Source organism: Oncorhynchus nerka, linkage group LG1 (assembly GCF_034236695.1).
Source record: "Oncorhynchus nerka isolate Pitt River linkage group LG1, Oner_Uvic_2.0, whole genome shotgun sequence".
NCBI lineage: Eukaryota > Metazoa > Chordata > Actinopteri > Salmoniformes > Salmonidae > Oncorhynchus > Oncorhynchus nerka.
Window position 1 is genome coordinate 26,205,695 of NC_088396.1, and position 144,179 is coordinate 26,349,873.

At 43.0% G+C, this 144,179-nt stretch overlaps 2 protein-coding genes across 2 annotated transcripts; both read right to left on the reverse strand.

Moving 5' to 3' along the window:
• Positions 1-10,974: 10,974 nt before the first annotated feature.
• LOC115128255 (leucine-rich repeat-containing protein 58) lies at positions 10,975-29,404 on the reverse strand. The gene is made up of 4 exons (XM_029657943.2): positions 28,836-29,404; positions 12,763-12,891; positions 12,059-12,336; positions 10,975-11,919 (listed from the first exon to the last, which is right to left on the reverse strand). Exons 1-4 carry the CDS (start codon positions 29,294-29,296, stop codon positions 11,726-11,728), a joined length of 1,062 nt encoding a protein of 353 aa, XP_029513803.1. The 5' UTR covers positions 29,297-29,404; the 3' UTR covers positions 10,975-11,725.
• Positions 29,405-30,771: 1,367 nt separating this feature from the next.
• Positions 30,772-101,153, reverse strand: LOC115128263 (follistatin-related protein 1-like). Its single transcript, XM_029657955.2, has 11 exons — positions 101,019-101,153; positions 100,839-100,895; positions 64,242-64,343; positions 49,548-49,677; positions 46,941-46,973; positions 46,343-46,473; positions 38,772-38,890; positions 36,665-36,777; positions 33,790-33,900; positions 33,541-33,635; positions 30,772-32,691 (listed from the first exon to the last, which is right to left on the reverse strand). Exons 1-11 carry the CDS (start codon positions 101,019-101,021, stop codon positions 32,650-32,652), a joined length of 936 nt encoding a protein of 311 aa, XP_029513815.1. The 5' UTR covers positions 101,022-101,153; the 3' UTR covers positions 30,772-32,649.
• Positions 101,154-144,179: the final 43,026 nt, after the last annotated feature.

The window sequence follows — 144,179 nt, forward strand, 5'->3', positions numbered from 1 at the left end:
TGTGTGTGTGTGTGTAAGTTTGAGTGAGTGTGTGTGTGCGTGTGTGTGAGTGAGTGAGTGTGTGTGTGTATGTGTGTGTGTGTAAATTTGAGTGAGTATGTAGACCCTTATGAAAAAACCACATGAATTTAACGTGATCACATGTAGTGTTCCAAAAACACATGTTGTCATGTGATCTTATTTGAAGTTAATGTGATAACATGTGACAACATGTAAAGCAACATGTGATAACATGAAACTACACATGTGAAATTATGTGTTTTTTCAGTAAGGGGAGTGTGAATAGAGTGAGTGTGTAAGTGTGCATAGAGACAGTGTAAAAATTCAAATAGAAGGGTCAATGCAGGTAGTCCGTGTAGCCATTTTATTAGCTATTTAGCAATCTTATGGCTAGGGGATAGAAGCTGTTCAGGATTGGGGATAGAAGCTGTTCAGGATTGGGGATAGAAGCTGTTCAGGATTGGGATTGGGGATAGAAGCTGTTCAGGATTGGGGATAGAAGCTGTTCAGGATTGGGGATAGAAGCTGTTCAGGATTGGGGATAGAAACTGTTCAGGATTGGGGATAGAAGCTGTTCAGGATTGGGGATAGAAGCTGTTCAGGATTGGGGATAGAAGCTGTTCAGGATTGGGGATAGAAGCTGTTCAGGATTGGGGATAGAAGCTGTTCAGGATTGGGGATAGAAGCTGTTCAGGAGCCTGTTGATGTCAGACTTGCTCCAGTACCGCTTGCCTTGCGGAAGCAGAGAAAACAGTCTATGTCTTTGGGTGGCTGGAGTCTAACCATTTTCCTGGCCTTCCTGTGCTTCCGGGCGCATATTGTTTTGCAGAGAGAGAACATCCCAATGGGCACAACTGGTTGAATCAATGTTGTTTTAGCGTAATTTGTCAATGTATTTTGATTTGAAATTTCAACCACAGGATTATGTCATCATGGTAACCAAATGTCTAAATAGACAAACCTTGTATAACATATGCTGAATATGTACAATGTGCCCTTCAGTAAGGCTCTTAACCCTAGTTGTTCTGGATAAGAGTGTCTGCTAAATGACTTAAATGTAAATATAGCATTTGCAAAGTCATCATTCAACACAAAATTAAACAAAAAATAAATCATAAAATAGGCCTAGGTTTTCAAGCTCTGGTTGATTTCAAAAGTAATGATATTTAGTGATATTGAATTGTGTTTGGTTGTCAACACAACCAAATATCAACATTTGAAGACAAATTGCCAGTCAATACACCAATTAACGGATATAGAAATTGCCAAAGTCTCCTATTGACATGATCAAAGTGGGTGGTTATGAATGGTTATTTAAGAAAATGTATGATTATTGCTGTGTTGCCTTTACAGTTTGCTTTCATGTATCAAATGACAATACATGATTTTCTCTGCCATCTGATTGGGAGTTCCATGGTATAACCACTGCGCCTCACGCTATTTGTCCGAAACATATGAGCTCACCATTGTTGCGCTTTGGGCTGCAGGTGACATTGAACAGTCACAGGGGACTGGGTGGCGCGTGGGACAGGGTTGCACAGGAGAGAGGCTCGGGCGCGTCCTCTTACTGTGAAAATAAATAATATTGGTATACCGCATAGTACAGTGGAAAGAAACAGAAGTGTTTTCAACAATATCACTCCATTACCCGGGAGCTTGAAATATATGAAGAGGGGGATGGCGATTTTGCTTGTAGGCCTAGACCTACTGTAAAGGAATGACACATTTGCAAATGACTGTAAAATATTTAAAAAAAATAGAGAACAAAGCTCCTGTAAAACGTTTATCTCCTCTCCAGCTCGCTCTGCAGCCGGACCCCATGTAAATATTTCAGCGCTTGTTCCATCAGCCTCGCGAGGCGTAAAGGTGTTATTAGAACGTCACGGGGATTTACGGTGTGAGCCTGCACGCGAGTTCATTCCTGACAAGGGAGTATCACAGGTAAGTTAGTGACAGCTATGTTTAGGGGAGAGTCAGAGTTGAGAGAGGGTATATTCATATAAGGTGTACAAGTACATGTAACTGCCTAAATAATGGAACAACTTGAGTAAATGAGGGATACAAAGTATATTGAAAGCACGTACTTCCACACAGGTGTGGTTCCTGAGTTAATTTATCACATAACCCTATTAGCACAATTTTGGCTACCATGGCTATGCCCCCATAAAATGACAATGCCCCCACCCACAGGGCACAAGTGGTCACTGAATGGTTTGATGAGCATGAAAACAATGTAAACCATACACCATGGCCTCTCAGTCACCAGATCTCCACCCAATTCAACACTTGTGGCCAGCCCATTATCAGCCTGAAAACATAATTCAGGCACATTTTTGCAAAAAAAGATCAAATGTCACAGTAGCCGATACATTGCAGTCAATGGGAAAAGATGAGTGTCACAGGCTTGATGTTTTTCTCAACACATTGCAGTCAATGTGAAAAAATGAGTGTCAGAATAATGACCTTTCCTTCAGTATATTGCAGTCAATGGAAAAGATGAGTGTCACAGAGTTCACGTTTTTCTCAATACATTGCAATCAATGGAAAAATATGAGATTTTCAGAGTTGAAGTTGTTTCTCAGTACATTGCAGTCAATTGGAAAAAAATGAGTGTCACACGGTTTACATTTTTTTCAATACATTGCAGACAATTGGAAAGATGAGTGTCACAAGGTTGATGTTTATGTCAATACATTGCATTCAATGGGAAAAGATTAGCGTCACAAATGCATTGGGTGCAATGTGAAAAGATGAGTGTCACAGGGTTGACATTTACACTACCGTTCCAAAGTTTGGGGTCACTTAGAAAAAAAAACGTTGTCCATTAAAATAACATCAAATGGATTAGGAATACAGTGTAGACATTGTTAATGTTTGTGGGTTCGATTACAGGCTCAAAATGCCCAGAAACAAATAACTTTCTTCTGAAACTCGTCAGTATCTTCTTGTTCTGAGAAATGAAGGCTATTCTATGCAAAAAATTGCCAAGAAACTGAAGATCTCATACAACGCTGTGTACTACTCCCCTCACAGAACAGCACAAACTGGCTTTAACCAGAATAGAAAGAAGAGTGGGAGGCCCGGGTGCACAACTGAGCAAGAGGTCAGTGTCTAGTTTGAGAAACAGACGCCTCACAAGTCCTCAACTGGCAGCTTCATTAAATAGTATGCGCAAAACACCAGTCTCAACGTCAACAGTGAAGAGGCAACTGGAATGCTGGCCTTCTAGGCAGTTGCAAAGAAAAAACATATCTCAGATTGGCCAATAAAAAGAAAAGATTAAGCTGGGCAAAATAACACAGACACTGGACAGAGGAACTCTCTCTCGCTCTCTAAAGTTGGGTGAAAAAAAATACTAAATGCCCTTCAATTGAGGACTTTTTGTAAATCCAATCCATTTTCCACATTGAGTCATTGCATAGATTGTTTTCCCAGTGGCTGTTGTGGTTGTTATCAGGAGGTCTGGAAACTATTGCTAGACTAGGGCTGATCCCAGCTATCAGAGGGAGCATCGGGCCTATTCAAACTGATAGTATGTGTGTGCGTGTGTGTGTGAACCCGGCTCTCACTGGTGGACTTACCATTAGGCAGAAGAGGAAATTGCTCTACGAGTGTCACGGGACTCGTCTGAAGGTACCAGTCCGAAAAAAGGTATACAGGTAATTAATTCCACTGAAAAAAAACATGATACTTTTTTCCTGAGCTTTCTTATATCTCTCAGATATAGGACAGCCACTTCAAAACATACTTCCATTTGATTACATTTGAGTTTTTCCATGTATGAATCTGTTATTCAATCCGTTTTTATGGGGTAATAGAAGTAAGGCCAAATTAAACCTACTCCTTCCAGGGTTTTCTTTATGTTTTTTGTACTATTTTCTACATTGTAGAACTATCAAAACTATGAAATAACACATATGGTATCATGTAGTAACCAAAAAAGTGTTAATCAAATCTAACTATATTTTATATTTTTGATTGTTGAAAGTAGGCACCCTTTGCCTTGATGACAGCTTTGCACACTCTTGGCATTCTCTCAACCAGCTTCATGAGGAATGCTTTTCCAACAGTCTTGAAGGAGTTCCCACATATGCTGAGCACTTGTTGGCTGCTTTTCCTTCACTCTGCAGACCAAATCATCTCAAACCATCTCAATTGGGTTGAGGTCAGGTGATTGTGGAAGCCAGGTCATCTGAAGCAGCACCATCAGTCTCATTCCTGGAGGTGTGTTCTGGGTCATTGTCCTGTTGAAAAACAAATGATAGTCCCACTAACCAGGTGGGATGGCGTTTTGCTGTAGAATACTGTGGTAGCCATGCTGGTTAATGGTGCCTTGAATTCTAAATATATCACTGACAGGGTCACCAGCAAAGCATCTCCACACCATCACACCTCCTCCATGCTTCACAGTGGGAACCACACATACGGAGATCATCAGTTTACCTACTCTGTGTCTCACAAAGACACGGCGGTTGGAACCAAAAATCTCACATTTGGCCTCATCAGACCAAAGGCCAGAGTCTGGCAAGAAAGATTTTGGCCAGACAGCATCAGATACATGGGCTACGTATAGTAAGATAGAGGGGAGCTATATTGCTAGCTTGAATGCTTTCTCTGGTGAGACAGTTTCAGCCACTTGAGAATTGAAGGAAAGTTGACAGGTGCACAGTGTACTTTTTGTATTCTGGAATTATTTTGGATGAACGTGCGTGCAAAGGTAACCTACTTTTTCAAGTGATTTGTTTGAAAACATAATGACTGGTTGTTGTCATGGCACATTAGAAGGTAATACATTTTTACAGTTAAATTGCATCTTTACTATAAAAGCCTCTGCATGGGGCCTACAAATCACAAAGTCTGCCCCTGCCAGCTCTAAGAGGAGGAGGTACTGGTGACATCTGGTCAGAACATCCTGTGTTCCTATCATCCTGTGTCGCTCCACTGAAGGGACAGCAGGTGGCGCTGTTCCCTGACATCAATGACTACTTACTGCCACCTCTGTTTTCAGGGAAATGTCTTTATACTGTACATGCTGACCTAGCCATCGATCATATGACATGGCACTCTTAAGGGGTCTACACAGTCTACACAAACGGAGCTGACTAAGGTCCCTATGCGTCGCGTTTCAACATTTCAGCCGCACAAAAGTACGTATAACTAAGTAGAGAGAGCGACGTTCCTCCATCGGCTCCGTTTCGAGACAGTTTAGACCCCTTTAATGCCAGTGGACCAGTACTATCTCAGAGTAACACCGCTAATGATGGACGGTCATATGGTTGCAGGTTATGATGCACTTAACACACAATCTGCAACATGATCTCAACAACTCACTGCATTACTGTAATGCATTGCCAAGTTATCCAACATATTTCTAAGGGTGGACAATTCCTCATTTGGACACAAAATAATGAAATGTGGACATACAAACAGAACGTCTTGACCTCAACGCTCAGATCAACTGTCACAACGTTAGTCCCTACTGAAGCTCTAAAGCCATGGAATTGTAGTCTCGGTTTCAGTCACTGTGTGGAGATCACTTACGGACTCCCCCAAGATCAGGTTCAAAGTGGGTTGGCCATAAAAACAGGTGGATGGCGCAAACTTGGGTTACCAGGAGCTTAAATATTTGATAGAGAAATAACATCGGAGCATTTGGAACAGCTTGAGTTAAGGAGGAGAGGGTGGATGGGAGTGGGGAGGAGGGAGGGGAGGAGAGGAGAGGGGATATGGGAGTGGGTAGGAGGGAGGGGAGGAGAGGGTGGATGGGAGTGGGTAGGAGGGAGGGGAGGAGAGGGGAGATGGGAGTGGGTATGAGGGAGGGGAGGGGAGGAGAGGGGAGATGGGAGTGGGTATGAGGGAGGGGAGGAGAGGGTGGATGGGAGTGGGTAGGAGGGAGGGGAGGAGAGGGGAGATGGGAGTGGGTAGGAGGGAGGGGAGGAGAGGGTGGATGGGAGTGGGGGAGGGAGGGGAGGAGGGGAGATGGGAGTGGGTAGGAGGGAGGGGAGGAGAGGGTGGATGGGAGTGGGTAGGAGGGAGGGGAGATGGGAGTGGGTAGGAGGGAGGGGAGGAGAGGGTGGATGGGAGTGGGTAGGAGGGAGGGGAGGAGAGATGGGAGTGGGTAGGAGGGAGGGATGAGAGATGGGAGTGGGTAGGAGGGAGGGGAGGAGAGGGTAGATGGGAGTGGGTAGGAGGGAGGGGAGGAGAGGGGCGATGGGAGTGGGTAGGAGGGAGAGGAGGAGAGGGTGGATGGGAGTGGGTAGGAGGGAGGGGAGATGGGAGTGGGTAGGAGGGAGGGGAGATGGGAGTGGGTAGGAGGGAGGGGAGATGGGAGTGGGTAGGGGGAGGATGAGAGGGACGCATATTCCTCAGGATAAGGTTGGAGAAATGAAACTTTACGAAATACATAATGAAAAAAACAGCTAACTGTTATGTCTAACGGGCACCATCATTGTTCACCCTGTGCTTGGGCTGTCTCTGTAACTAACAAAGACACTTTGTTCACCCTGTGCTTGGGCTGTCTCTGTAACTAACAAAGACACTTTGTTCACCCTGTGCTTGGGCTGTCTCTGTAACTAACAAAGACACTTTGTTCACCCTGTGCTTGGGCTGTCTCTGTAACTAACAAAGACACTTTGTTCACCCTGTGCTTGGGCTGTCTCTGTAACTAACAAAGACACTTTGTTCACCCTGTGCTTGGGCTGTCTCTGTAACTAACAAAGACACATTGTTCACCCTGTGCTTGGGCTGTCTCTGTAACTAACAGACACTTTGTTCACCCTGTGCTTGGGCTGTCTCTGTAACTAACAAAGACACTTTGTTCACCCTGTGCTTGGGCTGTCTCTGTAACTAACAAAGACACTTTGTTCACCCTGTGCTTGGGCTGTCTCTGTAACTAACAAAGACACTTTGTTCACCCTGTGCTTGGGCTGTCTCTGTAACTAACAAAGACACTTTGTTCACCCTGTGCTTGGGCTGTCTCTGTAACTAACAAAGACACTTTGTTCACCCTGTGCTTGGGCTGTCTCTGTAACTAACAAAGACACTTTGTTCACCCTGTGCTTGGGCTGTCTCTGTAACTAACAAAGACACTTTGTTCACCCTGTGCTTGGGCTGTCTCTGTAACTAACAAAGACACTTTGTTCACCCTGTGCTTGGGCTGTCTCTGTAACTAACAAAGACACGTTGTTCACCCTGTGCTTGGGCTGTCTCTGTAACTAACAGACACTTTGTTCACCCTGTGCTTGGGCTGTCTCTGTAACTAACAAAGACACTTTGTTCACCCTGTGCTTGGGCTGTCTCTGTAACTAACAAAGGCACAATAACTTCTTACAGTGAATGTAAACCAGCAGTGAAGTTCTGTATATGAGTGGAACAAAGACCAAAAAAGTTAAAAATAAATTGCCTCTTGGCTGAATCTTTTGTTTTTGTGATTTAAATGCCTGAGGCCCATTTCCTGCCATAGCAAAAACCATTTCCTGTGCTGCAAATCCAGCTCTGGAACACTGAAACCCTTCCATGATTTCCCAGGGTCCTGGATTACCGGTACTATATTTTTATTTGATGCTGCAACCGAATTGTCTCTACTAACGGGGCAATTGAGGTCTCCCTCGCCGTGTGCTGCTGGCCACATGAGGAAAGGGGTTTAACAGTCAAACAGATTCTGAGAGAGATCTAGTAATCACAGGTGATGGCAGAAAAGTTATGAGAAATGAGGACAGCAAGTTTGAGAGGTAATGGAATAGATGTTAGAAGAAAGAAAAGATGGGTGAGAGGAGTAGAACAAGAAGTTTGCAGGCAGAAGCAACACGAGAGAAAGAGCTGAGGATAATGTAGCAGAGAGAAGTAAGATGAAAGGGGTTGAGGAGAGAGAGGGGTGTGATCAGAGTTTTTGTTCTATGATTTGTTCTTCACCATGGTGATCTAACATGGTTACATAACAGTGGACAATCATGCCCCTCCCCTCTTGTTCCCTCCGTGCCTCCATCACCACCCCCCTTCCCCCAGAGAAACCATATAAGCGGCAGTAAGGAGGCCGATTAGCAGTCCCCCCTCCCCTAATCCCAGGACAAGGTCCGATTGTCAGGGTCCGGAGTGTGTGACTCTCGTGTGTTGAACGATGCGTGTGTGTATGTGCGGAGTTCATCATGTGTGAGGTCTGGAATGTACATCAGTGGAGGCACACGCAGGCAAGTAATAGTGTTGAGGTGAGCGGATTTGAAAAAATGGTCCAGTGAAGGTGATAAGAGGCTTATAGTATCAAAATCCCCCATTTCAAACAACTCTGTTCTTTTAGCAACTGATCCCCTATACTGTGCATTGTACTCTATACTATGATCTATAGGGCAGCGCAAAAACCTAATGCCAGACATGAATCAGATGGAATTAGCCTGCATACATACACCACACACACACACACACACTATAGTCTTTACCAATAGCAGGCAGTTCTGTTGGCCTTGGGTCAGTATCCTTGGGTCAGTATCCTTGGGTCTTTATCTTCCATTCACTGCTGACAGTCAAGAAGTTAGTTCTTAGTTATGTTCCGAATTCTTGAGTACAAGATTTTGACTTCCTGTTCTATATTCCAAATGTCTGAGTTGTGATCTGTGAGTGTGAACTCCTGAGCTGTGTTGACTGGTGACAGAGGGCTCCTCTCCTCAACTGTCTGTTTAATTCACTCTGGCTCAGTTTCATCATGGCCGCTTCAGTGTGCGTCTCGGTCTCGGGTTGCAGCACGCGCACACACACACACACACACACACACACACACACACACACACACACACACACACACACACACACACACACACCTGGCTTATGTAACAGAGTAGGGGGCTCAAGACACCTGCTGTTGGGAGAAGAAATCATCATGGCAGTGGAAAATATCAATAAACATTCAACTCAAATACATATCATACTACTATACAGAAGATAGTGAGAGCACAACCCTGTAAGCATTTCAGCTTCTCACAGTGATGAGTCGGTGTGTGTGTGTCAAAGAGAAAGATGGAAGAGGGGGGAAAAAAGGCCAGTGAGGTGTCTGACATAAGCCACCCCAGGCCTGAATGAGGAGGGCTGGACAGAGCCTGTCTGTTAGTGAGCCAGACAGACAGAGACAGAACTTTGAGCTCTCTTAAGAGACTGTTTAAAACGTGGGCAAACAGATGACACAAAACATCTGTCCCTCAAAGCCATCAAAGAACCAGTCAGCCTGCTCAGAGGAGAGAAAGAGAATGAAAGAGGAGAGGCTGAGAGAGTAGGAGATGTTTACATCACTAGGTCTTGGCAGGGTAAATAAAGGGATCTGTTGATTGAGAGGAGGCAGAATGGCATTCCCCTGGCATCTCTTAGTGCTGGGTTAAAGAAGAGGTCCCTCTGCATTTGCCTCAGTAATGCAATCACGTTCATATGTAAATGAAACAGACCGGTCCAGAATGCAACTCATTCAAGCTACCAATGACTCAAAACAAAACAGTCAGTCACGCTCATGCACAAGCACACTCACAGACGGCCTAGCAATCTAGCATAGTTCCAACTGTCAACTGTTTGGCAGTTAAGTCCTGGAGAAAGATACAGTGGAAATGCATTGTAGTCATTTTCACAACAGGCAGGCAAACAAACAAATGGACACTGTTTGGTGACAGGCCCACTGATTCTTCCTCATAGAACAGTCTACATAGCAAACAATGATGACAGACGCTAAGATGTCATCATAGCTTCAGCAGATATGAGATGTGGACTATGAACTCAGAGCTAACTAGACAGATAGGAAATGGTAGTGCAGTCAGCTAATGTTGCACGATCGTGGATAACAAAATTTCACAGATATCCCACACATTTTTTAGACACTCAAATTAAAATTTATTAGGGATTTTATTATATACTGTGTACAGTCTATATTATAGGGGAAAAGTGCACATACTTTAGTACAGATCGTCGACCTGTATGAGTACTATATTATATTCAGTAAGTCATATTCAATGATAGCACTGTATTAGTGTGTGAACCATTGAGTGTCATTGACAGTAGAACGTTGGATTTGTATAAAAGCAGTACGTTACAAAAATTTCACAACATTGTGGTAAAGATCATGGGTAACACTACGACGCCTAACGTCATAACTATGTCATAATAGCTGACATAACACTGTCATGACCCATATATTTACACCTATTGTGACATATATTGTGTTATTTTATGCCTGGTTATGACACCTACATAAGCTCAAAACCCTACTTTATTCAAATGTTTATTTTTCCTGCCAAGTTTGATTTCGTTGGAAAGTTAGTTTCTTAAATTCTTTGTTGAAATTGATTCTAAAAGATTCATGTTTCCCCCCTATCATAAAAAAAAACATGTAGAAAATACACTTTATGACTGTCAAGAAGCACTATGACCATCCTATGTCACTTTACTTGGACTAAGAAAATATACTTCGACACTGTCAAGAAGCATTATGACCATCAGTACCATATATGCCAGATAAGGGCATGTACATGATAGGCCTATGTTAGTCATCAGTCCTGCTTCTGAAATCTGATCCCAGTCATCAGCAACAGAACCTTGTGGTAGCTGCATGTCTGACATCAATGTGTACAATGATCATTTAATAGGGTGCATTTCAGAAAATGTTATATAAACATAAAAATACAGTTGATGTAGGTTATGGTGTAATGGATGTTTTGCCTTTTGTGGTAGGTTTTATATAGGGGTGATAACCAGCAATAAAATAACGCAATATGTCACAAGAGGTCTAAATATGTGTCATGACAGTGTTACAGTGTTCTTTCTAGAATTCCTTCTCTCTTCAATAAGGCATATACACATACATTCAAAAGCATTTCTACATGATACTGTAACAATAGACCAGCATTATTGAAAGGCCAGCTACTGTATTATTCTTCCGGTAACCTGAAACATATACCTTCTAGAGAAGTTGTCTAAATGTTCCCACATACAAAGTGTTAATATATATATATATATGTGTATCTATATCTGTCAAATTTAGAGAAAACCAAGAGCTGGAAATACAAACATTCATTGCATCTTGTCAGATACGTTTGATTTTCTCCTTTCAGGAGACTATTCACACTCCTCTGCCTGGCCTAGATCGACTTCCTGTGTGTGAGAGAAAAACAAAGCTTTTACAAAGAACCGGGGCACACACTTCCTGTTTTCAGGCAATTAGAAATCTTAAATTGTTCATAACCTGACTCTAAGGAATGGTGTGATAGTGTTCTAAAATCATTAAAAACATTTCAATAGCTCACATAGCGAGTTGGCAAAGTTATGGTTTCTACTGCCCTCCTATGTTTACCCATGAAACCATCAGGAATGGAGTGAAATGCTTCATCTGTTAAAGGCACTGCTCAAAGTCTGAAGGCATCAGTGATCTGTAGTGTTACTGAGAAATAGAGGTAAGATCCCTCCCATCATTTGTCCCCCAGTTTTAGATGGCTAAAGTGACTGAGTCAATGGGTTCCAGGGGACATACCCACCTAAAGACATTTGTCCTGGTTTAGGTCCACATTGACAACCGGATATCTCTCACATGTGAGTGTGTTTGTGTGTGAGGGTATGTCTTTGTGCATCTAGCGTCTTGCATCAAACACACACGAGACCAGAGGGGGCAGATTTCATCCCTACAGTACCGTCCAGTCACAGAGAGAAAGACTGGTTCTGAGGCTATTGATATGGTTAGGACTGGAGGCCCTTCCACTTCCTGCTATCCCAGCAGCACCCTCTGCAGGCGGTAGGCGGGCACGCTGATCTCATCCTCTGACTCGGCGTCGCTCTGGGGGTTGGAGCTGCAGGGTGAAGTGCACTCTGGGGAGCACAGGTAGTGCATGAGGGGCAGCCGGTACTTCCCACAGAAGTCCACAAACTTGATGTGGCGCACGCACGAGTCAAAGTACACGCCTGGTGAGAGAGCGGAGAAACAGACAGAATAAGCACACAAATAAATTGACACATACGTATACATAATCAACTGTATACAGACAAGCAAAAAAAATACAGACACACAGTCCAATGAGAAATGAATGTGTAGTAGACATACCAGCACACTTAGGATTGGGACACTTGCTGGCCAGGTCTAGGTAGTGCAACAGGTGAGAGGGCATGTCGCAGGACGAGTATGGAACGTTCCGGCTCTTGATGGTACGACCCGCCAGCTCCAGCAGTGATGGGGGGTCGTAAGTCATCTCCTTGACAAAGCGCACCACTAGGGGGTTGCCACGGAGACTGAGCTCCTGCAGGCGCACCAGGCTGAGGATCTCCCGGGGCAGGTAGGTCAGCAGGTTGTTATGGAGACTCAGGGAGCGCAGGGAGTGGAGCCTGAGGGGGGAAGAGAGAGATTGACAAGGTCATGGTTATCGTTTTGAGTATTATGAACAGAAATCTAGACCGTGGTTAGGTTAAGTTGTAGTAGTCCACTATGGATGTATTGTAGTAACCAGTTGAGCTGTGGTGCTGGTGGGTTATGACCGTCTTAACAGTATTATTATTATTGAGTTGTAGTTGTATTAAGGTTTAGTTGTATTAGTATGTAAGAGATATGCAAGGTATACATTGCCTAATGAAATGCTTACTTGCAGTTTCATGTGGTTATATTATGGATGTGTTGTGGATACCTCGTGAGCTGTGGCAGTATGCTCTAGATGGGGTTGAGGCTGTGTTATGGTTGTGTTGTGGATACCTCGTGAGCTGTGGCAGTATGCTCTAGATGGGGTTGAGGCTGTGTTATTATTGTGTTGTGGTTACCTGGTGAGCTGCGGGGGTACACCTTGTATGCGGTTGTCACACAGGACCAGATAGCTGAGGTAGGGCAGGTTGGCCAGCTCAGGAGGAATAGAGGTGATCAGGTTACCACCCAAATACAGCATCTCAAGACTGACAGAGAGAGGTTTAATATGTTTAGCATCATATCGAGTGGTAATTGACATTACGGTAACAAGTAAAGCATGCCTGAAGGGGTTTAGGACTTTAAAAACACCATACTATATACTTGACAGTTCCAAGTGGACACATGACTAGCCATGTCGACACATCAGTACCACAATGGGGTTCGCACATGTTGATATTGATGCTGTATGTGACAGCAATGCTTTACCAGAGTGAGAGCAAGGCATCAAAGATTGAGCAGCCGGGTCCATAGTAAAAAGGAGTATAACAGGTGTGTGTAGATGTGACTATGAGGAATGGGCTGGAGCAGTGGAACTGCTAAACAAACTGTTTCAAAGAGGAGACACACTATGCACAAAGAGGTGCTGGAATTTCGATAGCTTTTTAGCCTACCTGCGTGTGTGTGTGTGTGTTTACTCTGACTTTGTTCAAGGGACAGCAGAGGTAGAGAGGCATTGCTAGAGAGTCCCAATTCTTTTTATTCAGACAGTTTAGATCTAGTGAAGACTGGCGTTTAGGTTTGGAGAAATCAAATGCAGTGTAGGCTAAATACACAGTTCTAAGCAGCAGACAATGTGGGGTAGTCATATACACGGTTGGGGCGTGGATCAGAAAACCAGTCAGTATCTGGTGTGACCACCATTTTCCACATGAAGGACGACACATATCCTTGACCAGGCTGTTGATTGTGGCCCGTGGAATGTTGTCCCACTCCTCTTCAATGGCTGTGCAAAGTTGATATATATATTGTCAGGAACTGGAACTCACTGTTGTACATGTCGATCCAGAGCATCCCAAACATGCTCAATGTGTGACATGTCTGGGGAGTATGGAAGCCATGGGAGAACTGGGAATTTTTCGGGTTCAAGGAATTGTGTACAGATCCTTGCAACCCCCGGGCCGTACATTATCATGCTGAAGCATGAGGTGATGGCGGCAGATCAATGGTATGAAAATGGGCCTCACGATCGTCACGGTATCTCTGTGCATTCAAATTGCCATCGATAAAATGCAATTGTGTTCATTGTCTGTAGCGTATGCCTGCCCATACCATAACCCCACCATGGGGCACTCTGTACAAAACATTGACGGCACCCGTTCGCCCACACGGCACCCGTTTGCCATCTACCCGGGACAGTTAAAACCGGGATTCATCTGTGAAGAGCACACTTCTCCAGCGTGCTAGAGGCCATCGAAGGTGAGCATTTTCCCACTGAAGTTGGTTACGACCTCAAACTACAGTTAGGTCAAGATCCTGGCGAGGAGGAAGAGCATGCAGATGAGCTTCTCGGAAATGGTTTCTGACAGGTTGTGCAAACCCAGTTACATCAGCTGTCCGGGTGGCTGGTCTCGGACGATCTCGCAGGTGAAGAAGCCGGATGTGGAGGTCCTCGGCTGGCGTGGTTACTTGTGATCTTTTATTTCAGATCATGAAACATTGGACCAACACTTTACATGTTGCGTTTATATTTTTGTTCACTTTACAAAACCGATGACTGAGGCAGAGAGAAAAAGATTACTATTGTCCAATGCCCACAAATCGCCAATGGAAATGTACACATGCACAAGCATTCTGCTTTATCCCAATCCCTCTGAACAGATGAAAAAGTGAAAAGACAGAGGAACACTGGGGAAATAGAGAGAGGAACAGAGTGAGCAGCAGGGACAGAGAGACAGGGAGTGAAAGGGAGATGTAATGGCCTGACACTAAAAGTGAGCAGTCAGCCCATCTGCCCCATGGTCTGGTCTGCCTGTGGAACTGATGACACAGCAGAGACTGGGAGAGGCCATTATGTGTCCTTGGGGCCTGAGCCCTGAGCCAGCCCCTCTGTCCCCGAGGGTCTGGTCTGCCTGTGGAACTGATGACACAGCAGAGACTGGGAGAGGCCATTATGTGTCCTTGGGGCCCGAGCCAGCCCCTCTGTCCCCGAGGGTCTGGTCTGCCTGTGGAACTGATGACACAGCAGAGACTGGGAGAGGCCATTATGTGTCCTTGGGGCCTGAGCCCTGAGCCAGCCCCTCTGTCCCCGAGGGTCTGGTCTGCCTGTGGAACTGATGACACAGCAGAGACTGGGAGAGGCCATTATGTGTCCTTGGGGCCTGAGCCCTGAGCCAGCCCCTCTGTCCCCGAGGGTCTAAAGAAGCCATTCAGGGCCATCTCAACAACTCACTCTACAGTTACACCACTAACACACACAGAGGCCTAGTCCCATACAACCTCCATCATTCATGACTGTAGATCTGAGACAGTGTATATGTTCAGCTGCTCTGAAGTTGTCGGTGAGAGGCTCTCTTTACATGTAGTTTGTGTTGGTTAGTATGTTTACAAGACAGGGTTACTGTCAGTCACTCACTGTAACCCTATCTTTGAATTTTACTCTGGCTTTGAGTTATTGGGACGGTTGAGCTAACTTGTGCTAATGTGATTAGCATGACGTAAGTAACAGCAAACTTTCCAGGACATAAACATTGTTAACTGTCTAATTTACAGTAGCTATTACAATGAAAAAAATAACATGCTATTGTTTGAGGAGAATACACAACAAAAACATTTAAAATCACAGCAACTGGTTTGATACATTCACCTCTGAAAGTAAATAATGCACTTACATTCAGTAAACTTGCTCTGATTTGTCATCCTGAGGGTCCCAGAGATAAAATGTAACATAGTTGTGTTTGATAAAATAAAACGTTTATATTCAAATGTGGGAACTGGATTCTACAACCCCTGCCATCTCTGGCTCCACACCCACCTCGCCCGGCCATGTAGATGTGTGAAAGTTAGTGTATAAGCTAATGATCCATCATGTATTACATTCCTGGGAGTGTGTAAACTTCTCTATAGTTATGTACTTGAAATTGTATCAATTTGGAACATTTGGGCAGATTTGGGCAGATTTGGGCAGATTTGATACAAAATATTGTCCAGTACTGCAATGCTTCACTGGATCATCTAGTGGCCAAAATATAAATTGCGCCTAAACTGCAAAATTATTTTACGGTCTTTCACTTGCATTTCAAAGATGATGGAACAAAAAAAAAAAAAAAAAACACATTTTTATTTTACCAGATCTAAATGTGTTATATATAGTGATCCACCGATATGCCATTTTTGGCCGATACCGATATTCAATATTTTCCTTGCCAAAAAACCCGATACCGATATTGAACATTTTTGCGTTCTTAAGCATTCTAGTACAGTTAAATAGTTAACACACACACACAGCGGTCTAAGGCACTACATCTCAGTGCAAGAGGAGTCACTACAGTTTCTGGTTTGAATCCAGGCTGTATCACATCCGGCCGTGATTGGGAGTCCCATAGGGCGGTGCACAATTGGCCCAGCATCGTCAGGGTTTGGCCGGGGTTAATAATCTGTCTCAGCAGCGGTCGTTAGCTAGCTAGTCCCTTTTTCAAGACCCTGTCTTTCAAAAATAATTCGTAAAAATCCAAATAACTTCACAGATCTTCATTGTAAAGGGTTTAAACACTGTTTCCCATGCTTTATGGTTCAATGAACCATAAACAATGAATGAACATGCACCTGTGGAACAGTCCTTGAGACACTAACAGATTACAGACGGTAGGCAACTAAGGTCACAGTTATGAAAACTTAGGACACGAAAGAGGCCTTTCTACTGACTCTGAAAAACACAACAAAAATATGCCCAGGGTCCCTGCATAAATGTGCCTTAGGCATGCTGCAAGGAGGAATGAGGACTGCAGATGTGGCCAATAAATTGCAATGTCCGTACTGTGAGACGCCTAAGACAGCCTCGCAGTGGCAGACCACGTGTAACACCTGTACAGGATCGGTACATCCAAACATCACACCTGCGGGACAGGTACAAGATGGCAACAACAACTGCCCGAGTCATACCAGGAATGCACAATCCCTCCAACAGTGCTCAAACTGTCCGCAACAGGCTGAGAGAGGGCTTGTAGGCCTGTTGTAAGGCAGGTCTTCACCAGACATCACCGGCAACAACGTCGCCTATGGGCACAAACCCACCGTCACTGGACCAGACAGGACTTGCAAAAAGTGCTCTTCACTGACGAGTCGTGGTTTTGTCTCACCAGGGGTGATGGTTGGATTCGCGTTTATCATCGAAGGAATGAGCGTTACACCGAGGCCTGTACTCTGGAGGGGGATCAATTTTGAGGTGGAGGGTCCGTCATGGTCTGGGGAGGTGTGTCACAATCTTCGGACTGAGCTTGTTGTCATTGCGGGAAATCTCAACACTGTGTGTTACAGGGAAGACATCTTCCTCCCTCATGTGGTACCCTTCCTGTAGGCTCATCCTGACATGACCCTCCAGCATGACAATACTGCTCATTCTGTGCGCGATTTCCTGCAAGACAGGAATGTCAGTGTTCTGCCATGGCCAGCGAAGAGCCCGGATCTCAATCCCATTGAGCATGTCTGGGACATTTTGGATCGGAAGGCGAGGGCTAGGGCTCTTCCCCCAGGAATGTCCGGGAACTTGCAGGTGCCTTGGTGGAAAAGTGGGGTAACAGGTTAAATGTTGTTCTGCCCCTGAACAAGGCAGTTAACCCACTGTTCCTAGGCCATCATTGAAAGTAAGAATTTGTTCTTAACTGACTTGCCTAGTTAAATAAAGGTTACAATGAATTTTTTAAAACAGCTCAGAGCAAGAACTGACAAATCTGATGCAGTCCATGAGGAGGAGATGCACTGCAGTACTTAATGCAGCTGGTGGCCACACCAGTTATTTTAGATTTTGACCTCCCCTTTGTTCAGGGACAGTTAGTGGACTTTGCAGTTAGCCTTCAAAATAAAATGATGTCATTGACAGTGATGCAAATTAATACAAATAATATAATTATGCCATAATTGAATAGATCCTGCTAAACGAGGTTGGAATGTTATATAAAGACAATTTGTTAATTGACAAAGAAAATCTGTTGAAATCACACTGGATGTATTATACCTTAGAATTGCATTGGGGGCATAATTATTTTACTGTACAGCCTTACCTAAGGATTGTGGCTCAATGACATGGGGTATCAGTCTACTCAGTGACACTCAGAGAACATTAGCATCGTAGCTCTTATTGTGAGACTCTGAAACAACTGAATTGAGACACATTTATCGTCAGCCTATATGTATTGAACACTATTCCAGAGGAAAAACAATACTGTGTGAATGTTTTGGAGTCTGATAACTGAGGAGAACATTAGGAAAAAAATATATTGGGTATTGAGTAGACTATTACCCTATTTCATTGATCCCCAATCCTTTAGGTAAAGCTGTACAGTGCAAGATGAATGTCAATAAACACAATAGGCTGACTGGGGAGGTGATTTCACAGTCACAGTCTGCGATGAGAGCTACAACGCTAATATTTGTGTAAACTCTTCAGTTGTGTTCTGTGGGTGTCACCGATTAGACTGATAGCCAACTTCATTGCTTCACATTCCACTCATTTAACATAATCTAGTCTAAATATGGCATGATTCCACCAATTGTAACCTTCTGCATCACTTTCAAAGAGGTACTTTGTTACCAATTACCAACGCGATATTGTAAACACATCGTTAGTGGCTGGTGTTTGCGGACTTTTTGTACAGCTTTGACAGTGCTACTGATAGTAGTGGTGGCGCTTGGCTTGCACGTGCAAATTCAGAACACACAATATTCTATAATAGGACTGTGTACTTTGACGGTCAAATAGTGTTATTTGATGTGCATCTTTTATGACACGCAAAGACTCAAACGGCGTTCCACAGTATGTTGTGACGCTAATAGCAGTGACGCTATTACTGTAACTCCGACAGGGCAACATCTGAAGAATAGCGCACTTGGTAACGTTAGTGTGTACCGGTGCTCGACCAGTTGCGAAAGCCAACATCACCCACGACAGAACGGTTGATGGTCAAAAGCAATGATTTCCATTATCTTGGCGTTAATGGATTTCACCTTCGAGTTGTCTCGCTGAAATGTTCTTACTCTTTCATATGACTGCTTGATCTACATAGCAGACCGTAGGTAGCCTAGTGGTTAGAGTGTTGGACTAGTAACCGAAAGGTTGCAAGATCGAATCCCCAAGCTGACGAGGTAAAAATGTGTTGTACTGCCCCTGAAAAAGGCAGATAAATCACTGTTCCGAGGCCGTCATTGAAAATAAGAATTTGTTCTTAACTGACTTGCCTAGTTAAATAAAAGGTAAAATATACAAATAAAATCAAAAAACATTGTGGGTTAGGAATGCCATGTTGCATGTTTAGTGTCATATAGGAATCCATGTCAGCTTTGACATAGTTTTTTCACATCGGCGTTAAACTAGACAAACATCGGGCCAATACCGATGTTGGGATTTGAGCTAATTAGCTGATTCCGATATCTATATCGTGCTTCCTTATAGAGATATATATATAAAAAACTATAGATATATACACATACATTCATTTCACATTTACACACACTTCAAAGTGTTACCTTTCAAATGGTATCAAGAATATACATATCCTTGCTTCAAGTCCTGAGCTACAGGCAGTTAGATTTACTTTTCATTTTAGACGAAAATTGGAGAAAAAAAAGGGTCCGATCCTTAAGAGGTTTTTAACAACATTGTAGTTACTCCACAATACTAACCTAATTGACAGAGGAAAAAGAAGCCCGTACAGAATACAAATATTCCAAATCATGCATCATGTTTGCAACAGGGCACTAAAGTAATACTGCAAAGAATGTACCAAAGCAATTACCTTTTTGTCCTGAATACAAAGTGTTGCATTGGATTTGCCCCAAACATTACTGAGTACCACTCTCCATATTTTCAAGAATAGGGGCATCATGTTATGGGTATGTTTGTAATAGTTAAGGACTGGGGAGTTAAATTTACAATTTTAAAAAAAGAAATAGAATGGGAGCTAAACACAGGCAAAAACCTAGAGGATCCCTAGTTATAATAATAATAATCCCTAGTCATTTTGTTGAAGAACAGTGCAGATGCAAATTTTGGTAACAGAATGTCAGAACAAACACAAACCATAATTCTGTTACCATGCTTTTCTATAAGATGTTTGTGGAAATTGTTAAAAGTAGTCATTGTACATAGTTATATGGTCTGTTCGCCTTTGTAATCGTTGGTTTTTGTTTGAAATACATTTTAAAGTGAAAAACCTGAGTCGGTGTAACTTAACATGGAATTTCCCAAAAGTAATTTCTGAAGAACATTTATTTCATGTGAGAAAAACAAAAAATCTCACTTTAATATGGTCCAACTATGATTTATAAAACATTTTTTAAAGAAACACTGAACATTAATTGTCAAAAGCAGGTGAGCTGGTTCTACTTTTTTTTTTGCTGTTTTGTGGTGGAAAATGAGCATAACATCAACTCTGTCACCCATAGAAATGTTAACAATTACTAAAAAATTATAATAATTCAAATGAAGCTTGCATTAAAAATGTCCCCTGCTGTTGCACACAACAAGCTTCCCACACAAGGGGTTTTATAGCTGATTGAAGATTAAATCATCAACCCGGTTACTTAAATTTTGCATATGAGAGAAAGTTAAAATTAGGTGAAATCAAACATTACCCCCCGTCCCCCCCTCAAGTTACTCACCTCAAATGGCACAGAATGGGTGGAACAACAACTATTAAAGCCAATGTGGGTCTGTTCCAGATGAAGTCAAAAGTATTTACACACTTATCTTTGGTATATAAATGGGCTACTGTTGACATGACCCACATCTCGGTTGCACTCACTGATCTCTGTGACTTTATGAGTTCTCTCTTTTATGATAGTAACTATATAGTCAGATCAGTGGCGGTCGGTGCCGTTTAAGATGATGGAGTATGACATTAAGGTATTTCTATTACAGCATGTTGGCTGACTGTCATTCATATTCCATTTCACCCAGCTCAATGTAACATTGAATAGTTTAGGTTACGACACAACACTCAAATTTTCCCTGTACCCATCATGAGGTTGCTACAATTTAGCCTATGAATGAAAGTTTATAATGTAGGTGCACAAGTCAAGCAATTTTTTTGTAATCAAGGTGACAGACACTGATACATTCAATACTGCCTTGCACACACTTGCCTGCATCTAGCTGACCCCCCCAAAAATATATAACCCTTATTTAACTAGGCCAGTCAGTTGAACAAATTCTTATTTAAAAATGACAGCCTACACCGGCCAATGCTGGGCCAAATGTGCGCAGCCCAATGGGACTCCCAATCACGGCCTGTTGTGATAAAGCCTGGATTCGAACCAGTGATGGTAGTGATGCCTATAGCACTGAGACCAGTGCCTTAGACCACTGCGCCCTTCAGGAGCCTGCCTCTAGGGTTTAATCATTAGTGCAGTTGCAAATTAAGAGTTTCTACATACCAATTCAGGTATGTTAATCCCCGTTTCGTCCCATTTGTTTCCGTTTAAGGAACGTTTTTGAACACAGAGGAATGAATACACCCCTGACCGCATGCAAACACAGTTTGCTTTCATAGCAGCCACATAAAAACAGCATGATCACGTTAATTCCTTCTTGCAAATACAGTTGAAGTTGGAAGTTGACATACACTTAGGTTGGAGTCATTAAAACTAGTTTTTGAACCACTCCACAAATTTCTTGTTAACAAACTATATTTTGGCAAGTGGGTTAGGACATCTACTTTGTGCATGACAAGTCATTTTTCCAACAATTGTTTGTTTACAGTATTTTACAGTATCACAATTCCAGTGGGTCAGAAGTTTACATACACTAATTTGACTGTGCCTTTAAACAGCTTGGAAAATTCCAGAAAATTATGTCATGGCTTTAGAAGCTTCTGATAGGCCAATTGACATAATTTCAGTCAATTAGAGGTGTACCTGTGGATGTATTTCAAGGCCTACCTTCAAACTCAGTGACTCTTTGCTTGACATCATGGGAAAATCAAAAGAAATTAGCCAAGACCCCAGAAAAAAAATTGTAGACCTCCACAAGTCTAGTTCATCCTTGGGAGCAATTTCCAGATGCCTGAAGGTACAACGTTCATCTGTACAAACAATAGTACGCAAGTAAACACCACGGGACCACGCAGCCGTCATACCGCTCAGGAAGGAGGCGTTCTGTCTCCTAGAGATGAACGTACTTTGGTGCGAAAAGTGCAAATCAATCCCAGAACAGCAAAGGACCTTGTGAAGATGCTGCAGGAAACGGATACAAAAGTATCTATATCCACAGTAAAACTAGTCCTATATCGACATAACCTGAAAGGCCGCTCAGCAAGGAAGAAGCCACTGCTCCAAAACCTCCATAAAAAAGCCAGACTACGGTTTGCAACTGCACATGGGGACAAAGATCGCCCTTTTTGGAGAAATGTCCTCTGGTCTAATGAAACAAAAATAGAACTGTTTGGCCAGTGACCATTGTTATGTTTGGAGAAAAAAGGGGGAGGCTTGCAAGCCAAAGAACACCATCCCAACCGTGAAGAAAGGGGGTGGCAGCATCATGTTGTGGGGGTGCTTTGCTGCAGGAGGGACTGGTGCACTTCACAAAATAGATGGCATCATGAGTCTGGAAAATTATGTGGATATATTGAAGCAACATCAAGACATCAGTAAGTTAAAGCTTGATCACAAATGGGTCTTCCAAATGGACAATGACCCCAAGCATACTTCCAAAGTGGTGAGTCAAAATGGCTTAAGGACAGCAAGGTCAAGGTATTGGAGTGGCCATCACAAAGCCCTGACCTCAATCCTATAGATTTCTTTTGGACAGAACTGAAAAAGCATGTGCGAGCAAGGAGGCCTACAAACCTGACTCAGTTACACCACCTCTGTCAGGAGGAATGGGCCAAAATTCACCCAACTTTTGACCCAAGTTAAACAATTTAAAGGCAATGCTACCAAATACTAATTGAGTATGTAAACTTCTGACCCACTGGGAATGTGATGAAAGAAATAAAAGCTGAATTTAAATGATTCTCTCTACTATTATTCAGACATTTCACATTCCTAAAATAAAGTGGTGGTCCTAAACTGACCTGAGACAGGGATTTTTTACTATGATTAAATATCAGGAATTGTGAAAAACTGCGTTTAAATGTATTTGGCTAAGGTGTGTGTAAGCGTCCGACTTCAACTGAATCTACACGCTCTCAGTCTCACACCTTTTCCCTTCTCTTGTGGACTTCGGTGCACAACACATCAGTGGTCTGTGACCAAGCAAACCTTCATTTAATGAACACTAACCGCTACACATAGCCTACATCGTTGTCACCCCATAGTCAATATAGCTATTAGAACTATTGTGTCAATAAAACCAAAGTCTTACCTTGACTTGGAAGAGTTCCAGTGTTGGATAGCCATAGCCAGCTAGCTAAAATGGCATTTTTTTCTGTTTGAGCCGGTTGTTTGAGTAGGCTAAACTAGCTAAGTGAAAGTAAACCCCACCCCCTCAAAAAAACAATTTATTTGTTAAACTATTGTCTTTCTCTCGCTTTGAGTCAACTACTCACCACATGTTATGCAATACATTGCCAGCTAGCTGTAGCTTATGCTTTCAGTACTAGATTCATTATCTGATCCTTGGATTGAGTGGACAACATGTCAGTTCATGCTGAAAGAACTCTGATAGGTTGGTGGACATCCTCCGGAAGTTGTCATAATTAGAGGTCGACCGATTATGATTTTTCAACGCTGATACCGATACCGATTATTGGAGGACCAAAAAAGCCGATGCCGATTAATCGGACATTTTTTGTGTGTTTTTTTAATGTATTTGTAATAATGACAATTACAACAATACTGAATGAACACTTATTTTAACTTAATATAATACATTTAGCCTCAAGTAAATAATGAAACATGTTCAATTTGGTTTAAATAATGCAAAAACAAAGTGTTGGAGAAGAAAGTAAAAGTGCAATATGTTCCATGTAAAATATGTGCCATGCAAGAAAGCTAACGTTTCAGTTCCTTGCTCAGAACATGAGAACATATGAAAGCTGGTGTTTCCTTTTAACATGAGTTTTCAATATTCCCAGGTAAGATGTTTTAGGTTGTAGTTATAGAAATTATAGGACTATTTCCCTCTATACCATTTGTATTTAATTAACCGTTGACTATTGGATGTTCTTATAGGCACTTTAGTATTGCCAGTGTAACAGTATAGCTTCCGTCCCTCTCCTCGCTCCTCCCTGGGCTCGAACCAGCAACACAACAGCCACCACATCGAAGCAGTGTTACCCATGCAGAGCAAGGGAAACAACCACCCAAAGGCTCAGAGCGAGTAGCGTGCGCTAACTAGCCAGCCATTTCACTTCGGTTACACCAGCCTCATCTCGGGAGTTGATAGGCTTGAAGTCATAAACAGCGCAATGCTTGACGCACAACAAAGAGCTGCTGGCAAAACGCAAGAGAGTGCTGTTTGAATGAATGTTTACGCGTCTGCTTCTGCCTACCACCGCTCAGTCAGATACTTAGATACTTGTATGCTTAGTCAGATTATATGCAACACAGGACACGCTAGAGAATATCTAGTAATATCAACCATGTATAGTTAACTAGTGATTATGATTGATTGTTTTTTATAAGATAAGTTTAATGCTAGCTAGCAACTTACCTTGGCTTACTGCATTTGCGTAACAGGCGTGTGCAACGAGAGAGAGGCAGGTTGTTATTGCGTTGGACTAGTTAACTGTAAGGTTGCAAGATTGGATCCCCCGAGCTGACAAGGTGAAAATCTGTTCTGCCCCTGAACGAGGCAGTTAACCCACCGTTTCTAGGCCGCTTCATTGAAAATAAGAATGTGTTCTTAACTGACTTGCCAAGAAGTTAAATAAAGATGAAATAAAAGGAAAAATATTCAAATGATAAATCGGCGCCCCAAAAAATAGCGATTTCCGATTGTTATGAAAACTTGAAATTGGCCCTAATTAATCGGACATTCCAATTAATCGGTCGACCTATAGTCATAATTACTGTGTAAGTCTATTCAAGGGGGTGAGAACTATGAACCTTCTAGATTGTCTTTTTCCTAGCACGGTGGCTAGGAAAAACTCCCTAGAAAGGCAGGAACCTAGGAAGAAACCTAGAGAGGAACCAGGCTCTGAGCGGTGGCTGGTCCTCTTCAGGCTGTGCCGGCTGGAGATTAAAACAGAACATAGCCAAGATGTACAAACATTCATAGACGACCAACAGGGTCAAATAATAATAATAATCACAGTGGTTGTAGTTGTATAGCTTGCTCCCTCATCTCTGCATCTGACAAGTCACTGATGTAAGGGCATCAGTTCAGCCTTTACAAGTCTAACCCCCAGCAGCATTGGCAGTTGAACTATCCTGTACCCGCTGAAATGAGAAGGGTGCAATTGCGGCCTGCAAGTCAGGGCATTCCTGCATCTCTTTATGCTTCTATTGGTCAATTTAAGCTAGGACAGGCGGGATTCCAGTACAGTAGGTGTACTCCAGTACAATAGAAGGCATTAACGCACAATAACATTGGATGCCAGCCACCGATAAAACCCACAGAAGAAGGGGCAGGTGTGACAATGGTAGCTAGCTAGTCTCACACCGGTAGACGGTGTCCTTCTTCCCTGCCTGTCAGGCACTGTTTTCCTGCAGTTCTGTTAACGATGGCGAGAGCAGGTGTTTGGCAGGCGGGAGCTAAGGACACAGTGTGCTAGCTTAGCCAGCCAGTCCGGTACACAGCAGGTTGGAGACGGGTGAAGAAATGTTTGCTAGCTAGCATCCTAACTCGCAAGCTAGCAAACACATGGTGTTTCCCCAGCATCCCGCCTGCTGTTCTAGCGGGAGTAGGGGGTGACCGGTAGACCCAGCTAGCACAGTGGATCTGGGCTGATTCCGGCTGAGAGTCGGGACACTCGACTGAAAGCCAGGCTCGGCCAACGTCATGTGGCCGCCTTTAGCAGTATTACTTATGGCTAGGATGCGGAGATTGAGCTAGAGTTATCTGGCCCAAATGCATTACTTGGGGCTCGGGCCGATTGGGGCTACTCTCTGGCAGAAGATTACACTGGCTGCTTTATGGAATTAACATTTAATTATTTATTTGTACATATTTTCTCATTGTTTGAAATTCTTTAAAGAGTCCTGTGTAGTATTTTGATACGATTTAAAAGCATTATGGATGGAGCCTCCCAAGTGGCGCAGCGGTCTAAGACACTGTATCGCAGTGCAAACTGCATTGCTACAGAAGCTGATTCAAGACCCGTGCCGGGATATCCTTGTCCCATCTAGTTGTAGCCAGGGGCATGCACGCTGACACGGTCAAAAACATTTTGTGTCGGATGAGTATAATTTGTATGTATACAATGTATAATAGTAATATTTTAAAATGACTAAATTGGGTAATTTTGTATACATTTATTTCGATTTGCATCGGGCCACTTCTGGGGCCGATTCTGGTAAGATGCCGGCAAAGTAGGCTGAATTCCGGTAGACGGAAACGGCCTGATGTTTTATTATTTTATATATATAATTTTTTATTAACAACAAATCAATACATAAAGCACATGAGGGAACATAAGCATACATAGATTACAAACAATGGACAATTGAGCTAGGGGGTACAATATCACATTACAATTACACAAGGACCTTAAGGGACATGCATATATTTACAATTCTAACAGCTTTGTTGTTAGTAGAGCATTTAACCGTCTTAAAATACAGTTCAATTTATTTTTGTAGGGTACCAAAAGAATAATGAAATTAATGACATAAAAATGTTTCAGCTTATTTCCATTGTATGTAAAGAATCCAAACAGTACATCTCTCCACAATAGTGTAAAATCTAAATAAATGTGTTCAATTATAAACCTACTGATGTCTTGCCACAGTTTTCTTACATGCATACAATGCCAAAAAAGATGCAACACTGTTTCTGGGTGGTCATTACAAAAGGAGCTATTTTAGTTGATGTTTACCTTAAACTTCTTCATATAGTGGTTGGCAGGATAATATTTATGAATAATTTTAAAGGAAACTTCCTTAAATTTTGTTAACAAGTAGGTATGTGTGTGGCAACATCCAAACTTTTTTCCAACAGATATTATCAATAAATCCATTCCAATAAGGCATGACATCCTGCTGAAACAAGGATTGTATCGCTCTGTTGCTGAATGGACCAAAAGAGAAACAAATCTTTCCTACCGATGAGTCAACAGAATCAATAGAAGGTAGGCTCTGAGGGTCAGGTCTTGACACGTTCCTGAATAACATAGCAACACCTGAGGGAATGGCATCTAAAACAATTGCAAAATCTTTAGGTGTTACAGGGACCTTGTAAAGTGATAAGAATTGTTTATAACTGAGTAAAAGACCCTCTGCATTTACCAGTTGGCTCACCAATAGGATATTATTTTGGAACCAATATTCTAAAAACAAAGAGGTATTTTTATACAATATATCCCGATTATTCCATATATAATATCTGTGTGGAGAAAAATTGTGTTTATAAATTAAGGACCATGACAAGCAGAAAGTGTCACTGGAACTTTGTCAATATTATAATTGCAAAACAACATGAAGTTAAGGCCACCAAAAGTATAGAAGACATGATGAGGAATACAATTCCAGATAGAAGTGGGTCTTCTTAGGAATTGTTTTATCCAATTGATCTTAAAAGTATTATTTAAAGTAGTAAAGTCCAGATAATTCAGTCCGCCATACTCATAAGTGTTCATTACAACAGTTTTCCTAATGTAATGGGTACGGTTTCTCCAAAGAAAGTTCAAAAGCATCTGGTCTATCTCCTTGCTTATTTTACTGTCATGATATAAAGATAGAGCACCATATGTTTGGGGCCTGATGTACTTGGGCCGATTCTGGGCAATCATTCATTTTGATTCCGGGCCGATTCAATCAGTTCCGGACCCCCGGAAAAGGGCCACTTCCGGGCCGATTCCTCATTGCGAGCTGGGGAGTGTCCCTAGCCCCTGCCTGTCGGGCACGGTTTTCTCCGGTACAGGGGAGCAAGCTAGCTAACTAGCAAGCTAGCATGCAGTGTCACTAACAAGCTACTGTAGATAGTTAGCTAGTACATGGTGTCGTCCCAGCCTCCCGCCTGCTGTGCTAGCGGGAGGCGGGGACGACCGGTAGACAGCGTCCTTCGCCCCACCCGCACTGTTTTTCCGCAATGACGGTGAAGGCAGGTGTTCGGCAAACGGGAGTGAGGGACACAGGGCCAAATTTCATATACACAAATGTAAATTTACAAACAGAAAACCACATTTTCGTATCCTACAAAAAGAAATTGAACTGTATTTTAAGACGGTTAAATGCTCTACTAACAAAAAAGCTGTTAGAATTGTAAGTATATGCATGTCCCTTAAGGTCCTTGTGTAATTGTAATGTGATATTGTACCCCTAGCTCGATTGTCCATTGTTTGTAATCTATGTATGCTTGTGTTCCCTCATGTGCTTTATGTATTGATTTGTTGTTAATAAATAAAAATAAAAATAAAAAAAATAAAAAAGAGTGAGGGACACAGTCTACCGGTGTTGCTCCCGCTAGTTAGCAAGAACGACTCCATGAGGCGGGGTTATAAAAAAAATCCTCATAATATTGTTTTCCCTTTGACCAATATTGAAAAGTGTCACAAGCATTAAGATGTCATGTTCGGGGGGATGCGGCGCTCATGCAGGAACCAATGTAATGCAAGGGGGGGGGGGGGGGGGGTATAAAGGAACCAATTGGATGGAGGGGACGTTCCAATTGGAATGCCCACATGCTGGAACACCCAGAATTTCAGGCTGCAGTTTAACGCTATTGGCTGAACTCGCTGTTCGCCCAGGAAACTGACTACAGTTCGCCTAAACTGGTCATTGTGACAGGCCGTTTGTTGCAAATTATATGAAAGTTTGATGTAATTACTGGTGACTGCAACAAGCTAGTTACTGTGGTAGCAGCTGGTGAGGCCGCGGCATCGTTATGTACTCTACATACCTGGTTAAATTCTCAATTTCTGCAGGAATACTTTGGAGTCTGTTTCCCCCCAGGGAAAGTGATTGTAGCCGCTGCAACTTTAGGAACTGCGCTGGCATCTCCTCAAACCTATTGCCACTTAGATTCAACACCTCCAACGGCAAAGACCCGAACTCCTTGGGAAGCGAGAATTCGTCCAGACGGTTGTTCTTGGCTATTAGTGTTCTGAGTTTCGTTAACCAAGTAATGCCTTCACAGATTACCGATAATCCGTTGTTGCTAATGTCAAGAAATTCGAGGTTGGAGAACATGCAAACCGATCCGGGAAGCGAGGGCAGTCGGTTGAAGCTTAGATACAACTGCTTGGTGCCCATCTTTCGCTCCTCGCTGATCTCGACCAAGCTCAAAGTGTTCAAATTCAGACGCGACAAGTCTAAAACACCCTCACCATGTCCGTGTGCGGCTCCTTCATGCAAATCCATTTCGCAGCGTAGGCTACTCTTCAATATTGTGGACACACTGGTGATTGCACTCTTAGTGGTTCTCCAAATAAAGAGGAGTCCAATGCCAATGGCCCGAGTTGCATGTGGGTGTCATGAACAACATTACCGTGAGCGACAGTAGTGGAATTGCCTTCAAAGTAAAAGTCCCCGTTGAAACTGATGCAAACGTTGGAAAAACGTGGAATCACGCCACTATTGCACTAGATCATGTCAAACAAGGTTGTAATGTTATATAAAGACAAGTGTTAGTTAATTTTACAAAAATACAAACTGTGGATGTATTATACCTTATAATTGCATTGGGGATATTATATTATTATTATATTGCACTCTACAGCCAAACCTATGGGATTGTGCACCCTTCAACTGGCGTATCAGTCTACTCGGAGAGACCCATAGAACACCACTGTAGAGTTCACACAAATATTAGAGCTTATGTCTGTTTGTCTCAGTTTCAATTGAGACCTTTATTTTGAAGGGGAAACGTCGAGTCCACTATTGTTGCTCACTCACTCATGCTCATGTTGTTCATGCAACGTTGCAGTTGACGAAATGCTCTGAGACCAGGTTGCAACACGACACACTGTATTTTAAGTAAAATAATATGGGTCGGTCATTTACATTTGGCAAGATTATTGTGTGGAATAGAGAGAGAGATCACTGAAAATTGCCAGAACCTGGCTGGTACAGACAAAGCAACTATTCAGCAGTGAGTATTTGTAGTACATGTTTCGGGGTTGGCTTGTTCCAGTAGCTCCGCCCTAACTGTTGAAGCCGTTCATTGGCCTACATGCATTTATATCAGTTGGATCTGATCTGATAGAGTATCATCACAACGTTTATTGTCTCCCGTTTGCTGTTAAAACAGGTTTGTCGTGCTTCAATTTCTAATGGGTCAATAATAAACTAAAACTGGGAGAAAGTTGAAGGTGGTGATGAACCCCTGGATATTATCCATTCATCCACTAGTAGCCTACATTATGTAAAACATCATGTGAGAGTATAGAATTATAGAGTATATAGAGTATAGAATTATATACAACACGTGTATAAAACATCATGTGAGAGTATAGAATTATATACAACACGTGTATAACCTGATGTAGGTTTAAAAAGCAACATCAATTCACCTATATCCTACTTAAACCACAATTCCTCCTAGCAGAATTTTAAAAATGCACACTGTTTGCAATGTTAAGTGACTTTTAAAAAGGATTATCATATTACAGCCACAATATGGACCAGATGGCATTGGAACACTGCCTCTTGGACCAATACAAATGGAATGTAGGCTAGATTTTCTGTAGAAAACCACACCAGCAACATTTCTCAGATAGACAGCTCTGATGCTCTGATGCTCTGATGCAAAAATGTGATTATTTTCTTTTTTTTGTGTCTTAAGATTTGTATTTATTACAGTTTGACCATAAAAGATAAACACACAGGTTGAGACATTTGTAGTACTGTATGGGTTGTCTTTTATTGGCATATATACTCCTTATACACTCTGCATTCCTTTTAGAATAAAAAAGTTATTAACCAAACTAGTTATGGAACTTTTACACAAACATTTAACAAGGACTAAACCACATAGCTCTAAGGTTACTATAAAAATTCTGCCAATTATAGTCTTGCCCATTCCAATTGTGGTTTAAAGCTTGCTGGACACAAGACCTCGACAGTGTGTCTGCAGGCCTAAGTTTGGGTGTTAAAGGCACTGATTTAACCACAAATAATTCTCAGGATGAGTGGGATTTTGACAAATAAAACATAAAACAAATATGACACTCACCACCACACACTAGTAGCTCACACTCCCTCATCACACACACACTAGTAGCTCACACTCTCTCATCACACACACACTCGTAGCTCACACTCTCTCATCACACACACACTAGTAGCTCACACTCTCTCATCACACACACACTAGTAGCTCACACTCTCTCATCACACACACACTAGTAGCTCACACTCTCTCATCACACACACACTAGTAGCTCACACTCTCTCATCACACACACACTAGTAGCTCACACTCTCTCATCACACACACACTAGTAGCTCACACTCTCATCACACACACACACACTAGTAGCTCACACTCTCTCATCACACACACACTAGTAGCTCACACTCTCTCAAAAAACACTCCCTCATCACACACACACTAGTAGCTCACACTCTCTCAAAAAACACTCCCTCATCACACACACACTAGTAGCTCACACTCTCTCAAAAAACACTCCCTCATCACACACACACTAGTAGCTCACACTCTCAAAAAACACTCCCTCATCACACACACACATTATCTGACAGATGCATTCCCTCTGAGTTAGAGATGCATCTAAGTTATGTTAGCTGACAGCAAGGCTAATCCTTATAACTGATCTTTGATAAGCACAGGTATAGTGTTGTTGCTGGGTCCAGCGTAATGCTTTACCTGGAGGGGTTCGTACATCATTTCATCATCATAGTCATCATCAGGCTTTGGTTTCAGTTCTCTCCCTGCTGTACTCAGTTCAGCTCTGTGCTTGGTGCTTTCATTCTATATTCTACTTGGGGTTTCACATCTAGATGACTATTGCTTCGATGTTTCTGAAACAAGCACCAGAGAGCGCTGATTGAATACAGCACAAGAGCCATTGTGACCACATGATCTCCAACATATAACAAATTGTACATAGGAGCAAGTGTATTTGTCAAAAAGCAGGGCATACTAACTAAACGGGATGATTCACTAAGGCCTGAAACTATGCTGCTAGTCACAGAGGGGGAAGTGCATTGGTCAAGTAGTATCATGGCAGTTCTGTAAGCAAATAAGCTTAAAGTCAAGTGTATGACATCCCCCTACCTTCCCCTACAATAGGACACTGTCATCGTCTTGCTCTACACTTCTAACACATCTTGAAGTACTTTCAAGATGATTTTGTTTCTTTGATGAAGAAACAACAGCTCACTCCTAACATCTCTCATCCTTCTCATTCCAAACAATTACTGCTTGCTATTTTACTAACAAGAGCCATACTGTATCTATATTGTATACATAGGAAGAAGAAAAATGGAACAGTAAAAAATGGCCCCATTCCTAGTGCAGGGTGCAGTAATACAATCACAAATAAAGACAGTACTTAACACAAGGAACTCCTAAAATAATACTCTAGACTGCCCTTGCATCTAACAAACATCAACAAAAAGACAGTAAAAAAAAGCTATGATATTTAACATATGAGTAAATTCAGCAATAGCACAGGGCCTCAAGGTACATCAAGTATAGAGGAAGAGTGACTCTCTCGCACTCTCTCTCAAGCCCTTCTTCTTTGGGCCTCTTAAGCCTCCTTTGTGCTGACCTTCATCTTCTCCACTGTTTCCTGTGTTTAAAAGAGGGAGGGGGGTAGAGGGAGAGAGATGATGTGAGAGGAGAATGTTATACATTGTCATGAGAAGAGCAATATACTGTATGCCATGTAGCTCTGATTAGATAGTAACAGACTCAATACCCTAAATTCCTCTACCTAGTGTTGTAGATATTTGGTAGTAGAGTAGTGGCCTGATGGCACACACTTAATGTGCTGTGAAATCTATTGTTAAATGTACTGTAATGTTTTTTAAATTATGTAACTGCCTTAAAATGTTGCTGGACCCCAGGAAAAGTAGTTGTTGCCTTGGCAGCCGATAATGGGTCGCATGATCTGTACAAGGTTAGTCATCAATAAAGAACAACTCTACCACTGTTTCTTTCTTAGGACAACTAAACATGCTGTATTGGCATGACAAAGCATATCTCCCACTCCTGATGGTCTAGGTCAGGGTTCCAACCCTAATCTAGCGCACCTGATTCTAATAATTAACTGGTTGATAAGCTAAATTAGATGAGTTACAACTGGAAATGGAGCAAAAACCTACTGGAGGGTAGCTCTCCAAGAACAGGTTTGGAGAGCCCTGGTCTAGGCACACTATTTGCATAGTCATGACTGTTCAAACCAGCCTTAATGTTGTGAGATATGCAGAATAGTTACTCATGGGCTGTAGTACACATCTTTCAAGGGGTGAAACGGGTGTAATAAACTCATTTGTTCTAAACTTTCAATAATATTGCAGCTAGTTGATAACTCTGTCTAGACAAATTCCAGAGCTACCCATCTGTCTGGGGAGATTGGAGAGCGGCCTGGTCTGTCCGTTGAACTTTGACCAACTGTTTCCTTTGGTGACAGGCTGACCTGGTGCTTGTTAAGCTCGGTCACACGGAGACTCCATTCCTCCTCGGTCATCTCCTGCCCCGCCTCCCCGGTCTCCTTGACAACCGCTGTCTTGTCTGAGAAAGAGATGTAAAGGAACAATTGGAAAGGAACAATTGGAGAGAGAGAAGAACAGGTGTTGAGTCCTTATCTGTTGTGCTATATGTGGTTCAGATGACTTGTAGATGAGTCAGTGTGTCTATACAGGTGTGCTGGTGTGTCTTTCCTCACCAGCGCAGGTCATGGCAGTGCAGACCCAGTTGCCACAGGCACACACACAGCGGTTACACTCCACCTGTGTCTCAGCCCCATCTTCATAGGTCTCATCCTCCAGGGCACACTCTGCAGGGGGGCACATAGAATTCAGATTAGAAATTAGATTGAGTACAGCAGATATGGTGCCTCTCATACACCCCACATCTAACAAAGATTCATAAAATTCTGTGTTTTTAAGTTAAATCAATTTATTCTGTCTAAATAGGACCATGGCAATGCAGTTGAGTAGTGATGAGTTTATACAAGGAGTATGGCTACCTAAATATGGTCCCCAATCAGAGACAACGATAAACAGCTGCCTCTGATTGAGAACCAATCTAGGCAACCATAGACATAAACACCTAGACTTACAAAAAAACCTAGACAGACAAAAAACCCTAGACAATACAAAAACTAACAAATCACCCTCGTCACACCCTGACCTAACCAAAAATAAAGAAAACTAAGATAACTAAGTTCAGGGCATGACACATACAGTGGATTTGGAAAGTATTCAGACCCCTTAACTTTTTCCACATTATGTTACGTTACAGCCTTATTCTAAAATGGATAAAATAGTTTTTCCCCCTCATCAATGTACTCACAATACCCCATAATGACAAAGCAAAAACAGTTTAGACATTTTTGCAAATGTATTAAAGATAAAAACGGAAATATCAGATTTACATAAGTATTCAGACATCTTTTAGTCAGTGTTGAAGCACATTTGGCAGCGATTACAGCCTCGAGTCTTCTTGGGTATGACGCTACAAGCTTGGCACAGCTGTATTTGGGGAGTTTCTTCCATTCTTCTCTGCAGATCCTCTCAAGCAGTCAGGTTGGATGGAGAGCGTCGCTGCACAGCTATTTTCAGGTCTCTCCAGAGAGGTTAGATCGGGTTCAAGTCCGGGCTCTGGCTGGGCCACTCAAGAACATTCAGAGACTTGTCCCGAAGCCACTCCTGCGTTGTCTTGTATGCTCAGGGTCGTTGTCCTGTTGGAAGGTGAACCTTCGCCCCAGTCTGAGGTCCTGAGCTCTCTGGAGCAGGTTTCATCAAGGATCTCTGTACTTTGCTCCGTTCTTCTTTCCCTCGATCCTGACAAGTCTCCCAGTCCCTGCCGCTGAAAAATATCCCCAAGGTATGATGCTGCCACCACCATGCTTCACCGTAGGGATGGTGCCAGATGTCCTCCAGACATAACACTTGGCATTCAGGCCAAATATTTCAATCTTGGTTTCTTCAGACCAGAGAATATTGTTTCTCATGGTCTGAGAGTCTTTAGGCGCCTTTTTCCAAGCGGACTGTTCCATGCGGACTGTTGTGTGCCTTTTACTGAAGAATGGCATGTGTCTGGCCACTCTACCATAAAGGCCTGATTGGTGGAGTGCTGCAGAGATGGTTGTCCTTCTGGAAGGTTCTCCCATCTCCACAGAGGAACTCTGGAACTCTGTCAGAGTGACCATCGAGTTCTTGGTCACGTCCCTGACAAAGGCCCTTCTGAATGCTCATTCCCCTGAATGCTCATTTTGGCCAGGCGGCCAGCTCTAGGAAGAGTCTTGGTGGTTCCAAACTTCTTCCATTTAAGAATGATGGAGGCCACTGTGTTGTTGGGGACCTTCAATGCTGCAGAAATGTTTTGGTACCCTTCCCCAGATCTATGCCTTGACCGACGCCTGTCTCGGAGCTCTACGGACAATTCCTTCAACCTCGTGGCTTGGTTTTTGCTCTGACATGCACTGTCAACTGTGGAACCTTAAATAGACAGGTGTGTGCCTTTCCAAATCATGTCCAATCAATTTAATTTACCACAGGTGGAGTCCAATCAAGTTCTAGAAACATCTCAAGGATGATCAATGGAAACACGATGCACCTGAGCTCAATTTCAAGTCTTATAGCAAAGGCTCTGAATACTTACATAAATAAGGTATTCCTGTTATATAATTTTTATCAATTTGCCAAAATGTCATTAAGGGATATTGTGTGTAGATTGATGAGATTTTTAAAAATCAAATTTTGAAGGCTGTTACGTAACAACATGTGGAATAAGTCAAGGGGTCTGAATACTTTCCAAATGCACTGTACATGTTAAATTAAATATACGTCTTTCAAACTTTCTTAGGTCCATCCTACACACAAAATAATGTAAAATTTATATGTAGAAAAAAGAAAATATATACAGTAATTGTAAGCCAAAATTAATGTTTCCTTCATAGACATCCAAATGAATTTCAAACCAAGCTATTCTTTCTCGTTCCTCAATAGACCGACAAAGTGTCAGGGAGGCCCAACACCACCAAATATGTTCATGATTGGATGAATAATAAAAACATTTATATTACTTTTGGTGAACAGTGTGCAGGTCGCTATTATGGGTTATGCTAGCTTCCTTATTATGCTAGCTTCCTTTCTAGTAGCTATAGCTAGCTAGCTAAAATATTTATAAAAATTATGAAAAATAATATTTGATTGTCCCTGCGGGACAGGGTGTTATAACAGGTTGCACAGCCTCTGCTCAACTCAGTACAGTACAACAGACTGAGGAAAAATGATCTTGTCTGTAAATAAATCATATGTAGCTGTTTTTGCTTCAATGAATTTCAAGTATGTTAGGGTGAGTTACAGTAGATATGCTTGTGGTGTGGTTGTGGTGAATAAGTTTGCTATTTTGATTAACATAATGTAAATCCCATGCACTTTAAATGCATACTGCAATTTACTGCATGTATTGGAGAGGTTGATATAGAGGTATTTGTGTAATGAACTGAGAAAAAAACGTGTGATGTCAGCAGTAGTGTGCAATGTTGTCATCATAGAGTAATGGGGTCAAAGGTCATGTGTCTGTGAGCTCACTCTTCTCGGGTGGGTTGAAGCCAGGCTTCAGGCAGTTGAGGAACTCATCGAAGCTAAGCTTCCAGTCAGCGTTCTCATCTGACAGCTCGATCAGGGCGTCCACACACAGGCTTCTGGGAACAGGACAAAGAAACACACACACAAGTTCACATCCACTGCCTGTACTCATAGTTATGTATAGCTGTTGAGATGGTTATTGGGCATAGCTTCTGACTGATAAAAAAGTTAGTGGTTGATTTTGCATAGAGAATCTTCCTACACTGTAAACAAATCTGTTGTTTCAACTTATTATTATTAAGTAACTGGTTCCACAACTTTTTTTTTTGTTTACTCAAATGTTCAGTCCAAGTGTTACCTGAACCATCTCAAAAAGGTGCCTCAAATTTAGCTCCAACTTAATTAAGAAAAAAAAAATCTACTTAAGATGTGTCACACCCTGTGACTAGGGTGGGCATTCTATGTTCTTTTTTCTATGTTTTTGTATTTCTTTGTTTTTGGCCGGGGATGGTTCTCAATCAGGGACAGCTGTCTATCGTTGTCTCTGATTGGGAACCATACTTAGGTAGCTCTTGCCCACATGGGTTTTGTGGGTAGTTATTTTCTGTTTTGTGTGTCTGCACCAGACAGAACTGTTTAGTTTGTGCCACTTTGTTCTTTTTTGTTCTAGTGTTCAGTTTTATTAAAATGAACATGTACCACGCTGCACCTTGGTCCTCTTCTTCAAACAGCCGTTACAAAATGATGTGTTTGCTCAGAAATGGTCTCATAATTTATGTTCATTCAACTATAAATTATTATTTGGGCATCTTAATAACTAAAAAAGGCTGTGCAACTGGTCACACACACAATGCTTTTAACATTCAATATTTGACACACATTAACATTGTGCATATTCTCTTATACAGTAATTACGATTCAACATGTCCTCACCTGAGATTTGAATTCACAACCTCTTGGTTTCACGGCATTCCAGTCTTTCTGGTAGGCCACCATGTCTGTGTCGAAGACTGATTTTACCTGTATTGCTACACTTTGCACTTCAAAGTAAATCTCAGCTTTGTTAAAAGTACACTCAATTAAAAACTATTTTATTTATCATAGTGATTCAGGACTAACATTAAAACAGAATAATATGCGCCAACAACAGACTACACAGAAAAAAACTACAATTGCTGAAATAAGTAAATCAAATCAATGATGAGAGAATAATCTGATTAACTTATAAATGACCCAGATGTGGAGACATAGCAGGAAGATCAGAATGCCATGAACCAAGAGGTTGCGAATTCAAATCCCAGGTGAAGACATGTTGAATAATAATGACTGTATCAATGCACAATGTAATCACGAATGTCAAATATGTAAGTTAAAAGCATTGTTTGTGTGTGTAACCAGTTGCACAAAATTTTTTGGTTAGAAAAATAATAATTTATAGTTGAATGAACATATGAGACAACTTGAAAAAACACATAATTTTAAATTGACTGGATTTTGCCTACATTTTCTCAAGTTGGAGGTAAGTTTGGGCCAACAATTTTTTTTTCTTCCAGGTAGCATTTGGACCAAAAAAGTTGAGTAAACTAAAAGGATGTGACACCAGTGACACCAGTTACATAACAATAATTAGTTGAAACAAATACATTACGTTTTTACAATGCATCCATCCTTCATTTGCAAGGCCAAGAGTTTTCCCTAGTCAAGTCACATGGCCAGGAATTACTCAGGGGCCTACTCATGTGTGGGCAATATAAGCGGCTTATTTAATCAGTTTATTTTCTCCAAACATGAAGAAGCATTGCAGCACTGCTCCAGTGAGCAGCGCAGTGGAAACCCAGGCTCTGATAATGCACAGAACAGATGTCTGTGAGGGTAATAGCCACAGGAGGCCCCCGGTGCAGTTTAGACTGGGTCACACAGGGTTTAAGGCTCAGAGAGAGGGAAAGTAGGGCTTAATATAGCACCAGCTCCTCAGAAGCCCTCTACTGTACAGCTGAGGATAAGATATAGATACTGTAGAGGTTTTCATAAACACTACACCATAAATAGATAAGCTTTTTAAAGATGAAATAGCACACAAGCACACACTCACTCACACACGCACACTGACCTGAGCAGCCTGTTGCTCTCCTGGTCTGCGTATGACTGCATGTCCACGTTGGAGTCATTATGTTGGATGAACTTGAGGAGCTCTGAGGAGTCCAGCGTGGAGTCACCATTGTCGTAGTTCTGTGTACGCACGCACACACACACACACACACACACACACACACACACACACACACACACACACACACACACACACACACACACACACACACACACACACACACACACACACACACACACACACACACGCAGAGTTAGTAGGAGGAGAGAAGAGTTTCTCTATCAATCACTCTCTAACAATATCTCCCTTTAACTGATAAAACACCTGCTTCTAGTCTGCTAATCCAGAGAGAGGGGGGACAAATGGAAATGGAAGTCTATAACAGATATAGAGTTCTATTCTATAAAGATTGACAGACAGACATGGTGAATAGGGAGAGGAAGTGAGACAGTCTCCAGAAAGAGAGGGGGGAGGGGTGCGATGGCCCTGCCAGATAAGGGGATGAGGGGTTTGGATGCAGGGACATGTTGCCTTGGAAATAGATATGGTCTTTAATCCCTTTCCCCACGGGGGTCCCCCAGGTTGAACCTCTATATTGGGGTGGAGGGAAACTTAAAGTCTCCATTATATCTTTAGTGCGTAGATGTGGTGGTATGTGGGACTATCCTAAAGCCTCCATTTTACATGTGGCTGTGCGTTTTGTTGCCAACCTTACTTTGCTACCTGACAACTTTACAGTTTTTACTTTTTAATTAATTAATACATTTTTCCCTCACTCAACTTTTTTTCATTCAACTTTTTCACTCCGGACGCTTTATCTGGACGTGGTTCGTCAGGACCTCCAACTTCTAATTGCAGTCGCTGTACTCATAATATACAGGAGAACGATGGCCTTACGGCAGGGTAGCTGTGCTGCAAGCCCAGCTTCAGACGCAATCGTTAGGCAAGGGTAATTTCAGTGTAGGAAAGGATGAAACAGCGTCTGTGCCACCAGTAAGTACAGATAGTAACGTTAGTATAAATCCCCTCGCACGGTCCCCGCAGCCGGACAACTTTCTCATGGCTTCTGGAGGGAAATGCTGTAGGAATGCTCAATCGGTGTCGCTCATTCAGCCGACAGAAACTTTCAACCTGTTTTCCCCATTAAGCAGCGAGTCGGAGTCTGAGGCCGAGCCTTCTCTTGTCTCTACTCCTCCCGTTACGGGGTCTGAGACGCCGAAGCTTCCCACCATTAGCTCTGACAAATTGAAAACCCTAGTCATTGGCGACTCCATTACCCGCAGTATTAGACTTAAAACTAATCATCCAGCGATCATACACTGTTTACCAGGGGGCAGGGCTACCGACGTTAAGGTTAATCTGAAGATGGTGCTGGCTAAAGCTAAAACTGGCGAGTGTAGAGAGTATAGAGATATTGTTATCCACGTCGGCACCAACGATGTTAGGATGAAACAGTCAGAGGTCACCAAGCGCAACATAGCTTCAGCGTGTAAATCAGCTAGAAAGATGTGTCGGCATCGAGTAATTGTCTCTGGCCCCCTCCCAGTTAGGGGGAGTGATGAGCTCTACAGCAGAGTCTCACAACTCAATCGCTGGTTGAAAACTGTTTTCTACCCCTCCCAAAAGATAGAATTTGTAGATAATTGGCCCTCTTTCTGGGACCAAGCCTGGCCTGCTGAGGAGTGACGGACTCCATCCTAGCTGGAGGGGTGCTCTCATCTTATCTACCAGGGCTCTAACTCCTCTAGCTCCACAATGAAATAGAGTGCAGGCCAGGCAGCAGGCTGTTAGCCAGCCTGCCAGCTTAGTGGAGTCTGCCACTAGCACAGTCAGTGTAGTCAGCTCAGCTATCCCCATTGAGACTGTGTCTGTGCCTCGACCTAGGTTGGGCAAAACTAAACATGGCGGTGTTCGCCTAAGCAATCCCACTAGGATAAAGACCTCCTCCATTCCTGCCATTATTGAAAGAGATCTTGATACCTCACATCTCAAAATAGGACTACTTAAAGTTAGATCCCTCACTTCAAAGGCAGTTATAGTCAATGAACTAATCACTGATCATAATCTTGATGTGATTGGCCTGACTGAAACATGGCTTAAGCCTGATGAATTTACTGTGTTAAATGAGGCCTCACCTCCTGGTTACACTAGTGACCATATCCCCCGTGCATCCCGCAAAGGTGGAGGTGTTGCTAACATTTACGATAGCACATTTCAATTTACAAAAGAAATATGACGTTTTTGTCTTTTGAGCTTCTAGTCATGAAATCTATGCAGCCTACTCAATCACTTTTTATAGCTACTGTTTACAGGCCTCCTGGGCCATATACAGCGTTCCTCATTGAGTTCCCTGAATTCCTATCGGACCTTGTAGTCATAGCAGATACTATTATAATTTTTGGTGACTTTAATATTCACATGGAAAAGTCCACAGACCCACTCCAAAAGGGTTTCGGAGCTATCATCGACTCAGTGGGTTTTGTCCAAGATGTCTCTGGACCGACTCACTGTCACAGTCATACTCTGGACGAAGTTTTGTCCCATGGAATAAATGTTGCGGATCTGAATGTTTTTCCTCATAATCCTGGACTATCGGACCACCATTTTATTATGTTTGCAATTGCAACAAATAATCTGCTCAGACCCCAACCAAGGAGCATCAAAAGTCGTGCTATAAATTCACAGACAACACAACGATTCCTTGATGCCCTTCCAGACTCCCTCTGCTTACCCAAGGACGTCAGTGGACAAAAATCAGTTAACCACCTAACTGAGGAACTCAATTGAACCTTGCGCAATACCGTAGATGCAGTTGCACCCCTAAAAACTAAAAACATTTCTCATAAGAAACTAGCTCCCTGGTATACAGAAAATACCCGAGCTCTTGAAGCAAGGTTCCAGAAAATTGGAATGGAAATGTCGCCACACCAAACTGTAAGTCTTCCGACTAGCTTGGAAAGACAGTACCGGCAAGTATCGAAGAGCCCTTACTGCTGCTCCACCAAACTGCAAGTCTTCCGACTAGCTTGGAAAGACAGTACCGTGCAGTATCGAAGAGCCCTTACTGCTGCTCCACCAAACTGGAAGTCTTCCGACTAGCTTGGAAAGACAGTACCGTGCAGTATCGAAGAGCCCTTACTGCTGCTCCACCAAACTGGAAGTCTTCCGACTAGCTTGGAAAGACAGTACCGTGCAGTATCGAAGAGCCCTCACTGCTGCTCGATCATCCTATTTTTCCAATTTAATTGAGGAAAATAAGAACAATCCGAAATTTCTTTTTGATACTGTCGCAAAGCTAACTCAAAAGCAGCATTCCCCAAGAGAGGATGGCTTTCCCTTCAGCAGTAATACATTCATGAACTTCTTTGAGGAAAAGATCATGATTATTAGAAAGCAAATTACAGACTCCTCTTTAAATCTGCGTATTCCTTCAAAGCTCAGTTGTCCTGAGTCTGCACAACTCTGCCTGGACCTAGGATCAAGAGAGACACTCAAGTGTTTTAGTACTATGATGAAAATAATCATGGCCTCTAAACCTTCAAGCTGCATACTGGACCCTATTCCAACTAAACTACTGAAAGAGCTGCTTCCTGTGCTTGGCCCTCCTATGTTGAACATAATAAACGGCTCTCTATCCACTGGATGTGTACCAAACTCACTGCCTTCCTGAAGACAAACAATATATACGAAATGCTTCAGTCTGGTTTTAGACCCCATCATAGCACTGAGACTGCACTTGTGAAAGTGGTAAATTACTTTTTAATGGCATCAGACTGAGGCTCTGAATCTGTCCTCGTGCTCCTAGACCTTAGTGCTGCATTTGATACCATTGATCACCACATTCTTTTGGAGATATTGGAAACCCAAATTGGTCTACACGGACAAGTTCTGGCCTGGTTTAGATCTTATCTGTCGGAAAGATATCAGTTTGTCTCTATGAATGGTTTGTCCTCTGACAAATCAACTGTAAATTTCGGTGTTCCTCAAGATTAGTTTTAGGACCACTATTGTTTTCCCTATATATTTTACCTCTTGGGGACGTCATTCGAAAACATAATGTTAACTTTCACTGCTATGCGGATGACACACAGCTGTAAATTTCAATGAAACATGGCGAAGCCCCAAAATTGCCCTCGCTAGAAGTCTGTGTTTCAGACATAAGGCAGTGGATGGCTGCAAACTTTCTACTTTTAAACTCGGACAAAACCTAGATGCTTGTTCTAGGTCCCAAGAAACAAAGAGATCTTCTGTTGAATCTGACAATTAATCTTAATGTTTGTACAGTCGACTCAAATAAAACTGTGAAGGACCTTGGCTTTACTCTGGACCCTGATCTCTCTTTTGACGAACATATCAAGACTGTTTCAAGGACAGCTTTTTTTCAAATCTACGTAACATTGTAAAAATCAGAAACTTTCTGTCCAAAAATTATGCATAAAAATTAATCCATGCTTTTGTTACTTCTAGGTTAGACTACTGCAATGCTCTACTTTCCGGCTACCTGGATAAAGCACTAAATAAACTTCAGTTAGTGCTAAATACGGCTGCTAGAATCCTGACTAGAACCAAAACAATTGATCATACTACTCCAGTGCTAGCCTCCCTACACTGGCTTCCTGTTAAGGCAAGGGCTGATTTCAAGGTTTTACTGCTAACCTACAAAGCATTACATGGGCTTGCTCCTACCTATCTCTCTGATTTGGTCCTGCCGTACATACCTACTCATACGCTACGGCCATAAGGCGCAGGCCTCCTAATTGTCCCTAGAATTTCTAAGCAAACAGCTGGAGGCAGGGCTTTCTCCTATAGAGCTCCATTTTAATGGAATGGTCTGCCTACCCATGTGAGAGACGCAGACTCGGTCTCAACCTTTAAGTCTTTACTGAAGACTCATCTCTTCAGTGGGTCATATGATTGAGTGTAGTCTGGCCCAGGAGCTTGAAGGTGAATGGAAAGGCTCTGGCGCAACGAATCGCCCTTGCTGTCTCTGCATGGCTGGTTCCCCTCTCTCCACTGGGATTCTCTGCCTCTAACCCTATTACAGGGGCTGAGTCACTGGCTTACTGGTCTTCTTCCATGCCGTCCCTGGGAGGGGTGTGTCACTTGAGTGGGTTGAGTCACTGATGTGATTTTCCTGTCCGGGTTGGCACCCCACCTTAGGTTGTGCCGTGGCGGAGATCTTTGTGGGCTATACTCGGACTTGTCTCAGGATGGTAAGTTAGTGGTTGAAGATATCCCTCTAGTGGTGTGGGGGCTGTGCTTTGGCAAAGTGGGTGGGGTTACATCCTGCCTGTTTGGCCCTGTCTGGGGGTATCATCGGATGGGGCCACAGTGTCTCCTGACCCCTCCTGTCTCAGCCTCCAGTATTTGTGCTGCAGTAGTTTGTGTTGGGGGGCTAGGGTCAGTTTGTTATATCTGGAGTACTTCTCCTGTCTTATCCGGTGTCCTGTGTGAATTTAAGTATGCTCTCTCTAATTCTCTCTTTCTTTCTCTCTCTCGGAGGACCTGAGCCCTAGGACCACGCCTCAGGACTACCTGGCATGAGGACTCCTTGCTGTCCCCAGTCCACCTGACCGTGCTTCTGCTCCAGTTTCAACTGTTCTGCCTGCGGCTATGGAATCCTGACCTGTTCACCGGACGTGCTACCTGTCCCAGACCTGCTGTTTTCAACTCTCTAGAGACAGCAGGAGTGGTAGAGATACTCTTAATTTGTCATAGCCTGGTTCCTCTCTAGGTTTCTTCCTAGGTTTTGGCCTTCTAGGGAGTTTTTCCTAGCCACTGTGCTTCTACACCTGCATTGCTTGCTGTTTGGGGTTTTAGGCTGGGTTTCTGTACAGCACTTTGAGTTAATGAAACTCTCAGACACAAGGCACATATAGGAGATTGGAAGAGACACGAGAATAATGGTCTTTTGATTTCAAATGAATCTCTCTCATGTTTTCATGTGTGTGGAAGAAACTGTAACCAGTGGGGGAATAAATCACAGAGTTCTATAGAGATCGCAACGTTGAATCTGTCCTATTATGGCGTCTGTGAGAGCACGGACAGCGCCATTGAGGCCATCTCCATATTCTTATTCTACTACTTCTGGTTGGTAAACAAACTGTAAGGGTGCATACTGCCACCTGGAGTGTGTTGTTTGAACAGGTATAAAGCCAAGGTTGGTGATTTACTGCCACGTAGAGTTATGGAATGTTTACTCATTTTATCTTTATTTAACCAGGCAAGTCAGTTAAGAACAAATTCTTATTTTCAATGACAGCCTAGGAACAGCGGGTTAACTGCCTGTTCAGGGGCAGAACAACAGATTTGTACCTTGTCAGCTCGGGGGTTTGAACTTGCAACCTTCCGGTTACTAGTCCAACGCTCTAACCACTAGGCTACCTTGCCGCCCCATGTTTACTCATGAGTATAATTAATTGGCTAATTCCTCCTATGTGATCCTTCCTTAACCCATAGGAAGTCCCATCAAGTTGACTACTTTAAAAAAGTATTCAATGGCGTTGTCCATGCTAAAACAGACTTCTGGGCCCTAAAGTCCTCCAAACAACTCTCAGTCCCTGTCGCTGAAAAATATCCCCACAGCATGATGCTGCCACCACCATGCTTCACCGTAGGGATGGTGCCAGGTTTCCTCCTGACGTGAAGCTTGGCATTCAGGCCAAAGGATTCAACCTTGGTTTCATCAGACCAGAGGATCTCGTTTCTCATAGTCTGAGAGTCCTTTAGGTGCCTTTTGGCAAACTCCAAGTGGGCTGTCATGTGCCTTTTACTGAGGAGTGGCTTCCGTCTGGTTACTCTACCATAAAGGCCTGATTGGTGGAGTGCTGCAGAGATGGTTGTCCTTCTGGAGAGTTCTCCCATCTCCACAGAGGAACTCTGGAGCTCTGTCAGAGTGACCATCGAGTTCTTGGTTACCTCCCTGACTAAGGCCCTACTCCCCCGATTACTCAGTTTGGCCGGGCGGCCAGCTCTAGGAAGAGTCTCGGTTGTTCCAAACTTCTTCCATTTAAGAATGATGGAGTCAACTGTGTTCTTGGGGACATTCAATGCAGCAGAAATGTTTTGGTACCCTTCCCCAGATCTGTGCCTTAACACAATCCTGTCTCAGCGCTCTATGGACAATTCCTTTGACCTCATGGCTTGGTTTTTGCTCTGACATGCACTGTCAAACTGTGGAACCTTATATAGACAAGCGTGCCTTTCCAAATCATGTTCAATCAATTTCATTTACCACAGGTGGACTCCAATCAAGTTGTAGAAACATCTCAAGGATGATCAATGGAAACAGGACTCACCTGAGCTCATATTCGAGTCTCATAGCAAAGGGTCTGAATACTTATGTAAATTAGTATTTTTAATTTTTTTTACATTTATATATATAATCAATTTCTGAATGTAACGTAACAAAATGTGGGAAAAGTCAAGGGGTACTTTCTGAATGCACTGTATGTGAGAGGTAAAAACTGCTTACATTTTCTTTTTTACATGTGGTCCATAGTTTTGGACTTCATAGAACCAATATCACAACTGGAACACACACAAAGACACACACACACAGACACACACACCTTGAAGTATTTGAGCAGGATGTCGGTAAAGTTGGAGCCCTTGACAAACCAGCCGTCTGGGACCACCTCAGTCTGCAGCCACTGGATCACACGATGCCTCAACTCATTACGGTCTGCTACGTAACACACCACTGGAGAGAGGAATGACAGAGAGAGGGACAGTGGGTGTGATTGAGCGAGACAGAGAGGGAGAGCGAGAGAGAGAATGTGACACAGTCAAAACCCACAATCTAGCAGGTACTCTAGCCTTTCTGACACTCTCTAGGATGATCAAGAGAATCCACATAATCCCTGTTCTGCCCAGAGCACACCAGTACCTCCCCGCTCAGTATGAGGTCAAATGTACTGTCCTAACCCCTAACACCTGGCACTCCCTTTCAGTTAAGTCTAGTGATAGGGAGTGGATAAGGTTAGAACACCATTAAAGAAGTGTGCTTGTTACTAGAGCACTGAGAGATCAGTAGAGCACTGAAAGGGCACTACGAGAGGTGTACTCTGTCTGATAAAGCCCCATTAGGACTAGAGGAGATAAGAGCAGAGAGATACAGAGCTCCGATTGGCCCAAAGCCCACAGATTCACTGTGTCACAATCACTCACCTGGGCTGGCAGCTGCTTGCTCTGCTTTCTTCTCTGCAGATGACAAAGAGAGAGAGAGCAACTGTAATTCATTGTGCTTTACAGTATCTAGCGTTTCTCCCTATCTAGTGTTTTTCACCATGTCAGTGTCACATTGCCACAATAACCATTAATGCCCAAGGACACTGTGACATGATGGCCTCTTTGTGACACCCATACAACAACAGAGGAGTAACCGATTTATCATCAACCTGATCAATGTCCAGGCCAACAGACAGACACGAAGAGGCACAAAGTTCAACACTAGGAGATAATCAGTCAGGTAAATTAAAGATGAGTATGGGACCATATGTGTCGCCTGTCAGTTCGCACACAGACTGACTGTCATGCCAACCAGAGTATATAGGCATCAGATAGAAATAGAGGTCAGTCGTGTGCTATACACCAGACCTGGGATAACTATAGTTTTAAATATGCTTGTTGGAAAGTAACAAATAGCTACGTTGGAGGTGACTACAACTATTTGAATACAGATCTGAAAAGCAACTACTTAAAAAAAAGACATATATTTGAATACAGATTTCAGAAAGCGACTACATTAAAAACATATTTGAATACAGATCTTAAGAAGTGACTACAATTCAGAAACTATTGGATTTGCTGCCTTCAACTAATGGCAGGCCTGTATCTGGAACAGCATGTTGCAGATAGAAATGTGATGAATAAAGCACACATTATGTCCTATACTAATCCAATCTATCTGACAGTAACATTTGATCTACACAATACACTTCTATCTGAACATTCTGTAAATGTCCATTCTCCTGAACAGGTCCCAGGTGTAGATAATAAAGTCAAACCAATCAACCAATGATATTGTGCACAGATAAGTATAAATACGTTGTGACAATATACTACACAGCAAATTCTCCAGTGTAATTTAAAAACAATTATTAACACTGACAGTGTTGAGTCTGTGGACCCATATAAACACTGGAATAGTGTTACATTAACACACTGCTTAGTGTAAAGCCTTATTTCATTATTTTAGAGAGTGCTTTTCTAGTAAATTGTAGAGTTACCACCCATGACTGTATTTGTTAAGGACAGAGGCTGTTGCATTCATCCATTTTTGGTCCTATGGACTTCACCAAGTGAGATCCGAAGCAAATATTTTATCATTATTTTTTAAAATTATTAACAAAATAACATACATGCAGTATTTCATAAGGCCCATGAAATATTTGGCTGCCATCAAAAATATATATTTTTTGGTTTCAAATAACTTGCATATATTCAAATAGCTTCAAATATTATTTGTTTTTCTGAGAGGTATTCAAAATAAATTCAAATAGTATTAGTTTCTCTGAGACCTGTATTTGAATTTTAAAGGAAATACACTGAACAAAAATATAAACACAGTATGCAAGAATTTCAAAGTTTTCCTTAGTTACTGTTCGTATAAGGAAATCAGTCAATTAACATGAATGAATTAGGCCCTAATCTATGGATTTCACATGATTGGGAATATCATGATGGGGCGGCAGGGTAGCCTAGTTGGACTAGTAACTGGAAGGTTGCAAGTTCAAACCCCCGGGCTGACAAGGTACAAATCTGTCCTTCTGCCCCTGAACAGGCAGTTAACCCACTGTACCTAGGCCATCATTGAAAATAAGAATTTGTTTTTAACTGACTTGCCTAGTTAAATAAATAAATAAAGGTAAAAAATACAGATACGAATCTGTTAGTAGCAGACACCTTTAAAAAAGTTAGGGGAATGGATCAGAAAACCAGTCGGTGTGACCAACATTTGCCTCATGCAGCCTGACATATCTCCTTTGCATAGAGTTGATCAGACTGTTGATTTTGGCCTGTGGAATGTTGTCCCACTCCTCTTCAATGGCTGTGCGAAGTTGCTGGATATTGGCGGGAACTGGAACATGCCGTTGTACACGTTGATCCAGAGAGAAATGAACATTCAATTATCTGGCAACAGCACTGGTGAACATTCCTGCAGTCAGTACGCCAATTGCACGCTCCCTAAAAACTTGAGACATCTGTGGCCTTGTATGACCAAACTTCACATTTTAGAGTGGCCTTTTATTGTCCTCAGCACAATGTGAACCTGTGTAATGATCATGCTGTTTAATCAACTTCTTCATATGCCACATCTGTCAGGTGGATGGATTATCTTGGCAAAGGTGAAATGCTCACTAACAGTGAACAGAATCTGTTCACAACATTTGAGAAACAAGCTTTTTTGTGTGTATGGAAAATTCCTGGGATCTTTTATTTCAGCTCATGAAACATGGGGCTAACACTTTACATGTTGCTTTTATATTTTTGTTGAGTGTAGTCGCCAATAGTTTCCTTTACTGTATTCTCTATATTCGACTACAACAAAAGACAACTATTTTATGCCCAGGTCTGCTATACACACACAAAGTAAACAAGAAAGTGTGTGTGTGTGTGTGTGTGTGTGTGTGTGTGTGTGTGTGTGTGTGTGTGTGTGTGTGTGTGTGTGTGTGTGTGTGTGTGTGTGTGTGTGTGTGTGTGTGTGTGTGTGTGTGTGTGTGTGTGTGTGTGTGTGTGTGTGTGTGTGTGTGTGTGTGTGTGTGTTTTCCACACCCTGGCAGTGTCCATCATGAGCCACCTGGATCTTGAGGCCGGTGAGACAGGCATCTCGGTGGAGCTCACAGTGGTTGCGGTACGTCTTACTGTTACTGCCACACACTGAACGCTTGTGGGGCTTACAGCTCTGGAAAAGGAGAGGGAGAGATGTTATAGCTACATAAATATATCATCTTGACTCTCTTAAAGCAGCAATCAGCAATAGAAAGAATAACAAACTACTTTCCCCGCCCTTGTTCCGTAAAAAGCTGAGTGTTGGGTCTGGAGATGTACTACTCTAAAAATTCATAGATAGAGCTATGGATGCAAGGACTGAGCATCCATGATATAAAAATGATTGTTTTAACCATGTTTGAGGCTATATAGTGTTTGTTTACATTTACTTTGGTTACAAACATTGGAGTAAAACAAACTTATATTTTGGGTTTCGATTAGGTATGGCAATTGAAAAAAGCTTATGAGGCATACGTTGTATTCTTCAAGAATCAATGGGTACATTTCATTCATTTATAAGTCCAAAAAATTATAAAGCAACTGCCGATTAACCCTTTAACGGTCACACTAACCATGTTTCTATCCACAGTTTTTATGCGAGTAAAGTTATACCATATAAAAAAAATCACGACAGCTGTGATGAAAACAGGAAGTTAAGGAACAATTTTATCAATGCAGACAGATAATTTGTTTGTTCGACATGGTGGGATCTTTTTGTGTCTGTAAAATGTATTAGAGAAATGGAAACGCCTTTATGTGTAAATATTTATATAATAACCATTATATCAAAGTAAACTTGGAATCCCACTACCACTCAGGAAACAATGCAGTTTAAATTAGGCTACAAAATAACGAAGTTATGATGAACTTCACAGAGTGGTGAAAGTGCAAGTTGATGATCTTGATGCTCCTTTCCAATAAATGTTGAGGGTCTTAATCTGGTGACATGATGATCGATGCTTGACTGCAGTTTTGACAAATAAAACATTCTCACTCTTATCCATAATCTCATCATGTAGACTAGCCTACCCGCACTGTCTCTGCGAGCAATTGGCTGGAGCGCAGATGCCAAAACAAGAGTAGGCACATTTGCTATTTAACGCAACAGTTTTTGTGACAAAACTATCAGTAGAGTTGAACATTAGATGGCAATAGATTGAACACTAGATTTGTATTCCATATATGAAAATGTAAGCAAAAAAGTGGATTTTGTGTGCACTATCACTCAATGATTTTTATCTGCATCAAGTCCACTGATTGGGAAAATGCGCATATTTTCTTTATGCAGATTTTTGAATTTTTGCATGAAAAGCTGTCATTTGAAATACACTGGGCTGATCTAGACTCCAATGTATTTTCAAAATACTGTAATTTGTATTATCAAAATACCTATACCATTGTTTACAGTGGTTCAAGTTTTGTGGCTCCACTTTCACCCTGCATTGATATCAGAAGTCTGTATAATGTGATTTACACAACATGCCTACCACTTTGAAGATGCAAAATATTTTTTATTGTGAAACAAACAATACACTTGAATAAACATGGCACATCTAGCCACTTGGATTTTTGCCCATTCTTCAAGGCAAAACTGCCCCAGCTACTTCAAGTTGGATGGGTTCTGCTGGTGTACAGCAATCTTAAAGTAGACAGTGTACAGCAATCTGTCACAGTCATACTCTGGACCTAGTTTTGTCCCATGGAATACATTTTGTGGATCTTAAAATTTTTCCTCATAATCCTGGACTATCGGACCACCATTTTATTACGTTTGCAATCACAAAAAATAATCTGCTCAGACCCCAACCAAGGAGCATCAAAAGTCGTGCTATAAATTCAAAAATCTGTTAACCACCTAACTGAGGAACTCAATTTAACCTTGCGCAATACCCTAGATGCAGTTGCACCCCTAAAAACTAAAAACATTTCTCATAAGAAACCAGCTCCCTGGTATACAGAAAATACCCGAGCTCTGAAGCAAGGTTCCAGAAAATTGGAACAGAAATGGCGCCACACCAAACTGGAAGTCTTCCGACTAGCTTGGAAAGACAGTATCGTACAGTATCGAAGAGCCCTCACTGATGCTCGATCATGCTATTTTTACAACTTAATTGAGGAAAATAAGAACAATCCGAAATGTATTTTTGATACTGTCGCAAAGCTACCTAAACAGCAGCATTCCCCAAGAGAGGATGGCTTTCACTTCAGCAGTAATAAATTCATGAACTTCTTTGAGGAAAAGATCATGATCATTAGAAATCAAATTACGGACTCCTCTTTAAATCTGCGTATTCCTCCAAAGCTCAGTTGTCCTGAGTCTGCACAACTCTGCCAGGACCTAGGATCAAGAGAGACACTCAAGTGTTTTAGTACTATATCTCTTGACACAATGATGAAAATAATCATGGCCTCTAAACCTTCAAGCTGCATACTGGACCCTATTCCAACTAAACTACTGAAAGAGCTGCTTCCTGTGCTTGGCCCTCCTATGTTGAACATAATAAACGGCTCTCTATCCACCGGATGTGTACCAAACTCCCTAAAAGTGGCAGTAATAAAGCCTCTCTTGAAAAAGCCAAACCTTGACCCAGAAAATATAAAAACTATCGGCCTACATCGAATCTTCCATTCCTCTCAAAAATGTTAGAAAAATCTGTTGCGCAGAAACTCACTGCCTTCCTGAAGACAAACAATGTATACGAAATGCTTCAGTCTGGTTTTAGACATTTCAATGAAATATGGTGAAGCCCCAAAATTGCTCTCGCTTTCAGACATAAGGAAGTGGATGGCTGCAAACTTTCTACTTTTAAACTCGGACAAAACAGAGATGCTTGTTCTAGGTCCCAAGAAACAAAGAGATCTTCTGTTGAATCTGACAATTAATCTTGATGGTTGTACAGTCGTCTCAAATAAAACTGTGAAGGACCTCGGCGTTACTCTGGACATTGATCTCTCTTTTGATGAACATATCAAGACTGTTTCAAGGACAGATTTTTTCCATCTACATAACATTGCAAAAATCAGAAACTCTCTGTCCAAAAATGATGCAGAAAAATGAATCCATGCTTTTGTTACTTCTAGGTTAGACTACTGCAATGCTCTACTTTCCGGCTACCCGGATAAAGCACTAAATAAACTTCAGTTAGTGCTAAATACGGCTGCTAGAATCCTAACTAGAACCCCAAAATTTGATGATATTGCTCCAGTGCTAGCCTCCCTACACTGGCTTCCTGTTAAGGCAAGGGCTGATTTCAAGGTTTTACTGCTAACCTACAAAGCATTACATGGGCTTGCTCCTACCTATCTTTCCGATTTGGTCCTGCCGTACATACCTACACGTACGCTACGGTCACAAGACGCAGGCCTCCTAATTGTCCCTAGAATTTCTAAGCAAACAGCTGGAGGCAGGGCTTTCTCCTATTTTTCTCAATTTTTATGGAATGGTCTGCCTACCCATGTGCGAGACACAGACTCGGTCTCAACCTTTAAGTCTTTACTGAAGACTCATCTCTCCACTGGGTCATATGATTGAGTGTAGTCTGGCCCAGGAGCGTGAAGGTGAACGGAAAGGCTCTGGAGCAACGAACAGTCCTTGCTGTCTCTGCATGGCTGGTTCCCCTCTCTCCACTGGGATTCTCTGCCTCTAACCCTATTACAGGGGCTGAGTCACCGGGTTACTGGTGCTCTTCCATGCCGTCCCTAAGAGGAGTGTGTCACTTGAGTGGGTTGATCTTCCTGTCTGGGTTGGCGCCCCCCCTTGGGTTGTGCCGTGGCGGAGATCTTTGTGGGGTATACTTGGCCTTGTCTCAGGATGGTAAGTTGGTGGTTGAAGATATCCCTCTAGTGGTGTGGGGGCTGTTCTTTTTTCAAAGTGGGTGGGGTTACATCCTGCCTGTTTGGCCCTGTCCGGGGGTATCATCGGATGGGGCCACAGTGTCTCCTGACCCCTCCTGTCTCAGCCTCCAGTATTTGTGCTGCAGTAGTTTGTGTCGGGGGGCTAGGGTCAGTCTGTTATATCTGGAGTACTTCTCCTGTCTTATCCGGTGTTCTGTGTGAATTTAAGTATGCTCTCTCTAATTCTCTCTTTCTCTCTCTTGGGAGGACCTGAGCCCTAGGACCATGCCTCAGGACTACCTGGCAAGATGACTCCTTACTGTCCCCAGTCCACCTGGCCATGCTTCTGCTCCAGTTTCAACTGTTCTGCCTGCGGCTATGGAATCCTGACCTGTTCACCGGACGTGCTACCTGTCCCAGACCTGCTGTTTTCAACTCTCTAGAGACAGCAGGAGTGGTAGAGATACTCTTAATGATCGGCTATGAAAAGCCAACTGACATTTACTCCTGAGGTGCTGACTTGCTGCACCTTCGACAACTACTGTGATTATTATTATTTGACCATGCTGGTCATTTATGAACATTTGAACATCTTGGCCATGTTCTGTTATAATCTCCACCTGGCACAGCCAGAAGAGGACTGGCCACCCCTCATTTCTTCCTTCCTAGGTTTTGGCCTTTCTAGGGAGTTTTTCCTAGCCACGTGCTTCTACACCTGCATTGCTTGCTGTTTGGGGTTTTAGGCCCGGTTTCTGTACAGCACTTTGAGATATCAGCTGATGTAAGAAGGGCTATATAAATACATTTGATTTGATTTTGATTTGATTTAAGTCATACCACAGATTCTAAATTGGATTTAGGTCCGGGCTTTGACTAGGCCATTACAATACATTTAACCTGTTAGGGATAGGGGGCAGCATTTCCACTTTGGATGAATTGCGTGCCCATAGTGAACTGCCTCCTACTCTGTCCCAGATGCTAATATATGCATATTATTATTACTATTGGATAGAAAACACTCTGAAGTTTCTAAAACTGTTTGAATTATGTCTGTGAGTATAACAGAACTCATAGGGCAGGCAAACTTCCAGACAGGAAGTGGAAATTCTAGGGCTGGTCAAATTTCAAGTCATCGCCTATCCATATCCCAAAAATATATGGATCTGTTCGCACTTCCTACGCCTTCCACTAGATGTCAACAATCAGTAGAACGTGGAATGAAGCCTCTAGTGTGATGTATGACCGGATGGGAGGGGAATGAGTCAGTGCTGTCAGAATGCCAGTTCCTGGTTGCGCAAATTCCTGTTGATATCGCCTGCGTTCCATGACTCTGTCGACAAAAACGAATGCTCCGGTTGGAACGTTATTGGATATATATGAAAATAACATCCTGAAGATTGATTCTCTACTTGGTTTGACCAGTTTATTCGACCTGGAATATAACTTTTTGAAGTTTACATCCGAGTTCGCCTGGACCAGTGCCAGCTTTTGGACATGTGAGCTAAACCTGCTAGCAAAAGCAGCTAATTGGACACTAGTAATGGACATTATGGAACAAAACAATGAATTATTGTGGAACTAGGACTCCTTGCACTGCATTCTGATGAAAGATCATCAAAGGTAAGGGAATATTTATGATGTAATATCGTATTTCTGTTGACTACAACATGGAGGAGAAATATTGTTACGCCTTAGCGCCGTTTTATATTATTGCATGGTATGCTTTTTTCGTAACATTTAAAAAAAATCTGACACAGCGGTTGCATTAAGAACCAGTGTATCTTTAATTATATGTAAAACATGTATCTTTCGTCAAAGTTTATGATGAATATTTCTGTTATCTGGTGTAGCTCTCTGTAATTACTCCGGATATTTTGGATGCATTTCTGAACATGGCGTCAATGTAAACCGAGATTTGTGGATATAAATATGCATATTATCGAACAAAACATAAATGTATTGTGTAACATGATGTCATATGAGTGTCATCGGATGAAGATTATCAAAGGTTAGTGATTCATTTTATCTCTAATTCTGCTTTTGTGACTATCTACTACTGGCTGGGAAAATGGCTGTGTGTTTTTTGGATTTGGTGGTGATCTAACATAAATATATGTTGTGTTTTCGCTGTAAAATATTTTTAAAAATCAGACACGGTGGTTAGATTAACAAGATGTTTATCTTTCATTTGCTGTTTTGGACTTGTCAATGTGTGAGAGTTAAATATTTAAAACGTATATTTTTGAATATCCCGCGCTACGCGGGGGTGGCGCTAGCGGAATACATGCAGTATAGAGAGAGGGTTTCACAGTAGAACAAACTAACTTCTTCTACATCACAGAATTTGACAACTGAGCAATATCCATGTTTTGGAGAATGTGTAAACAGTCGGTGGAGTAGCCAGCTACGACCCGGTCCGTTTTGTTTCATTTTGTGACCTCATGAAAGACAATACAGCCACATAACCATAACTCTGTTTATGCAGGAGCCTCCATTATGAGGTTTGAGTCTAATTACTAATTATTGTATAAAATGAATGAGTAAAGATGAAACTATTTGTGAAATTATGTAAGGTGATGTTGAACCATTAATGTGACAGAATTGCATTCCCTTCAAAGTTTAACTTAGTCACTGGCCCGCCCCGTGAGCACAGACATGATCTGGCTAATGGGACAGCCCTTTTCTACTGTTCCGAATAAAAACCCCACCTGTAGAAATCCTCTTGAGACCATGCGTACCTCGACCATCGAGGGGGAGAAGGTTTGAGTAGAGACCACAAAACCTCAGTATAAGCTAAGGTTGTAATGGTTGTTGAATTCCTAACCAAACCACGTGGAGTATTGGCTACACGGCGGGAAATGGTTAAACTCTAAGACTATCGATAACCGACAGAATAAGAGCAAATCTTCTATACTAATTACTAGTCTGCAGCTAGGAATTATGTCGACCTGGAATGCGAAGACCAACAACTGCGGAAACAACTATTCTATAAGAACATTTCTGAATGGGACTGACGTATCCATTCTAACCACGAGAGACTTCTTGGAAGCAGATGGAGAGACGAGCCGATGAACTTTCCAACAGAAAGCCATTCTGCCACAACTTTGGAAGTATGCTTGGGGTCATTGTCCATTTGGAAGACCCATTTTGTAACTTCCTGACTGATGTCTTGAGATGTTGCTTCAATATATCCACATAATTTTCCAGACTAATGATGCCATCTATTTTGTGAAGTGCACCAGTCCCTCCTGCAGCAAAGCACCCCCACAACATGATGCTGCCACCCCTGTGCTTAACGGTTGGGGCGGTGTTCTTCGGCTTGCAAGCCTCCCTCATCCTTTTTCCTCCAAACATAATGATGGTCATTATGGCCAAACAGTTCTATTTTTGTTTCATCAGACCAGAGGACATTTCTCCAAAGAGTACAATATTTTCCCCATGTGCAGTTGCAAACTGTAGTCTTGCTTTTTTATGGCGATTTTAGAGCAGTGGCTTCTTCCTTGCTGAGCGGCCTTTCAGGTTATGTCGATATAGGACTCATTTTACTGTGGATATAGATACTTTTGTACCTGTTTCCTCCAGCATCTTCACAATATTCTTTGCTGTTGTTCTGGGATTGATTTGCTTTTTGCACCAAAGTACGTTCATCTCTAGAAGACAGAATGTGTCTCCTTCTGGAGTGGTATGACGGCTGCGTGGTCACATGGTGTTTATACTTCTATACTATTGTTTGTACAGATGAACATGGTACCTTCAGGCATTTGGAAATTGCTCCCAAGGATTAACCAGATTTGTGGAGGTCTACAATTTCTTTTCTGAGGTCTTGGCTGATTTCCCCATGATGTCAAGCAAAGAGGCACTGAGTTTGAAGGTAGGCCTTGAAATACATCCACAGGTACACCTCCAATTGACTCAAATGATGTCAATTAGCCTAACAGAAGCTTCTAAAGCCATGACATAATTTTCTGGAATTTTCCAAGCTGTTTAAAGGCACAGCCAACTTAGTGTATGTAAACTTCTGACTAACTGGAATTGTGATACATTGAATTGTAAGTTAAATAATCTGTCTGTAGACAATTGTTGGAAAAATTACTTGTGTCATGAACAAAGTGGATGTCCTAACAAACTTGCCAAAACTATAGTTTGTTAACAAGACATTTGTGGAGTGGTTGAAAAACAAGTTTTAATGACTCCCACCTAAGCGTATGTAAACTTCCGACTTCAACTGTATATAAGGTTCCACAGTTGACAGTGAATGTCAGCGCAAAAACCAAGCCATGAGGTCGAAGAAATTGTCCGTGGAGCTCTGATACAGGATTGTGTCGAGGCACAGATCTGGGGAAGCGTACCAAAACATTTCTGCAGCGTTGATGGTCCCCAAAAACAGTTTGTAACCACCAAGACTCAGCCAGGGCTCTAGAGTTCCTCTGTGGAGACAACAAAGGAGTGGCAGGTAGTTTGCCCCCGGTGATGCGTTGTGCAGACCGCACCACCCTCTGAAGAGCCCTGCGGTTGTGGATGGTGCAGTTGCCATACCAGGCAGTGATACATCCTGACAGGATGCTCCCAATTGTGCATCTGTAAAAGTTTGTGAGGGTTTTAGGTGACAAGCCACATTTCTTCAGCATTCTGAGGTTGAAGAGCGCTGTTGAGTTTTCTTCACCACGCTGTCTGTGGTTGGACCATTTCAGTTTGTCCGTGATGTGTACGCCAAGGAACTTAAAACTCTCCACCTTCTCCACTGCGGTCCCATCAATGTGGATAGGGGGGTGCTCCCTCTGCTGTTTCCTGAAGTCCACGATCATTGCCTTAGTTTTGTTGACTTTGAGTGAGAAGTTATTTTCCTGCACCACACTCCCAGAGCCCTCACCTCCTACCTGTAGGCTGTCTCATCGTTGTTGGTAATGAAGCATACTACTGTTGTGTTGTCTGCAAACTTGATGATCGAGTTGGAGGCGAGCATGGCCACGCAGTCATGGGTGAACAGGGAGTACAGGAGGGGGCTGAGCACACACACTTTTGGCCCCCTGTGTTGAGGTTCAGCAAAGTGGAGATGTTGTTTCCTACCTTCACCACCTGGGGGCGGCCCGTCAGGGAGTCCAGGACCCAATTGCACAGGGCGAGGTTGAGACCCAGGGCCTCAAGCTTAATGATGAGCTTGGAGGGTACTATGGTGTTGAATGCTGAGCTGTCGTCAATGAACAGCATTCTTACATAAGTATTTCTCTTGTCCAGATGGGATAGGGCAGTGTGCATTGTGAATGCGATTGCATGATCTGTGGACCCATTGGGGTGGTATGCAAATTGAAGTGGGTTTAGGGTGACAGGTAAGGTGGAGGTGATATGATGCTCACATAGTCTCTCAGAGTACTTCATGATGACAGAAGTGAGTGCTACGGGACGATAGTCATTAAGTTCAGTTACCTTTGCCTTCTTGGGTACAGCAACAATGGTGGCTATCATGAAGCATGTGGGGACAGCAGACTGAGATAGGGAGAGATTGAATATGTATGTAAACACACCAGCCAGCTGGTCTGCGCATGCTCTGAGGATGTGGCTAGGGATGCCGTCTGGGCCGGCTGCCCTGCGAGGGTTAACACGTTTAAGCGTCTTACTCACGCCGGCCACGGAAAAGGAGAGCCCACAGTCGGTGGCACTGTATTATCCTCAAAGAGGGCAAAGAAGGTGTTTAGTTTGTCAGGAAGCAAGACGTCGGTGTCCGTGACATGGCTGGTTTTCTTTTTGTAGTCAGTGATGGTCTGTAGACTCTACCACATACGCCTTGTGTCTGAGCCATTGAATTGCGACTCCACTTTGTCTCTATACTGACATTTTTCTTGTTTGATTGCCTTGCGGAGGGAATAACTACACTGTTTGTATTCGGTCATATTCCCAGCCGCCTTTCCATGGTTAAATGCGGTGGTTCGCACTTTCAGTTTTGCTCGAATGCCGCCATCTATCCACAGTTTCTGGTTAGGGTAGGTTTTAATAGTCACAGTGGGTACATCTCCTGTGCACTTCCTTATAAACTCACTCACCGAATCAGCATATACAGTGCCTTGCGAAAGTATTCGGCCCCCTTGAACTTTGCAACCTTTTGCCACATTTCAGGCTTCAAACATAAAGATATAAAACTGTTTTTTTTGTGAAGAATCAACAACAAGTGGGACACAATCATGAAGTGGAACGACATTTATTGGATATTTCAAACTTTTTTAACAAATCAAAAACTGAAAAACTTGGGCGTGCAAAATTATTCAGCCCCCTTAAGTTAATACTTTGTAGCGCCACCTTTTGCTGCGATTACAGCTGTAAGTCGCTTGGGGTATGTCTCTATCAGTTTTGCACATCGAGAGACTGACATTTTTTCCCATTTCTCCTTGCAAAACAGCTCAAGCTCAATGAGGTTGGATGGAGAGCATTTGTGAACAGCAGTTTTCAGTCTTTCCACAGATTCTCGATTGGATTCAGGTCTGGACTTTGACTTGGCCATTCTAACACCTGGATATGTTTATTTTTGAACCATTCCATTGTAGATTTTGCTTTATGTTTAGGATCATTGTCTTGTTGGAAGACAAATCTCCGTCCCAGTCTCAGGTCTTTTGCAGACTCCATGTTACGAATCCCTTTTGGCCCGACAGTCTAGGGGGGATGGTAATGAGACCCGTAACATAACTCATGCAAATTATTATTGTGACAAAGTAAAAGTGTGCACGAAATAACCACGACAACAGAAATCTACCGTCAAACTCTAGGTTTATTTATAAACACACGGTAATGGGGGGAGCAGGAAAAGGGGCTGAGCTGGACCCAAGGAAAGAAACAATAAGTATTCAAAAACACCCCTAAGCTAGACTAGCCTACTTTAACAACAGCTAACTAACTAACCAAAAATACAGTGGGTGGTCCGCCCAGTTCTAACTAGTGTATTTAACAAAGTTCACCTACGGGTAGTGTATGCCCATGGGCGACTTGTCTTGGTTTCCCCCTTTTCCCACCAGCAACAAACAAACACCATAACCAAAAACAATACTCACAGGTGATGACAAAGTGCTATGGAGGTGCTTAAACAAAAGAGAGGTTAAGACACAAAGCGAGAGTGAAACACAGAGACCTACAGACATGGCATTTACAGAGAGATTGAGCTAGAGATTGAGCTAGAGATTGCTCTAGAACAAACAAATGATGGGGTTTTTAAACCATGGGGAAGGAACTGTGATAGGGTAGGAAATAGGAGGAGGTGTGTCTTCTGATTGATGATTGATTGTTGACTGATTGGGGAGTGATGGTTTTCACCTGTGAGGGGAGAAGGAGAGAAAAGAAACACACACAGGATACACACACACACAGGATAACTGTATCCGTAACACTCCATCAGGTTTTCTTCCAGAATGGTCCTGTATTTGGCTCCATCCATCTTCCCATAAATTTTAACCATCTTCCCTGTCCCTGCTGAAGAAAAGCAGGCCCAAACCATGATGCTGCCACCACCATGTTTGACAGTGGGGATGGTGTGTTCAGGGTGATGAGCTGTGTTGCTTTTACGCCAAACATAACATTTTGCATTGTTGCCAAAAAGTTCAATTTTGGTTTCATCTGACCAGAGCACCTTCTTCCACATGTTTGGTGTGTTTCCCAGGTGGCTTGTGGCAAACTTTAAACAACACTTTTTATGGATATCTTTAAGAAATGGCTTTCTTCTTGCCACACTTCCATAAAGGCCAGATTTGTGCAATATACGACTGATTGTTGTCCTATGGACAGAGTGTCCCACCTCAGCTGTAGATCTCTGCAGTTCATCCAGAGTGATCATGGGCCTCTTGGCTGCATCTCTGATCAGTCTTCTCCTTGTATGAGCTGAAAGTTTAGCGGGACGGCCAGGTCTTGGTAGATTTGCAGTGGTCTGATACTCCTTCCATTTCAATATTATCGCTTGCACAGTGCTCCTTGGGATGTTTAAAGCTTGGGAAATCTTTTTGTATCCAAATCCGGCTTTAAACTTCTTCACAACAGTATCTCGGACCTGCCTGGTGTGTTTCTTGTTCTTCATGATGCTCTCTGTGCTTTTAACGGACCTCTGAGACTATCACAGTGCAGGTGCATTTATACGGAGACTTGATTACACACAGGTGGATTGTATTTATCATCATTAGTCATTTAGGGCAACATTGGATCATTCAGAGATCCTCACTGAACTTCTGGAGAGAGTTTGCTGCACTGAAAGTAAAGGGGCTGAATAATTTTGCATGCCCAATTTTTCAGTTTTTATTTGTTAAAAAAGTTTGAAATATCCAATAAATGTTCTTCCACTTCATGATTGTGTCCCACTTGTTGTTGATTCTTCACAAAAAAATACAGTTTTATATCTTTATGTTTGAAGCCTGAAATGTGGCAAAAGGTCGCAAAGTTCAAGGGGGCCGAATACTTTCGCAAGGCACTGTAAATCAATATTATTCTCTGAGGCTACCCGGAACATGTCCCGGTCCGCGTGTTCAAAACAATCTTGAAGCGATTGGTCAGACCAGCGTTGAATAGTCCTCATCACGGGTACATCCTGTTTGAGTTTCTGCCAATAGGAAGGGAGAAGCAAAATGGAGTCTTGGTCAGATTTGCTGAAAGGAGAGCAAGGGAGGGCCTTGTATGCATCGTGGAAGTAGCAGAGTAGCAGTGATCCAGTGTTTTGCCAGCGCGAGTACTCCAATCAATATGCTGATAGAATTTAGGTAGCCTTGTTCTCAAATTTGCTTTGTTAAAATCCCCAGCTACAATACATGCAGCCTCAGGATATATGGTTTCCATTTTGCATAAAGTCCAGTGAAATACCTTGAGGGCTATCGTGGTATTGGCTTGAGGTGGGATATACACGGCTGTGACAATAACCAACGAGAATTCTCTTGGGAGATAATACAGTCGGCATTTGATTGTGTGGAATTCTAGGTAAGGTGAACAAAAAAACGTAGAATTCCTTTTTTGTTGTTACAATTACACCATGAGTTGTTTTCATGAAACATACACCTCCGCCCTTCTTCTTCCCGGAGAGATGTTTATTTCTGTCGGCGAGACGCACAAAAAATCACAGGGTCTGTACTGACTCCGACAGCATATCCCGAGAGAGCCATGTTTACGTGAAACAGAGTATGTTATAATCCCTGATGTCTCTCTGGAAAGCAACCCTTGCCCTAATTTCATCTACCTTGTTATCTAGAGACTGGACATTAGCGAGTAATATACTCCTAAGCAGTGGGTGGTGTGCACGCCTCCGAAGTCTGACCAGAAGATCACTGCACCTGTACATAGCTCATCTGTAAACAGCCCAACCAATCTACTTCATCCCCATACTGTATTTATTTATTTATCTTGCTCCTTTGCTCCCCAGTATCTCAACTTGCACATTCATCTTCTGCACATCCTACCATTCCAGTGTTTAATTGCTATATAGTAATTACTTTGCCACCATGGCCTATTTGTTGCCTTACCTCTCTTACCTAATTTGCATATAGATTTTTCTACTGTATTATTGATTGTATGTTTGTTTATTCCATGTGTAACTCTGTGTTGTTGTATGTGTCGAACTGCTTTGCTTTATCTTGGCCAGGTCGCAGTTGCAAATGAGAACTTATTCTCAACTAGCCTACCTGGTTAAATAAAGGTGAAATAAAAAATTAATAAAGAAAGAAGGCCACTCCATTCTCCTCTTCTGCGGCGACGTTTTTTTGGGTCAGCCTCTGGAATCAGTTCAAATGCCCTGGGTGGTTCGGTCAAAGGATCCGCTTCGGGAAAGTCGTATTCCTGGTCGTAGTGTTGGTAAGTTGGCATCGCTTTGATATCCAATAGTTCTTCCCGGCTGTATGTAATAACACTTAAGATTTTATGGGCTAACAATGTAAGAAATAATACATTAAAAAACTCAATACTGCAAAGTGTCCTAAGGATTAGAAGTGAGGAGGCCCTCTCTGTCGCCGCCATCTTGCCTTTTGTTTATTTTCAGTAATAAGGCATGAACTTATCCTCTGTAGCAGAGGTAACTCTGGGTCTTCCTTTTCTGTGGCGGTCCTCATGAGAGACAGTTTCATCATAGCGCTTTATGGTATTTGCCACTGCACTTGTAGAAACTTTAAATGTTCTTGAAATTTTCTGGATTGACTGACCTTCATGTCTGAAAGTAATGATGGACTATCGTTTCTCTTTGCTTATTTGAGTTGTTCTTGCCATAATAGGGCTATCTTCTGTATACCATTCCTACCTTGTCACAACACAACTGATTGGCTCAAACACATTATTAAGGAAAAAAATAATTCCACAAACAAACTTTTAAGAAGGCAGGCACACCTGTTAATTGAAATGCATTCCAGTTGAATACCATATGAAACTGGTTGAGAGAATGCCAAGAGTGTGCAAAGCTGTCAAGGCAAAAGGTGGCTACTTTGAAGAATCTCAAATATAAAATATATTTGGATTTGTTTAACACTTTTTTGGTTACTACATGATTCCATATGTGTTATTTCATAGTTTTGATGTCTTCACTATTATTATACAATGTAGAAAATAGTAAAATAAAGAAAAACCCTTGAATGAGTAGGTGTGTCCAAACTTTTGACTGCTACTGTTTATATTTAAAATAATATATGGGGGATTGGAAAATATGCAGACAATTACACTGATAGAAGCCACAATCTATCTGCAATATTAAAGCTGATCTAACCCTTTAAAAAAATGTTGAGCTGAGTGCCACTGTTGATGTGAGTAACATGAAAAAGGTCCTGACTTTTCAAACATTTTCTTGGTTTCCTACCTTGTCGGGACATTCTGGTGACTTGTGGTCCTGATAATGAACACACACACACTCACACACACACGCCTCACCTCTATACACAAGCAGCTGGGCTCTCCTTTCTCAGTGACGACACACTCTCTTCCTGCTCCACAAAACACATTGGCACACACTTTACTCTTACTCTGCACCTCCTGAGGAAAGAGAAAACACACATTGTTAGTGCTGAAAACAAACAAAAGCTTTGGCACATGAGCACACTGTCAGCACAAACACACACAGATGGGTAGTACTTCTGTTACATGTATTTTAAATAGGTATTATAATTACTTCTGAGTATTCTGTATGTTGTATTGCACTGGGCTGAACTTACATTCCAATGTATTTTGTAAGAAGATACATTGGAAAGCTGTAATTTGTATCCTATTTCATTATAGCTAACTAAATATAATATATTTGTAAAAATGTATAATTTCAAAGAATGATGTGTATTACTCGAATGATCTCCACCCCAAAACAAGGTCAATGACAATACCCAGTGTGCTTTGTAGTTGTTAATTTTCACATATACATTTTGGTAATTTAGCAGATGCTCTTATCCAGAGTGAAAACTCATTCAACTAAGGTATATAAATAACAACATATCACAGTCATAGAAAGTAAGAAGTTTCTGAAACCGTTAATGAGAATGTTGTTGCTGTTCTACAAAATACATGTATAGTAATTAAGTACAATACTTTGCAAAAGTATATTATATTTAATTTTGATACATTGGTCTTTTTGGGCATTTGCAGTTGTATTTTGTTGTATATGCACGCACACACCCCCACAAACACACACACAGGAAAAAATACAGCATTTACATGTCTCAGACACAAGGCGTCACTGTTGCCCCATTCTCAGAAGAGCCAGTGTTCTTCAGAATAGAATGAGTGGTTTCACATGTAGGGTGAGTTTCAGTGGGCTCCTATCACACTCCCTATCAGGATACTATCAGTTTCGCTGACGCAATCACATGAAAGAAACAGCATAACTCAGAACACACTGTAACAAATTGCTTGTGAATTTACAGATTTTTTTTTACAGCTATCTACTGTAATTATATATTAACGTACAGTACTGTAAAGAGCAATACATTATGGGGGCTCAACGGCATTCCACTACACTGCTATATAATTTTACAGTAAAGCACACACTGCTGTATATTCACAGCAACATACTGTGAATTATGGTGCATTATGGTAAAATGTTGTTGGAAGGGAAAGAATCGCTGGCTCCTTAACATATTTAGAGCCATGCCTTGTAAGGGGCTATATTTGTTGCACCTGTTAGTGAGAATACTGTACTAATTGAACTGATATGTGGTATTACTGGCCAAATAGGGGCAAACAAATATACAAACATGCATGCTGATAACTGCCTTACTAGAGGGGCACAATTTTTGTTACAAACTCCCAGAAGACACGGTGGCTATCTCATTGCCAAGACAACGGGTAATTGTCCTTAAATGGGGCCAAAGCAGTTCCCTTCCAACAGAGCACAGACAGGTTCTCTCTATCTCTACCTGAGTTAAGGTCTCTCACATTAATTCCTGTTTGTGGCAGCTGTTAGTTACCATGTCAACTACGTCATGCTCACCTCAAGAAACGACATAGTGTAAACAGGAAGTGGCCTGTAGTAAAAGCCTTAGCCAACACAATGTGGCAATAGGGACAATTCTTATATTAGTAATAAGTCAGTTAAGAACAAATTATTATTTACAATGACAGCCTACAAGAGCCAAACCTGGACCAATTGTTAGCCACCCTATGGGACTCCCAATCACAGCTGGTTGTGATACAGCCTGGATTTGAACCAGGGTGTCTGTAGTGACGCCTCTAGCACTGAGATGCAGTGCCTAAGACCGCTGCGCAACTCGGGAACTTGAGTGTAGTATACTGATTCGTGATGGCATCGCTGTGGGGACAGAAATTCTCCAAAAGTCCCCACAAGGATAGTTAAACAAGGAAAATGTCTCCCTTGTGGGGACTTTTCCCACATCCCCATGAGGACAAAGGCAATTTTAAGCTGATGGGTTAGGCTTAGGTTTACAATTAGGGTTAGAAATAACATAAGGGTAAGGGGTTAGTGGTTAGGTTTGGGTTACGGTTAGGGGTTTGGGGTTAGGGACAATATGATCTTTAATGTAAATACATTCTAGGTCACCACAAGGATAGAAGAGCTGTGTGTGTGTGTGAATAGTAGGAAAATACTAACTGTATATGTATTCTGTGGAGAAGATATGACCTCATACAGAACACACACTAACAGTCTTTGGTTTTGTTCATTCTCTTTATACTTGTAAATGTTTCTATTGCTCTTTCTTTCCGTTGTTTCTCTATTTCTGTGCCTTTGTCTCTCCTGAAACAAGGGCAGTATACTTGCCAAGTCCAGTTCATTATGAGCAACAGGCCAGCCAATCACCAGCTGCCAAGCACAGCTCTGGGAGTAGCCTTACAGCCCTCCCAACTAACCCCTCCCTCCCCATTTTCACTGTGTGTGTGTGTGAGTGTGTGTGTGTTTAAAACAGGGTGTATCCACATCTGGAGTCTGAGCTGTGTTTTCCTTTGGGCCCGTTCCCATGGTCTATGTAATTCTTACCCCACCCCCTCCCCGGGTCCCCTGTTCTTCGCTCTCCTCCCTCCCCTGTGTGTTGTGTTAGCGCTTGCGTGTGGGTGAGTCATGGAATGTGGGAGAAATCCCTGAAGGCTCCTGTGACCTGCCATCTCTCCAATCAGCCTTTAGGAAGCGAATGACAGGCTAACATGGAGGTCATATGGGGGCAATACAGCCTGTTGTAGTGTACCAACTACTGACCCTTACCTGAGAGAGAGAGGAGGGGGCTAAACAGCCTATTGTAATGTACCAACTACTGACCCTTACCTGAGAGAGGAGGAGGCTAAACAGCCTATTGTAGTGTACCAACTACTGACCCTTACCTGAGAGAGAGAGGAGGGGGCTAAACAGCCTATTGTAATGTACCAACTACTGACCCTTACCTGAGAGAGGAGGAGGGTAATCAGCCTATTGTAGTGTACCAACTACTGAGGCCTTACCTGAGAGAGAGAGAGAGAGAGAGAGAGAGAGAGAGAGAGAGAGAGAGAGAGAGAGAGAGAGAGAGAGAGGAGGGGACTAAACAGCCTATTTTAGTGTACCAACTACTGACCCTTACCTGAGAGAGAGAGGAGGGGGCTAAACAGCCTATTGTAGTGTACCAACTACTGACCCTTACCTGAGAGAGGAGGAGGCTAAACAGCCTATTGTAATGTACCAACTACTGACCCTTACCTGAGAGAGAGAGGAGGAGGCTAAACAGCCTATTGTAATGTACCAACTACTGACCCTTACCTGAGAGAGAGAGGAGGAGGCTAAACAGCCTATTGTAATGTACTAACTACTGACCCTTACCTGAGAGAGAGAGGAGGGGGCTAAACAGCCTATTGTAATGTACCAACTACTGACCCTTACCTGAGAGAGAGAGAGGAGGGGGCTAAACAGCCTATTGTAGTGTACCAACTACTGACCCTTACCTGAGAGAGAGAGGAGGAGGCTAAACAGCCTATTGTAGTGTACCAACTACTGACCCTTACCTGAGAGAGAGAGGAGGGGGCTAAACAGCCTATTGTAGTGTACCAACTACTGACCCTTACCTGAGAGAGAGAGGAGGGGGCTAAACAGCCTATTGTAATGTACCAACTACTGACCCTTACCTGAGAGAGAGAGGAGGGGGCTAAACAGCCTATTGTAAAGTACCAACTACTGACCCTTACCTGAGAGAGAGAGGAGGAGGCTAAACAGCCTATTGTAAAGTACCAACTACTGACCCTTACCTGAGAGAGAGAGGAGGAGGCTAAACAGCCTATTGTAGTGTACTAACTACTGACCCTTACCTGAGAGAGAGAGGATGGGTCTAAACAGCCTATTGTAATGTACCAACTACTGACCCTTACCTGATAGAGAGAGGAGGAGGCTAAACAGCCTATTGTAATGTACTAATGTACTAACTACTGACCCTTACCTGAGAGACAACCATTTGGTGGAAAGGCATATACACACACACACACAACCCTGTTTGGTGTAAAAGTTAAAACACACTCACACATCCCCCTTCCACACAAACCACAGCTGAGGTCATACTATAATACTTCTTCAAATGCCTCTCTGAGGGTTGGTGGAGTAGTGGTCCATTCAGACAGTTAGCTACAGATGGCCAGAGACCAGAGAGAGGAGCCTGTTGAAACCTGCAGTCTCTCTCTCTCTGATAACCCTAGCAGAGTAATGGATGTGCTGATGTTACTTAGTTTAGTCTAGCTCCAGCTACACCTCTCCAAATATCGCCTGCAGGACCACCTTTCATTTTAGCTAAGAGAGAGCAGTTTTTGTTCCACCAGCTCTGAATGGGGAGTTTCTATGGTGACAGGTGATGTGAGGCTCAGAGAGACGCATGTCTTACTGTCCTATTGACAGGGAGAAGGTCAAGCATCACCTAGGATTACAGTCATACCAGAAAGATATACATTCATATACACAACTAGCATACGCATGCATGCATGCACACACACACTGAGGCTCTTAAAATATTGAGTTAAGTAATGGCCTTTGTTTATTTGAACTGATAACGTAAAACACAATCTGTCCAATCTGAGCCAATAGCAGCCAAGAGCTGTCTGGGTGATTAATGATTGGCCAATAATAAAGCCCAACTGAGCCAATCGGAAATCAGAGCTGTCTGAGTGTGATTAATGATTTGCTTATGAATGTATATTGATCAGCCTTTAAACATTTTGAGGCACTACAATCTCACTAGTCCCTTCCTTCATATCTCTCTCTATCTCCAGGTGAGGGAAGTGTATTCAGACATCACTGCTCTTCTCTACCATTCTCCGTCACTCTATAAGCCATGTAATACATTTTTATTAGAAATGAAAAGCTGAAATGTCTGGAATCAGTAAGTATTCAACCCATTTGTTATGGCAAGCCTAAAACAAATCAGGACTAAATATTTGCTTAACAAGTCAAATAATAACTCACACCTATTTATCCTGATTTTTGAATGACTACCTCATCTTTGTACCCAACATGTACATTTATTTACACATAAATATTGACACGGTCCCTCAGTCGAGCAGTGGATTTTTAAATATATCTTTCTCCCCAATTTCGTGATATCCAATTACGATCTTTTCTCATTGCTGCAACTCCCCAACGGGCTCAGGAGAGGCGAAGGTTGAGTCAAGCATTCCTCGAAACACCAAACCGCTCTTTTGAACACCCGCCCGCTTAACCCGGAAGCCAGCCGCACCAATGTGTCGGAGGAAACACTGTTCAACTGACGACAGGTATCAGCCTGCAGGCGTCCAGCCCGCCACAAGGAGTCGCTAGAGCGCGATGAGCCAAGTAAAGCCCCCACAGCCAAACCCTAACCCGGTGCTGGGCCAATTGTGTGCCACCCTATGGGACTCTCGGTCATGACCGATTGTGACACTGCCCGGGATCGGACAAAGTTTCAACCACGAAGACCATGGAGGTTTTCCAATGCCTCACAAAGAAGGGCACCTATTGGTGGATGGGTAAAAATAAAACAATATCAGACATTGAATATTCCTTTGAACATGGTGAAGTTATTAATTACACCTTGCATGGTGTACCAATACACCCAGTCACTACAAAGATACGGGCATCCTTCCTAACTAAGTTGCCGGAGAGGAAGAAAACCTCTCAGGGATTTCACCATGAGGCCAATGGTGACTTAAAAATATAATGCCTGTGATAGGCAAAAACTGAGGATGGATCAACAACATTGTAGTTACTTCACAATACTAATCTAATTGACAGAGTGAAAAAAATGACAACTGTACAGAATAAGAATATTACAAAACATGCATCCTGTTTACAATTAACACCAAAGTAAAACTATAAAAAATGTAGCAAAGAAATGTACTTTATGTCTTGAATACAGAATACAAACTGTTATGTTTAGGACAAATCCAACACAACACATCACTGAGTGCCACTCTTCATAGGAAGAAAAATACTGATGGGAGAAGGAGAGGACAGAGAGGGAGAAATGATAGGAATTGAGCCGTAGAAAAAGAGTCAGAAACTGGAAGAAAAAGTGGGGATGGGTGAGAGGTCTGAACTTTACTTTATGTCCTGAACACAAAGAGTTACGTTTGGGGCAAATCCAATATGTCACAGAGTACCACTCTTCATATTTTCAAGCATGGTGGTGGCTGCATCATGTTATGGGTATTTTTTAAATTTAACTAGGCAAGTCAGTTAAGAATAAATTATTATTTTCAATGACAGCCAGAGAGGGAGACAGTGGGTTAACTGTCTTGTTCAGGGACAGAATGACAGATTTTTACCTTGTCAACTCAGGGATTTGATCTTGCAACCTTTCGGTTACTAGTCCAACACTCTAACCACTAGGCTACCTGCCACCCAATGCTTGTCGTCGGCAAGGACTAGGGAGTTTTTTTTTGTTGATAAAAAGAAACAGAATAGAGCTAAGCACAGGTAAAATCCTAGAGGAAAACCTGGTACAGTCGGCTTTTCAACAGACATTGAGAGACAAATTCACCTTTCAGCAGGGCAATAACCTAAAACACAAGGCTAAATATACACTGGAGTTACTTACCAAGACAACATTGAATGTTCCTGAGTGGCCTAGTTACAGTTTTGACTTATACTGAAACTCTATGGCAAGACTTGAAAATGGCTGTCTAGCAATGATCAACAACCAACTTGACAGATCTTGAAGAATTTAAAAAATAATAATATGCTAATATTGTACAATCCAGGTGTGGAAAGCTCTTAGAGACTTATCCAGAAAGACTCACAGCTGTATTCACTGCCAAAGCCAATTCTAACATGTAAGTACTCAGGGGTGTGAAAACTTATGTACATTTATTTTGCTGTATATAATTTTCAATACATTTGCAGAAATGTCTAAAAACATGTTTTCACTTTGTCATTATGGGTTATTGTGTGTAGATGTGTGAGAAAAAAATATTGAATACATTTTGAATTCAGGTTGTCATGTAATAAAATGTGGAATACGTTGAGGGGTATGAATACTTTCCGAAGGCACCGTATGCCCATATAAAACATAGAAGTAATATACATACAGTACCAGTCAAAGTTTGGAAACACCTACTCATTCCAGAGTTTTTCTTTAGTCTTACTATTTTCTACATTGTAGAATAATAGTGAAGACATCAAAACTATGAAATAACACATATGGAATCATGCAGTAACCCAAAAAATGTTAAACAAATCTAAATATATTTTATATTTGAGATTCTTATTCTGATGCCCCACCCTTTGTGGGGCATCAGTCTTCATAATAATGTTAATTGATGAAACGTGCAACACATGAATAGCAAGTGTTGATGTGTGAAGAGGTCATCTCTGTAGTAATGTTAATGCATGTATGAATTAATAATGAATATTAACATTTACTGTTCTCATTCCAGTTGTGGATTTTCTTCTTTTTTTGCAGAGTTCACAACCTACTACACTTGTGAGAAACAAGTTTTGGTTTATTGAATAAATAAATAAATAAATGTTAATTGTCTTATATTTGGAGTGCTCAGTGTGAGCAATGAGACTCTGTCTGGTTTCTCTGATAATGTTGAGGGAGCACGCTCCTGAGCATGTGTCTGATTTCTCTGTCCTGATAAAGTTGAGGGAGCGCGCTCCTGAGCACGCATAGCAGTACCTGGCCAACTGCTCGGAAAATGTTTGTTTTTTAACATCCATAGCGAATTATAATATATTATAATTAGAGTTCCTCACAGTAAGCTATTTAAAAATAATATGAAAAAAACAACCATTCAGTTTTCAAACAATTAAGTATGTTTTCAAAATGCATTTGGCTTCAAGCTCACATTGTAAAGTGGTGGGTAATGCGCTGATAGTCTGTTGCATGCACTTGAATGGTGAACGAGCCAGGCTTCAATTACCAGTTGAGAAATAACAATAGTAGGCCTAGCTTTTTTTAACCGTGCACCAAAACAGTTTTCTAACACAATTGCATTCAGAATTGTTGCCAATGAATGGGCTTATAAAAGCACATGTTTTATTCCAGCAGCAACAAGCTGAGGAGCTGCAGGAGAAATCCAGCTCAAAATAGGCTCTGTATGCTGTGCACATGTGATAGTTGTGTTGGATAAATGATACATGATGACTAACGAAAATACACACAGGCCAATTTTATTCCAATATATTATGCAAATTGACCTATATATCGATAAGCATAATGGTCAAATGTATTTACATCGACTGGTATTTACATCAATGAATAAAAAGCATTGTTTTGCATTGGGATTTATTTTTCACCAGGTCATTTTTTGGCCGGCAATAGTTTTATTTATCGGCTTAAAAATGTTTTTCTCTAAAAGCCAGCAATTGCCGGCTAACGGAAACCCTGGCGGCCTGCGAGCCTGCAAACACAGATCATTAGAGCAGGAAGTATGATATAACATAGCACCATAATAGCACCGCATATGGAATGGGAGGTGACATAGTTAGAAGAAACCAGTGTACACCCACACTTCACAGTGGGGGTTTAATTTCATAAAATGGGATTACGTCTGCGACTGGTTTACTTTCTCGTTGGACGCGTGCGTCCACGTGTGCACATTTGTGTGTAATGATCCACTGAGTCAGCAGTTGGATTGATGCTTCCTGTTGTGTGGTCACTTTCCCACCTCCATTAGTCCCTTCCCAGGATGCACCACTGCACTCATTAGCATACAGAACATTGCTAGCCAGTTTAAAGCAAGGATAAAACCCATCCCCCGACTCCTTCTCTGCTCTCTCTCTTTTCACCTGCAACAGAATCTGTAACTACCTTTAAAACAACAGTATTGCTAACCGCAACCACAGTAAAAGGTCAGTGAGATTAGTGTTAATCAATGCTATACTTAAGCAATAAGGCATGACGGGGTGTGGTATATATGGCCAATATACCACGGCTAAAGGCCGTTCTTACGAACAATGCAGCGCGGAGTGCCTGGATCCAGCAGTTAGTCGTGGTACTGTACATTGGCCATATACCACAAACCCCCAAAGGTGCCTTATTGCTATTATAAACTGGTTACCATCGTAATTAGAGCAGTAAAAATAAATGTTTTGTCATACCCATGGTATACGGTCTGATATACCACGGCTGTCAGCCAATCAGCATTCAGTGCTCGAACCACCCAGTTTATAATTTGAATTAACAAACCAATGCCTATACACATACACCCCTTTACAGAAATGTGTAAGGGGAGTTTAAACATAATGGCTCACAGACTCTCTGCAGCTCACCATGGATGACATCATGCCTATACACCCCTCCCAATGAAACATTCATAGCTCTCAGACACATGTTTCTTATTAAACTCCAACAGGGGGGAGGGGGGTGGAAAGGAGAGCGAGGGAAAAAAGAGCATGAAGGAAAGGTACTGTACATACTGTATGGAACAAGAGAGGGTAAGAATATGAATAAAAGGGAGCGTGGCAAAATTATCTGAAGAGAGAGGGAGAAAGAGGAAGGGAGGGAGGAAAAGAGTCAGACCAAGAGGGGAAGAGAGAACAAGTAGAGATTGGTTGGGTGCTCAACTGTGCCTCTGTCAATGTCTATTGGGGTTTCTCCGGAGCCAAAATCTCATAAACATCTGGGTAAGAGGGACGTTCCCCCAAACTCCCTCCTCCGTCCCTGTTTCCTATATCCCTCCCCTCCCTGCTTCTCTACACAACTCCCAGCCTCCCCAGGGATGTCCTAGCCTATGCACACAACTCAGACCCAGTCCAAACCAGGCCAGAGAGAGAGAAAGAGAGAGAAGAGAGGAGAGGACCTCTCTCCTCGGCTAAGGGACACATTGGAGGATAGCCCAGAGGAAAAAATACTTTACAGCAGTTTTAATTAGAACGTTTTAGAATAATTTGGAGGAATATTTTTTTTTCAATGACAGCTCCTTAATTTCTAAATGTCTACTTTTAATTATCCTGAAACAGACCTGTATCCTACAAAGACTGCATATGGATCTTCACACTTTTGAGCCTAAGTTCCAACTAATCAGGCTTTCATCATACCTTTACTCTACTGAGTTCAATTGAAATGAGTTATGGAGGGAACCCCTGCTGAGCGACCAGTAGTGAACTGAAATGACTTGCAGTGCATTAGACACCACACTACAGCATGACAGGGATTTCTCATCCTCCTCTGAGATGAAACGCCTGGTTCCTATTCCATGCATTTATATTGGAGTGAGAGAGGAATGACCAGTATGTAGCTGTGATGAGGAAACAGGGTAATATAAGGAACAGTTACAGAGAGAAATGACATCCATACACACAGGCTCTCTGGTCGTCTTTGTTCCATACACATTGGCCGTGTCTGAGTACTTGTACTTGCGTTCTAAATAGCAGGCATTTTGGGTATCTGAAATAAAACATTTGAAATGAAATGCATATATTTTCAGTATGTGTCACGTCTACTCCCGCTCCTCCCCTCTGGTAGTCGATCTCCATCGGTACTGGCATCCATCATTACGCGCACCTGCACGTCATCATGAGGCACACCTGGACTCCATTACCTCACTTATTAACTTCCCTACATCTGGCACACCCTTAGGTTCTCTCCCCATTCAGTACTGTGTCTGTGTCTAGGTTTAAGACGCCACTACGATGTTGTTTTGGTCCATGTTTGTTGGTTTATTAAACGTACCACCTGCTTCTCGACTCTTAGCGTCTTCTTTACAATACGCTTTAAATACCAGGATGTCATACTCATTTAGGCTTTTCAGCTAGTAGAATTCACTGGACATTTTTGAGGAAGGGAATTGTCTTTCCAGACCCACATGTTTTACAACAGCTGATTATCTGATTATCTTTAAAAAAAAACTGAATGCCAGGAATCAACGCACTTGCACAATTGACTACACATCTCAGTATGTATGTTGACATTTTTTTGCTTACTGCATTCATTTTTACTAAACAATACATTCTAAATAGTATGCAGTACGATTAGTACATAGTATGTCATTTTAGGAAGTAGTAGGCGAGACAGACTTCGGACATGGCCACAGACCGGTGTTTGTGTCTGGTTCTCTGGCCAAATGGAGCGAGAGAAAATACCATTGTGTATTGATCTTTATTTGTTTCTTGGAGATGTTGTTTTCTTATGCACGTATCTGGAATGGAATCCTGTGTGATGTCATTATAAAGCTGCACATTCCATATCCCTTAAGTCCATGAGATTCAAGATCATGTCAAAAAGGAACAGAAAACAAAGACAAATGGAGAGAGAGGGTGAGAAGGGGGAAAGAGGGAAAGAAATAGGTTGAGAGAGAGAAACAGAGCAAGGGTGAAAGAGAGATGGGTGAGAGAGGTAGGGTGAGAGAGAGAAAGAGGGAGGGAGAGAGAGAAAGAGGGAGGGAGAGAGAATGCGAGAGAGATGAAAGCAGGGAGAGAGCGCCGTAGAAAGGGATAGAGAAAAAGAAATAGCAAAGGAAATACTGAGAAGAAAGAGTGAAAGAAAAAAAATAATGAAAGCTGTTAGTCAGGAAGTTGTCATGGCCTGAGCTTATAGGCACATCTGCTGGCTGTTACAATGTCACCAAGAAAATAAAGTCCCTAAAACAGAGTGCCACCAATTGGCCCATCGTCGTCCGGGTTAGGGGAGGGTTTGGCCGGCAGGGATGTCCTTGTCCCATCTCGCACCAGCGACTCCTGTGGCAGACCAGGCGCAATGCATTCTGACACGGTTGCCAGCTGTATGGTGTTTCCTCCGACACATTGGTGCGGCTGGCTTCCAGGTTAAGTGGGCATTGTGTCAAGAAGCAGTGTGGCTTGGTTGGGTTGTGTTTCGGAGGACGCAAGGCTCTCGACCTTCGCCTCTCCCGAGTCCGTACGGGAGTTGCAGCGATGAGACAAGACTGTAATTACCAATTGGATACCACGAAATTGAGCAGAAAAAAAAATCAGAGTGCCACCACTGCCCAACCTAACCCAGTGGGCACATGGCACAGTCAGGACAATGACACCTCTGTCCTGTTGCCTCCATTTCCATTGCTAAATCCAAGGAGGAGGCTTCTCTTTCTTTCTCTGTCCATCTCTCTTGTGCTGATTTTGTGTCGAACTTTCATTATCCATACCCTTACCTTTCCTTCTTTCCTGTCTCCCTCTTTATGTGAAAATCTCTTCTTTTTGTTGTAAATTATCCTTTCTCTCCTTCCCAGCTCCCCACCTTGCCCTTCTCTCCCTTATCCTCCCTTCTCAATCCCTCTCTCTCTCCCCCTCTCTCCACCCCACTTCTCTCCCTGCCTGTTCTTGGCAGCCCTCCAGTCTGTCTGGGTGGGAGGGCTCAGACCCAGGCCCAGACCAGAGGAATTGGTAGTTTCCCTGCCCCAGACACTACTCCCTCCATGGGGCCACAGTCAGGGCTAATGGCTGAAAGTGTGTTTGGCAAAGGAAGTGAAAGTGTGTTTGCAGACCTCTACAGTATAGGTTGGAATATGTAGAATGGACAGCCATTTTGGGGACTGGAATGTTCAGATGCATGTTGGAGACCACGGTTATCATCAAAGTTCAATACACTGTGTCAATTCAAGTGTTCCGCCGAGTCGGATAGGTCCGTGTTCATTTTCTACATTGAAGTATTGTGTCATAAACCATTTCATATTGAAGCTGCACTGAAATTAGGCTGTGTGTGTCTCCCAGGGCTCTGCTTGGTATTAATTGCTCGCCAATTTGGGCCCGATGTTTGGGCATGCTGCCAAGTGCTATCTTTGTGCCTGGTCCTATCCCACGACACACACACACACACACGAGATGGAGCTAGCTACAGAAAAGAGAGGCTAGAGAGAGAGAGAGAGAGAGGATGGTATAAAGCAACCATAGGAGGCAGTGAGGCATGATGTCTTTGTACAGCGTGTGCGTGTGTTTCTGTGTCTCTGATGAGGATAAGAGAGCAGTACAGCTGGTTAATGAGGATTCCTTTCATGACTAGACAAGAGTGAGGAGATCACACAACATGGCCATAAAACACTGGCACACACTCTGTCTCTCTCAATTCAATTCAAAGGGCTTTATTGGCATGGGAAACATATGTTTACATTGCCAAAGCAAGTCAAATAGATATCAAACGAAAGAGAAATAAACAATAAAAAATGAACAGTAAACATTACACTTACAAAAGTTTCAAAGGAATAGAGACATTTCAAATGTCATATTATGTCTATGTTGTAACGATGTGCTAACGTGACCCGATTCAGGAAACTAGGCATATGTCGCAAGTCATGACTTCACAGGAGAGCTGTTTGAACATAAAACATTTATTTTTATCAAAATGTGTTTCTGGGCAGAAATGCCTTCTCGAACATTTTCGAACATTTTAGTCAATAAGATTCTTGCTACGTAAGCTTAACTTTCTGAACATTCGAGACGTGTAGTCCACTTGTCATTCCAATCTCCTTTGCATTAGCGTAGCCTCTTCTGTAGCCTGTCAACTATGTGTCTGTCTATCCCTGTTCTCTCCTCTCTGCACAGACCATACAAACGCTCCACACCGCGTGGCCGCGGCCACCCTAATCTGGTGGTCCCAGCGCGCACGACCCACGTGGAGTTCCAGGTCTCCGGTAGCCTCTGGAACTGCCGATCTGCGGCCAACAAGGCAGAGTTCATCTCAGCCTATGCCTCCCTCCAGTCCCTCGACTTCTTGGCACTGACGGAAACATGGATCACCACAGATAACACTGCTACTCCTACTGCTCTCTCTTCGTCCGCCCACGTGTTCTCGCACACCCCGAGAGCTTCTGGTCAGCGGGGTGGTGGCACCGGGATCCTCATCTCTCCCAAGTGGTCATTCTCTCTTTCTCCCCTTACCCATCTGTCTATCGCCTCCTTTGAATTCCATGCTGTCACAGTTACCAGCCCTTTCAAGCTTAACATCCTTATCATTTATCGCCCTCCAGGTTCCCTCGGAGAGTTCATCAATGAGCTTGATGCCATGATAAGCTCCTTTCCTGAGGACGGCTCACCTCTCACAGTTCTGGGCGACTTTAACCTCCCCACGTCTACCTTTGACTCATTCCTCTCTGCCTCCTTCTTTCCACTCCTCTCCTCTTTTGACCTCACCCTCTCACCTTCCCCCTACTCACAAGGCAGGCAATACGCTCGACCTCATCTTTACTAGATGCTGTTCTTCCACTAACCTCATTGCAACTCCCCTCCAAGTCTCCGACCACTACCTTGTATCCTTTTCCCTCTCGCTCTCATCCAACACTTCCCACACTGCCCCTACTCGGATGGTATCGCGCCGTCCCAACCTTCGCTCTCTCTCCCCCGCTACTCTCTCCTCTTCCATCCTATCATCTCTTCCCTCTGCTCAAACCTTCTCCAACCTATCTCCTGATTCTGCCTCCTCAACCCTCCTCTCCTCCCTTTCTGCATCCTTTGACTCTCTATGTCCCCTATCCTCCAGGCCGTCTCGGTCCTCCCCTCCCCGCTCCGTGGCTCGACGACTCATTGCGAGCTCACAGAACAGGGCTCCGGGCAGCCGAGCGGAAATGGAGGAAAACTCGCCTCCCTGCGGACCTGGCATCCTTTCACTCCCTCCTCTCTACATTTTCCTCTTCTGTCTCTGCTGCTAAAGCCACTTTCTACCACTCTAAATTCCAAGCATCTGCCTCTAACCCTAGGAAGCTCTTTGCCACCTTCTCCTCCCTCCTGAATCCTCCTCCCCCCTCCTCCCTCTCTGCAGATGACTTCGTCAACCATTTTGAAAAGAAGGTCGACGACATCCGATCCTCGTTTGCTAAGTCAAACGACACCGCTGGTTCTGCTCACACTGCCCTACCCTGTGCTCTGACCTCTTTCTCCCCTCTCTCTCCAGATGAAATCTCGCGTCTTGTGACGGCCGGCCGCCCAACAACCTGCCCGCTTGACCCTATCCCCTCCTCTCTTCTCCAGACCATTTCCGGAGACCTTCTCCCTTACCTCACCTCGCTCATCAACTCATCCCTGACCGCTGGCTACGTCCCTTCCGTCTTCAAGAGAGCGAGAGTTGCACCCCTTCTGAAAAAACCTACACTCGATCCCTCCGATGTCAACAACTACAGACCAGTATCCCTTCTTTCTTTTCTCTCCAAAACTCTTGAACGTGCCGTCCTTGGCCAGCTCTCCCGCTATCTCTCTCAGAATGACCTTCTTGATCCAAATCAGTCAGGTTTCAAGACTAGTCATTCAACTGAGACTGCTCTTCTCTGTATCACGGAGGCGCTCCGCACTGCTAAAGCTAACTCTCTCTCCTCTGCTCTCATCCTTCTAGACCTATCGGCTGCCTTCGATACTGTGAACCATCAGATCCTCCTCTCCACCCTCTCCGAGTTGGGCATCTCCGGCGCGGCCCACGCTTGGATTGCGTCCTACCTGACAGGTCGCTCCTACCAGGTGGCGTGGCGAGAATCTGTCTCCTCACCACGTGCTCTCACCACTGGTGTCCCCCAGGGCTCTGTTCTAGGCCCTCTCCTATTCTCGCTATACACCAAGTCACTTGGCTCTGTCATAACCTCACATGGTCTCTCCTATCATTGCTATGCAGACGACACACAATTAATCTTCTCCTTTCCCCCTTCTGATGACCAGGTGGCGAATCGCATCTCTGCATGTCTGGCAGACATATCAGTGTGGATGACGGATCACCACCTCAAGCTGAACCTCGGCAAGACGGAGCTGCTCTTCCTCCCGGGGAAGGACTGCCCATTCCATGATCTCGCCATCACGGTTGACAACTCCATTGTGTCCTCCTCCCAGAGCGCTAAGAACCTTGGCGTGATCCTGGACAACACCCTGTCGTTCTCAACTAACATCAAGGCGGTGGCCCGTTCCTGTAGGTTCATGCTCTACAACATCCGCAGAGTACGACCCTGCCTCACACAGGAAGCGGCGCAGGTCCAAATCCAGGCACTTGTCATCTCCCGTCTGGATTACTGCAACTCGCTGTTGGCTGGGCTCCCTGCCTGTGCCATTAACCTCTTCAGTCGACCCTCTACTTTTTTGAACATTTTGTTAAAAATCGCGCAACATTTCAGCGCCCTGCTACTCATGCCAGGAATATAGTACGTTCATATGGTTAGAATGTGTGGATAGGAAACCCTCGGACGTTTTTAAAACTGGTTAAATCACGACTGTGGCTATTACATAACGTGCGTTACATCGGAAAGCGCAGGAAAACCTGATCACAGAAAATGGAAATAAATATCCTTGCTCCACTTCCAGCAATTGTTAACAGTGAGCCGAATTAGATAAGACCGAGCATTCAACTCCCACAGCATCCCCATGTTGTCTAGAGTCTTGTGAATTGAATCATCTTTGATTCTTGGTTGAACCGAAAGAGGGGCACGACTTACCTCCGGTCTCCGCCCAGATCATTCCGGAAGAGCTCTCTCCTGAAATTTTTTCCAAGACGACAGCTAATGATTTCTACATCGCCTATGGATGATTTTTTTATCGCATTTATTATTTACATTTTACTAATACCTAAAGTAGCATTACAAACGTATTTCGAAGTGTTTTGTGAAAGTTTATCGTCTACTTTTTGAATTTTAAAAAATGACGTTACGTTGTGAAATCGCTGTTTTTCGTTTATCACACAGTCTACATATAACGATATCTGGCTTTATATGGCCCGATTTAATCGAAATAAAGACCCAATAGTGTTTATGGGACATCTAGGAGTGCCAACAAAGAAGATGGTGAAAGGTAATGACTGTTTTCTATTTTATTGTGCGGTTTGTGTAACGCCGAAATGCTAATTATTTTGTTTACGTCCCCTGCTGTGCTTTTCTGTTGTAGTGTATTGGTGCATGCTATCAGATAATAACTTCTCATGCTGTCGCCGAAAAGCATTTTAAAAATCTGACTTGTTGCCTGGATTCACAACGAGTGTAGCTTTAATTTGATACCCTGCATGTGTATTTTAATGAACTTTTGAGTTTTAACTAATACTATTAGCATTTAGCGTAGCGCATTTGCATTTCCAGAGCTCTAGTTGGGACGCAAGCGTCCTAAGTAGAGGCAAGAGGTTAAACCCCTACAACTCATCCAGAACGCCGCAGCCCGTCTGGTGTTCAACCTTCCCAAGTTCTCTCACGTCACCCCGCTCCTCCGCTCTCTCCACTGGCTTCCAGTTGAAGCTCGCATCCGCTACAAGACCATGGTGCTTGCCTACGGAGCTGTGAGGGGAACGGCACCTCAGTACCTCCAGGCTCTGATCAGGCCCTACACCCAAACAAGGGCACTGCGTTCATCCACCTCTGGCCTGCTCGCCTCCCTACCACTGAGGAAGTACAGTTCCCACTCAGCCCAGTCAAAACTGTTCGCTGCTCTGGCCCCCCAATGGTGGAACAAACTCCCTCACGACGCCAGGACAGCGGAGTCAATCACCACCTTCCGGAGACACCTGAAACCCCACCTCTTTAAAGAATACCTAGGATAGGATAAAGTAATCCTTCTCACCCCCCCTTAAAAGATTTAGATGCACTATTGTAAAGTGGCTGTTCCACTGGATGTCATAAGGTGAATGCACCAATTTGTAAGTCGCTCTGGATAAGAGCGTCTGCTAAATGACTTAAATGTAAATGTAATGTAAATGTGAAGTTCATGTGCCTTAATATCAAACTTGAATTCCATCTGTAAATACAAATACAATTGTTAAATTACGAGCCTAGTTTGTTTAGTTTCAGATATTACACATTTCTAATTTTGACAGAACGTGGCTTAATTTCAAGTGTACTGTTAGCTAGCTAACTTTAGCTGGCTGGGTCGCTAGGTAACGTTGTGTATGATCTTATTCTTCGTATCTCCGACACATTTGCTTAACTAGTTATAGCCATAGAACCTACCTGCAGATTCAGGTAGGGTAGTAACATCAAAGGGTAGTAACGTCAAGAGTTGTGATTATGGTCCATTGTTTAGCTAGCTAGCTACATGTCTTAACAAAAGACATGAACGCTCAACACCAGTTGAATATTTATTTTTACTTATTTATTTCACCTTTATTTAACCAGGTAGGCAAGTTGAGAACAAGTTCTCATTTACAATTGCGACCTGGCCAAGACACATACAACAACACAGAGTTACACATGGAGTAAAACAAACATACAGTCAATAATACATTAGAAAAATAAGTCTATATATAATGTGAGCAAGTGAGGTGAAATAAGGGAGGTAAAGGCAAAAAAAGGCCATGGTGGCGAAGTAAATACAATATAGCAAGTAAAACACTGGAATGGTAGATTTGCAGTGGAAGAATGTGCAAAGTAGAGATAGAAATAATGGGGTGCAAAGGAACAAAATAAATAAATAAATGCCGTAGGGAAAGAGGTATTTGTTTGGGCTAAATTATAGATGGGCTATCTACAGGTGCAGTAATCTGTCAGCTGCACTGACAGCTGGTGCTTAAAGCTAGTGAGGGAGATAAGTGTTTCCAGTTTGAGATTTTTATAGTTCGTTCCAGTCATTGGCAGCAGAGAACTGGAAGGAGAGGCGGCAAAAGGAAGAATTGGTTTTGGGGGTGACCAGAGAGATATACCTTCTGGAGCGTGTGCTACAGGTGGGTGCTGCTATGGGGACCAGCGAGCTGAGATAAGGGGGGACTTTACTTAGCAGGGTCTTGTAGATGAGCTGGAGCCAGTGGGTTTGGCGGTGAATATGAAGCGAGGAACAGCCAACCAGATCATACAGGTCGCAGTGGTGGGTAGTATATGGGGCTTTGGTGACAAAACGGATGGCACTGTGATAAACTGTATCCAATTTATTGAGTAGGGTATTGGAGGTTTTTTTATTTTTTATTTTATTATTTTTTTCACCTTTATTTAACTGCAACTGCGACCTGGCCAAGATAAAGCATAGCAGTGTGAACAGACAACACAGAGTTACACACGGAGTAAACAATTAACAAGTCAATAACACAGTAGAAAAAAAGGGGGAGTCTATATACATTGTGTGCAAAAAGGCATGAGGCGAATAATTACAATTTTGCAGATTAACACTGGAGTGATAAATGATCAGATGGTCATGTACAGGTAGAGATATTGGTGTGCAAAAGAGCAGAAAAGTAAATAAATAAAAACAGTATGGGGATGAGGTAGGTGAAAATGGGTGGGCTATTTACCAATAGACTATGTACAGCTGCAGCGATCGGGTTAGCTGCTCAGATAGCAGATGTTTGAAGTTGGTGAGGGAGATAAAAGTCTACAACTTCAGCGATTTTTGCAATTCGTTCCAGTCACAGGCAGCAGAGTACTGGAACGAAAGGCGGCCGAATGAGGTGTTGGCTTTAGGGATGATCAGTGAGATACATCTGCTGGAGCGCATGCTACGGATGGGTGTTGCCATCGTGACCAGTGAACTGAGATAAGGCGGAGCTTTACCTAGCATGGACTTGTAGATGACCTGGAGCCAGTGGGTCTGGCGACGAATATGTAGCGAGGGCCAGCCGACTAGAGCATACAAGTCGCAGTGGTGGGTGGTATAAGGTGCTTTGGTGACAAAACAGATGGCACTGTGATAAACTGCATCCAGTTTGCTGAGTAGAGTGTTGGAAGCAATTTTGTAGATGACATCGCCAAAGTCGAGGATCGGTAGGATAGTCAGTTTTACTAGGGTAAGTTTGGCGGCGTGAGTGAAGGAGGCTTTGTTGCGGAATAGAAAGCCGACTCTTGATTTGATTTTCGATTGGAGATGTTTGATATGAGTCTGGAAGGAGAGTTTACAGTCTAGCCAGACACCTAGGTACTTATAGATGTCCACATATTCAAGGTCGGAACCATCCAGGGTGGTGATGCTAGTCGGGCATGCGGGTGCAGGCAGCGATCGGTTGAAAAGCATGCATTTGGTTTTACTAGCGTTTAAGAGCAGTTGGAGGCCACGGAAGGAGTGTTGTATGGCATTGAAGCTCGTTTGGAGGTTAGATAGCACAGTGTCCAAGGACGGGCCGGAAGTATATAAAATGGTGTCGTCTGCGTAGAGGTGGATCAGGGAATCAGCAAGAGCAACATCATTGATATATACAGAGAAAAGAGTCGGCCCGAGAATTGAACCCTGTGGCACCCCCATAGAGACTGCCAGAGGACCGGACAGCATGCCCTCCGATTTGACACACTGAACTCTGTCTGCAAAGTAATTGGTGAACCAGGCAAGGCAGTCAACCCGAAAAACCGAGGCTACTGAGTCTGCCGATAAGAATATGGTGATTGACAGAGTCGAAAGCCTTGGCAAGGTCGATGAAGACGGCTGCACAGTACTGTCTTTTATCGATGGCGGTTATGATATCGTTTAGTACCTTGAGTGTGGCTGAGGTGCACCCGTGACCGGCTCGGAAACCAGATTGCACAGCGGAGAAGGTACGGTGGGATTCGAGATGGTCAGTGACCTGTTTGTTGACTTGGCTTTCGAAGACCTTAGATAGGCAGGGCAGGATGGATATAGGTCTGTAACAGTTTGGGTCCAGGGTGTCTCCCCCTTTGAAGAGGGGGATGGACTGCGGCAGCTTTCAATCCTTGGGGATCTCAGACGATATGAAAGAGAGGTTGAACAGGCTGGTAATAGGGGTTGCGACAATGGCGGCGGATAGTTTCAGGAATAGAGGGTCCAGATTGTCAAGCCCAGCTGATTTGTACGGGTCCAGGTTTTGCAGCTCTTTCAGAACATCTGCTATCTGGATGAAGGAGAACCTGGAGAGGCTTGGGCGAGTAGCTGCGGGGGGGGGGGAGGGGGGGGGGGGTGGAGCTGTTGGCCGAGGTTGGAGTAGCCAGGCGGAAGGCATGGCCAGCCGTTGAGAAATGCTTGTTAAAGTTTTCGATAATCATGGATTTATCGGTGGTGACCGTGTTACCTAGCCTCAGTGCAGTGGGCAGCTGGGAGGATGTGCTCTTGTTCTCCATGGACTTCACAGTGTCCCAGAACTTTTTGGAGTTGGAGCTACAGGATGCAAACTTCTGCCTGAAGAAGCTGGCCTTAGCTTTCCTGACTGACTGCGTATATTGGTTCCTGACTTCCCTGAACAGTTGCATATCGCGGGGACTATTCGATGCTATTGCAGTCCACCACAGGATGTTTTTGTGCTGGTCGAGGGCAGTCAGGTCTGGAGTGAACCAAGGGCTGTATCTGTTCTTAGTTCTGCATTTTTTGAACGGAGCATGCTTATCTAAAATGGTGAGGAAGTTACTTTTAAAGAATGACCAGGCATCCTCAACTGACGGGATGAGGTCAATGTCCTTCCAGGATACCCGGGCCAGGTCGATTAGAAAGGCCTGCTCACAGAAGTGTTTTAGGGAGCGTTTGACAGTGATGAGGGGTGGTCGTTTGACTGCGGCTCCGTAGCGGATACAGGCAATGAGGCAGTGATCGCTGAGATCCTGGTTGAAGACAGCGGAGGTGTATTTGGAGGGCCAGTTGGTCAGGATGACGTCTATGAGGGTGCCCTTGTTTACAGAGTTAGGGTTGTACCTGGTGGGTTCCTTGATGATTTGTGTGAGATTGAGGGCATCTAGCTTAGATTGTAGGACTGCCGGGGTGTTAGGCATATCCCAGTTTAGGTCACCTAACAGAACAAACTCTGAAGCTAGATGGGGGGCAATCAATTCACAAATGGTGTCCAGGGCACAGCTGGGAGCTGAGGGGGGTCGGTAGCAGGCGGCAACAGTGAGAGACTTATTTCTGGAGAGAGTAATTTTCAAAATTAGTAGTTCGAACTGTTTGGGTATGGACCTGGAAAGTATGACATTACTTTGCAGGCTATCTCTGCAGTAGACTGCAACTCCTCCCCCTTTGGCAGTTCTATCTTGACGGAAGATGTTATAGTTGGGTATGGAAATCTCTGAATTTTTGGTGGCCTTCCTGAGCCAGGATTCAGACACGGCAAGGACATCAGGGTTAGCAGAGTGTGCTAAAGCAGTGAGTAAAACAAACTTAGGGAGGAGGCTTCTGATGTTGACATGCATGAAACCAAGGCTTTTCGATCACAGAAGTCAACAAATGAGGGTGCCTGGGGACATGCAGGGCCTGGGTTTACCTCCACATCACCCTCGGAACAGAGAAGGAGTAGTATGAGGTTGCGGCTAAAGGCTATCAAAACTGGTCGCCTAGAGCGTTGGGGACAGAGAATAAGAGGAGCAGGTTTCTGGGCATGGTAGAATATATTCAGGGCATAATGCGCAGACAGGGGTATGGTGGGGTGCGGGTACAGCGGAGGTAAGCCCAGGCACTGGGTGATGATGAGAGAGGTTGTATCTCTGGACATGCTGGTTGTAATGGGTGAGGTCACCGCATGTGTGGGAGGTGGGACAAAGGAGGTATCAGGGGTATGAAGAGTGGAACTGGGGGCTCCATTGTGAACTAAAACAATGATAACTAACCTGAACAACAGTATACAAGGCATATTGACATTTGAGAGAGACATACAGCGAGGCATACAGTAATCACAGGTGTTGAATTGGGAGAGCTAGCTAAAACAGTAGGTGAGACAACAACAGCTAATCAGCTAGCACAACAACAGCAGGTCAAATGGCGTTGACTAGGCAACGGGGCCGACAGATAAAACATAAACAAGCAGAATGGAGTACCGTGATTAATGGACAGTCCAGCGTGTATCAGCTATGTAGCCAAGTGATCAGTGTCCAGGGGGCAGCGGTAGATGGGGCAGGGAAGCTGGACTGGCGAGTGTTATCCAGGTTAAAAAAAACTAACAATGACTAAATAGCTTGTAGCTAGTTAGCTGGTTAGCTTCTGGAAGTTCTTGAGTGTGTTCTAAACATTAAAAATAATAGCGGTTCCGTATCACATTGGGTGAGGCAGGTTACCGGAAGGTATAAACAAATAAAAAATCGAAAAGAGATAGAAAGTAAATATGGTAAATGACATCGCCGAAGTTGAGGATTGGTAGGATGGTCAGTTTTACAAGGGTATGTTTGGCAGCATGAGTGAAGGATGCTTTGTTGCGACATAGGAAGCCAATTCTAGATTTAACTTTGGATTGGAGATGTTTGATGTGAGTCTGGAAGGAGAGTTTACAGTCTAACTAGACACCTAGGTATTTGTAGTTGTCCACATATTCTAAGTCAGAGCCATCCAGAGTAGTGATGTTGGACAGGCGGGCAGGTGCAGGCATTGATAAATTGAAGAGCTTGCATTTAGTTTTACTTGTATTCAAAAGCAATTGGAGGCCACGGAAGGAGAGTTGTATGGCATTGAAGCCAGGGTTGAAGCCAGGGTTGTTAACACAGTGTCCAAAGAAGGGCCAGAAGTATACAGAATAGTGTCGTCTGCGTAGAGGTGGATCAGAGACTCACCAGCAGCAAGAGCAACATCATTAATGTATATCGAGAAGAGAGTCGGTCCAAGAATTTAACCCTGTGGCACACCCATAGAGACTGCAAGAGGCCCGGACAACAGACCCTCCGATTTGACACACTGAACTCTATCAGAGAAGTAGTTGGTGAACCAGGCGAGGCAATCATTTGAGAAACCAAGGCTGTCGAGTCTGCCGATGAAGATGTGGTGATTGACAGAGTCGAAAGCCTTGGCCAGGTCAATGAATACGGCTGCACAGTACTGTTTCTTATCGATGGCGGTTAAGATATCGTTTAGGACCTTGAGCGTGGCTGAGGTGCACCCATGACCAGCTCTGAAACCAGATTGCATAGTGGAGAAGGTATGGTGGGATTCGAAATGGTCGGTAATCTGTTTGTTGACTTGGCTTTCGAGGAACTTAGAAAGGCAGGGTAGGATAGATATAGGTCTGTAGCAGTTTGGGTCAAGAGTGTCCCCAACCTTGAAGAGGTGGATGACCGCAACTGCTTTCCAATCTTTGAAAATCTCAGACGACACGAAAGAGAGAACCAAGGGCTATATCTGTTCCTGGTTCTAAATTTCTTGAACGGGGCATGCTTATTTAACAAAATGCTAAACTGTGTTTCACTATATTTCACTTGTTATTTCATGAATATCAATATTTTCTAGTAATATTTTTTGACCGTTGCGCTATGCTAATTAGTGTAGTTGATGACAATTCTCCCGGATCCGGGATGGGAAGTTCTAAGAGGTTTTAAGCATGTTCCAGTTTAGGTCGCCTAGCAGCATGAGCTCTGAAGATAGATGGGGGGCAATCAGTTCACATATGGTGTCCAGAGCACAGCTGGGGGCAGAGGGTGGTCTGTAGCAGGCGGCAACGGTGAGAGACTTGTTTTTAGAGAGGTGGATTTTTAAAAGCAGAAGTTCAAATTGTTTGGGTACAGACCTGGATAGTAGGACAGAACTCTGCAGGCTATCTTTGCAGTAGATTGCAACACCACCCCCTTTGGCCGTTCTATCTTGTCTGAAAATGTTGTAGTTAGGGATGATCATTTCAGAGCCAGGATTAGACATGGCTAGATCATCTGGGTTGGCAGAGTGTGCTAAAGCAGTGAATAAAACACACGTAGGGAGGAGGCTTCTAATGTTAACATGCATGAAACCAAGGCTATTACGGTTACAGAAGTCATCAAAAGAGAGCACCTGGGGAATTAGAGTGGAACTAGGCACTGCAGGGCCTAGATTCACCTCTATATCACCAGAGGACCAGAGGAGGAGTAGGATAAGGGTACAGCTAAAAGCTATGAGAATTGGTCGTCTAGAACGTCTGGAACAGAGAGTAAAAGGAGGTTTATGGGGGCAATAAAATCAAGGTATAATGTACAGACAAAGGTATGGTAAGATGTGAATACAGTGGAGGTAAACCTAGGTATTGAGTGATGATGAGAGAAATATTGTCTCTAGAAACATCATAATCAAATATTTCCTGTGTCAGTAAACATCGGCAACAAAGTATAATTAAATTGTTTCCAGCAGCACTGTTACAGTCACCAATGTTCTGGATAACATGAAAACGGCTTAACCAGCTCTGCTAGGGTGACTAAAATGGTCAGAGTGGGGTGTTCACTCACTATGTGTCTGGATGTAGCTAGCCAATGTTAGCCAGTTAGCTTGGTTCATTGACTGTGGTTGTGAGGTCAGAGCTTTCGGGAAACAACCCTACTTATTGGCCAGAGCGTCCAGCGTGGGCTCTGAACGTGAAAAGCTCTGAATTTACAAACGGACAATCTGACAGCACAGTTGCAGGTAACTATGCTCTGGATAACATACAGCCTAAATTTGTTAATAATAGCCACAGTGGTCTATATCGCCCCTCAAGCCAATACCACAACGGCCCTCAAAGATCTTCACTGGACTTTTTGCAAATTGGAAATCACATATCCTGAGGCTGCATTTATTGTACCTGGGGATTTAAACAAAGCAAATTGGAGGAAAAGGCTCCTGAAATTCTATCAACAAAAATTGTAGACCTCCACAAGTCTGGTTCATCCTTGGGAGCAATTTCAAAATGCCTGAAGGTACCACGATCATCTGTACAAACAGTAGTATGCAAGTATAAACACCATGAGACCACGCAGCTGTCATACTGCTCAGGAAGAAGATGTTTTCTGTCTCCTAGAGATGAATGTACTTTGGTAGGAGAAGTGCAAATCAATCCCAGAACAACAGCAAAGGACCGTGTGAAGATGCTGGAGGAAACAGGTACAAAAGTATCCATATCCAGAGTAAAACGAGTCCTACATCGACCACTAAGCAAGAAAGAAGCCCCTGCTCCAAAACCACCATATAAAAGCCAGACTACGGTTTGTAACTGCACATGGGGACAAAGATCGTACTTTTTGGAGAAATGTCCTGGCCATAATGACCATCGTTTTGTTTGGAGGAAAAAGGGGGAGGCTTGCAAACTGAAGAACACCATCCCAACTGTGAAGCACGGGGGTGGCAGCATCATGTTGTGGGGGTGCTTTGCTGCAGGAGGGACTGGTGCACTTTACAAAATAGATGGTAAAATGAGGAAGGAAAATTATGTGGATATATTGAAGAAACATCTCAAGACATCAGTTAAAGCTTGGTCGCAAATGGGTCTTCCAAATGGACAATGACCCCAAGCATACTTCCAAATGATATGTGGCTGACTAAATACTTTTTTGCCCCACTGTATATTCTTAAACCATTCCTTACTTAGATGTACGTGTATTTTGGGTATATGTTGTGAAACTGTTAGATATTACTTGTTAGATATTACTGCACTGTCAGAGCTAGAAGCACAAGCATTTCGCTACACCCGCAATAACATCTGCTAAACATGTGTATGTGACCAATACATTTGATTTGGCAGGAGGTTAGGAAGTGCAGCTCTCTCTCTCTCCATGTGTGTCTTTGTGTGCATGCCTTCCTGCGTGTGTTTGTGTGTGTGTGTGTGGGTGTGTGTGTGAATGTAGAACTAGAACAATTAGGCATTCCTGAGTAAAAATGACAGAGGACAGGCTGTACTGTACCCCATGTTCCAGCTCTGTTCACTCCTCCTTGGCATGGTATTTATAGCCCAGGCAGCACCTTCCAATGAGAGAACAGTCATCAACAGCTACACAGCATGGTGACATGGAGGCAGCGACTCTGTCACCGTCAGCTCTTGTAAGGATATTACAGCTTGGGAGGCAGTTCCTCTACTTCGACTATAAAGTAGCCTGCTAAATGTAGTTTTGCACATTGCTAGTCGCTAACATTAGTTAGAAGTGATTCTATGACCAATAAACACAAGAACATGTATTTGCTTATACAGTAGATCAAGTGAAAAACTAATTGCAAACCATCAGTATTCTAACATGTTGATCCTATGTCCTACATCATGTCCTTCAACTTTGAGAGTACACACTAAGAAAAGAGGATTCCTCAAGGGTTCTTTGGGAATTTGAGCCCTTCACTGGTTCTTTGCAGTTCACAAAAGGGTTCTTTGCTCTTTTAGTGATAATTAAAATATAGGGACGGCTGCTCATTGGAATAATTTGGGCCGTGTTAAGCACAAAGCTAAAAAAGCTGATTGCGAGTGTCATTCCAGTTTATCTAATCTGTTATGTTATGTGATTGCATGCTATATATGACAATATATAGAGATGGTGTCTTGGGTAATACTCATGTATGGCCTTGTGTTAATTGAGAATGGTTGACAATATCAATGGTTCTCAATTCTCTCCTCGGGGATCTCCAGCAGTTCAAGATTTAGCACACCTGATTGAACTTGTACATTGCCATAACAATACCTATGGATTTTTAACAACATAATATGGATAACCAGTCCAAAAAAATGTGGGATCTTCAAAAGGATCTATAAAGAACCTTTGATATTGAGAATGGTTCTATAAAGAACCTTTGATATTGAGAATGGTTCTATAAAGAACTTTTCTTGCTAAAGAACCCAAAAGGGGTTGTAACCATAGCGGAACCCTTATTGGTGCTATTTAAACTCAGCAAATAAAGAAATGCCCCTTTTTCAAGACCCTGTCTTTCAAAGATAATTGGTCAAAATCAAAATAACTTCACAGCTCTTCATTGTAAAGGGTTTAAACACTGTTTCCCATGCTTGTTCAATGAACCATAAACAATTAATGAACATGCACCTGTGGAACGGTCATTAAGACACTAACAGCTTACAAATGGTAGGCAATTAAGGTCACAGTTATGAAAACTTAGGACACTAAAGAGGCCTTTCTACGGACTCTGAAAAACACCAAAAGAAAGATGCCCAGGATCCCTGATCATCTGAGTGAATGTGCCTTAGGCACTGAAGGGAGACAGGACGGACAGCTGATCATCCTCGCAGTGGCAGACCACGTGTAACAACACCTGCACAGGATCGGTACATCCGAACATCTGCCCGAGCTACACCAGAAACGCACAATCCCTCCATCGGTGCTCAGACTGTCCACAATAGGCTGAGAGAGGCTGGACTGAGGGCTTGTAGACTGTTGTAAGGCAGATCCTCACCAGTCATCACTGGCAAAAACATTGCCTATGGGCACAAACCCACCGTCGCTGGACCAGACAGGATTGGCAAAAAGTGCTCTTCGCTGACGAGTTGCGGCTTTGTCTCACCAGGGGTGATGGTCGGATTCGCATTTATCATCGAAGGAATGAGCGTTACACCGAGGCCTGTACTCTGGAGCGGGAGGGCCCATCATGGTCTGGGGAGGTGTGTCACAGCATCATCGGTCTGAGCTTGTTGTCATTGCAGGCAATCTCAACGCTGTGCGTTACAGGGAAAATATCCTCCTCCCTCATGTAGTACCCTTCCTGCAGGCTCATCCTGACATGACCCTCCAGCATGACAATGCCACCAGCCATACTGCTCGTTCTGTGTGTGATTTCCTAAAAGACAGGAATGTCAGTGTTCTGCCATGGCCAGCGAAGAGCCCGGATCTCAATCCCAATGAGCACGTCTGGGACCTGCTGAATTGGAGGGTGAGAGCTAGGGCCATTCAGAAATGTCCGGGAACTTGCAGGTGCCTTGGTGGAAGAGTGGGGTAACATCTCACAGAAAGAAATGGAAAATCTGGTGCAGTCCATGAGGAGGAGATGCACTGCAGTACTTAATGCAGCTGGTGGCCACACCAGATACTGACTGTTACTTTTGATTTTGACCCCCCATTTGTTCAGGGACACATTATTCAATTTCTGTTAGTCACATGTCTGTGGAACTTGTTCAGTTTATGTCTCAGTTGTTGAATCTTGTTATGTTCATACAAATATTTACACATGCTACGTTTGCTGAAAATAAACGCAGTTGACATTTCATTTTTAGGACCTTTTTTAATGGTTCTTTATAGCACCATACCTGTTCCATTTAGAACCTTATGAGCGTGGTTCTTTATATAACCTTCAAAAACATGTTATATATATAGCACCAAAAAGGGATTCACTGTGGTTACCAGTCAAATAGCCCTTATTTGGCATTATACAGAACCATTTATTTTTTCCACTTTGTTGGGTTACAGCCTTATTCTAAAAATGGTTTAATTGTTTTTTCCCTCATCAATCTACACACAATAACCCATAATGACAAAGCAAAAACTGTTTTGAAATGGTTGCAAATGTAAAAAAAGAAAAAAACTGAAATATCACATTTACATAAGTATTCAGACCCTTTCCTCAGTTGTTGGAGCACCTTTGGCAGCCTTGAGTATTTTGGGGTATAACGCTACAAGCTCGGCACACCAGTATTTGGGGAGTTTCTTCCATTCTTCTCTGCATATCCTTTCAACCTCTGTCAGGTTGGATGGGAAGCATTGTTGCACAACTGTTTTCAGGTCTCTACAGGTTCAAGTCCGGGCTCTGGCTGGGCCACTCAAGGACATCCAGAAACTTGTCCCAAAGCCACTCCTGCGTTGTCTTGTCTGTGTGCTTAGGGTCGTTGTCCTGTTGGACGGTGAATCTTCGCCCCCAGTCTGAGGTCCTAAGCACTCTAGAGCAGGTTTTCATCAAGGATCTCTCTACACTTTGCTCCGTTCATCTTTCCCTCATTTCAATCTTGGTTTCATCAGACCAGAGAATCTTTTTTCTCATGCTCTGAGAGTCCTTAGGTGCCTTTTGGCAAACTCCAAAAGGGCTGTCATGTGCCTTTTACTGAGGAGTGGCTTCCGTCTGGCCACTCTGCCATAAAGGCCTGATTGGTGGAGTGCTGCAAAGATGGGTGTCCTTCTCTACAGAGTAAATCTGGAGCTCTGTCAGTGTACATAAGGTTCTTGGTCACCTCCCTGACCAAGGCCATTCTCCCCCGATTGCTCAGTTTGGCCGGTCGGCCAGCTCTAGGAAGAGTCTTGGTGGTTCTAAACTTCTTTCCATTTAAGAATGATGGAGGCCACTATGTTCTTGGGGACATTCAATGCTGCAGAATTTATTATAGTATCCTTCCCCAGATCTGTGCCTCAACACAATCCGGTCTCTGAGCTCTATGGACAATTCCTTTGACCTCATGGCTTGGTTTTTGCTCTGACAGCACTGTCAACTTATATAGACAAGTGTGTGCCTTTCCAAATCATGTCCAATCAATTGAATTTACCAGAGGTGGACTCCAATCAAGCTGTAGAAACATCTCAAGGATGATCAATGGAAACAGGATGCACTTGAGCTCAATTTCGAGTCTTATATCAAAGGGTCTGAATACGTATTTAAATAAGTTATATCTGTTTGTTATTTTTAGAAATACATTTGCAAACATTTCTAAACACTTGTTTTCGCTTTGTCATTATGGGTTATTGTGTGTAGATTGATGAGGAAAACTTTTATTTCATACATTTTAGATAAAGCCTGTAATGTGGAAAAAGTCAAGGGGTCTGAATACTTTCCGAATGCACTGTATATCGACTGTGTGTGAGTACAGAGGTTGTCTATCCACTGTGTGTGAGTAGAGAGGTTGTCTATCCATTGTGTGTGAGTACAGAGGTTGTCTATCCACTGTGTGTAAGTACAGAGGTTGTCTATCCATTGTGTGTGAGTACAGAGGTTGTCTATCCATTGTGTGTGAGTACAGAGGTTGTCTATCCATTGTGTGTGAGTACAGAGGTTGTCTATCCATTGTGTGTGAGTACAGAGGTTGTCTATCCATTGTGTGTGAGTACAGAGGTTGTCTATCCACTGTGTGTGTATAGAGAGGTTGCCTATCCACTGTGTGTGAGTAGAGAGGTTGTCTATCCACTGTGTGGGTATAGGGAGGTAGTATATCCACTGTGTGTGAGTAGAGGTTGTCTATCCACTGTGTGGGTATAGGGAGGTAGTATATCCACTGTGTGTGAGTAGAGGTTGTCGATCCACTGTGTGGGTATAGGGAGGTAGTATATCCACTGTGTGTGAGTAGAGGTTGTCTATCCACTGTGTGGGTATAGGGAGGTAGTATATCCACTGTGTGTGAGTAGAGAGGTTGTCTATCCACTGTGTGTGAGTAGAGAGGTTGTCTATCCACTGTGTGTGAGTAGAGAGTTAGTATATCCATTGTGTGTGAGTAGAGAGGTTGTCTATCCACTGTGTGTGAGTAGAGAGGTTGTCTATCCACTGTGTGTGAGTAGAGAGGTTGTCTATCCACTGTGTGTGTATAGAGAGGTTGTCTATCCACTGTGTGTGTATAGAGAGGTTGTCTATCCACTGTGTGTGAGTAGAGAGGTTGTCTATCCATTGTGTGTGAGTAGAGAGGTTGTCTATCCACTGTGTGTGAGTAGAGAGGTTGTCTATCCACTGTGTGTGTATAGAGAGGTTGTCTATCCACTGTGTGGGTATAGGGAGGTAGTATATCCACTGTGTGGGTATAGGGAGGTTGTATATCCACTGTGTGGGTATAGGGAGGTTGTATATCCACAATGTATGTGTATAGGGAGGTAGTATATCCACTGTGTGTGAGTAGAGAGGTTGTATATCCACGGTGTGTGTATAGGGAGGTAGTATATCCACTGTGTGGGTATAGGGAGGTTGTATATCCACAATGTATGTGTATAGGGAGGTAGTATATCCACTGTGTGTGAGTAGAGAGGTTGTATATCCACGGTGTGTGTATAGGGAGGTAGTATATCCACTGTGTGGGTATAGGGAGGTAGTATATCCACTGTGTGGGTATAGGGAGGTTGTATATCCACAATGTATGTGTATAGGGAGGTAGTATATCCACTGTGTTGGTATAGGGAGGTAGTATATCCACTGTGTGTGAGTAGAGAGGTTGTATATCCACGGTGTGTGTATAGGGAGGTAGTATATCCACTGTGTGGGTATAGGGAGGTAGTATATCCACTGTGTGGGTATAGGGAGGTTGTATATCCACAATGTATGTGTATAGGAGGTAGTATATCCACTGTGTTGGTATAGGGAGGTAGTATATCCACTGTGTGTGAGTAGAGAGGTTGTATATCCACGGTGTGTGTATAGGGAGGTAGTATATCCACTGTGTGGGTATAGGGAGGTTGTATATCCACTGTGTGGGTATAGGGAGGTTGTATATCCACAATGTATGTGTATAGGGAGGTAGTATATCCACTGTGTGTGAGTAGAGAGGTTGTATATCCACGGTGTGTGTATAGGGAGGTAGTATATCCACTGTGTGGGTATAGGGAGGTTGTATATCCACAATGTATGTGTATAGGGAGGTAGTATATCCACTGTGTGTGAGTAGAGAGGTTGTATATCCACGGTGTGTGTATAGGGAGGTAGTATATCCACTGTGTGGGTATAGGGAGGTAGTATATCCACTGTGTGGGTATAGGGAGGTTGTATATCCACAATGTATGTGTATAGGGAGGTAGTATATCCACTGTGTTGGTATAGGGAGGTAGTATATCCACTGTGTGTGAGTAGAGAGGTTGTCTATCCACTGTGTGTGAGTAGAGAGGTTGTATACTGTGTGTGGCGTTGAGCGCCATTGTTCGGTTTCTTTCCTGTATTTTCAAAGCCAGATCCAGCCGTGTTTCTAATAACTGAATGATCTACTGTGTTATTACACCGGCCACCATGGGTAATGCAATAACACAGGATGCCTGGAGAACAGAAAAGTGTGAGCGTGTGTGTGCCCCCACACACAGCCTTCGCATCTCACTCTCACAGTGTGTGTGTGTGTGGGAAACGTCCACATCATATTCACCAGATGCATCTCTCCCCTCAGTCTTCACATAGCCAGAGAGAATAGCCGTGAGCCCAGCCGTACTATATGCAAACACAGCCATTTCTTGCCTTAGGAAGTACCCAGAGGCATTCTCTCCTTCATAATAAATCTGGTGCAAGCTTTCACATTTTAATATCTTAGCATTCATATGTCAGCAATATAAAGAGCCATCAAACAGCAACACACACACTCTCACACTCGCACACACAAAACACATACACCTGAGGTACAGTATCCGCAGCTAAACTAACTAAACAATAGGGATTGAGACTTGAAATAATCACTGAAGACCGCCATGCAGTGCAACATTTTAGTCTGCCTTCAAGGCACTGCATGGTCAATCTGACATCTGCATTCATACTAATTGCGCTTCACGGAGCAGCGTATAGCTGTTGAGGAGAGCTGTTGTGAAGGAAGTTGTCAAGGAAATGAATGTGTTTATACAAACCGCCCCCACCTACCAACAACCAATCATGTCAATGCGGAGCTATGCGGAGCCCTCTGCATTGTTAAAACATTTGGGAGGCGCAAGGCAATGCGGTACAGAGCTCTGCATGCCCCCGCAGGCGCTTCAATTGTGTCACACCCTCTATACAGAGCCTCCGATCACATTTTCGGATCAAGCATAAATTGGTCTATAGTAAACTTTAAACTATATACAATACCAACACATTGTATAACTAAACAATCCGAAGACCGCCTTAAGACGGTGTACTAGCAGGCCACTTTAACATTCCTACTGGGTCTGTCAATAGGCTGTATATTAGCAGGGTAATTACCCTTAAATTATATATGTCTTTATAATGCCTCTCCCACATATTCCACAGCCACATTCCACAAACTCTGGCCTGTACTCAGTCTTCTCAGTGCCAGATGTCACCAATGAGAGAGGTCACAGATCCAATAAAGACCCACACAAAGGGCCTTTTTTCAGCAGGCAATGACAGGGGCAGCACTCGGAGGTCAGCAGAGGGCCTGGAGGTAGTAGCGCTGGTACTGATAGTGATGACTGTCTGGACATGTAATGCCAATGAGTAGAGGCTGACTTAGTTCACCCTGCAATCTCCCGCAAGTCTAGAGACAGAACTACAACCATGCTAAACCTCAACCCAAAAGCTAACCTCTCCCAAACCTTGACCTATAATCTTAATCCAGAAATGAGGGTAATCCTGAAATGCAAAGTAATTCCAAAGTAGCCTAATTCCTGAAAATCCTTGGAATTCCACAGTAATTCCTGAACATATTTGGAAATTCCAAAGTGTTTTCCACAATCTAACCCCGAAGCCCACAAGTGTGTGTCAGGGTTGGTGACAATTCTAATTGGTGTCAACTCAGGAAGATTTTTTTGTTATTTTTTTACATAAATAAATATATTTTGAATTGATTGAGAAGTCATTGAAAATAGACAACCTGTGTGTATGTGTGTGTGACAGTTCTAACTGTGTGGTTTCAAGAGACCTCACCTCCAACCACTTTAGGTTCAGTGTTTACTCAGGCATTACTTAGCACCACAGTGTGTGAGACCCACCCGGGTGAGTGACACACACACACACACACACACACACACACACACACACACACACACACACACACACACACACACACACACACACACACACACACACACACACACACACACACACACACACACACACACACACACACACTGACCACCCAAACACAACCCCAGCACAGCAAAAAGTCTTCCTGATCCCTGTATAGTTAGCTCAGCTGTCTATTAACCCTCTACACTCATACCCATATATGGTTGAAAGTTGCAGATTTGGACACTGATAAGTGCCTAAATTGGAATGAGGTGGCTGTATAGTAACATGCTAAGGGTGTCCCCTTCACAGGTCTGTTTGAGTTTTGACTGATAGACATTCTGAACTTGAGCCCCTCACGTGACATGAAGTTGCACCATCCCTCCCGATAATTGTGCAACTTTTTTGTTTTCTGAGTTAGGGAATTGCTGTAAATTATGAGGACTAGATATATTTTGAAAGATGAGACATTGAGGATTATAATAAATACCGCTTTGATGTCATACAAGCAAGTCAAACACCCGAGAGTCCAAAAGTGCACCGCACATTTCCATATCATCAAACTCATGTAATATACCGTGTCAACGTTTATGATCACTATGCTGGATGTCCAGTTACAAGACGACATGGCGTCATACCCTCGGTTGTCCTGTATTATGAAGAACATTTGCCACGGACCACACATCTGAATGCACTCATGACTCCATTCTAAGCGCACCAAAATTACCATCTGCTTCTCCGAATTGCCTTGTGAATAGTCGTACCATGTTACTGAATGTATAGTCAATGTAAATGCACATAACTTTTCTCCAAACTGTTCCCCTTTACACTGAATAAAAATCTAAACACGACGTGTAAATTGTTGGTCCCATGTTTCATGAGCTGAAATAAAAGATCCCAGAAATGTTTCATATGCACAAAAAGCATATTTCTCTCATATTCTATGGAATATAGAATATCCCTGTTAGTAAGCATTTCTCCTTTGAAAAGATAATCCATCCGCCTGACAGGTGTGGCACATCAAGAAGCTGATTAAACAGCATGATCATTACACAGGTGCACCTTGAGTGCAAAATGTGCAGTATTGTCACACAACACAATGCCACAGATGTTTTGAGGAGCGTGCATTTGGCATGCAGACTCCAGGACTGTCTCACCAAAGCTGTTGCCAGAGAATTGAATGTTAATTTCTCTACCATAAGCCTCCTCCAATGTTGTTTTAGAGAATTTGGAAGTACGTCCAACCGGCCTCACAATCGCAGACCACATGTAACCACACCAGCCCAGGACCTCCACATCCAGCTGATCGACGCCCCCTACCGTTTTTTTAAGGTATCTGTGACATACCGACGCATATCTGTATTCCCAGTCATGTGAAATCAATAGATTACGGTCTAATGAATGTATTTCAATTGACTGATTCCCTTATATGAACTGTAACTCAGTAAAATATTTGAAATTGTTGCATGTTGCGTTTATATTTTTGTTCAGTGTAATTGCTACCATTGTTATGCATTTCCATATCTCTTCTGCAAAATACATGTAAATGTAGCCCTATCCATTTAGGCCAATTCCCAAGAGTGTAAAGAGTTAACTCTGTTTGATACCCATGGAGCCAAAGATAATAAAGAGTATCCTCGTTTGCTTGCAACAATATCACTTCATCAACTTAACAAACATTGAAAGAGGAAATTCACAGGATAGTGTGTGTTTGTGTGTGTGTGTGTGTGTTTGAGTGTGCCGTGTGTTTGTGTGTGTGTGTGTGTGTGTGTGTGTGTGTGTGTGTGTGTGTGTGTGTGTGTGTGTGTGTGTGTGTGTGTGTGTGTGTGTGTGTGATTGTTTTTCTGTTCCATCTGTGTGGTCCAAAACACTGTCTAAAAATACCAATACTTGCCCTATTTCCATCAGAGATATAGAGGACACATTCACATTTGTGCTGTTTTAGGATAGTCCTACAAACCATGATGATAAAATAATATGCAGTGTGGCCATCATAATCTACAAAGAGATTTGGAAGATGATCTTCCTATTAAAAAGCCATTTTTGAATTGTCTCCATAATGAAGTCTAGTGCGCGATGTCCCTTGGATAATGCCATGTTAATCGTTTCTCCCTTGAAAAGAAAACCTTCCGTCCATCATGAAAATAAAAATCTAGAATAAATCCAGGCTTTTAATTATTAGGCCCAATGTTTCACAAATATAACTAGATTCTAAGCGCTCCAGCTGTGCCACGAAAAGCAGGTCTGCATTAAAAAATCATAGGCTTAGATATTTTATAGGGGCTTAGATATTTTTTGATGAGCCTAATATTAAACACGTAATTTAACTGTGAAAATGTTTTCTCTGCTTCAAGGGCCCCCTTACTGGTTTAGGCCCTGGGGCATCAGCCCCTGTAAGCCCCTGCAATAATCAGGTCCTGCCTAAAAGTACCAAAAAACCATAAAGCCAGTAAAGGGAGCAGAGCCTTTCACGTTTAATATAGAAGTAACCTATGTCAATCATAATATGTTGTTTGGCTTTGCATTGATTACCATTTAACAAAACAATCTGAAGTCCAACTTACCTCGGTTTGACAGAGCGCTATGGCCAGCAATAGGAGGAAGGGGACACTTTGCAACATCTGGGAAGACAGAGAGAAAAGGAAGAGAAAAATATGAAAATATACGAAAGTTGAAAAACGCATGTTATTGGTTAATGTCAAGTAAAATAGTCAAATAAATAAAGAGCAATATTAGAAAATTACCATTTTGAAAAGCGGCTCTGTTCAGACGTCTGTTGCGAGGAGGAGGTGGGCGCAGAATGTATCCGTAACCGAGGCGAGCGAGAGGTCTGTGATTTCAGGAAATTTGAGGAGCGCTGAGGAATTCCTGGTCTCGAGTCTTGCCCCCGATATGGCGTGACCAATGAAAATCTCCGGAGCGCAGGAACGTTATGGAGCGTTCACGTGCTAGTCGGAACTACGAAACTCAGAAATGTCCTACTTGCTAAATGGTTGTACCCAGTGGACATACAACGTGATGAAGACGTATTTTATTGGTTGAAATATGGTCGGGACTTCTTATAACCAGATCACAAGCAGATTAAGATGTATTTTTCATGATTTTTATTTCCCCTGTCTTATTTCGGCTGATATCTAGTTGTTACTGAGCAGTTATCTAAATGCTACTCAATTAATAGACGTAAATCTATATAATCATTATACAAATTGGAGTAATGTTATTTTTTAGCAGGGTTTGCATGATACAGCTTAGCACACCTGACAAACAACAGCTGGCAGAGCGCACCAAAGCAGGTTATGGTCTCATGGCTTACTGTACCCACACTGAAACAAATTGCTGTACATTTACAGCAAAACACTTACCTTTGCTATTATAATTCTATATTACAGTACAGTACTGTGAAGAGGAGTGCATTATCAGGGCTAAATGGTATTCCACTAAAATTCCTCTACAATGCTGTAAAATTACAATTTCTGTAATTTTACAATGAAAATTTACAATAAAACATTGTATTACCTGTTTTGCTGTATATTTATGGCAGCATACTATGAATTAGGTTGCATTGTGGGAAATGTTGTGGGCGAGGAACAAATCTGTAGCTCATTAACACATTTTGAGGCGTGCAGTGTAAGAGGCATGTTGCATCCGTTAGTGAGAATGCTGCACCCCAAAGAAAATAGTACCATACCGTAAGTTTGGAATCTAAAAACCTTGCCCTGTAAAACTAAAGTAACTTACTGACTACTGTGCAGCCAGTAATTTACTGTAATGCAATAACATACTGTATTTTTGGAATCTAAATCTAAATCTATCATTTTCCTGTAAATCTACAGTAATTTACTAGCTACTGTGCTGCCAGTACTTCACTGTAATTCCATACCAACCCCACAGAATACAGTAACATAGTTTTTTTGGAGTGCTAAAAAACTTTTGAACACTAATGGGTCCATGGTAGTGTTGTTTCTGTCTCATTTATATATTTTGAGGCATGCCTTGTAAGAGGTTATATTTGTTGCATCGGTAACTGAAATGTGGAAGTAGTTCCCAAACAATTGAATGTGTTTGGGGGACTGATCAGAGTGGCAGCTAGCCTCAAACTTTTAATGGTTGAGTGTTCAGCCATGTTTTGAACCTTTTGAACTGTTTTGCCCTCTAGCCACTGCCAGTTGAGAAGCCTTTGTTAAGACCTCTACAACTGCAAGTGATATAAAACCCCAAATATTCATTGGTATAATGTAATATATAATTACATACTCACTGTTAGCAATTGCTGTAATTTTATTACCATACAATTTAACAATAAAGTACTGTATTACTGTTTTTCTGTTTATTTACTGCAGTGTTCTATAAATTATGGTCAAATGTTGTGGGCATTGAGAAATAATCGCTGGCTCATTAATATATTTAGAGGTGTGCCTTTATTGTGACTATATTTACTACATTAAATAAACACCAAATACAGTATTTGTAGTACTGCAACATACAAATAACTAGCAGCCAACCTGCTTGCACCAATCACATGTACATACAGTGAAATGCCAATATTTAAATGACAGTAGCATTTACTTTCTCACAGTATAGTACGTACATTTTACAGTATTGTGCTGTATCATTGCTCTGATATTACAGTCACAGGAAACTGGTAGCAATTTACTGAATATTACAGTAACGTACTTGGCACCAACCAGAGATGGGCAAAGATACAGCAAAAGGTATCTCCTAACAAATACAATATACCTTGAAGACCAGTGTATCTTTAACTACAACAACATGTTCAGGAACAGTTACAGAAACATTTTACCTGATATGACATGGTTATTTAGTAGACAATCTTATCCAGAGTGACTTACAGTCAGTTCACTAAACTAAGGTATATAAAGAAGGACATATCAAGGCAACGAGTGAATACTTTGAAGAATCTAAACTATAAAATATAGTTTTACTTGTTTAACACTTTTTTGGTTACTACATGATTCCATATGTGTTATTTCATCATTTTCATGCCTTATCTATTATTCTACAATGTAGAAAATAGTAAAAATAACGAAAAACTCTTGACTGAGTAGGTGTGTCCGTCCAAACCTTTGACTGGTACTGTAAATATTATATTTCAGTAAATGTGAAATTCCTCTTTGGAGTCAACGTCTTTATACAGCATATTGATCATTGAGAGAGGGATAGACAGCCCTTACAACACAAGATAGTACTTCAGGAAAAATATGTCTGCCATCAAGCTTTATTGTCTGGAAAAAAAGGATAATACATTAGACTTCCCTGCACAGGCATTTGTTGAAATATATCAGCACAATGTTTATGGGACACATTTCACTTTGATTATTTGTCCCTTTCCTTTATTAGCCATGGATGGAGATAGGGATTTCGACTTGCGGTTTTAAGTAATTCTCCGTACTGGCCAATGATTAGAACAGTGATTCGGATCCAACCATAAATTCATACATTGTGCCCCTGGCCTGAAAGTATGGACGTTCAAGATAGAATCAAATCCAATTTAATTTGTCACATACACATGGTTAGCAGATGTTAATGGGAGTGTAGCGAAATACTTGACCGTGATGTGTATGCCGAGGAACTTAAAACTTACTACCCTCTCCACTACTGTCTCGTCGATGTGGATAGGGGGGTGCTCCCTCTGCTGTTTCCTGAAGTCCACAATCATTTGTTTTGTTGACGTTGAGTGTGAGGTTATTTTCCTGACACCACACTCCGAGGGCCCTCACCTCCTCCCTGTAGGCCGTCTCGTCATTGTTGGTAATCAAGCCTACCACTGTAGTGTCGTCTGCAAACTTGATGATTGCGTTGGAGGAGTGCATGGCCACGCAGTTGTGGGTGAACAGGGAGTACAGGAGAGGGCTCAGAACGCACCCTTGTGGGGCCCCAGTGTTGAGGATCAGCGGGGAGGAGATGTTGTTACCTACCCTCATCACCTGGGGACGGCCCGTCAGGAAGTCCAGTACCCAGATGCACAGGGCGGGGTCGAGACCCAGAGTTTCGAGCTTGATGACGAGTTTGGGGGGTACAATGGTGTTAAATGCTGAGCTGTAGTCGATGAACAGCATTCTCACGTAGGTATTCCTCTTGTCCAGATGGGTTAGGGCAGTGTGCAGTGTGGTTGCGATTGCGTTGTCTGTGGACCTATTGGGGCGGTAAGCAAATTGGAGTGGGTCTAGGGTGTCAGGTAGGGTGGAGGTGATATGGTCTTTGACTTGTCTCTCGAAGCACTTCATGGTGACGGAAGTGAGTAGTTTATCTCAGTTACCTTAGCTTTCTTGGGAACAGGAACAATGGTGGCCCTCTTGAAGCATGTGGGAACAGCAGACTGGGATAAAGATTGATTGAATATGTCCGTAAACGGCCTCCCGGGTGGCACAGAGGTTAAGGGCGCTGTACTGCAGCGCTGTCGTAACCGGCCGCGACCGGGAGGTCCGTGGGGCGACGCACAATTTGGCCTAGCGTCGTCCGGGTTAGGGAGGGCTTGGCCGGTAGGGATATCCTTGTCTCATCGCGCACCAGCGACTCCCGTGGCAGGCCGGGCGCAGTGCGCGCCAACCAATGTTGCCAGGTGCACAGTGTTTCCTCCGACACAGTGGTGTGGCTGGCTTCCGGGTGTATACGCGCTGTGTTAAGAAGCAGTGCAGCTTGGTTGGATTGTGTATCGGAGGACGCATGACTTTCAACCTTCGCCTTCGTAAAATTTAAATATAATTTTTAAAAGAATATGTCCCTAGACACACCAGCCAGCTGGTCTGCGCTTGCTCTGAGGACGCAGCTGGGGATGCCGTCTGGGCCTGCAGCCTTGCGAGGGTTAACACGTTTAAATGTTTTCCTGACATCTGCTGCAGTGAAGGAGAGTTCGCAGGTTTTGGTTGTGGGCTGTGTCAGTGGCACTATATTGTCCTCAAAGCGAGCAAAAAAGTTATTTAGTCTGTCTGGGAGCAAGACATCCTGGTCCGCGACGGGGCTGTTTTTTTTTGTAATCCGTGATTGACTGTAGACCCTGCCACATACCTCTTGTGTCTGAGCCGTTGAATTGCGACTACTTTGTCTCTATACTGACGCTTAGCTTGTTTGATTGCCTTGCGCAGCGAATAGCTACACTGTTTGTATTCGGTCATGTTTCCGGTCACCTGCCCTGGTTAGAAGCAGCAGGTCACAGCTTTCAGTTTCACATGAATGCTGCCATCAATCCACGGTTTCTGGTTTGGGAATGTTTTAATCATTGCTGTGGGTATAACATCACTGATGCACTTTCTAATGAACTCGCTCACCGAATCAGCGTATTCGTCAATGTTGTTCTTGGACTAGATGTAGGCTAGATGTAGTAGTCTAATGTTAATTTTAGCCATCAGCCTAGGACAACAAAAACTAAAAGCACGTATTGTATCATGACAAAATCATAGACCGTTTAGACAACATGAAAGAGAAAGCTGGCATTGGTGTTTCAGGAGCCTGAAAACATTTTGCATTGGCCCTCAGATCCTCAAAAAGTTCTACAGCTACACCATTGAGAGCATCTTGACTGGCTGCATAACCGCTTGGTATGGCAATTGCTTGGTATGGCAATTGCGTGGCATACGACTGTAAGACGCAACAGAAAGTAGTGTGCATGGTCCAGTACATCACTGGGGCAAAGCTCCCTGCCACCTAGGGCCTCTATACCAAATAGGGTCAGAGGAAGGCCCTAAAAAATGTTAAAAGACATCCATCCACGTCATAGACTGTTCTCTCTGCTATCGCACGACAAGGCGCCAACTCTGGAACCAAAAGGCACTTGAACAGCTTCTACCCACAAACAATAAGACTGCTGAAAAGTTAATCAAATGTCTACCCTGGTTATTTGCATTGACCCCTTTTTTATTTGCTCTGACTCTCTTGCCACGTTTCAATGCACACTCACTGGATACTACCCACACACTCACACATACTACACTGACACTCACACATACTACCCACACACTCACACATACTACACTGACACTCACACCTACTACCCACACACTCACTGGATACTACCCACACACTCACACATACTACACTGACACTCACACATACTACCCACACACTCACTGGATACTACCCACACACACCACACTACCACCCACACACTCACTGGATACTACCCACACACTCACACATACTACACTGACACTCACACTACTACCCACACACTCACTGGATACTACCCACACACTACACACTGACACCCACACACACTCACTGGATACTACCCACACACTCACACATACTACACTGACACTCACACATACTACCCACACACTCACTGGATACTACCCACACACTCACACATACTACACTGACACTCACACATACTACCCACACACTCACTGGATACTACCCACACACTCACACATACTACACTGACACTCACACATACTACCCACACACTCACTGGATACTACCCACACACTCACACATACTACACTGACACTCACACATACTACCCACACACTCACTGGATACTACCCACACACTCACACATACTACACTGACACTCACACATACTACCCACACACTCACTGGATACTACCCACACACTCACACTGACATACTACACTGACACTCACACATACTACCCACACACTCACACTGGACACTCACACATATACCCACACACTCACTGGATACCCACACACTCACACATACTACACTGACACTCACACATACTACCCACACACTCACTGGATACTACACCACACACTCACTGACACTCACACATACTACCCACACACACCTACCCACACACTCACACATACTACACTGACACTCACACATACTACCCACACACTCACTGGATACTACCCACACACTCACACATACTACACTGACACTCACACATACTACCCACACACTCACTGGATACTACCCACACACTCACACATACTACACTGACACTCACACATACTACCCACACACTCACTGGATACTACCCATACACTCACACTACTACACTGACACTCACACATACCACACACTCACACATACACATACTCACACATACTACCCACACACTCACTGATACTACCCACACACTCACACATACTACACTGACACTCACACATACTACCCACACACTCACTGGATACTACCCACACACTCACACATACTACACTGACACTCACACATACTACCCACACACTCACTGGATACTACCCATACACTCACACATACTACACTGACACTCACACATACTACCCACACACTCACTGGATACTACCCACACACTCACACATACTACACTGACACTCACACATACTACCCACACACTCACTGGATACTACCCATACACTCACACATACTACACTGACACTCCAACACACACAATACATATGCTCACACACACAAAACACACACACTCACACATACTACACTGACACTCCAACACACACAATACATATGCTCACACACACAAAACACACACACACACACACATATTGACGCATAGTAAACTGCCTGCTACTCAGGCCCAGAAGCTAGGATATGCATATAATTGGTAGAAAACACTCTAAAGTTTATAAAACTGTTACAATAATGTCTGTGAGTATTACAGAAGTGAAATGGCACGCGAAACCCAGAGGACAAACCATAAAAAAATATAATTCAGCATACCACTGATTTCAATGGCTGGCACTTTTATAATAGGGCGAAATTGTCCTCAATTGCAGTTCCTAGGGCTTCCACTAGATGTGAACAGTCTTTAGAAAGAGTTTCAGGCTGGTTTTTGGATAAATGAGGGAGAAGAAGTCGTTTTTCTAAGGGCTCCCATTTTGGCTGTAGTGTTTCCAAGCGCATGGCCGAGAGTGCATTCTTTTTGTTTATCTCTGGTAAAGACAATAACGATTCGCCATCTTAAATGTTATTTTTTATTTACCTATTAGGGTACCTAATGTTTGATTATAAACGTTGATTGACTTGTTTGGATAAGTTTATTGGTAACGTTTGGGATTCATTTTGTATGCATTTTGACGGAGGGAAAACGAGTGGATTATTGACAGAAGCGCGCCAGCTAAACTGAGTTTTTATGGATATAACATTAAAAAAAGAAGAAGAAGAATAAGAAGAATAAGAATAAGAAGAACATTATCGAACAAAAGGGCCATTTGTAATGTAACTGGGACATTTTGGAGTGCCAACAGAAGAAGATCTTCAAAGGTAAGGCATATAATATATTGCTATTTCTGACTTTCGTGTCGCAACTCCCTGGTTGAAAATGATTTGTTATGCATTTGTGTGCTGGACGCTGTCCTCAGATAATCACATGGTTTGCTTTCGCCGTAAAGCCTTTTTGAAATCTGACAACTTGGCTGGATTTACAACAAGTTAAGCTTTATTTTGAGGTATTGCACTTGTGATTTCATGAAAGTTTAATATTTATAGTAATTTAATTTGAAGCGCTGCAATTTCACCGGATGTTGGCCAGGTGGGACGCTACCGTCCCACCTATCCATAAGAAGTTTTAAGCTGAGGAGTATTTCTGTGTGTAATAAAGCCCTTTTGTGGGGAAAAACAAATTATGTTTGGCTGGGCTTTGCTCACCAGTAGGTGGGCCAGTCTCCCATGGGTGCCCTCCCAGGCTCCCCCATGACTGTGCACCTGCCCAGTCATGTGAAATCCAAAGATTAGGGCCTAATGAATGTATTTCAATGGACTGATTTCCATATATGAACCGTAACTCAGTAAAATTGTTTAAATTGTTGCATTTATATTTTTGTTCAGTATATATAGTCTCGTTATTGTTATTTTGTGTTACACTTTCCTTTTTATTTTTAGCAAAGTTTTCTTAGTTTTTAACTCTGCATTGTTGGGTAAGTGCTCATAAGTAAGCATTTCACAGTAAAGTCTGTATCAATCACGTGACAAAATGTTATTTGATTTGGATGTAGCTAGCTATTATTGTGTCTCACAGAATTAGCTATTCAAGTTAGCTAGCTAACATTAGCTAGTTAGAGTTGTGAGCTAGCTAGTTAGCCCACATGTTTTTCAAATATTCCAAGATAACTAAGCCTCAATGTGTCCTACACCCTTAAACTAATTAACCCTATCAGTCCTGATACCCCAGCAATAATTGGCTATTCATTTATCTGACTTTCATTCATCTGCATGTCAAGCCCTTATATTTAGGTTCCCAATGAAGTGTTTCCCCATTTTCTTTTCAGGACAACCAGGGCTAAAAGTAGAACACACAACTTGACATAAATAGTTGCATTCATGAGTTTTATTGACAAATGTTAAAAATGAATTTATATGAATGCTGGAAGTACAGAAATTGTTTGCTCACTGGGAAATTAATATCAAACTAGTCAGTGACAACTATATGGAGTTTGTGACAGAAACTATGTGAGCTTATTACAGTATCATAGGATTTCCTATGATCTATGTAGAATAACTCCTTACGTTTTAACGACGCTTGTGGGCATCATAGAGCAAAACATGTACATGTTCGTGAGAGTCTCAGCTTTTCATAAATAGCTCAAACTATTCAGACTCTACAGACATTTGTGACTCGTTTAAGGAAACTAGGCGTATGTCGCGGGTCACTACTTCACAGGAGAGCAATTAGTTTTGGGGCAGAAATGCCTTCTGGAACATGTGAACTTTCACGTGCCTTAATAACAATCTTATTATTCGTATCACAGAGCCATTTGCTTTGCTAGTTATAGCCTAATGTTAGCTAGCTAACATTGAACCAGGTTGGTTAGCTACCTGCAGATTCATGCAGGGTAGTAATGTCATGAGTTGGGATTATGGTTAATTGTTTAGCTAGCTAGCTACATGTCTTAACAAAAGACTCCACTATGGTAGTATCCATTTCAATAGAATGTCACTGCGACAACAGTTGATAGACGTAGCTGGTAAATTCGCTCTGGCTATCTACTCCAATTTCAGAACACTTTAATCTGTGTGTGCCAGAGCGCAGAATAACTGACCAATTTACGAACACTCAACACCCATTGAATATGTCATGTGTCAGTAAACTTTGTCAAAAAAAGTGGAAATTGTTGCCAGCAGCACAGTTGCAGTCACCAACGCTCTGGATAACATAAAACAGCATAACCAGCTCTGCTAGGGCGAGTAAGATGGTCAGTGAGCTGTTCTCTCATTTGTGTCTGGAAGTAGCTAGCAAGGTAGCCAACGTTAGCCAGTTAGCTTTGGTGCTTGACTGCAGTTGTTAGGGCAGAACGTGTTTAAAATACCATAAAGACATATTGTTTTACCCTAATTCTGACTAGGACTACACATTTATTGATTATGATTTTATACATTCTAATAAATTCCATACAATTAAATGTTTCAGGGCGGAATATTCTAATAATTCAAATAACAGACAATTCTCACCTATCAAGTAGGTACCAAAACATTCAAAGGCCATTTTCTCAAAAGTGATATACCATTTTGTAGCTCTGTGTCTCTGCTTGTATCCAATGTAAAAAAAATACACAATTTCAAATTTTGCTACATAAGACCGAATCTAGGTGGTCTGTCACATTTTTGTAAAAATACCTTTTGGGATCCGTCTTTGTCTCACAAAGACCGCTCTAGCTTAGCCCCCGTTAATCACACAGACTAATGTATGGTATCTACGGCTGCAGAAGAAATAGACAAATCCAATGGTACAACCCAGAAGTCAATGTTTGAAAGGGGTGCTTAAAGGGGGTTAGAGGTCCAAATCGCACCTGCTACTAATGGTACTCATTGGGATAAATAGTGATAAGGATGGTCTTCTCTGCCTGGCTTAGCAACAAAAGATTGCACACCCTTAAAATCTGAATTTAAATTCGATGAAAGATGAATCTTTCCAGTGTATGTTTGACATTATAGATGATCCTATCGCTCTACGGATAGCTATACCTGTTAAAATAGATGCAAAGACCATACAGTGCCAACCCCCATGGATCTACACATGTATTTCGAGTGATTTTCATTCTTGAAGCGTGGCTTGCTCATTGAAGTGCAAAGAAGCCCCTCTTGCACATCTTCATGACGACAAGTACCGTATTATCAGCCAAAATCCAAGCATTTTCACCTTTTCATAGTACCATTTCCATTTTTCACCGTTACTAAATCACACTTCCCCCAACGGGATGTGTGTATTTGTTTTTCATCCCCCCCCCCCCATCTCCTGTACTCAGAGAGTGACCTTTCACTGGCATGCAGGGATATGAAACCAAAACAAGGGAGAGCTTTTCCCTCCAAATGGATGTGAGATTAAAATCAGATGTAGACTTACAGCACATAACGGCTTAGAATGTCTTGGTATCCAAGAGGGATACACAAACAGTGACAAACCATTGGAAAATGCAACTGTGAAATGAATCAACAATGTACCCTGCTAGCTAGTACACAACAAGGCTTGTTTTGTTGGATAGGTCTAATGACTGAGAGATGGCTGGCTTTTCGTCACAAACATTGATTTTCCCTTACTTTAAGCCTTTTACTCACCAGGGGCTGGTGGTGAGATATAATTTTAATGAGCAGCTTGAAAAGGAACAACTGTAAAATGTAGGCAAGCGGAAAAGATCCAGCATGCAGTTCAGCAATGAATTAATGCTCCACTCCATTGAGCCTGCCACAAGGTGAGGACCTCCCTCCAGCTACAGTGGGGAAAAGAACAGTAAATATGCACACACATACACACATGGCCGTCTCCCGGCATAAGCAACATAAGCGGTCGGGTAAAAAAAATGTTTACTTACTATTGAGAGTAAGAATAGTAGAACATACCAGATGCAATTTAGAAATTTTGTTGTGCATCATCAGTTTTTCCCTTGTTATGTCAGTCACTCAATTAGCTGACAATTAGCCATGTACATTTTTAGAGTAGTAGTTAGTCTAGCCAGCTATCTAAACTTAAATTAATCATGGCCGAATACCGACCGGGCACATATGGCACGTGCCCAGGGGCCCTGATCTCCAAGGGGCCCACATTGAGTTTGTTAGTCATTCTCACTCAGATATTATATGAAGATGGCATAAATCATGGCAAAATGTGTAGAATAAATAAATGAACATAGAACAAAACAAGAGTAGCGTACAGACATGGAACACAAACAGAGTCAATAACACCTAGCGAAAGAACCAAAGGGAGTGACATATATAGGGAAGTTAATCAGGCAGGTGATTGAGTCCAGGTGAGTCTGATGAGGCGCTGATGCGCGTAACAATGATGAGGGGTGTGCGTAATAATGAGCAGCCTGACGAACTTGAGCGACAGAGTATAAGTGACAGCTATTAGCCCAAAGAAACGCATTGAATAAGAGATTCATACATGGAAAACAGATACTAAAATGTTTTATCAAAAGGAAGTTTGTGTTATATCTGAGAGATATCTTTTTTTATATAGTTATTCTCAATGGAATAACTATAAAATAACAGGTTATTGGTTTGGGATGGGGCAGTGTAACAATTACCTAGAAGGAGGCAGAGGCTGAAGTAGAGTACACAATTATAACTTTTATTCAAAAAAAAATGTATGTGCCCTTAAAAACACTGTCTACAAAAAAAATATATAGAAAATTTTGAAAAACAATTCCACAAGAAAAATAGTAACTTTCAAAAGACAGTTTTACTCCACCAGATGGTGCCACAGTCGAGTCCAAATTCACAGAGCCGGATTAGCGATCTAAACACAAGAGAATATAGTGTCAGTGCCTCGTTCCGCACAGCACTCCAAACGTACACTCAGAAAACGTTCTCTCTATAGCTTGGCCACGTTTGAAAACTACAACTGGACTAAAAATAATCACAAATGTTTGAAAGGTTAACTGTGCAAACAATGCTAAACAAAACACTCCACATGACTCTTTGTGCGTCTCTAACTCTAAATCAGACCAGGTTACATACGATTTTCCCAGGTCGCAGTCTACAGCCTACTGGACCAGTGTGTGATGTGAGTCACCTTTAGATACACAATGCTGTTCCGCTTCAGGCTCTCCGAAATCTGGCTCGTTCCAGCAGTTTCAGCGGCCAAAGGAAGTGTTGGCTTTGGAGATGACCAGTGAAACATACCTGCTACAGGGGGGTATTGCAATGGTGACCAGTGAGCTGAGATAAGGCATGGCTTTACCTAGCAAAGACTTATAGATGACCTGGAGCCAGTGGGTTTGGTGCCGAATAGGTAGCGAGGGCCAGCCAACGAGAGCATAGAGTTCACAGTGGTGGGTAGTATATGGGGCTTTGGTGACAAACAAATGGCACTGTGATAGACTGCATCCAATTTGCTGAGTAGACTGTTGGAGGCTATTTTGTAAATGTCATCGTCGAAGTCAAGGATTGGTAGGATAGTCAGTTTTACGAGGGTATGTTTGGCAGCATGAGTGAATGAGGCTTTGTTGCGAAATAGATGCTTAATGTGAGTCTGGAAGGAGAGTTTACAGTCTAACCAGACACTTAGGTATTTGTAGTTGTCCACGTATTCCAAAACAGAACCGTCCAGCGTAGTGATGCTAGTCGGGCGGACAGGTGCGGGCAGCAATCGGTTGAAGAGCATGCATTTAGTTTTACTAGCATTTAAAAGCAGTTGGAGGCCACGGAAGGAGTGTTGTATGGCATTGAAGCTCATTTGGAGGTTTGTTGTCCAAAGAAGTGCCAGATGTATGCAGAATGGTGTTGTCTGCGTAGAGGCGGATCAGAGAATTACCAGCAGCAAGAGCGACATCATTGATATATACAGAGAAAAGAGTCGGACAAGAATTGAACCCTGTGGCACCCCCATAGAGACTGCCAGAGGTCCGGACAACAGACCCTCCGATTTGACACACTGAACTCTATCTGAAAAGTAGTTGGTGAACCAGGCGAAGCAGTCATTTGAGAAACCAAGGCTATTGAGTCTGCTGATAAGAATGCGGTGGATGACAGAGTCGAAAGCCTTGGCCAGGTCGATGAAGACGGCTACACAGTACTGTCTTTTATCGATGGCGGTTGTGATATCATTTAGGACCTTGAGTGTGGCTGATGTGCACCCTTGACCAGCTCAGAAACCAGATTGCACAGTGGAGAAGGTACAGTGGGATTCAAAATGGTTGGTGATCTGTTTGTTAACTTGGCGTTGAAAGATTTTAGAAAGGCAGGGCAGGATGGATATGTCTATAACAGTTTGGGTCTAGAGTGTCTCCCCCTTTGAAGAGGGGGGTGACCGAAGCAGCCTTCCAATCTTTGGGGATCTCAGACGATATGAAAGAGAGGTTGAACAGGCTAGTAGTAGGGGTTGCAACAATTTTAGCTGATAATTTTAGAAAGAGAGGGTACAGATTGTCTAGCCCAGCTGATTTGCAGGGATCCAGATTTTGCAGCTTTTTCAGAAAATCAGCATCTGGATTTAGGTGAAGGACAAGCGGCAGGGGGCTTGTGCAAGTTGCTGCAGGGGTGCAGAGCTGTTGGCCGGGGTAGGGGTAACCTGGTGGAAAGCATGGCCAGCCATAGAAAAATGCTTATTGAAATGATTGATTATCGTAGATTTATCGGTGGTGACAATGTTTCCTAGCCTCAGTGCAGTGGGCAACTGGGATGAGGTGCTCTTATTCTCCATGGACTTTACACTGTCCCAAAACTTTTTGGAATTAGTACTACAGGATGCAAATTTCTGTTTGAAAAAGCTAGCCTTAGCTTTCCTAACTGACTGTGTATATTGGTTCCTAACTTCCCTGAAAAGTTACATATCGTGGATGCTTATGCAGAACGCCACAGTATGTTTTTGTGCTGGTCAAGGGCAGTCAAGTCTGGGGTGAACCAAGGGCTATACCTGTTCTTAGTTCTACATGCTTATTTAAGATGGTGAGGAAAGCACTTTTAAAGAGCAACCAGGCATCCTCTACTGACAGGATGAGGTCAATATCCTTCCAGGATACGCGGGCCAGATTGATTAGAAAGGCCTGCTCGCTGAAGTGTTTTAGGGAGCGTTTGACAGTGATGAGGGGTGGTCATTTGACTGCGGACCCATTACAGACGCAGGCAATGAGGCAGTGATCACTTAGATCCTGGTTGAAGACAGCAGAGGTGTATTTCGAGGGCAAGTTGTTCAGGAGGATATCTAAGAGGGTGCCCATGGTTATGGATTTAGTGTTGTACCTGGTAGGTTCCTTGATAATTTGTGTGAGATTGAGGGCATCCAGCTTAGATTGTAGGACGGCCGGGGTGTTAAGCATATTCCAGTTTAGGTCACCTAACAGTACAAACTGTGAAGATAGATGGGGGGCAATCAATGAACATATGGTGTCCAGGGCACAGCTGGGAGCTGAGGGGGATCTATAGAAAGCAGCAATGGTGAGAGACTTGTTTATGGAAAGGTGGATTTTTAAAATTAGAAGCTTGAATTGTTTGGGCACAGACCTGAATAGTATGACATAACTCTGCAGGTTATCGCTGCAGTAGATTGCAACTCCGACCCCTTTGGCAGTTCTATATTGTTGGAAAATATTGTAGTTGGGGATGGAAATGTCAATCCAAGATGGCATAGCAGTAAGTCGTCCTGTCGTATCGTCTCTCTGTAAATATCGTCTCTTTTTCGTTTCGTTTTAGATCTTTTTCTTCGCATATCTTTAAAAACATTTTGCTAAACCTAAGCTTCCAAATACTCTCCTGCAACCCGCCTCACCCAATGTAGCTACTTTTTCCTAAAGTATTTATATTTACTTCGGAACCGGAACCCCTCAACTGAAGCTAACCACCAGCTATGCTAGCGGTCTTCAGCTAACCGGTCATCAGCTAACCTTTAGCTCGGAAAGCTCTCGCCAGTTCGAACAACGCGACGCTAACCAGAGCATAACGGACCTATTTATTTTTTTATCCCCGGATTCCCACCGTACACGGAACATTTTTCAGCTGGATCTTCACAACTAGCTATCGAGCTAAACCGCAACCCTGGTTGATTACTCCTGGCTAGCGTTTCCACCCACGTAGCTTGAAGCTAACCCGGCCAGACCTCCTGTGCTCCTAGCATACTCCTGGGCTACAATACCCGGACTCACGACCGGTCTATCGATGTCACTGCATTAAGAGGAATAAACAGACTCACCCCACCGCGACGTCCTCCAAAGGCTAACTCTCTAGCCCTCGCTATCTCCTTGCTTGCTAATTCGGCATGCTAACTGCTAGCTTGTTTAACCCAGGTCCGCTAACTACTACCTTGTTTACCCCGGCCTGCTAATCTGTTAGCTTGTTAGCACAGGCCTGCTAACCGTCTGCATCGCCGCGTCCCAAACACGCAGTGGCCCATATGTACTTTCTATCTCTTCCCGATTTAAAAAAATGTGTTTATACCTTCCGGAAACCTGCCTCACCCAATGTGATACGGAATCGCTATTATTTTTAATTTTTAGAACACACTCAAGAACCTCCAGAAGCTAACCAGCTAACTAGCTACAAGCTATTTAGTCATTGTTAGTTTCTTAACCTGGATAACACTCGCCAGTCCAGCCCCCCTGCCCCATCCACCGCTGCCCCTGGACTCTGATCACTTGGCTACATAGCTGATGCACGCTGGACTGTCCATTAATCACGGTACTCCATTCTGCTTGTTTGTTTTATCTGTCGGCCCCGTTGCCTAGTCAATGCCATTTTACCTGCTGTTGTTATGCTAGCTGATTAGCTGTTGTCTCACCCACTGTTTTAGCTAGCTTTCCGAATTCAACACCTGTGATTACTGTATGCGTCGCTGTATGTCTCTCTCAAATGTCAATATGCCTTGTATACTGTTGCTCAGGTTAGTTATCATTGTTTTAGTTCACAATGGAGCCCCTAGTCCCACTCTTCATACCCCTGATACCTCCTTTTTCCCACCTCCCACATATGCGGTGACCTCACCCATTACAACCAGCATGTCCAGAGATAAAACCTCTCTCATCATCACCCAGTGCCTGGGCTTACCTCCGCCATACCCGCACCCCACCATACCCCTGTCTGCGCATTATGCCCTGAATATATTCTACCATGCCCAGAAATCTGCTCCTCTTATTCTCTGTCCCCAACGCTCTAGGCGACCAGTTTTGATAGCCTTTGGCCGCACCCTCATACTACTCCTTCTCTGTTCCGAGGGTGATGTGGAGGTAAACCCAGGCCCTGCATGTCCCCAGGCACCCTCATTTGTTGACTTCTGTGATCGAAAAAGCCTTGGTTTCATGCATGTCAACATCAGAAGCCTCCTCCCTAAGTTTGTTTTACTCACTGCTTTAGCACACTCTGCTAACCCTGATGTCCTTGCCGTGTCTGAATCCTGGCTCAGGAAGGCCACCAAAAATTCAGAGATTTCCATACCCAACTATAACATCTTCCGTCAAGATAGAACTGCCAAAGGGGGAGGAGTTGCAGTCTACTGCAGAGATAGCCTGCAAAGTAATGTCATACTTTTCAGGTCCATACCCAAACAGTTCGAACTACTAATTCTGAAAATTACTCTCTCCAGAAATAAGTCTTTCACTGTTGCCGCCTGCTACCGACCCCCCTCAGCTCCCAGCTGTGCCCTGGACACCATTTGTGAACTGATTGCCCCCCATCTAGCTTCAGAGTTTGTTCTGTTAGGTGACCTAAACTGGGATATGCTTAACACCCCGGCAGTCCTACAATCTAAGCTAGATGCCCTCAATCTCACACAAATCATCAAGGAACCCACCAGGTACAACCCTAACTCTTTAAGCAAGGGCACCCTCATAGACGTCATCCTGACCAACTGGCCCTCCAAATACACCTCCGCTGTCTTCAACCAGGATCTCAGCGACCACTGCCTCATTGCCTGTATCCGCTACGGTGCCGCAGTCAAACGACCATCCCTCATCACTGTCAAACGCTCCCTAAAACACTTCTGTGAGCAGGCCTTTCTAATCAACCTGGCCCGGGTATCCTGGAAGGACATTGACCTCATCCCGTCAGTTGAGGATGCCTGGTCATTCTTTAAGAGTAACTTCCTCACCATTTTAGATAAGCATGCTCCGTTCAAAAAATGCAGAACTAAGAACAGATACAGCCCTTGGTTCACTCCAGACCTGACTGCCCTCGACCAGCACAAAAACATCCTGTGGCGGACTGCAATAGCATCGAACAGTCCCCGCGATATGCAACTGTTCAGGGAAGTCAGGAACCAATACACGCAGTCAGTCAGGAAAGCTAAGGCCAGCTTCTTCAGGCAGAAGTTTGCATCCTGTAGCTCCAACTCCAAAAAGTTCTGGGACACTGTGAAGTCCATGGAGAACAAGAGCACCTCCTCCCAGCTGCCCACTGCACTGAGGCTAGGGAACACGGTCACCACCGACAAATCCATGATTATCGAAAACTTCAACAAGCATTTCTCAACGGCTGGCCATGCCTTCCGCCTGGCTACTCCTACCTCGGCCAACAGCTCCGGCTCCCCCGCAGCTCCTCGCCCAAGCCTCTCCAGGTTCTCCTTTACCCAAATCCAGATAGCAGATGTTCTGAAAGAGCTGCAAAACCTGGACCCGTATAAATCAGCTGGGCTTGACAATCTGGACCCTCTATTTCTGAAACTATCCGCCGCCATTGTCGCAACCCCTATTACCAGCCTGTTCAACCTCTCCTTCATATCGTCTGAGATCCCCAAGGATTGGAAAGCTGCCGCAGTCATCCCCCTCTTCAAAGGGGGAGACACCCTGGACCCAAACTGTTACAGACCTATATCCATTCTGCCCTGCCTATCTAAGGTCATCGAAAGCCAAGTCAACAAACAGGTCACTGACATACTCGAATCCCACCGTACCTTCTCCGCTATGCAATCTGGTTTCCGAGCCGGTCACGGGTGCACCTCAGCCACACTCAAGGTACTAAACGACATCATAACCGCCATCGATAAAAGACAGTACTGTGCAGCCGTCTTCATCAACCTTGCCAAGGCTTTCGACTCTGTCAATCACCATATTCTTATCGGCAGACTCAGTAGCCTCGGTTTTTCGGATGACTGCCTTGCCTGGTTCACCAATTACTTTGCAGACAGAGTTCAGTGTGTCAAATCGGAGGGCATGCTGTCCGGTCCTCTGGCAGTCTCTATGGGGGTGCCACAGGGTTCAATTCTCGGGCCGACTCTTTTCTCTGTATATATCAATGATGTTGCTCTTGCTGCGGGCGATTCCCTGATCCACCTCTACGCAGACGACACCATTCTATATACTTTCGGCCCGTCATTGGACACTGTGCTATCTAACCTCCAAACGAGCTTCAATGCCATACAATACTCCTTCCGTGGCCTCCAACTGCTCTTAAATGCTAGTAAAACCAAATGCATGCTTTTCAACCGATCGCTGCCTGCACCCGCATGCCCGACTAGCATCACCACACTGGATGGTTCCGACCTTGAATATGTGGCCACCTATAAGTACCTAGGTGTCTGGCTAGACTGCAAACTCTCCTTCCAGACCCATATCAAACATCTCCAATCGAAAATCAAATCAAGAGTCGGCTTTCTATTCCGCAACAAAGCCTACTTCACTCACGCTGCCAAGCTTACCCTAGTAAAACTGACTATCCTACCGATCCTCGACATCGGCGATGTCATCTACAAAATTGCTTCCAACACTCTACTCAGCAAACTGGATGCAGTTTATCACAGTGCCATCCGTTTTGTCACTAAAGCACCTTATACTACCCACCACTGCGACTTGTACGCTCTAGTCGGCTGGCCCTCGCTACATATTCGTCGCCAGACCCACTGGCTCCAGGTCATCTACAAGGCCATGCTAGGTAAAGCTCCGCCATATCTCAGTTCACTGGTCACGATGGCAACACCCATCCGTAGCACGCGCTCCAGCAGGTGTATCTCACTGATCATCCCTAAAGCCAACACCTCATTCGGCCGCCTTTCGTTCCAGTACTCTGCTGCCTGTGACTGGATCGAATTGCAAAACTCTCTGAAGTTGGAGACTTTTATCTCCCTCACCAACTTCAAACATCTGCTATCTGAGCAGCTAACCGATCGCTGCAGCTGTACATAATCTATTGGTAAACAGCCCACCCATTTTCACCTACCTCATCCCCACAGTTTTTATTTATTTACTTTTCTGCTCTTTTGCACACCAATATCTCTACCTGTACATGACCATCTGATCATTTATCACTCCAGTGTTAATCTGCAATATTGTAATTATTCGCCTACCTCCTCATGCCTTTTGCACACATTGCATATAGACTCCCCTTTTTTCTACTGTGTTATTGACTTGTTAATAGTTTACTCCATGTGTAACTCTGTGTTGTCTGTTCACACTGCTATGCTTTATCTTGGCCAGGTCGCAGTTGCAAATGAGAACTTGTTCTCAACTAGCCTACCTGGTTAAATAAAGGTTAAATAAATAAAAATAAAAAAATATTTTTGGTGGCCTTCCTAAGCCAGGATTCAGACACGCCTAGGACATCAGGGTTGGCAGAGTGTGCTAAAGCAGTGAATAAAACAAACTTAGGAAGGAGGCTTCTGATGTTAAAATGCATAAAACCAAGGCTTTTACAGTTTCAGAAGTCAACAAATGAGAGCTCCTGGGGAATAGGAGTGGTGCTGGGAGCTGCAGGGCCTGGGTTAACCTTTACATCACCAAAGGAACAGAGGAGGAGAAGAATAAGGGTACGGCTAAAGGCTATAAGAACTGGTCGTCTAGTGCGTTCGGAACAGAGAGTAAAAGGAGCAGATTTCTGGGCGTGGAAGAATAGATTCAGGGCATAATGTACAGACAAGGGTATGGTAGGATGCGAGTACAGTGGAGGCAAACCTAGGCATTGAGTGACAATGAGAGAGGTTTTGTCTCTAGAGGCACCAGTTAATTAAGCTAGGTCACCACATGTGTGGGGGGTGGGACAAAAGGGCTATCTAAGGCATATTGGGCAGGGCTGGGGGTCTACAGTGAAATAAAACAATAATCACCAAAACAGCCATAGACAAAGCATATTGACATTAGGGAGATGCACGTGTAGCCGAGTGATCATAGGGTCCAATGAGTAGCAATAGGTGAGTCAGGGAGCCGATTCAGTAGTCGCTACTACGCTAGGCAAGCTGGAGACACAGCGATTCAGACAGCTAGCGGGCCGGGGCTAGCAGATGGGCCTTCGGGGACTTCGCAATGGAAAAGCCTGTTGAAACCACCTCGGACAATTACGTCGGCAGACCAGTCGTGAAGGACCGGCGGGGCTCCGAATCGGCAATAAAGGGTTCAGGCCAATTGGCAAAAGAGGTATAGTAGCCCAAGAAATTAGCTGGTGGACCTTTTCGTCTAGCCAGGAGATGGCCTAGCTCGAGGCTTGCTCAAGGTTAACTGGTGCTTGCTTCAGGCCAGAGATGTTAGCCAGGAGTAGCCACTAGGATTGCAGCTAGCTGTAATGCTACGGTGTAAAGGTTCAGAGCTTGCTGTAGAAATCCGGAGATGTGATCGAGAAAAAGCAGTCCGATATGCTCTGGGTTGATATCGCGCTGTGTAGACTGGCAGGTATTCACCGAGCTGAGGCTGGCTGGTGTCCGAGTTAACGGTGAAGGCCGCTAGCAGTGGCTAACTGACTACTAGCTAGTAGCTAGTTAGCTGGCTAGCTTCTGATGGGGGATCCGGTTGTAAAGTATAAAAATAGCAGATCCGTACCACATTGGGTGAGGCGGGATGCAGGAGAGTATATTCAGTCCATAGATGGAAAGTGAGATTAAAAAACATATAAATATATACGGGAAAAAATGAGGAGAACTATATTTACACGGGACATTACGGGACAAGACAAAACACACGTCCGACTGCTACGCCATAATAAGTGATAAGGATAATAAGTGAGTAAAGGCCTGAGTAAAGGGCCTGAATAAATTTACAAAAATGTTTAAAACCTGTTTTTGCTTTATCATGATGGGTTATTGTGTTTAGATTGATGTGGGTAAAAAAATATATTTAATACATTTTAGAATAAGACTGTAACCTGCAATACTTCCCGAATGCAATGTATCCTGTGGGAAACATGCAGGCAGCACCCACAGTTCAGATTCAGGCAGGGTCTAGGTCATCAGAGTCGATAATCCAGTGGGAAGCCCAGGAAGTAAATTCAGAGGTCGTCATCTGCATGGGAGTATCCCAACAACAGAAGCATGCAAAAATACAAACTTGATAGAATACTCAAATTGTCTAAAACAAATGTAAGGAATAAATACCCTTTAAAAGGTCAGTCTTTCAATTCCACTGCAAATCATAATGTCTTCATGCAAAAATTAAGTGATCAGCAAACAGTCCACAGCAAACGTTAGAAAAGGTCAAAGTTATCATGCAACATTCCAGCACCATGGCAAATGTACATGCAAAAACAGATTTTAAAAACAATTCTAAAAAATTCACCTTCAGTAGAGCTGGGAAACATGATAATGATGGGCGTGGTTTTGATGGGACTGTTTGATGGGACTGGTTATTTTACACCACTGAGTGTTCATTTTATTCTTACAGGGTGAATTTAACTCCTGAATCCGCACTGGAAATGCAACACTGAAAATTTGTGCAATAGAATGTTTTGCCGTGAGGTAGGGGGCCCCCCAACCAAATCTCACTTAGAGCCTCCAAAAGACTTGAGCCGGCCATACGTACACACACACACACACACACACACACACACACACACACACACACACACACACACACACACACACACACACACACACACACACACAGAAAAAGGAACCTACATTTGTATTCACTCACCTAACACCCAGGGACAGAAATGTTAAACAAGCATGCCTGTTTGTATGTTTTTATTCCATTGAGAAATTAAGAAAGAAAGATAGAGAGAGCAAAAGTGAGAGTGTGTATGTGTGTTTGTGAGAGAAGAGAGAAAGGTGGGGAGACAGAGGAAGAGAGCTTGTTTGACAGGGTGTCTGCTTTTCTCCTGTGAGGTGTGTGTAGGAAGAGCATATCTCTATAAGGCTATGATACAGAATCATCATCAACACCTTTCCGATCTGCTCTATCAGAGTGGGTGACAGTCTGGTAGATATAACCTGCCAGGTTGACAGTGGCAGCAGAGAATATCTGATTAAATATACAGATGTAGGATCTTAATTTAAGACAGTTTGCTACAGCAGGAAAATAATCCTGCAGCAACAGGAAATGTAAATTACTATGTAATAGTAGGACATTTTTTTAGGGCTTGAAACATTTTTCATTCGGGAAAATAAAGTCTGAAATTTCTAAGTGGAAATTGCACATTTCAGAAGCCTTTTTAAACCTCAAATACACACGTTTAAAATGTCAAACACTGCAGGAAAGTTCTCCTGCAAAAGGGTGATGCTACATACAGTTGTAATCGGACGTTTACATACACTTTAGTCAACTACATTTAAACTCAGTTTTTCACAATTCCTGACATTTAATCAGAGTAAAAATTCCCTGACTTTATTTTAAGAATGTGAAATGTCAGAATAATAGTAGAGAGTGATTTATTTCAGCTTTCATTTCTTTCATCACATTCTCAGTGGGTCAGAAGTTTACATACACTCAATTAGTATTTGGTAGCATTGCCTTTAAATTGTTTAACTTGGGTCAAACGTGGGTGAATTTTGGCCAATTCCTCCTGACAGAGCTGGTGTAACTGAGTCAGGTTTGTAGGCCTCCTTGCTCGCACACACTTTTCAGTTCTGCCCACAATTTCTATTGGATTAAGGTCAGGGCTTTGTGATGGCCAAACCTTGTTGTCCTTAAGTAATTTTGCCACAACTTTGGAAGTATGCTTGGGGTCATTGTCCATTTGGAAGACCCATTTGTGACCAAGCTTTAACTTCCTGACTGATGTCTTGAGATGTTGCTTCAATATATCCACATCATTTTCCAACATCATGATGCCATCTATTTTGTGAAGCGCACCAGTCCCTCCTGCAGCAAAGCACCCCCACAACATGATGTTGCCACCCCTGTGCTTCATGGTTGGGATGGTGTTATTCCGGTTACAAGCCTCCCCCTTTTTCCTCCAAACATAACAATGGTCATTATGGCCAAACAGTTCTATTTTTGTTTCATCAGACCAGAGGACATTTCTCCAAAAGGTATGTCCCCATGTCCCCATGTGCAGTTGCAAACCATAGTCTGGCTGTTTTATGGTGGTTTTGGAGCAGTGGTTTCTTCCTTGCTGAGCAACTTTTTAGGTTATGTCAATATAGGACTCGTTTTACTGTGGATATAGATACTTTTGTACCTGTTTCCTCCAGCATCTTCACAAGGTCTTTTGCTGTTGTTCTGGGATTGATTTGCACTTTTCGCACCAAAGTACGTTCATCTCTAGGAGACAGAACGCATCTCCTTCCTGAGCGGTATGATGGCTGCATGGTCCCATGATATATATACTTGCGTACTATTGTTTGTACAGATGAACGTGGTACCTTCAGGCGTTTAGAAATTGCTCCCAAGGATGAACCAGACTTGTGGAGGTCTACAATTTATTTTCTGAGGTCTTGGCTGATTTCTTTTGATTTTCCCATGATGTCAAAAGAAGAGGCACTGCATTTGAAGTTAGGCCTTGAAATACATCCACAGGTACACCTCCAATTGACTCAAATGATGTCAATTAGCCTATCAGAAGCTTCTAAAGCCATGACATAATTTTCTGGAATTTTCCAAGTTGTTTAAAGGCACAGTCAACTTAGTGTATGTCAACTTCGGACCCAGTGGAATTGTGATACAGTGAATTATAAGTGAAATCATCTGTCTGTAAACAATTGTTTGAAAAATTATTTATGTTATGCACAAAGTAGATTTCCTATCCGACTTGCCAAAACTATAATTTGTTAAATTATCAAGAACTTTGTGGAGTGGTTGATAAACAGGTTTTAATGACTCCAATCTAAGTGTATATAAACTTCCGATTTCAACTGTGGTTGAATTATTATTTATATAATTATTTATATATACACAACGAGCAAAGTGATCATGCTGTTTTTATGTAGCTGCTATGAAAGTAAACTGTGTTTGCGTGCGATCAGGGGTGTATTCATTCCGACTTTAACTGTATATACAGGGCTGCTGCCTGTGTCACGAATACCACTGAAGGTGGCTCCCCTTCCTGTTCGGGTGACGCTCGGCGGTCGTCGTCGCCGGTCTACTAGCTGCCACTGAAGGTGGCTCCCCTTCCTGTTCGGGTGGCGCTCCGAGGTCGTCGTCACCGGTCTACTAGCTGCCACCGATCCCTTTTTCCTTTTTGTTTGTTTTGGTCTAATTGTTTTCACCTGTTCCTTGTTGGGGTTTTGGGATGGGTGTTATTTAAGTTCCTTTAGCCCGCTGGTGTTTGTGCGAGCTTGTTGTTATTTTACGTTAGTGGTGTATTGTTGACTTTTGGGTTTTCGCTGTCAGGTATTTTTGTAACAGTGGTTTTGGGTTTGTTTGTGCCTGTGTTTTGGGCTTCACCCATGTTTGTACCTGTTACTGTGATAGAGGACATTAAAGTGTTTTCCCCCGTCTACCTTCTGCTCTGTGCGTCTGACTCCACACCCATCACTCTCCCGACGTTACAGCCTGTTACAGTCTATACTTGTCACGCCCTGACCTGAGTATTCTTTGTTTTCTTTATATATTTTGGTTAGGTCAGGGTGTGACATGGGTGATGTATGTGTTTTTGTACTGTCTATGTGTTTTGTAGGTTTATGGGGTTGTTTACTATCTAGATGTTTATGTATGTCTATGGTTGCCTAGATTGGTTCTCAATTAGAGGCAGCTGTTTATCGTTGTCTCTGATTGGGAACCATATTTAGGCAGCCATCTTCTTTGGGTATTTGGTGGGTTATTGTCTATGTGATGTTGCATGTTTGTACTCAGTTTTGATAGCGGTCACATTTGTCTTGTTATTTTGTTTGTTTAGTGTACTTCATGTTTTTCGTCTTTCATTAAAAATATTTATTCACATCACGCTGCGCTTTGGTGTCCTCACTACGACGACCGTGACAATACTGGAGAGAAATAAGAAACATGTCTCCAATGTGAAAATATTATATTATGTTTACGTACTGTATGTGTTATGTGTGTTAACTAATGGAAGAAAACAGAGATATTGTCAAAAAAATTACACCACATTCTATTCAAGCATGAAAAATACATGCTAACAGGAGCAAGATACGTTTTCAGATCTGTGTGTATTCTCTCTTTGAGGTTCGTGCTACATAAAGACTCTCTCTGCTTGGCTTGATATATGTGAACATTTGGAATACTGTTAATCTCCAAGCTGTCAATGTAAAGCAATCTGTTCTTATATTGATTGAAAACCGCACATCAGGCAGGGATGGGCAAAAATGACAAACCACAATGACAAAATACAGATACAAGATACCATAAAGATCAATGTATCAAAATAAACGACAAAGGTGTATTTTGTCATGTATTTAATTGAGTGTGATATGTTATTTAACTTCCTTAGTTGAGCAAGTCACTCTGGATAAGTGTTTGCTAAATTACCAAAATGTAAATGAATATTTGAAAATGAACATGCCAAAATGAACTGCACACTGGGTATTGTTTCGGGGTGGAGCTCATTAGAATAATACTCAGCATACTTTGCAATTGTTAAGTTGTACATTTGCATTTATATTTAGTTCCTTTTGCAGGCGCTTTTACCGCTTTTATTATTCCTGAGAGCTCCTCATGCAGTGTTCAGATTGTAGAGGAGAGCAGCAGCGGTATTACTTTCCTCTTTCCTGTTGTTGAGCCAGTGGTTCCCTAGGAAAACATCTAAAATATTCACAAACAACCATCAGTGTCTGACAGGACCATAGACGTGCCATGATCTGAGCAACATTGAATTGCACACATGCATGCACTCTAGAGGATATAAAGTAACAGCACAACCAGGAAAAGGCTTACTCATCCCTTTTGCATACAGTGTATTTTGAGCATGCAGTTTTAAAATATGTTTTCTGCAGTTCTACACATTTTGCAATGGGGTAGAGAGAAAATTTTGCAATTTTATAACAAATTACATGCGATTCTACTCATTCTGCCATTGGACAGAGATACATTTTTGACATTTTAAAGCCCATTTTCTGCAATTCTACACATTTGGCTATGACTTATGCCATTTTTATGATACTGTGTCTGATTGAGAGTGACTAACAAAATCAATGGGGGCCCCCTGGAAGTCAGGGCCCCTGGGCATGTGGGTACGTGCCCGGTCGGTATTCGGCCATGATTACTACAAGTTTAGATAACTGCCTGGGCTAACTAACAGTACCAATCTAAAAATTGTTAGCTGACATGGCTAATTGAGTGACTGTCAGTGACTGACAAAACAAGAGAACAACAGCTGATGCACAACCAAATTTCTAACTTATTCTACTATTCTCAATTTTTTTCTCCCCACAATGTTTTGATTCTCCCCTTTTGCTCCCCACTGGAATGCAGTGTCTTAGACCGCTGCGCCACTCGGGTAGCACTATTCTAACACTCAACAGTAAGTTGAGACTCTGACTGAGTTCCTAAAAATATATAATTATTATTATTAAGCAGCCGGGGGCCCTAAGCGACCGCTTATGGTTCTTATGCCTGGAGACGACCCTTGGAGTGTCACTGTGAATTTAATATGAGCACTGTCTGCAAAACACTGGAGTGAAACTAAGGAGGGAAAACAGTCGCTAGAGCAAAATGGGACAAGAACATCCCAGCCGGTCGATATATATAAAAAACTGCTGATAATGGTTTTCATACACATATCTTGTCCATAATGTAGAGGCCTATGGCATATTCATTGATGAGGAAAGAGGTAAATGTAATCTGCACACCAATACCAATTGACATATCTTTGAATGCCTCCTTGTCTGTATATCGGCAGACACAGACACACACGTGAGCAGCTCAGTCTTCTGCACCCAAGCTTTCAACACATTCTTAGCCTACATATTCTTACCTCTTTGTTGATTTATATCCATTGAATTGTATATATTTTCTGTTTTAAAAAGATTTGCACAAATATGGAAAGATAGATGGTTTCATCATGAAACAATATCAATTTAGATCATTGTTGTGACTTGACTTTAACATTAATCTGAACACTGTTATTGTCACGTTCTGACCTTTATTTCCTTTGTTTTGTATTTATTTAGTATGGTCAGGGCGTGAGTTGGGTGGGCAGTCTATGTTTGTTTTTCTATGATTTGGGGATTTCTATGTTTCGGCCTAGTATGGTTCTCAATCAGAGGCAGGTGTCATTAGTTGTCTCTGATTGAGAATCATACTTAGGTAGCCTGGGTTGCACTGTTTGTTTGGGGGTGATTGTCTATGCTAGTGGCTTGTGTCAGCACAGGTGTCATTTGTAGCTTCACGGTCGTTTTTGTTACTCTTTTGTATAGTGGTTCAGTGTTCTCTTTATTAAAATTCACTATGAACACATACAACGCCGCATTTTGGTCCTCTGATTCTTCTCTCCTCTCCTCTTCAGATGAAGAGGAGGAAGACCGTGACAGTTATTTATCTAATTACCTAAATACGTTAAATTGTTACCCGATTAAATTAATCATGTAACAATTAATTATTTCATGACATAACAAAATAACACACAATATGAGATTAGTGTTCTATAGATCACCTCTGACCATTCCCCACGTTCTATGTTAGAAATATTGTTCCAGGAGTTACTTTTGAACGAGTTAGTTTCGGTGGGAAAAAGTATTCTTGAAACAAAGAACATTTGTTGAGTGAATTTGGAGAGGGAGAGCTGAATGTTCTGTCCTTCATTTACAACAGGGTGTGAGTTATTAACCCCCACCAGTTCCCTCCTTCCCCCTCTGCAGGTGAGAGGGGGTCTGGTTGAAGTCATTCATTGCAAATCTGATCTGACCTATTTGGATCCTCACAGGACACTCACGACAGCGACAGTCCCCCTCTGGTGGGTTCAATCTTGGAAGGAGTCTGCAAGTTGCAACCCACCACATGAATGACCACAGGGTGTCCTGGTTTGTGAATCATCATGACAGTCCCCCCTCTGATGGTTAAACCTGGTAGGATTTCTGCAAGCTGCAGAACCCCACAAGAATGGACATGGTTGTGGATCGTCAATCCAGACCCGTTGTCCAGGCTGGTGGATCTACACAGTAACTTAGACAGACGTTAATAACGGACAACACTCATGCAATACATCATTACATTTCTTCCCCAAATTAGCGGTGTTTTGGTACTAACTGGTGGTTGTAGCGGTTTGTTGCTTAGGGCCTAAGTTGATAAATATATGATGAGTCTACAGCTGTAAGGCACTAGCTCCGAACAGTCTACAGGGATGACCTATGGACCTCTTGGTAGAAAAGGGTGATTAACGTAGCTGTAGAGTCAAAGGGGTTTCTGGGTCTATTTTCAACTTGACCAATACTGGTATTTTGCTCTGACCCTTTGTATTTTGCTCTGATCCTAGTATAAATCCTCATTAAAGGTTCCATTGTGCACGTGTGTTTATGCTTGCACAAGTGTACATGCCAAGGGCAAGAAAATCAAGTATCCTGGTAGGCTGCAACCTGGGCAGAATGAGTCTGACATCATCAGATAATTTCCATGTCAATGACCGTGTGTCAGTAAGAATGGGTGCTGACCTCAAGCCATATGCCAAGGGGACCTGTAGTGGTTTTACTACAAGTCAATGTGTCTTACACAGAAGTACTCTATAAGGACTGAACCAGTCGTATGCGGTGAGATCATGGTTCATGACTTCTAAAAACTTTACTCCTGAATGGAGGGTTCTATTTATTAGCGGCATGTGTGTTAACCATCAGAAGAGTGTTTTGGAGATTCCCTTCCACTTGTTGCAATCTGAGTGACTACCATCTTCTCTGTCGCTGTTATCAAGGACAATTTGACTTGTTAGGTCTCTAACCTTCTTGCTGATTGTCGCTGGACTGACAGTTGCTGGCATTGGTACTGTTACCCAAGGAGACCAGCTACCCTACCAATTTATGCCGAAATGTTATCCTACTGGAACACATGATTAGAGCATTTTACTAGTGGCAGTGCAGTTGAGACTACACATGGCAATAAATAATTATTGTTACTATTTTTGGGGGGGTAGGTGGAAAGTCCACTGGACGTCTTTTACGACTAGTGTGGGACACCTCAAGATTTATTCTAAGGTTATCCCCATCGAGGGGCTTGTCCTCTCTGTTCTCGTAGGGAGGTTTACAAATATATTTGTTTCCTGATCGGGCGGCCTCATACAGTGTTGCACGTAGCCTTGACCCCCGCACTGGTCTCAACAAGGCTGTCATGGGTCTCGGCTAGGATTCCCCCCCTTTTTGTCTCGGGACCCCCCTCCCAGCGCGGTTGATGTTTGTGTCCAAGGCACAAACTAAAAGATTGTGCCCTTTGTACGAGTTATCAGCAGCCGTGTTGTTAGTAGACTGGTTGTAACCTTTCAAACCAATCTAAAGCTGTACGTGCTTCAAAACGCTCAGTGGCTGTTGTGGCCTGCCATACACCACAGCGTGCGCGTGTGGCAACCGTTCCTGTACTTGCAAACTGAGACGAGGATATGTTTCGGCGATATCGCACAGTGTTTCACCAGTTGGAGTCACCGGGTCAGTGGCGGGACTGACTCCGTTAGTTCCATTTCAAAGTTCCCCTCAAAGCGGAAAATGTATCATCAGAGGCAGAGTCCACTCTGAACTTTGATGCTTTGTTTCCTGATACGGCCGCGGTGCTAGTGGAAGTGTCTGAAGGACAAGATAAGTTCATCTTAGCTACAGTATCACATGACTCCAAGGAGGAGGAAGTTGCTCACTCACAGAGACTGTGGACTCAAAATCATGAAAATAATCATCTACCATGTTTGTTGATTGTATGTGCCGAGATATCGTAATATCTGCTTGAGTCAGATTCTGCACGAAGAGGTATCGAAAAGTATTTATCCCAAGGGGTCATGTCGACAGATACGCCTTGTGGATGACTTTGTTGCAGCCAGCGTTAGAAGAAGACAGTGTGCTCGGTGGAGACAGCACGGTTACTTGTGACAAAAATGGGTTGTTTATCCAATCCATCAGTGGGACCAAAGGATCCATCAAGTCTGCTCCGAGTAGCGGGTATGACGTTTTGAGGCTCGTAAACATACACAGGGTGAACAAGCGATACGTTTTGGAAGTGTAGTTTCAGCGTGAGTCTCAATGTGAGAGGCGAGGTAGTCTGAGTGAAATCTCAGTTTAGTGTTGCATCATTCTGTTTTTATCCAATGTTAAGCTGGGTTCACAGCCCTTTAGAGATCATTGAACAATGTTTGAGAGATGAGCGATATTGTTGAGCCTGAACCAATTAGCGCATCACGGTTTAAGCAGTCCTCCAGGATTGTTTCCAGGTAGCAACTTTCAGAGTTACGTTTTGTGGTCATATTCCCCACAAAGTGGAGTGGTTGTTCGCAATAATGTGATGAGTCATTTGTGTTCATGGTGAAAACAGATCAACTTATCGGAGTTGGCTATTGTGATGTGGTTTACCTTCAGCGTCGCAACATTTGTATCTGAGTCTATAGTCGAAGCCTGTGGGCTTGTTTCTTGATCGAGCAGGCCAGCATAGGGTTTTGAGTGAGAGCGGGGGTGATTTGAATGTTTACGTCTTCGCTAATTGTATTCATTTCGGCAGACTTGTTCTCCGGAAAATCCACGCCTAGTCATGGAAAATCATATTTTTCCTCTTTGTCAAATTTATGGCGCTTTTGTACTTCTCTTAGCAGAACTTCTAGAGAACATCGGTCTATGCTTTGGTCGTCATTGAACCCTTTGTCTCTCTTGTGCCCTGACCCTTTGTGTGGGTTGGGTGCAGGAACGTAGCGATCAGATTGATTGTAGCGGTAGTCGTTTTTGCCGGCAACGTTCTTTGTAGTTATTTTGGTTATTCGTATCGTGGTTTTGTGGTAGATGCCGCTGTTGAGCATCATCTCTCACCGCTACTATCCCTGATTATGCTCCCTCTAACTGGAGTGGGTTCTCCTGTTAAGTATTGAAAACTGAGATGTCAGGGCTCTTTGCGTGGCTCACTCTTGATGCCTCAGAAGCTGTGCACGCAAGCTCTCTTAGTTCTGAGATTGGCAAACCAATGTGGGCTGTAGGGCCCAAGTAGATAATGAAGTTGGGATACATGTTCGCCAGAAACGTTTGTTTGAATGGTAATTCCATTCCTGTTTACATTTACATTTTACATTTAAGTCATTTAGCAGACGCTCTTATCCAGAGCGACTTACAAATTGGTGCATTCACCTTACTGTTTCAGTGAGTAGGCCAAAGTAAGCTAAACGAAGCCTATAAAAGTATGCTTGTGGGTGTTCATTCTGTACTTGTTTGACAGTGTTAGCCAGCGAACTGTTGTGTTTGCGAGTTGCAGAACCACTGAATTCCATTTTCAAAGCCGTGGCGAGTTTTGCGTCGTCGTTTTGCATGTGTTGCTGTTGTAGATGGATGAACCTTGTCACGTGTCTATTCGACGTTCGCTTCAACAGGTAAAGCCTGTCAGTACCCGTAGCGTTCAGGTAGCCATCCAAGGTGTCCTCGATGTCTGCTAAGAACGTCTCAGTGTCGTTTGTCTTCCCTGGAATGGGGTCAAATGTCCGGAAGTTCTTGATCATTTTGTCAAGGCGTTCTGTGCCAAGTGCGCGGAGAAGGTTGGCTCCATCCTGTGGGGAATTTTGGGCCGAAATACAAAGAGGAAAAGCCAAGCTTTGGCGGCGAGGAGAGGCCATTATTCTTTTACATTTTCTTTCACCTTTATTTAATCAGGTAGGCTAGTTGACAACATGTTCTCATTTGCAACTGCGACCTGGCCAAGATAAAGCATAGCAATTTGGCACATACAACAACACAGAGTTACACATGGAATAAACTAAACATACAGCAGTACACAATACAGTAGAACAAAAGAAAACAATAAGTATATATACAGTGAGTGCAAATAAGGTAAGATAAGGGAGTTAAGGCAATAAATAGGCCATGGTGGCGGAGTAATTACAATATAGCAATTAAACACTGGAATGGTAGACGTGCAGAAGATGAATGTGCAAGTAGAGATACTGGGGTGCAAAGGGGCAAGATAAATAAATAAATAAATACAGTATGGGGATGAGGTAGGTAGATAGATGGGCTGTTTACACATGGGCTATGTACAGGTGCAGTGATCTGTGAGCTGCTCTGACAGCTGGTGCTTAAAGCTAGTGAGGGAGATATGAGTCTCCAGCTTCAGAGATTTTTGCAGTTCGTTCCAGTCATTGGCAGCGGAGAACTGGAAGGAAAGACGACCAAAAGAGGAATTGGCTTTGGGGGTGACCCGTGAGATACACCTGCTGGAGCGCGTGCTATGAGTGGGTGCTGCTATGGTGACCAGTGAGCTGAGATAAGGTGAGGCTTTACCTATCAGAGACTTGTAGATAACCTGTAGCCAGTGGGTTTGGCGACGAGTATGAAGCGAGGGCCAACCAACGAGAGTGTACAGGTCGCAATGGTGGGTAGTGTATGGGGCTTTGGTGACAAAACGGATGTTACTGTGATAGACTGCATCCAGTTTGTTGAGTAGAGTGTTGGAGGCTATTTTATAGATGACATCACCGAAGTCGAGGATCGGTAGGATGGTCAGTTTTACGAGGGTATGTTTGGCAGTATGAGTGAAGTATGCTTTGTTGCGATATAGGAAGCCAATTCTAGATTTAATTTTGGATTGGAGATGCTTAATGTGAGTCTGGAAGGAGAGTTTACAGTCTAACCAGACACCTAGGTATTTGTAGTTGTCCACATATTCTAAGTCAGAGCCGTCCAGAGTAGTGATGCTGGACTGGCGAGCAGGTGCAGGCAGGGATCGGTTGAATAGCATGCATTTAGTTTCCCCTGCGTTTTAGAGCAGTTGGAGGCCACGGAAGGAGAGTTGTATGGCATTGAAGCTCGTCTGGAGGTTAGTTAACACAGTGTCCAAAGAGGGGCCAGAAGTATACAGAATGGTGTCGTCTGCGTAGAGGTGTACCAGAGAATCACCAGCAGCAAGAGCAACATCATTGATGTATACAAAGAAGATATAACTCTGTCCCGAATGGCCAAGAGGAAAAGACCGAGGGACACAGAGAGAGGCAACGTCTGAAACCTTCTGTCATCTTCACTCATTTTTGTACCGAGCTACGGTTGCGAGCTTGGTTGCTTTGTTGGGTAGTCACGCTGTAGCTCGTGACTTTTCTGGAGTTCCTCCAGATGGTACCTAAGGGGGTTTTCACTTATTAGCGGGGGAATGATGGCCATCCCCTCTGATAGCTTGCTCATTATTATTTTTATTATTTAAGTTTGGGTTTTGACTCATTGGGAGCTGAAAAAATATTTTAATAAATTTATAGGCATTAATGAATCATCAATCCTGGATCAGTAATGTTGGAGTTGGACTTCAATGAACTTGCAAAAGCAAGTTTATTAACTGATTTAGCAATGTTAATGATTAATCATACCTGTGTAGTCTATCTGGGAAATAAACGTCATATAACCTGAAAGCGTCGCTGCATGGAAAAGTTTAAAATGTCTCATTGGTTGGAACAAATTAATTTGGTCCTTATCTGAATTATCAACCTGGTAAAGATGTTTGTTAGGCAATTTACCTTCCTTGTTAAATCGAATGATTAAAGATATGCAATCAGATGATTTTGGTTGGATATTATAAGTGTAACCAGTTGTTACAGATGTGAGAAGACGTTTTGCCCTCACATTGGACATGATGTTTTTTTTTTAAATTCAGGGATGATTCTTCACCACAAGGGGTCACTTACCCTGAAAGTTGAACCATTCTGTAGCGATTTCGACGGCATTAGAGCGCAACGTTGTCGAACGCCGAAACTGAAACCTGTTGAACTTTGAAACCCAAACTAAAGACCTTGGTTTAAAAGCTGACGGTGTTTTTATGTACTTCTATTTTATTTTGAATCCTGCGGCTCTATTGGGCTAAATTGCTGTGAGCGCTGCCATCTGTCCCGGGATCCTGCCAGATTCCAAATATAGGGCGAGAGACGCGAAAGACCAGCTAGCCTAGCTGGCTCAGCGGTCTCAATTGGAGGCCACTATTGAACGTTTTCAATGTTGCAGGAGCTGCGTTTATTTTGCTTTGTTCCGGGACAATGTGGACCGCGTTGCCTTTCAATATAGCAACTGCTTGCTTGCGGGGGAGTACAGGAGCGAAGTAGCTACTCTTAGCAAGCAAGTAGCAAACCTACATAAGCTACTGGGGAACACACACCCACCTACTTTTTATTTTTCTTCCACCCCTGTAGCCGGACGGCGCTCTGGTCTGGTGGAAGTGTCGCTGCCATGCCGGCTCTCCACAGCCGATTGGCCGGTGCTAGGCAGGGTTCCATCCACAAAGGGGTCTCCTTCCCTGGAGAACGGAGCTGACCTCGACCCAACCAACCAGCCATGGAATTACGTCACTCGCCATGGAAGTCGAAGAAGGCATCCTCTGGCAATGGGGTCTCCAAGGAGATGTTGAGCCCAGATCTGACACAGACCAGAAACAGCTTTGCCGCCTTGGATCTAGAGGTTCCGGCACCTTCATCCGTGGTGGCTTCCCAATCAAAATTGTATCTGGAGGTACCTGTGTCTTCCTCCTCGTCTCTGTCTCCCTCTCCGGTGGCTTCTACCTTGGGTCCAGATCCTTGGAGGCTGCCTGAAAGACCGGCCCATTCAACATCACTAGCTGTCATCATAGGCAGCTCTATGGTGAGAAACATCTCGGTCCCCAAGGAAAAAATGATTGTTGTCTATCAACAATGACAAGCCACCAGGGTCTGACAATCTAGATGGAAAATTACTGAGGATAATAGCAGACGATATTGCCATTCCTATTTGCCACATCTTCAATTTAAGCCTACTAGAGAGCGTGTGCCCTCAAGCCTGGAGGGAAGTTAAAGTCATTCCGCTACCCAAGAATAGTAAAGCCCCCTTTACTGGCTCAAATAGCCGACCAATCAGCCTGTTACCAACCCTTAGTAAACTTCTGGAAAAAATTGTGTTTGACCAGATACAATGCTATTTTACAGTAAACAAATGTATACAGAATTTCAGCATGCTTATAAGGAAGGACACTCAACAAGCACAGCACTTACACAAATGACTGATGATTGGCTGAGAGAAACTGATGATACAATTATTGTGGGGGTTGTCTTGTTAGACTTCAGTGCAGCTTTTGACATGATTGATCATAGCCTGCTGCTGGAAAAACGTATGTGTTATGGCTTTACAACCCTGGCTATAATGTGGATAAAAAGTTACTTGTCTAACAGAACACAGAGGGTGTTCTTAATTGAAGCCTATCAAATATAATCCAGTTAGAATCAGGAATTCCCCAGTGTAGCTGTTTAGGCCCCTTGCTTTTTACAACGACATGCCACTGACTGAGTAAAGCCAGAGTTTCTAAGTATGCGGATGACTCAACGCGTCAGCTACTACAGCAACTGAAATGACTGCAACACTCAACAAAGAGCTGCATTCAATTTTAGAGTGGGTGGCAAGGAATAAGTTAGCCCTAAATATTTCTAAAACTAAAGCACTGTATTTGGAACAAAACACTCACTAAACCCTGAACCTCAATTAAATATATTAAGAAATAATATGGAAATTAAGTAGGTTGAGATGACTAAACTGCTTGTAGTAACACTAGATTGTAAACTGTTATGGTCAAAACATATTGATGCAGTAGTAGCTAAGATGGGGAGAAGACTGTCTCTAACAAAGCGATGCTCTGCCTTCTTAACAACACTATCAACAAGGCAGGTCCTACAGGCCTTAGTTTTGTCGCACCTTGACTACTGTTCAGTCATGTGGTCAGGTGCCACAAGAAAGGACTTGCAATTGGCTAAGAACAGGGCAGCACGGCTGGCCCTTGGATGTACACAGTGAGCAAATTTTTATAATATGCATGTCAATCTCTACTGGCTGAAAGTGGAGAGATTGACTTCATCACTACTTTATTTATGAGAGGTTGAATGCACCGAACTGCCTGTCTCAACTACTGGCACACAGCTTGGATACACATGCATACGCCACAAGACATGCCACAAGAGGTCTCTTCACAGTCCCCAAGTCCAGAAAAGACTATGGGAGGCACACAGTACTAAACTCAGCAAAAAAGAAATGTCCTCTCACTGTCAACTGCGTTTATTTTCAGCAAACTTAACATGTGTAAATATTTGTATGACCATAACAAGATTCAATAATTGAGACATAAACTGAACAAGTTCTACAGACATGTGACTAACAGAAATTGAATAATGTGTCTCTGAACAAAAGGGGGGTCAAAATCACAAGTAACAGTCAGTATCTGGTGTGGCCACCAGCTGCATTAAGTACTGCAATGCATCTCCTCCTCATGGACTGCACCAGATTTGCCATTTCTTGCTGTGAGATGTTACCCCCCTCTTCCACCAAGGCTGCTGCAAGTTGCCGGACATTTCTGGAGGGAATGGCCTTAGCCCTCACCCTCCGATCCAACAGTTCCCAGACGTGCTCAATGGGATTGGGATCAGGGCTCTTCGCTGACCATGGCAGAACACTGACATTCCTGTCTTGCAGCACAGAACAAGCAGTATGGCTGGTGGCATTGTCATGCTGGAGGGTCATGTCAGGATGAGCCTGCAGGAAGGGTACCACATGAGGGAGGAGGATGTCTTCCCTGTAACGCACAGCATTGAGATTGCCTGCAATGACGACAAACTCAGTCCAATGATGCTGTGACACACCACCCCAGACCATGACGGACCCTCCACCTCCAAATCGATCCCGCTCCAGAGTACAGGCCTCGGTGTAACACTCATTCCTGCGATGATAAACGCAAATCCGACCATCATCCTACCGCTTCCCCGAGGACTAACTGTTCAGAATTTTCTTTTTTTGCCTCTCTCTGTTTTGCCTGCTACATAAGTTCTGTTATACTCACAGACATGATTCAATCAGTTTTAGAAACTTCAGAGTGTTTTCTATCCACATCTATGAATAATATGCATATCTTATATTCTTGGCATGAGTAGCAGGAAGTTGAAATTGGGCACGCTATTTATCCAAAAGTGAAAATTCTGCCCCCTAGCCCCAAGAGGTTTTAAGCGGGATAATTGTCATCAGCAACCGTTGAATAGCATAGCGCCCCAGTCAAATAATTTTACTAAAAAATATTCATATTCATGAAATCACAAGTGCAGTATTGCAAAACACAGTTTAGCCTTTTGTTAATCCACCTGTCGTCTCAGATTTTGAAATGATGCTTTATAGCGAAAGCAATCCAAGCGTTTGTGTAAGTTTATCGATAGCATGACAAAACATTATGTACACTAAGCATTAAGTAGCTAGGTCACGAAAATCAGAAAAGAAATCAATTAATCGTTTACCTTTGATGATCTTCGGATGTTTTCACTCACGAGACTCCCAGTTACACAACAAATGTTCCTTTTGTTCCATAAAGATTATTTTTATATCCAAATACCTCCGTTTGTTTGTCGCGTTATGTTCAGAAATCCACAGGAAAGAGCGGTCATGACAACGCAGACAAAAATTCCAAATAATATCCATAATGTCCACAGAAACATGTCAAACGTTTTTTATAATCAATCCTCAGGTTGTTTTTAAAATATATATTCGATAATATATCAACCGTGAGTGTAGGTTTTTCAATAGGATCGGGAGAAACAATGGCCGCTTTACTCTGTTACGCAAAACTCATTCTGAGAGCCCCCACCTATCCACTTACGCAATGTGATCTTTCTCGCTCATTTTTCAAAATAAAAGCCTGAATCTATGTCTAAAGACTGTCGACACCTTAGGGAAGCCATAGAAAAAAGGAATCTGGTTATCCCTTTAAATTGAGGATAGGCATTCATAGGAACTGCAATCGGGGACGATTTCGCCCTATTATAAAAGTGCCAGGGATTGAAATCAGTGGTTTGTCCTCGGGGTTTCGCCTGCCAATTCAGTTCTGTTATACTCACAGACATTATTTTAACAGATTTAGTGTTTTCTATCCAAATCTACCAATTATATGCATATCCTAGCTTCTTGGCCTGAGTAGCAGGTAGTTTACTTTGGGCACGATTTTCATCCGGACATAAAAATACCACCCCTATCCCAAAGAAGTTAACGACCTTTCTGCAGGTGCATGTTCATTAATTGTTTACGGTTAATTGAACAAGCATGGGAAACAGTGTTTAAACCCTTTACAATGAAGATCTGTTGAAGTTATTTGTATTTTTACGAATTATCTTTGAAAGACAGGGTCCCGAAAAAGGGATGTTTCTTTTACATAAAGCCATGACTAAATGGAACTCTATTCCACATCAAGGAACTGACGTAAGCAGTAAAATTAGATTAGATTTAAAAAACATCTTATGGAACAGCGGGGACTGTGAAGCAACACAAACATTGGCAGAGACACATGCATACACACGCACACACACACTATAACATACGCACTATACATACACATGGATTTAGTACTGTAGATATGTTCATAGTGGTGGAGTAGGGGCCTGAAGGCACACAGTGTGTTGCGATATCTGTGAATGTATTGTAATGTTTTAAAATTGTATAAACTGCCTTATTTTTGCTTTGGCAGCAACTAATTGGGATCCATAATAAATACAAATACAAATCATATGGGATCGAGCAAAGGCGGCTTCTCTCGGTTTGCTAGCTTAGCTAATGCAAAGCAAGTTGTTCTTGTACAAGAATGTTCGCTTCAAGCACAAAACGGTCCTCTTCAATTGGGGAACGGTGGTTTACTAACGACGTCTCACGTTCAACCCAATCAGTCTTTCTTGCTATAATGTTACAGGAATACACGGTAACATAAATATATACTCGCCGTGTCTACTCACGCTCCTGAAGCGCGCAAGAGAGAGGTAATACTTTGCTTCGGCCAAACAAATATATCTTCTCAAATTTCTTTAAATCGGCTGACCCTTATGTCGTAGCTCTCGAAACTTAATAATTCCCCCTACACACTCTGCCCTTTTGTCAGGTATTCAACAACAGAGTCAATTTCTCCCTGCTATCTGGTTGAAAGGAAACACACACACACACTCAACGACAATCCTGCCTATTGTTCTTTCTGGGTATAATGTAATTTGCTCCACCATTCATGTAGAGGACTAATTCAGCATTAAGGCCTAATTCTGTTTTAGATGCCTTGCATAGGGCACCAATATGTCGTGAATTGACTTTAACATTAATCTGAATATTTATCTAATTACCTAAATATGTTTAATTGTTACCCCATTAAATTAATCATGTAACAATTATCTCATTGGGATCTGGGGCACCACGAGAGCGGTTCTTTAAAGAGTTACCATCTCCCGAATTAAACTCTAAAGGTCTTTACTTGTCAATTTATTTTTCATAACCTCGTATCATATCATGATTCTGAACAGTCTTGCATCTGCAAAAACCCAAGCCTTACTTATGATTCAGTATGACACAAATTAGTTTAATTATTTATTTACTTGCTAATTAAATGGTAACACAGGATAAACATACACAGTCCCTAGCGGACTGACAACAATACGGCTGCTTGTTACAAAAGACATGGAGATAGTGAGAGAGAGGGACAGAGACAATTAACATTGACACATGTAGAAACTTCTCTCACTTATAGTACTCTTATACTTTGCACATGAATCGCCACCCACTTGAAGTAAGAAATCATGAATGTATTTACGTGAAATGCCTTGGTTTCTCTCAGTGGACAGGGCCTTGGAAAGGGGGTTGGGCAAGCTTGTAAGGCTCTAATTGTCCCAAACAAGTCTTCTACAGTTGTTCTTCTCTGTAGTTGTCTGGTATCCGGTGACTTGTCGTGTAGTCCTGAACAGAACTACAGAGTTGATTTTCCTTCCATTCGCTCCTGAAGCTGCCTCTTTGAAGATATGCTAGCCAGCCGTGTCGATGGTTCCCAGTAGTGTGATGAGAGTAGCGTAATACGATGGTTTGAGCAGAGTAGTAGAATGGTCCCACTTCAATTCCGTTTTCTAGATACTTAGGACAGCTAATCAGCCGTACCAGTGATTGTACCAGTGATTGTTCAGGAGGTGAATTTGTAGGGGGTGAGTTTATCATCTCTACCTCGTGTTGAGATTCAGAGTTCAAACCACTTTAAACGTAAAGCTGCAGCTCAACGTCTCTCTGGTCTGGTATGTTAATTCTTAACCCATCATTAAATACAGTTTGTTCAAAAGATGCGGTTCCGTCAGGCTGACACACTCCACATCCTATCGCCATACACACACCTATCAATACAACTTATATCATGTTATGTAATTGCCGTGTTGTTCTCTATGATCAATGTTTTGTTTAATCTCTTTTTTCTTTGCAGGTCTCCATTAGAGGAGTGAGAGGCAGATTCAGAGATAAAGAAACTGAGCAGAGCAGTCAGTCTGGGTCTGCACCACAGGCTCACACCAACATCTGTCAGATGTGTGTAGCGTTTACCAACTGGGTCTCACTGCATGCTTTGTTTGTGTTTGTGTGTGTTTGTGTGTGTACTCATATCTATGTTCTCAGTGATCACAGAACTTTAAAGTATTATGGAGTCCTATTTGTAAATGAGTATGTGTGTGGGAAAGGGGATGCCTAATCAGTTGCACAACTGAATTAATTCAACCAAAATGTATCTTCAGCATTTAACCCGTACTCCAGCACCCCATACAGAGGGAGGACACGCTGGGCCAGGCAAGGCCAGGTTTGCTTAATGTAGCTGGAACTCTCCTCTCTCTTCTCTAGGTGTGTGTGCTGGTGAACATGCCAAAGGAGTCTGTGACTGTAGCACACATTCATTCATTTAACATGAGAGAGAGAGGGGGATAGAGAGAAATAGGGAGAACATGATTATAGTGACCATAATCAAGGTCATGTATTACTGTAAGACATACATCAGAGGCCTGATATCTACAAAGCTGGCTCGATCACGCATGCATGCATGCACAATCACACACCTATCACATCACCATAATATCCTTGGCTGCACATTAAGCACATCTAAAAAGAATGTCAAAAAGAGAATCAGAATGAGAGAAAGATAATTACAATAAGAGAGACAGACAGATCTACACCACAGACCTACACCACATCACCATGGAGACACAACTTGGCAACGGTATACCCAGGCGACATTTCCTCTAGGGGAGAAAAGACTGACGCTTTGCTAATTAACTTTATTCCCTGCATGTCAAAGCTGAACGCTTCCCAATCCAAATAATTCCATTAGACACCCCCCCACACAGACACACGCACACAGTAGACACACCATAGAGAATGATAGACCCCTCTAGTGGCCAAAAGTGTATTTAGCATGGGCAGCACCATTGAGGGCTTCCACCATTTTAGTCTTCCAACTTCCAACTTCTTTGGCTTATCCTTCCTGGTGACCCTGTTAGAGTCATGTCTAGGGTTGCACATTTTGGGGAATATTCAGAGGTGGAAACGTTCCGTGGGAATTAACGGGAATATCTGGGAATTAATGGAAATATATGCTAATTAATATTAATACCATTTAAAATGTAGATGTTTTTTGCATTGGATATATTTACCATATCATATGGAGAAAGAAACATTAACCTTATCATAAGTAGACATAATTGCAAATGTTTTTTTTAAAATTGTTACAAATTGAACTTTCATTAAATGAGTTCACTCTTTCTCATGGGATGATTTCACTGAACAACAAAAGAAAGGGAATATTGAATGATCCCCAATGATCCATCACATCTCCCAAAAACGTTTTCAACATACAGTACATCTGTAAAATGATAATCTAAAGCTTTGTTTGTCTTCCTCTCAGGCTTCCATGTCTTCTCCCTGGACCTCCTCAATGTCCACCTCTTGAACATCAGACTGTGACCCCTCATCTTCACGGTCACTTTCCAACCTTTTTGAGGATGGCTCATTGTCAGGCTCAAAAAGCCTCAAATATGCCCGGATGGCCACCAATTGTTGTTGCGTGCTTGTTGCGTGCTTTAATGTGTGTATTCCCAAACAAGGACCAGTTCCGCTCTGAGGCGGCTGATGTTGGTGGGATTTGGAGGATGATGGAGGCAACAGGGGAAAGAGCCTCAGATCCAACAAGTCCCTTCCACCAGGTGGCTGATGAGATATGTTGGCACGACTGCCATATTGTATCTCCAACCCAAAGCCCTTGCTTGGAAGTGTCCTTCACCAGACTGCCAAGAACCTTGCTCTCATCCAGGCCAAGGTGGCGAGACACGGTAATGATGACACAATAGGCATTGTTGATCTCTGCATCAGACAGGATGCTCTTTGTAGCATACTTTGGGTTCAACATGTACGCTGTGGCGTGTATGGGCTTCAGGCAGAAGTCTTCACGCTTTTTGATGCATTTCAGAACTGCAGTTTCCTCTGCTTGGAGCAGCAGTGCTATAGGTTTCAGGAGTTTCAGGCTGCTTACCACTCTCTCCCAAATTACATCATCCAGGAGGATCTTCTTAATGGGGCTGTCAATATTGGCAGACTCTGATATGGCCATTTATTCGAGAGACTCCTTCCCCTCCAGGAGACTGTCAAACATGATGACAACACCACCCCAGTGGGTGTTGCTGGGCAGCTTCAATGTGGTGCTCTTTTCTTCTCACTTTGCTTGGTGAGGTAGATTGCTGCTATATCTTGATAAACCTTCACATACCTAACCATTTCCTTGGCTCTCTTGTAGAGTGTATACATTGTTTTCAGTGCCATGATGTCCTTGAGGAGCAGATTCAATGCATGAGCAGCACAGCCAGCTTTAGATCAAGCAGCCTTCATGTTTGCAGCATTGTCTATCACCAGTGCAAATAACTTCTGTGGTCCAAGTTCATTGATGACTGCATTCAGCTCATCTGCAATGTAAAGACCAGTGTGTGTGTTGTCCCTTGTGTCTGTGCTCTTGTAGAATACTGGTTGAGGGGTGGAGATGATGTCGTTAAATAATTCATTGCCCACAAACATTCGA

What these genes read in the sequence shown, in the direction of transcription:
- LOC115128255 (XM_029657943.2), bottom strand. Translation starts at nt 29,296, where the DNA reads ATGGATTTGCATGAAGGAGCCGCACACGGACATGGTGAGGGTGTTTTA. An exon ending in GAAATTGAGAATTTAACCAG is followed by an intron (nt 12,892 to 28,835) that starts GTATGTAGAGTA and finishes TCTCTCTGTCAG; the next exon opens with TCTTGAGATGCTGTATTTGG. An exon ending in GTACCCCCGCAGCTCACCAG is followed by an intron (nt 12,337 to 12,762) that starts GTAACCACAACA and finishes TTCCCCCCTCAG; the next exon opens with GCTCCACTCCCTGCGCTCCC.
- LOC115128263 (XM_029657955.2), bottom strand. An exon ending in TCATGATGGACACTGCCAGG is followed by an intron (nt 46,974 to 49,547) that starts GTGTGGAAAACA and finishes TGTCATCTGCAG; the next exon opens with AGAAGAAAGCAGAGCAAGCA. An exon ending in TCCTGCTCAAATACTTCAAG is followed by an intron (nt 38,891 to 46,342) that starts GTGTGTGTGTCT and finishes GTGCGTACACAG; the next exon opens with AACTACGACAATGGTGACTC.